Source organism: Caloenas nicobarica, chromosome 6, assembly GCF_036013445.1.
Source record: "Caloenas nicobarica isolate bCalNic1 chromosome 6, bCalNic1.hap1, whole genome shotgun sequence".
Lineage (NCBI taxonomy): Eukaryota > Metazoa > Chordata > Aves > Columbiformes > Columbidae > Caloenas > Caloenas nicobarica.
In genome coordinates, this window is record NC_088250.1 from 16,155,463 (window position 1) to 16,281,599 (window position 126,137).

Consider the following 126,137-nt stretch of genomic DNA (forward strand, 5'->3'; position numbering starts at 1 on the left):
ATCTAAGAAATTTTTACCTGGTTAGCACTTGGCAAAGCCCCCCTTTTTTTCTTGCACAGTTGAAAGGAATCCAGTACAATCCCGTGCTTTGGTCGACTTGACTCCAGTTCTGCGCAGCCTGCCCGGTTTGGTAGCGCACGGCCGTGCCTGGTTTATGTGGCCTCTATGGCCCTTTTCTGCTCCGCTGTCAGAAAGAGGGAGGGAGGCTTCCCCCAGCACCAAAATATCATTCTGCGTGCTCTCGGCACTACAGTAGCTAAGAACAAGTTTCCCGATTACTCCCTGGTCCTTTTGGAGTTATTTGCTGGAAGAAGTCTTTTCCCCCACTTTAAATGGATGATTGTGTTACAATCAAGAAAAAGCATCTCCAGAGACCAATCTTTAGGTAAGTGACGTTATTTTTACTTTAAACTGGAAATGTTATGAACTTTAGTCTCTACATCCTATTTATTAACTCAAAGTCCACATGCAAAGCCACACAAAATTGTTCGACAGAAAGAGTTTAATATTGCATAGCCTAGTAACAGATTATTTTGGTGTTCAGAATATTTTTTTTCACTTGTATTGAGACTTTATAGAAGTTCTTTTTCTTCTCTTCTCCGTCATCGCCGTTCTCTAAAGCTTTGTGTGGGATTGTCTTTATTATGAAAGAGGAGCAGCATAGCTCTTGAAAACTTTTTTGTGTGTGTATGTGTTTTGTTTTCCTTCAGCTCTGCAATCCCTCAGTGTATTCTGGAATTATAGAACTGTTTAAAAGTGGAGCATGATTCTTGCTTGGTTTACCTGATTATGTCTGAATGACAGAATTTTAATACTTGATATACCTTTTGGAGTAAAGTAACTTGTTTGCTGGGACATGCAGACAAGTGCTTTAAGTATAACTAATCTACAAGACTCTTCAGATAGGAAGGCTTCAAGTTTAAAGAGTAACAAGTTGGAGTTTTTGTGAGGTGATTCTTCACTGTTTCCTGCATATGTTAGTTTGATGTATGAAATATCTTTCTGATTATTCTGTACTTTAAAGTGAATTATAGAGTTCTTTTCACAGATCAGAACTAGGTCTGCTTTACTTACACTTTTGACCACAGGAGACCCCTTTCCTTTGGCCACTCTAGCTTCAGACCAAGTGACTTCAAGTAGGAAATAATGTTTCTGTACTGTTAGTAAGGATGCAGCGGCTGTAAAATAAACCTGCCATAGTTCACACTTCTGTTTATGGCTGGTGACATCTTTAACAAAACTCTTAACTCTTACTGGGTGACATCAGCAGGATATTGTAACCACAGTGTTGATATGACAAATAAATATAAGGTTATAGATGGTCCCAGAGCAAATACAGGATTTTTATTTATTGGATGGCTGCTACTGATGTCGTACATTATGGGAGTACAGCAATGGTTGGTATTGCAGCTCCAGAGGAAGTTCAGACAGGTAGTCACGCCAGGATTATGTCCTACTAATGTTGCACGTGGAGAAATCTTTCAGTAGTATTACAGTTATGGTGTAGAAAATGAATCTGGACATGAAAGGTTACTATGGGAGTGAAATGACTTAACCATTAACCTTAAAGTTGAATGTCCTGTGTGGATTTGCTGTGCAATTTATATCATGAATGAAATTAAACATTTTGCACTTTAGTAAAGTGAAGTTAAGAAGTTATTTCACAGAAAGCTTATGACTGACGATTAAAAAACGTATTTTCCTCCAGTGATATATTTTTATTTAAGCTAATAATTTAATTGACTATATTTCTGTTTAAACATCAATTATTATTTTTAAGGATCTATGATAATTATTCCGTAAACCGTAACTTTTAAAAAGGTATATTTTAAGTGCACATTCTCCACAGTCTTTTGGGGCCATTAGAATTGCAGGTGAATAAGTGCATATTTCCTGATATGTTTGCAAATCTGCTGTAGAAATCTGCTGTAGCTAGTGAAGTACTGGATAGTTTGCAAGAGCTTCCTTAAGTGATGTTTCCCTGAATTGTCTTGTGGGAGTGAACTTAATAAAATACAAGCAGTTTCAACATTTCTTACTGAAATCCATTCCTGCAATTCAGTTCTAAATACAGAATGGCAACTAACTACTGTTGGCACGCTTAATCCGGAGCAAGAAAACCCCTAATATGGAAAGCCCCCTAAGAGTCCATGGCTCTGCAGTGACTCTTCTGGCAAAAGATCTCTGTAATACTACAGTAAATGCTTAAGAAACATTTCCAAGGTCAAGACCAGCGTAATATTTTAGGCAGCTCAAACAGAAGGACAATTTCCATGTGACCTAAAGATCGTATCATGCACAGTAAATACAGATGCTATCATAATGCTATCATAGTGCATTAAAGAGCTGGTTTTGGTGTGGTGTTTGTTTGTTTGTTTTTAGTGTGTTCATTTTCCTTGGGACTTTGGAAAATATTTCTCTAGCAAAAAATGTTCTTATGCAAGAATTGTGAAGACTTACTCTCAGTCCTTTTAACCCTGGAGTTTTCTCTCCATGGAGTTGAAATGGTTTTACTGGGCCCAAAACTTACATTGAGGTAACTGAATCAGCAATCTTGTCAATTTTTTCCTCAAAAAAAAAAAGAGAAGAAAATATGAAATTATGTGAATTTTATATGTATTTATATTTACCAATGTTTCACTTACAGCCAGCACATTACAGTTACTCTTAAAACCAGGTCTTTCTCAAGAGCTATGTCAGAACTTAATAAATATAGATTAGTATCTTCCTGCTTAGCAAAGTTACAATTACAGTGGATCTGTGCTTTTACTTGAGTCGCCTTCCCAGTAATGTAAAAAATAGGTTGAATATCTGTTCTAAATAATCCCTTCAATATCAACAATCCTCTACATAAGTGTGGGATAGATACTGTGTTTCAAGATGGGAAACTCAATTAAAAAAAGATATTTCTGACTAATTTTCAAATTTTTTCTATGCTCTAAATTAATAAAGAAATAAAAATAGAAAAATACGGGGAATGAAGTGTAACTTTTGGTATTTGCTACACAGTAGTCCTTGGAAATAACTAAAAAAATCATTCAGAAATATAACTGTGTAAAAAAGCCTAGCTTATGAATCATGTTGAACTGTTTACTAAAGCACATCAATTTGGATAAAATTTTGTAATTTCATCAGAAATCAACTGCCAAATACTTAGAGATTCCTGTATTCCTTAATATCAAAAGAACAGTCTGCCATATGCAGAGATATGGTTCAACAGAGCCTGTAGCTTGAATATTCCCTGACTATTTTAATGGTAACATGAATTACTGAGGACATTCCATATTTTTATTGAGAACAGCATCTTGAGCATGTTTGCTATAACTGGAGATGGTGAAATTAATTCAAACAATAAACAAATCATCTTTCTCAAAGAATGCAGTGGGAGCTTCATAGCTCTGATTAAAATTGGACTCAATGAAGCCATATAAAGTATGCTTTAGGGAATAAATCCTTCCCTGCCAACTGCATAGATTAGATGACATAATAGGTGTTTTAGTTCTCAGATTTCTGTGATTTCTGTTAACATAAGAATCTACACAGTTGTTAGTCAAAGCTTGTACTGAAGCTGACATTTTTCTGCACTCTGCTTCAGTCTTTGGGGGCCGTGGGAGATTGTGTGACTTTGGTCTTCTTGGTCTTGACTGTGGAGGGAAGCAAAAGGATCAGAGTATCACAAATGAAGTTGTTCTTTTGGTGTCTCTGCCTTGGCAAGGTCCAAGAAAGCCTGGCATTATTTCAAGAAACTCATGGTCTTTTGAGATTTCCAGATCAATGGCAGTTGGATCATAACAAAGAATTTGTCCTTGCTGTGTAACGTCTTTGCTCTAAGGCTCTTAATGTGTTGAAAAAACGTTAATGTGTTAGCTTCAAAATACCTCCCTTTTCTGTTCTGCACATTTTCTGTGGTCTCTTGCAATTCTGGATCAAGGGTTTTCCTTTAGAGCAGCAGGGACAGGAAAACAGGGCTCATGGTGCTGGAAGTAAGAGAAAGAACAAGGGTGAAAAACATTTGTTTTCCAGCCCTTCAGGGAGCTCTATTGTTACCTTTTCTATGGTGTCTGCATATGAGAGAAGTTCCTTGTACTGTTGCTGTTGTTCCAGTATCTTTGTTCATTATATATATGGATATGATATTAACTGCAATTAACTAGACTGGATCTCTCTGTAACTTCAAATTCTCCTTTACTAAGAAAATGACCCAGTCCAGTCCTTTGGTCTCTTGCTTCTAGTCCCTTAAAAATATATATATGGCTTATTCATTACTTTATTCTAGACAAAAGTCAGGTCAAAACACTAGATGTTGATGCTTACCATAATGCACTGGCAGAAACGATTCCAACATGATTTTGACACCACTCAGAGCATGTAGGTAATTATATACTGTATATACTGTACAGCATATTATAAATGTTTACAAAGACCTGGTTTGCAGAAAATGTTTATACTGCTGTAATTTGTGGAATAAGAATAATTTACATCAATAACTTTTGAGGTTTTTTTCCACTTACATGCGGTGTAATAAAATATAGAAACAGCATGTTCTGCAACTTCTAGATAGTATAAGTCTTTGGCAGAGATTTTATTCCTCTTGAAAAAATACACTAACAAGTATTTTCTAGCAAAAAATAACCACCAGTATAATGCCCTTACATGGCTTTTTTTTTTTTCTCTTTTTTCCCCCTGTCTCCTGAACTCTCCAAACATTTAGGATTTTTACCAAGTACAAGCAAATAAATCCTCATGCAACACTAATGCATTTTTTTTCCTACTTGTAAATTCTATCTTACTATCTCTGTCCTGTGGCTTCAACATAGTATGTACCGAACAGGTATATTTGTGTTTTGCGTGGGTATAACTGGTGTATGCAGCTTTTCAATTAGTGTCTGTAGAAAAGATGCCAAATCAGAATAATACAGGAAGAGGCAGCAACGTATTCAGTTAATTTAAAAAAAAAAAAGAAAAAGTAGATTTTAGCTGTAAAGAAGCAGCTTGTAAAAAAAAAAAAAAAAAAAAAAAAAAAAAGTTGTTGTCTCCCCTTATTTGTAGTGGCCTTCAAATGGCTCCAAATCATTGTCAGCTTTATACTGTGTGTAGGGAACAAACAGAAGTATGGGAAACTTTGCCAGGTTTATGTTGAATTGTGCACTACAATTAGAATGAATTTACATTATGTATCATTATCACTAGTGATAGCTTAATTGTAAATTAATGTAACATATTAATTTAATGAGTGACAATTTATTACTGTGGTGTAGGAGGAAGGTGGGCAGGGAAGCGAAGATGCAGTCATCTTTTGCTTCTTGCTCTAAGAAAAAGCTGGAATGTAAAAAGGCAGCACCACAAGAAGACCCTGAAGTCACAGTCTGTTTCTTGATTGCCCTTCGCCCTGTTGGCACTTTGCTACAACTTTGGCAAAGCTGCCTATAGTTCATAGCCATGGCCATTGCTGAAGGTATTTTCTGCCTGCGTACTTACTTCTGCCTCTTTCTGTGTGTTGGTTTAAACTGTCAATAGTTTTTAAATGGCAGTGCCTTAGAAGATCTAATTTACAAAGAGGAAAAAAGAAGAGGTTGGTGTCAAACGGTAATAATAAAAAAATTGGGTTTTGGGAGGAGGATCGAGAAGAGTGTCTGCTCCTAGCCTGATAAGAAGTTATGAAAAAAGAATTTTATTGAAGCAATAAGTGAAGACATTTTTGAGGAGTATTCAGAACATTGTGAAAGGTGTAAAAAGTTCTTAGAAATTCAGGCTAATAAATTACACTGGTTTTGAGAACCATGGCACTTCCAGAAGATGGTAGAAAGAAAGATAAAATGCAAAGCAGTACCTCAAATAAACTGGACAGTAGATGGCATTTTGTAAATTAAGGAAGCAAGAGAGATGGAACAGTAGATTAAGTAGGGGGAAAGCATGGAGAATCCAGTTTTCAGACAGATGATACACATTTATTCAGTAATTAGATTGAAAGGAGGCAGAACCGAGTACGTTAGAAATGTGAAAAAAAGGAGCAAATGTCTTACATTTGCTTTTGTAGTCTAAAGCTGTTCAGATACATTTGAACATCTGTCCAAATGTTAGTATTCAACCCCTTAATCATACTAGAACAAAGTGAACAGATACATTTTAGAAATTTCAGCAAGAAAAACCTGATTGCAACGAAATGAATTGGTAATAGGTTATAGCATAGCATGCTCTATCATATAGATGGCTTGGCCATAACCAGATTGAGATAGGAAATCAGAAGCATGTTTATAGCCACCTCAGTAATGGTAGTCTAATCTACACTAGCTATTGAAGTGATGGGGGAAATTTTGACTGGTTTTAAGAATGGACTTGTTAAAAGGACTGTGTGTTCTGGTACTTTCAACAGCTGAAAAAAAAAAAAAGCTTTTGATGGATAAGAATGATTGAATTTGTTTATATTTTAGTCTACTAAACATCCTAATTTAAGACAGTTCATTAATGATGGCATGCTTACATTTAAGTGAAAAGCATTTGTGTGGTTTTTTATCTATCTATTTATCTAGTTTTGTTCTGCTCTGGGTTACACTCTCTAGGGATGATACCGTATGAAAAACAATATTGCCTACTTATCTCAAACCTTTTCTTACAACTTTCCCGTTACTTTGTTCCTACTTAATCAAGAACCGATTTAACACTAATCTTGCTTGTAGACTTCTGAAGAGGAAATGTTAAGTGGGAATTGATGTGCATTCAGTGATTAACGTTTTCATCTATAAAGATTACTTTTAGTTGGAATTCAAATGCCATTTGCATGGTTTGGAAGGACATTCTCAGGAAAGCCAAGTTATGCCTCAACCAGGATCAAAAAGAGGCAGTTTTTCAGATAGTAGCAGGAGAGCGGCAGCAGATCAGGCACTGTTAGTTGCTTTTCAGAGGAGTTAAGAATGGAAGAGTGGAACTTCTATTATCTCTGAAGAAGTAGGAGTGATGAGCGGTGACTGTACAGCTGTCACCTGGCTTTGTGGTAGTACTCCTTCAGGAGGAGAAGGCAGTGAAGTGCAAGAGAAAGTTCAAAAGAAGACAGTGAAGTTTTTGTACATCCTAGGAAACAGAGAGTACAACAGGCAGCAAAAGAATTGAATTCTGTTGAGATCTGAGGCTGAATTAATTTTTTCCTTGGTGGGGAAAATTTTTTTCTCTTATTTTTCTATGAAAAATCAGAACTGAAAATATAATTCACTCTGGGGTGGAACTAACTTATTCTGGAGGCAGATTGAAGAAATAAATTAGATGTGCAAGTATTTGGGTTCTTGTCATTGTGAAACATTGTGTTGGAAATGTATTTTGTCAGACATAATAGCTATAAAAACCTGCTGTTATGCTGCGTTCTTCACTTTTTGGACACAAGGCCAACGAGTGAAGAAGAAAAACTGTAAATGGATATGGTACAAAGAAAAGCACTGGCCCGCCACATAGATGCACTCGAAGCAAAAGAAATCCTGATTCACCCATGTAGAAGAACCATGTACGCTGGGGTTGGTCACAGTGTTGGGATGCTCGTTAGCATTTGTTCATTAATCTGCTTGGAAATTGTCTTCACTACATAGGAGAATGAGAACAGAGTATGTCAGGAAGAGATGACATTTAAAATATTCCTTTCATTTTTTTCCGGTCATAGACTTAATATTACAGTGTGTTCTGTGTTTATAATATTTTGGCTTGTCCTTAAGGGCCTATCGGCTAATGTCATTAAAAATTTATTTCCAAACCAGGAGAGAGCAGTAAAGAACAATCCAAGCAAGTATTTGGTTTATTACTGGATATTGCAGGAATCTTGACTCCTGAAATGTTTAATTTTCCATTAAACAAGCTTACACTTGCAAGCATTCATTTTAATTCTTCAAAATTTCTCCTTTCATGTACATAAAAAGGCAGATGATAGAAAAAATGACAGAAACTGTCTACCCACCTAAGAATGATAACTATATTGATTTACTTTTTAAATGAATCTGAAGGTGAAAACAGGATTTGGCAAGGCATTAGAAAGAGTTTATATTTTAAATATTTCAAACTTTTGACATGACTATGATGCCTATGAGGCAATAATGACAAAGTCATGAAGAAAATCAGCAAAGCCAAAAGAAGGACTGGGGAACAGTTTACATAAAGCTTTGGAACTGATATCCCAAAGTATTTTCTGAATTCTGCTCTCAAGAATGATTTTAAAGTTTATTTTAAAATATGAATTTTTATGACCTTTATAGGCAGCTGCATAAACTGCATTGGCATAAACCTGGAGTTTTCTGAGCCCAGGTGCTAGTGTGCAAAAATGAATTTATCGGTGTGTTCTCTCATAAGAACTTAGTTGACCATTGCAACACCACATTTAAAATAATACCACTTACTTTAATGATCTTTTCTAGAAATCTGGTTTTATTCAGAGACTAGAAATTCAGCAGGGAAGAGGGGAGAATACAAAGGACTTGAAAGTTTCATGCATAATACAGGATCATCTAGAAATACTAACTTGACTAATGCAAGCAGTTTGTTTATGTTAGCCTTAATGAATATCTTAACTTGTACATGTAAACTAGTACACAGCCTTAAATACTCTGTGTCTTCATTTATATATTGTGATCACAGTGTAAAATTAGCGTGGCCAATGTAAAACTAACCAGAATAATGTAGATTTTCTTCTGGTATCAAGCATAACTCGTTTTCAGCTTCCCTATGTGTCTCTGCAAGGCATTATGTTGTGTTGTGGAGACATAACAAAATTTTTATTTTTAACGAGAAGCGTGCATGGAAATGTAGAAAAAGAAATATTTTCCATTACTTCATCTTTGCGTTTTGAAATTATTACTATAATACTAGGAGACATAAGTCAGGAATGTCGCATGATTACAAAAAGAGCAAGCTAAGAAATTGCAAATTGTAGAAAAATGATTTATTGATAAAATATTTGTGAAAATTATATCCATGGTGAACTACTATAATAGGTGCTTTTTGAGCATGGATATTTATAGATCATTGTGCCATGATGAAAAAGCCTGCCCTCAATTTTTTAATCTTGAAGATTATACTTTACCATAATAAGAATAAATCCAACATTGTCTATTACAACTTTTTGTACTATGTTACTATTTAGTAGGATCAGTCCAGATTGAGACCATTTTATGCTAAGTAGTGTACTGGTAGAGATTGGCAATGCACTTTGATAGATTGATTAAAAGTTAAAAATATCAGAAATCTTATCAAAAGGAGAGGGTAGCTCAGAGGGATGGCTGTGGATGGATGTTCAGTGAGTTAAGGGGAAGGAAAGCCAGGTATGTAGTTGATGATGGAGATCAGCTCATAGTAAGAGTGGAGGAGGAGTCAAGCCTTGCCAAGCCTTGTACATGGAGATCACTGCGTACTGGTGATGGGAGAGGAAGAGACCTGGGTTTTGGTAAAGGTTGAAGAGCTGGTGATTGTGAATGAGAAAGGACACAGGAAAGGGGGCAAGGGGGTCAGTTAGGCATGGTGTAAGCAAGTTAGGCTATGGATACACTGTAAATTAAGCCTGAAAAATCTCATTCCCTTACCTCCACGCACCTTGCAATGGAGAAATTGAGACGGGGTTTCTCCAGTGCTATGTGTGCCCATTGCTGCTCCGGGATATGCCAAGGTGCCCCACAAGCTCATGCTGACGTGGGGCTTGCAATGACAGTGTGGTGACTTCTGGCAGTGTCGAACCAGATTTTGAGTGCTGCCATTCCCATTCCAAGGTCTCTTGTTGCTGCTCCAAATTTCTGTGCTTCCTCTATTCTTCTTTTTCAAGCCAACTCCTTCGTTTCAGAAGTCTCTTCATAATTAATGTTTGATGTGGCTGATGGTTATCCTCCTCTTCAACGTAAACAGTTTTGGGAAAGCACCCTTTCAGAGAGTTTTGTATATCCCATCCACACACACTATTTACACTCATGCTTCTGTTTTAACAGCTGATATTGTTTTGCCCTTTTGCTGTAGATGGACCCTGCAGACACTCCCACAAATGCAGATGAAGAGTCAGGATTTTAAATATAGGATGTCAGCACCAGCATTGAACTTGATGATAATTGAAGTGAATATGTAAATATATAAAACAGTGCAAAAGGCGGTGGCTTTAGCGGCACGGGAACACTGAGAAGTTGGATAGGAGTTTGTGGAATTGAGAAAAGGAGGATGATGAGGAACTTTGCAGAGATGATGTGAAGAAAAAAAGAAAAAAGAGATAAAAATGGATAAGAAAGAAGTTAAAGCAAAATTAAAAGAAGAAGAGAAAGAGTAGCAGAATATAATGAGTAATGTGGAAATGTAAAGATAAGCAGGTGGTGAGCTGACAAAAAAAATTAATGAGAATATGGTCCTTTGCAGTTTTACATGCTTACTCATCCCTTAGTACACTAAAACATAAATCGTGTTAATTACTCCATGTTATCTGTAGGTGATTTCACTGATGAAATATTAATATATTAAATATTTAATGTCAGTCTGGTGGTCTGTTTGGGATACTGCTGGTGTGCTGTTTTGTACTATTTCCAGGCAAAATTTTCCAAGGTTAATGATGAATTCAAGAGACGTTACAAGATCCATTGTTGAGTAATTGTCCAACTGGCATGAGTGAACTTTTAATGTTTCTTGTTAGAAATGTCCAACTCCTTAAGATGCATCAAAGGATCTGAAAAATCCACTCAGGAAGCAGATCCTGGTGGTTGGTGGGTTTTTTGTTGTTGTTTTTGGTTTGGTTTTTTGGTGTGTGTGTGGTTTGTTTTTTTTTTTTTAAGTTTGCAAAAATTAAGTAAAGCAATTCCTGATCACCAGAAACATTGACATTCAGCTTTCCTCCAGGCCTGCATCTGGTATTTGAAGCATTGCCCAACAGAGAAATCGTCTGCTTTATTCTTCTGTACTGCCGTTCTGATTGCTGGAGCTCAAAGGTTTTCAGTCCATATTCAGACCTTAAAGAATGCTGCTCTTGCCTCGTCATGGTGGTTGTTAGATACTTTTTGGGTAAATATTTGTACCTTTTGAGGAAATTAGTTTGGTCTCCTGGTGGCATCATCTGAGAAGCATTTTGGGCTGAGCTGATATTTCTGAAATTATTTATCCCCTAACTTTAGAAAACCCAGTTTGCAGCACCAGAATAACACTAACCTGTTAACCTCTCATTTGAAAAGTAATAATATGGTTTTGTGTGGCTTTGGATAGACGTGGACTGGAACTTTTGTTTTATGTAAAATAGGTAAAATGCAGTGGTGTAAAACTAATGTTTTGCAGTAACCTTCTCTGTTTATAATGGACAATTATGAGGAATTGTTTAAACATTTTTGCGAACCAAATTAATAGTTTCCTTAATGCTGGAGAAAGGATTTCAGTGCTATAACATGCTTCATAAAAATGGAAATTAAATGAATATTAAACCTGAATAACTGGGATGTTGTTTCTAAATGATTAACAATGTTTTCTTGTTGTTTTGAACAAAACCCAAATTACTGAGTCCCTGTGAAAATGCATCTAGATTTTAAACAATTTTCAGCAAGACTAATCTAGCCAGAATGATTGCCCCTTCAGGGCCCAAATTAAAATGTACTGTTGTATTACCAGGTCTCCCCTTTTACATTTCATCCTCTTGGAATGTAACAAACAACTTTAATGACTCTATTACCTGATGTAAAACCAGACTACATGAAGGTTTCCTTAGGAATCCTGAAGTCTACGTCTTAGGCCAGGCTGAGCTCTGTTCTGCTCCTGACTGCTTCCACCACCTGACTCAACTTCTTCACATATTCTGTCAGTATCTGTGCACTATGATGAGATATGCTGTAAAAACATGCCCAGTTTGAAAAGTTTGTTTCCTCAGTGTACGGAGGAATAGTTTGTCATCAGCTTCTTAATAAGAACTTTTTCTATTTGTACCTCTCTGGCTTTCAGTCATCCCTTTGCTTGAGAAAACTAAAGCAGTTCTTCAATATTGCCCTTCAGGTGGTATTTCCTAAATTTCTGGGGCTTGTTATTGTTTTGCTTTTCAGCCCGTGGTATGTCTACAGCTTTCTTTAAACTGTAATTCCTGCAAATAGACAGAGTATTCCAGTAACAAAGTATTTAGGGCTTAGTTGCTGGGAAAATATTATGTTGTATACATAACTCTTACATCACCTCACCAAGACTTGCTTTTTTCTGTTATCAACCCCTCTTACTCGTGATATCATTCTCAATATAGTTTCTAGATTATTTTCTGCATTGCTGCTGCCTCATTGTTTCCGTCTCCTTTCTATAACATTTTTCAGTTGTCTCTATTAAATGTTATTTTGTGTAAGGAGAAGCATTTCTCCAAATGAAATATTTACCCAGCCTCCTAGGTACTTGCAACTTCACCCATTCTGTTAACTTTTGCAAGCTCTTGTCACTGAGCTTTGTTTCTTCATCCAAGAGAATATGCAATAGATCTGAGCTGGTATCTTATGATACCCAGCTTGAAATGTGCTCCTTCTTTGGCAGTGAACCATTGCTAATTGTTTATTCAGCCAGACATATCCTCATCTTACACAATTTAATCAAAGTTATATTTCCTTACTTTCTTTTTGAGAATATCTCATTAGGACAGCAGGAAAGACTCTATTAAAATCAATATACGACATAAGCACTTCCTCCTTACACACTAGACCAGGTAGTCTAGCAAAGAAGAAAATGAAAGAGGTTTGGCATTATTTGCTTTGGTAAATTCATTTTGCTGTACTTTTTTTACTTTTTTAACAGGTATGCTCTTACAAATGGGCTTATGAACCATGAGATTTGTTTCTTTCTGTGAATCTCAATTAAATGAATGGATGTATTTCCTAGGTTCTCCTTTACCTCCTCTAAGACAGGTACTTTATGTCTTTCCTTAGCCCTCTAATACCCCCTCCCAATTAGTTTGTGAAGCTATAACTAATGACTAAGAGCAAGATTCAGATGGTTCCTTAAGTATGTAACAATGAATTTCATCAGGCTTTGCCTGTGTGAATCCTTGTTAGTTTAATTCATTTTATGCTTCAGCTTTTCTGATTTCATTCCCGTTCATATGGTATTTCTTCTGTTCCTTCCTTTTTCCTTCCTTTTCCTCTAACTGTGACCTCCAAAGATTTCATCATTTTAAGTGAAATTTGTTTGCACTTTCCTCTCATAGCATATTTCTATCATTGTACATAAAGCTAAAATAATCGCCCATCCCTCTCCTTCTGTAAACATCACTGCTGCTTGAAACAATTAGTTGCCCCCAACTCCTTCCTATGTACTTTGTGCTCTCTGCCATATTACAAAATAACCCCAAAACTCAGAGCTCTTGTCTCATCTTTTTGTGCTTTTGGCAATTTCTGTTCTTCCTCATCTTGGTATTTTTCTGTAAATTCGCTTCATTATTTCATCCCTGTGGTAGTCATTTAATAAAGCTACTTTTTCCTGGAGGCCCTATATCTTTCCAGCCTTTTTACTTGACACCATTTGTCTACATATTTACTTCTGAAATTTATTTATCTCTTTTGGGCCTTTAGTTTCAGCTGGAAGTAAGAGTTAGAACACCTGCTGTGCCACTGGTTGTGTCACTGCTCTGAGGACTGTGTCTGGCAGTGCCACCAGTGACCACGGGCAAGCAGCAGCGAGCAGAGAACTGTTCATGTGCCCCAGGCAGAAAAAAATTTTTTGACCACTACCTTGCACTGCCTCCTCCTAGCAGAAGAGTGAGGTGTGAATTCTCTCACCAGCAGGAATCACTTCTCCTAATAGGAGATTTGGGATCTTGGTGGATAGAGGACTTGCAAAGAAGACAGAACACTGACATGTGAGTGGCTGGTCTTACACAGCTGCTGATGTAACTGCGGTCTTCCCTAGTTAGTGAAGTTCCTCAATATGTGCACTGTGTTCATGCTGATGATGAAGTCCGTTGTTCCAGGGAGTTTCACACTCAAACCAAGCCCGTCTGCTGTTCTCCTGAGCTATGGAGGGACTTCCTTGGCAGACATCTCCCAGACTGAATGGTGCTTCTGCCCAGCTTTCTTTGGCAGAAATAGAGTCTGGTTATTAGCACCAGGGTGGATGTCCCCAGTATCAAGATCATTTTGTGGACCAAGACTTACCAGAAGAGGAGACTTATCTGAAGAGGAGATAGTAGTATTGACATTATTTTGCTTTCCACCCACTCTGATTCTTCTTCGCTGCAGCATCTGAAATAGCAATAGTAAGACCTGCCTCTGTGACTATTATCAATAGGTGAATTTAGCAGGGCAATTCAGTTTGTCTCCCAGCTTCCTTAGAGTACTTCTACACAGCCAGATTAGTATAGCATAAAGACCATACCAACACCTAAACCATACCTTATAGTACACATTAAAAACCAGTAAAGCTCACCTGTAAGGGGGAGAAACTAGGTCAGGGCTGTAGGACTGAGTATAAGCAAAAAGGTAGAACTAGGGCTCTAGTTGAAAGACTGGGAAGACTTACATGGTCATTACAGTGTCTTAGGTGTTAGTAATCAGCTCCCAGAGGAAGCCCAAGAACAGCAACTTCTCCTTCATTCTAGTGCAGCCAAAGAAATGAGTTTAAATAATTGCCAAAGGAGGTTGAAATTAATCTGTTTGACTTGGCACTAAAAGAACTGCTCACATGGGCAATAAAGCCATGAGCTACCACCTCTCATTTTAAGATGGAATGTGAATCCAAATCAACATAGCACAGGCTAACACACCAAATGCAAATTTATCTCTCTTGTGCTGATAAATAAGCTGCAAACAAATTCAGGAGTGAAAGCAAAATGAATTAACCATGCTGAAGACTCTCTAGAGAACTGTTCCATTTTGTTTCTCTTGTGAAGTTAAGTGAAATCCAAAACAGTAGACAAAAAGCATGGATTACATACATTACAAATTCATCATGTTTGAATGTTTAAAAGCACACCTGCTGTTCCACAAGTGTTCATTTAAAACAAGAGGTGTTTGTTTGTTTTGTTTTCACACAATAGACTCTCCTTATTTTCTATAGTGAATATTCACAGAATAAAGATTGACTGGATTAGTTGGATTGCCGTTATCATTGTCCCAAGATGTTGTATAGATCCTCAACAGATCCATCAATGTGGTGGTTTTTAGGCCACAGCACACACATCTGAAACTTGCATGTAAAGGGGCCTTCTGAGATTGCCAAGTATGCATTTATAGAAACTTGCAAACTGATTTCGTAAAAGTGACTGATTTCATTATATCCATATTTTTTCCTGATTATCCTTTGATGGTGTTTCTTTACTAAGTGAAGATGTGATCCTGCAAATAATTGTGCCTGTGGGTAGTAATTATAAGTCTAATATTAATAAAGCCTGTGAAACTGTAGATAAGAAAACACTGTACTTGACAGTTAGGGTTTTAAAAAATGGAAAATGCTTTTAGAGGTTGCTCACGGCTCCAAGTGCAAGAATAAATTATTCCAGATCCCTTTTTATGTAGTCAGTTACAACTGAACAAAACAGGCAAATGACAATTAGGAATGATTTAATCATCGTACATCCATTTCTTTATTTCTAAATAAATACTGGTTTGTTTTAACTTATGCATCAATAGGTTTTACAAACAGGAAGAGATTACAGTATATACCTGTGTAGACTTCATGCTTCACCGGTACATATAGTTACTCAGAATAAATCTCTGCTTCAAAGCCAGTAACATTTATTAGATAAATCATCTCTTTTAGGGAAAAAAATGGTAAAATGATCAGTGATAAAGATTCTACTGTACTTTGTTGTAAATTATAGTATTTTAATGCTTAATTACTTTCATTGTTAAGGCAACTCGTGTTATTTTCTGTAATTTAAGCTTCGTTCAATCCATTTCTCTAACCTTGCTAGACTGAAATACTTCACTTCTTAAGTTTTTATCCCTTACTTAGATATTGTAGACTGTGTGCTAGGAACTCTTTAAACTGGCTCTATTTCTATATAGATAGAGCTCCAGAAGTTTTACTGTAAGGCATTCAGTCCCCTATGTTCATTGGTTTTCTCTCTGGTTTTATAGTCAGTTTCAAAAATCTTCTTTGAATTATGAAAACCTGGTTGTACTGCAGTATTCCAGTGCTGACCTCACCTAGTGCCAAACACAGAGGTATATCACTTCTACATCTACTTAAGATTCCCTTGTTATATGTCCAAAACTGTGATTTACTCCTTTTAGGTACAATATTCAGATAACTCATATTTTGCTGGTTATCCCTTATGATACCTATGAAAGGCTACATGTCTATATGTATCTTTATCTGTTTATTTAAGAGCTCAACAAAAAGGTTAGATTTATGACCTTTACTCACTAAAAATGAAAAAAATATGATTTAGTTCAAATTATCTGACCTGATATAAAAATACCTAATCACCGGATTAGAAGGTATTCTGGGCTTGGCCTCATAGTGTCTTTTTGATTTATATTTTACCACTTTATATAAAATATCTGCTAGGATAGAGACCAATTCCGGTTTTATGGCTCCCATGCTAATATCTCAATTAGTGAGTTAAATAACTATTTTCAAACTTAGATCTGTGACTATTTCAGTACTCAGCAAAGGAGTGACTGAAGATCTACTTCAAGGTTGTCTTCTGGCATGACAATTATAACACTTCCATAAAGTATCAGAGACCCCTTCCACAAATCAGACAAAGGATAGATTTGAACAATTGCAAACCATAATGATTGGGTGTGGATTAAACTGCTTGTCTTCAGTACTTTATGAAATCTTCTATAATTTCAATTATGTGAATATTTTAATGATATTCTAGTAATTAAATTAATAATTAAAATTAATTTATTAATTAAAAGCAAATACACGCTTAACAATAAATAATTCCAATTCAACTTATTGTCCAGCTGTCTGACACTTGGTGACAGTCAACAGAGATTTGTTACACACTGTTACTGGACTGCTCTGTGTTCTTTCTTGGTGCCTACCTTGGTACTCTCCAAAGGATATAGGGTTTATTGAAATACTGTACCATGCTTAAAAGAAGTGTTCTTCTTTGTCATCAGATTTGCAAGGCGACAGAGAGACTTTCCACTCCAAAACATATGGATCATGTCTCTCTGAAGTCCCCTGCACCAGACATTCTTAATTTTCTGCTTACAGGGATCCTTCTGTCTGTGCCTCAGCTCTTCAAGTGTTATCTCTTTTTTGTCACCATGGGGTATCTCAAAACTCCATAAGGTTTCACCGCAAAGACCATGAAAGATATATTTATTCCTCCTATTGCTCAGTCTGTTTCTCATCTGGTTCTCTTGGAAAAGAACTTGCAGAAGGAGGGATAGCAGATGTCAGTATATTTGTCAGCACCAGCTGAGCCAGCCATCCTTTAATTATGCTCTTTTATCCCAGACGATTACAAATCCTTCCAAGATCTTATGAGAAAAGTTGCTTGACATCTATGTGGAAGCAATCCAGCAAAATCCTTACAGTTTTGGATGTATTGCACACAGCTGTGCCTAGATGGATAGCTTGAAACTTCAGTGAAGAACTGTTGGCCATGGCCAAATTCCTTTGGCAAGCACTAGAGTCTTTACCACCAGTCTCTAAGAGAGCAGGTTGTCATTAGTGTGGACCTTCATGTGAGCAGCTCTTTACCTGTCCTTTGCTGGACTTTCTGGTGGTAGAAGCAATGAGCAAAAAGTCTGATCAGCAGTAGTTTTAACCTCTTCCATGTGTAAAACTCCAACACAGGATTCTCAGACCCTCTTTGCAGACTAATTTCATTAGGGCCTGGGGAAATTTTATTATAAATCCTTTATTAATTATGTTCATATTATAAACAGAACATCACTTAAGGGACTTTGGGCTGGTTCAGTAGGTCCTTACATCCACTATAACAAGTGTCAGGCATTCTTCAGCATCTGAGACAGTTCTTTGAGGACTGCAGTTTTTACGGAAAAAAATGTATTAAGCTTTACAGTTTATCTTAAAGATTCCAGTGTAACGGTAAGTGTATCAGAAGTCAGATCTCCACTATCAAGAAGGAATCTGGAATGTATCAGAAATATCTTAGGTAGGGTCTACATCTGTCCTTGTGTGAGAGATGCTTCAGTCCCTTAATCATCTTTGTGGCCCTTCGCCAAGTTCATGGAACACTCTCATGCCAATGGAATAAGACTGTCAAGCACCTACTCAGCTTAGTAACATCAGTACCAGTTCCTGTGGCCTGTGTTCCATTATGTCAGTTACCAGATATTAACTATATCAGTGATAAAGCTGCATGTAAAATGCTTCTGGAAAAGTGATAAACAGCTCTTGTAAGGACTATTAATTACATAACTATTTTATGAAAAGCCAGAATGTTCCAATATTAACAAACCTGGATTTTGATCAGACAGATCCAAGTTGCATCAAGAAATACCATGTGTGCAACACCAAATCCAAACAGGGACATATTGTGTTTGACATACCTTTTTGCAAAGATGCAATGTTTTGTGGTAAGTAAAACTTCTCTTTGGTCCTAAACTTCTGTCTGACAACATAAACCAGGTTATTGCAGCTTCACAAATCTAGATTTAATTTTTTGTAGCTCTACCTAGGTAAAGGAGTCCATCCACTTCCTGTCAAATATAGAATGAGTGATTGGTGGGGGGGTTGTTTGGCTGGTTTTAATTTGTTCAATGTTCAGGATGTAAATTTGGGCTAGGCAAAATTGTGAGAGTCTTTCTTTTCTCCAAAGTGGTCATAAAACATGACTACTGTCTTGCAGTTTCAGCAACAAGAATTTTGCCTCTTTGGGATCTTATAACAGAAGTTACCCAAAAGCAAAGTCCATTTTATGTAATTTAAAATTTGTCAATGAAGTTTTGATATTTAAGGCTTCCAGTTAAAAGTGTTCCTAATTTGAGCAGAAACTGACAAAATTCTAGATATAGGCATATAAAGTTACCTTTTAGGATAAAAAAGGTATAAATCTGGAAAACCAAAAGTTAAAAGCTGTTGTTAGAAATCAGCGAATCAGGCTTAGAAATGTGCATTTCATTTTGTGTAAAATGTACTTGCAGTTCTTCCGATTTTCTCCTTTGAGAATATTTGGCTTATTTCAGACATTTGGTCCCAGTGTTTCTACTGAGCTGTGGGAATGATTAGTATAGGGTTTTTAAAGGTGCAAATGAAAAACATTCCTTATGGATCTTTGAAAAACTTTCCTTAAAATTAATTGTAGAACAATGAATTTCAAGGTGAAAAAAAATTTCAGGATCTAATATTAGCATCAGACGCAAGATATGAGGAAGCAGATACAAGAGAGCCAACAGGCTTTGGGAATGAAAACCTGGGAGGCATCAGAATTCGGAGGTTTTAAAGTTCTTTTTTAGTCTTGACAGATCTACTGGAGCCAGTTTAAAAAATGTTCACAGGGATAACATTTTTTGTAGGTATTTAGTTATAAGCATGTGGATAGCCACATGGTAAAACATGAACAAGGTATGAGAGTGGTACCCTGCTGACCATGAGTGAGGAGAAGGAAACTACAGAAAACTGAAAGTGGAGCACTAAATATGTTCATATAAAGGAGTTATTTGCTCAGCCCTTGTTTCATCACTGAAACCTCTAGGATTACCTGTTAGAGTCATACTCTTAGGACAGCAGAGGAAGCTGACAGGAGATTTCTGCGAGGACCTTCTGACTATTGAATTTATTTCACATTTCCTTCCGAAATAAGCCTCAACTGACTACCTTTCAGCAACTGCTGTAAAACCGTGTGTCCATGGCAGTAAATAATGGTGGTAAAGCAGTGTTATGAGGAAACTGTAGAGACATTTAGAACATCTTCAGAAGTTGCACTCTCTCTATATATATGTATTATTGAGAATAATAGGTTATTTTTATCAAAGTATTTTAATTTAAAATGTATCAAGTCATACTTAAAATAAGGAATTTCACTCTTGAGTTACATATAGAGTTGGCTAGGAAAATGTGTATTCTTTCTTTTTAGAGATTTTTTTTCTTTTGAATACCTCTCAACACAAAGAAATACCCTTCCTTTTTATTGCCCTTTTTGCAAAGGGTGTCCCAAAACATTTTTGTTATTTAAGCTAGAGTCACAATATGGAAATCTTTGACAATATCTGACCTTGGGCAGAGTGTTTCTTGATGGGCTAAGTGAATAAGTAAAGAAATGTATGAAAAATAGTTTCTTACTTTTAAAGTGCTATCTGTTTATCTTTTCTCTTATGCTTTCTTATCGATGAGTTTGAAGTACTCCATAGAAATAATTAAGTTGCTTTTCTTTTCACTATTCATGGAATGTTATGCAAAGTACAGTGATTTCTGGCTGTGATAAACTGTGATTGAAGTGGACAGGAAATCCTTGGCTCATTTAAGGGGTATACAGAATGCTGTCTCTGTTCTGCGTTAGAGATGAGTGCTCTGTCTCCTAGTCAAAATATTTCACAATAATAATTTAACAGGCTGGAGAGCATTTCCAGAAACAAACTGTTAATGTGAACGTAAGCTGGAATAGCACAGGAAAACAAGTTGTGAGGAAATGATATTTAAAGATAAATGAAAACTATTGTAACTTTAAACAAATTTATATCCTGGGGATGCCATTTCTTGAGCAGGAGGTCCCAGTCTGCTAAGACAATGATGCCTCATCTGCAGCCCTGAGAGGAGCCCAGTACTGTGGCTGTGCTCTGCTCAGTGCTAATGCCATATTTTTAGCATGTGCAGGAGGAGATGGCGCAGTGTGAGTGTTTCAGAAGGAGAATAAACTTTTACATGCAGGCAGGCCTCCGGGCAGTAGTGCAATTCAAGTGGGAAATAAAGACCATAAAGATACAAATGTAGTAGGAGTAATGGAAATTGTACGATGCAGTTGGGCTAAAGTTTCCTAACACTTTGATTGCAAAGACCTGTTTCCTTCATTTATAACCTTGTCAAACCTACAGTGAAATTTTCCATGCTAGGTGTATTTTTTTTTTTTTTACTCACCTTAAGGTTTTAGCCAAAACAGTACAACTGTTTCTGAAGCTAGGCAAAAAATGTTATTTTCCACTTGAACGTCCACTTGAAAATCCCCATGATTTTAGTTTAGCGTGGTTCTTGGGTTCCCTGACACTTGAAATGTGTCAGAGAGGTCATTTTGTCACCTACATTGTACCTTTTACTGACTTCAAGAAGTTTTGTCTCGAACTGATAGTAATAACCTTCTGCTAAATTTGAGTTTTAATAGACTGGGTTTTAGCTTGCTAGGGTTGTTAAGCACATCCCCCCAGGGAATTCTGCCCAGCTCAGAGAAGGTCTCTGTCTGTGCAGCTCCTTCTGTGCCGAATGGGTTGGTTTAGAAATCACAAAGCAGCTATTCTAGGTGACTTAGCTTATGCTGAGCATCCAAGATAGTCTCATTGTTCTCTGGTCTGCTTTTGTTAGAAATTTTGCTGAGAAATGCCTGGTTCCTGAAGCTCAGGGCAAAAATTCAAAGTTGTCAAAATGATTAAAGCTATGACTGCTACATAAAGTTGAGTAAGAATCTGCCCAGTAAAACAAATCAAAAGCCCTCACATATCCTGGGTTTTATTTACATTAATGTGAAAAAAATAAAGAGAAAAACGTCTTTATTTTGATGCCAGCACAATTCCAGCATGTATTCAGGTTGTTTTCTTCCTGACAGCTCCAGGTACGATGTAGTGCAGTTAGCCCAGAAAGTTGAAATGTTGGCCTGTTTTTCAGGCCAGGTTTTTCTTTTTTGCATACCCTACAACTGAAGTCCTGCCATGCACAGCTTTCAAAAAACAGTGATTACTTTTGCTGCAGAAGAAAACTTATCTCTTTTTTTATTTATTTATTTTTAAAAGTCCTTTATAGAAATAGAACAAAGTGAAACATAAACCAGTGCTGTTAAATATTTCCACATTTGTTCTGGTTATGCCAAAAAGGGTGTTAGAAAATTTGTTATTAAAGAGAAATGAAAGAAGAACATCAAGTTTATCTAGAGACTTCTGCTAAACAATGAAAATATAAGGCATTCTCAGGAAGTATATAAATCAGACAAATACAGTGAAATGCTCGATTCCGCTTGTAGTATTTGTTTTAGTTATGCTTCTCTCTGCACTAGTTCATAAAGCTCTTTCTTCTCTCTCTTGATAGTTACTGCAAAGAAAACTTCTAGAATCTATTTTACTGTGAGAACACAATACCATCATCAAGGGAACGAGAGGGCAGAAACAGTGTCAGTGCTTGGCAATCCTACCCCCACTTCACTCGATAATTTTTGGTATGATGTGACCATCTGAGTTTTCTCAGATGAGAAGGTTTATAGCTTGTAGGGAGCAAAAAGCTCATGGGAAAATTCCTTTTGTAACCTTTTCTCTGTTATTTTTTTGGACTGTTAGTCTTCTATTCTCATCTGTGTAAAATGTATCTGCTGTAGTACAACTCTTAATTACTTAGTTGCTGTCTTGATATGAAAGTAAAGTAGAATTATTCATAAAATCACTTCAGTACAGTTTCTGACTGATGAAAAAAGGGTACTTAGATTTCCTTTTTTAAAAAAATGTCTAATAATAGAAAAGGGGTATGAACTTAAGACACTTTAGTCCTGGAATCTGGGAATTCATTTCTGTCTGACACAGAACTGGTGATCAACCTACAGTTTAGATCATGTTACTTTTTTGATTAAAAAAAAAAAAAATTGTCCTCCCAATAAGCTTAAATCACATTCTATAAAAAGAGTTTGATAGACTGATGTGTATCATTCTGTGAAACTGGATATTTTAAAGGCAAATGACAAAGCTTTTGAAGCCCAGGCTGCTCCTCACCAGGATATTGTGTTTATTAGTCAGATTTGGGTGTGCCCAGGGTATTTTAGAATTCCTATATATTCTGAAAAAGAAGGCCAAAACTTTCAATTTGTGGATTCAAAATTTTAGTAGAGTTATAATTTCCTTGAAAGCTGCTGATGGCTCAGGATCCCTTCAAGGAATACTCAAAAAAATAGTGAATGAACAGTTGTGGAGTGTGAGCTTTCCAATGTCTTTAAGTCATACCTGTCTGGGTTAAGGTTGGGACCTAAAAATTGAATATCCTGAAAAGGTGCCTGAAACTTTGCTTTTTATTCTGTGTTAAACATGAACATTCATGTTCAATGGTCAGTTTGTTATTGAGGTCTTCCCTGCAAGCATTGATTATGTCCCCAGATATGCTTTTAGAAATAATATAAAGGCTATCATCCACTACTTTATAAACAAAATTATAGTAAACAATGTAAAATGTAGATATTTTCTGATGTAAAATATTCTTGAAGAGTGGCATTCTTCTACCTTTGCTTTTGTATTTAAAGTAATATTTGCTCTTGGAAGGGTGAAAGATTGCAAACAGTTTGTGTAATACTACCAAGCTGCCTGTAGTGCTATGCAACCCTCTTCAAATAAATGTGGGCAAGATCTCTGTTTGATCATTAGTGCATGTACAGGTAAGAAAACAGTTGCGTGGGAAGCAGTACTAAGTAATGATTTTCCATGCTGGGCCTGTCAGCAGTTTTGAAATTTTCCCAGGATAGAGGAGAAGGGTACAAAATGCATTAAAAAAAAAAAGTAAATTTAGTTGTAGATTTACTAACACTTCAAAATACTGTCTACTCAGTGTGACTTGGTTAGGATACTACATATAATAAAATAGACTTATTTGGGGAAAATCAGTACTACAAGCTGCTTCTGCCATTTCTTCCATAATTTATATTAACTTCTTAACTGAAAGTGTCCCTTTGATCTCATTGATTTTTATCAGCTTTCTGTTTATCTTTTAATTCCTTGATGCTCTGCTTAAAGTTTTGTACACCCTGTTAATATTTGTTTTCTTATAGTTTAGCTATTTACCAGCTTCTCTTTTTCCCCAGCTTTGTCTATCTACTATGTTTCTTGGTATTGCCTTTTTTTTTTTTTTTTCCCAAGACAGAAGTGGCTTAATAGCTATTCTAAGCTACAGCATACATAGAGTCAGTCCTGCATGTGAGCACGTCTCAAGGCTGTCATGTTTAGTTAAATGATCTCTCTGCAAATATAGGTGCAGAAAAGAAATATGTCAAGAGCGGCATTGACAACATTCATTGGCAAGGTTTTCCTCTCCTGAGATCACAAAGGTTACTCAGCTAATGCAATGTTTCCTCATTCTGACGTTAAGTATGACCTTGTGCAGTGGGCCTCTTCAAAGACTGTATTTCCTTTCAAGATACGGTTTCTGACTGCACCTAAACTTGTTGGTGTCTTCACTGAGTCTGGGTAAAGAACAACAACTGAACAAAAACCCACATTAATTTGGAGCTTTTGCTGGAAGTAAACAGACTTACAGGAGTATATACAAGGTTGCTGTGATAGAAAAAGGTATCAAACTGGGTGGCCGATAAACCAGAAACATCCCGCATCTTCTTAGTGTGTCAGTTTATACTGTCTTACGAATTTAAAAAGAACATAATTCCCCAAAAGAAAATGGTTATTTGGTCCCAGCAACCATGGGACCTTCATTGTACACACGTGCAATCATTCCTAGGATGCCGATGAGCTTTTTAACTGTGATGTAGGAAGAGGTCAGGCTGTGCTCAGGAAAACATATGAACAATCTGTACAATGTTATAAGAAGAGCTTTGGTAAGGAACAGCCAATTTTGTGTTCCACTGAGACTGGCATAACTCCCTGCAATGTTATCAAGAGTAAAGTTTCACACTACTCCTACAATCCACTGAGGCCCTCTTGGCTGCGTATTTCCTTCCCTCTCTGTCCCTGCAGGATGCAGCTGTAGCCAAGAAGTGAGTCACTTCAGGCAGGTGAGCCGGGTAGCCCCATTCTCTTTTTTATTTGCCTGAGTTGTGGAGAGTGCTTTCTTTTTCTTTGGCTTAGGTTGCTGAACTGACTCACCTTGTGACCACCCTACCAGGTCCCTTCTGGAGAAACTAGAAGGACAATGTGGACAAGAGAATAGAGTATGGTCATTGCACTGGATATCAATCACTGTTAGCCTCATTTGGTGGAATATGAAGTTAGGTCTGGAGTAATGGATACAGAGCTGTTCTGTGTGAAACAATGGTGGAATGTTTGTTCCTGATATACCCGATTCACCATTAAAGTAAATAATTCACATAGATACACTGGATTTTTAATAGTAAACATTATGAAATATTGATGTCAAGGATTGGTCCCTGTAGATGTGTTTTATCACTTCTGCATCAGTAATTTAACTCCCCTTGCATACTTAATTATGCTGACATCTCTGAATACAATACCAATTTGCAGTGAAATTAGGGCCAGTAGTAGACCTATTAGCATTTAAATTCTACTTGCACCCCTAAATGACAGCCCAAGCTTATGTTACCTTCTACAGAGAGGTGTATGTCCCTTGTGCAGTAAAAGAAATCCAGAAGATGGATTGAACATTTCTTAGCTGTTCAGGGAACATGACCTTGTAATGGCTGTATCACAGAATAGTTGTTCACAGTATAGCCTGTTCCCCCCGGTTCCATTACTGCATGTTTTTTTAGCTGAAGAAAGTTTGCACAGTGTATTGGAAATATAAACAGAGCTCTAAAAGCCACAAGGCGTCCTTAACTACAGTACCATCAGACCTTCTGTTTCAGAAATAAGTATCATGTTTTCCTTGGTTTTATTAGCACTTTCTCACTGTTGCTTTTTCCATCAGTAATAGTATCTCAGGATGTCAGAATTCATTATAACAGTTTTAAAAGGTACAAAATTACCGTATTGCAATAATGCTCTGCCTTCTAATTGTCCTCAGAATGAAAAGCTCTTTCTTATTAAATCTTGTTTTTTAAGGAATAAATACTCCTGCTATATGATTTGCTTTCTCTGTAATCCTGTTTCATGATAGTTACTGGACACTGCTTCAAATATATTGCCGGTTCAGATTTGTTTCCCAAACAAACAGGAGGTTTTTGTAATGAACCCTGAATTAACCAACTAATTTTGGAAAGCAAAATGTTTCCATGTTACAAAGGTTAGCCAGTAAAACTGTTGTTTCTCTGTGACATAAATAACGGGCAGAACAACTTGACTCAGGACATTTTTTTTTCCTCATTTGGGGCACATAGTGTGAGTCTGTTTCTTAGCAGTTAATTCAAAGACTTATATCAGCAAAGTACGGTCTGCAAAGGTCAACAAACTATGTAACTAGCTAAAACATTCTGGATTGGGATAATCAAGATGTTTAATGGTATATTAGTACCTAGCATAGTCCTTAATTCACTACGGCTAATGTCTAGTTGCTGCTGTGATGACAGCTACACCTGTGCATTCTCGCTGATGTCAGTCAGATTTATATGGAAGTTAAGCAAGACCAGTAATTGGCACTAAACATAAAATGTTCTGTTTGTAAAGAAAACAACGTGTGCAGAAAGGAATGAGTATCAAGAGGGTTTAAAAAGTTTTGGCATATTATTAAAAGGAAGTATTTAACAGAATGATTTAACTTAAAACTAAAAATATTTTCCCATTAGTTTTATTAAAAATATCTCTTTAGATTTTAAATGAGAAAAGGCACCTATAGACCAACTGCAGTCACCATAACAACAACTTAAACTCACAAAGCACATAACAGTATTACTTGGCAGCATAGTTAACTTAGAAGCTAGTGCATCAAATCAGCAGAAAATAGTCTATTCCACTTCACCTAAAATAATATATTTTTATTCTATCTTAATAAATGAGCAAACCATAGCACACAACAAACATAAACTCAGACTCTGCCCTATGTATTGAAAAATTTCTGTGAATTTTGTTCAAATAACTAAAACCTTTTCTTTTAAAGACAGGTCTTTTTGGGGGGAACTGTGATTGTGTGCGGTTTTGCTAGTGTTGTTGAAAATAGAGACAGAAGACTTTCTTAACTGTGCAGCTGGGGGGTTTATGTATTTCGTTGCAGAATTATGGAAACCAGAGGTGGCAACGACCTACCAGTATCAAATCATGCAGCCATCTCTTTTGCCAATGCAAAAATATTCCCCAAACTACACTGAGTGTTATTGTCTAGTCTAGTTTTAAAAGTCTAAAGCTATGTAGATTCCATTGTATCCCTTGGGAGCCCAGTTTGTTTCACTGCCAGGAAGCTTTCCTGATATTAGGCCTCAATTTTTCCATGTTTAATTTCAGGCTATTAATATAAGACTCTTATACTACTTTTTGTTTATGATCTCGAAATATTTGTAGATGCTGTCAGGCTAGTCACACGTGAACCAATCTATACTTAATTATTCTTTTCAACTTTCCTCTTTAATTAAGACTTTCAAGCTCCCATTTAATGCTCTCTCTGAGCAATTCCTACTTTCTGTGGATTTGCTTGGTTATAGGAAAATTTAATTCAAATTTTCTTATACTAAAGTCATACAAGAAGTAATGCTCTCTTTCTTTTCCAAGGTGTAGTTAAACATTACCAACTTACAGGGTTCTTTTTAGTGACATGCTAGAATGAATATTCGATCCCCTGAAGTCTATCTCAGTAGTGCTCATTTTCAGGTATTCTTGAAAAGCCTATTGAAATATGTCCTCTCACATTTTGCTTGGCCTCCGATGCTATGAGATGATTTTCCTAATGTTGTTTTCTGTGCATTTGCAATGCCTTTTAAATCCTCTTCATTCTAACCTGGCTTGAAATCTGAAAATTTCATTAACGTTTCTCCATTATTAAATAATAAGTGAAAAAAAAAGAGAAAAGTTAATCCTGGATATTAGCAAAGAGACAGCATCTCATCTTGATGTTACTCTGTTTTTGATTTCCATGCCAATTTTCAATTCTCAAAACTACCTTCCTTTGTGAGCCAATTTGAATTACTTTTCCAGGTATTCCAGTGTCCAAATCTTTCTGGAAATACAGTGATACTTGTTGTGCTGCTCCACCAAGAAGGCACTTGAGATTACTTGGCTGAGTCCTTATAAAACCCCAAAAGTTAAATTGTTCATGATTCCATAATTCCCCAGCTAGTCAGTATTCTCTTAATATGTGTTATGAATTACTAGGAGTTATATATTCAGATGACTAGGTATGTATATTGTCAGTATACTGGCAAGGCTTTTTTGTTAGTTTGTTTGGTTTGTAATTCCTTCTAGATAGATATATTTGGAGCACTCGTCAATACATATGAAACTCTTTCTTATGTAAATCTGATTATGATGACTATTGTGTTTAATGAGAAAGAAAATCTGAAGACCTCACTTGTAGGAAGTGCTTATAGGAGAGTGACTTCAAACGTCAGCACAGTTCAAGGGTAGTGGTGAAATTAAGGCGCTATTGGGATACATCTATTCGTATCCTGGCAGTTTGATAGTAAAAGCTAATTTAAGACCATGCCTTTAACAGCTACATTTAGACCATCTCAACACCTAGAAGAAACTTTGTAAATCTTACCTTCAGAGCACACAGAGGATTTAATAATCCAAAACGCGAGTAATTCAAGCAGCTCTGCTAAGGGATTAATTGTCTCCATAGTTCTCAGACCTGCTGAGCTTCTGTAAACCAACTATGGGTTTTATGCAAATCTCTGTCTGAAGTATTTGATCAGTTCTCATTGCACCAGTGTACCTTTATCTCACTCCTCAGCCAATACTTTCTTGGAGGCAGAAGTACCCTCTGAGTAGATTCTTAATCCCAAAGTGATGAAGGTGGGTGGCACTGAGGGATGGTTTCCCTCAGCCAGGCACTGGCTGTAGCAGTCGCCAGAGTGCCTGTGTGGACAACGAAGTAGTTTCTTTAAGAAAGTGGCAGCTGAAAAATAAATATGGAGTAACCATCTCGGGAATAAAGGAAGTAGGTAAATGAAGGGTAGATTTATATCAGCAAACGGGTCTTTATGGAAGAGGTGTTCCTGACACGTGCAAGACAGACAAATTTAAAAGCTTCATTTTTTAAGGGTATCCTAATTCACTTCTTATAATGGAAAGGAACATTCAATTTTCTGGTAGGAGTCCAGTTTGCAGGATAGTACAGTGAGCTTTATACCTTTCCCTGAAAGATAAGTGTTGAAAAAAAAGTTAAATCTCAAATGTGCTGCACACAGTTCTGTAGTCTGTAGATAAAAACGTTTGACAACTTGGATAGGTGACTATGAGTTTAAAAAGGTCAAGTGTTTTCCTACTGCATACAGTGCCAACAGGGTTTCAAATTCTGAATTACAAATACGTTAAGAATGACTAGGAGCAAGAAACAAAATGAGCAAGGAAAAAAAAAGAGATCATCATGACACTTTGTAAACAAATGATAATGGTTCTCTACACAACATAACATTATACTGAGGGACTCCTTGCCAAAGGATGTTGTAGATGCCAGGAGGAGGAGGCTGAACTACTTCATATAGAAGAGCTTAGATTTCTATATACATAGAAACCATCTCTGTGTCAGGGTGTCCTTGATCCCCACAAGGCTGGAGGCTGTGAGGATACCCAGTATCTCTTTATTCTGCCTATGCTCTCTTTCTCTTCCCTGGACGTCTTATTTTGGCCATTTTCAAAACTGCTTACTGAGCTAGATGGACTTTTGTTGTGACCTGGTGTAAATGTTACCAAGAATAACAATAACAGACAATGATGTCAGTTTTTGCTGGAAAGCTCAGAAACTAATAAGATTTCACTAGAAGGGTTGAACAAAGGAAAAAAGAAAGGGAAGAGACCAATATTGCTTGAGTTAGGAAGATATATTTGATTTAACATCTAGAACTAATAAAGACTAATAAAGCATTTAACCAGCAGCACAATCAGGTGGGCAAATTTCATACCTCTTTCTATAAAGTCTGCAGAAGCCAGTAAGAGCTACAGGGTGATTAAAGGAGGTCCACTGTGTTTAATAACTCAAGATTAAGTCATACTCTTAGTTATCACTAGCAAAGAGTACTTTAACTTCATTCAATTAAGTAGATAAGAAGCTGTTTCATATCTTTCTTGTTAGGATTCCAAGCTTATTCTAGTTATTATAGCTTATTGTAATGATTTTTCTTTCAGTACAGGTACCATTACAGTGTGAGAAAGGAAAATCTAGCAACTGATCTGACAGTCATGAAAAAAGAGGTTTTTGTAATGGCCTTTATTGGGTTGCAGATTGTAAAATTGTAGAATCATTCAGGTTGGAAGGGACCTCTGCAGATGTCTACCCCCACCCCATCACCCAAAGCAGGGTCGACTGATTAGATTTTTGCAGGGTATTGTTCAGCTAGTGTTTGGAAGATGGGTTTCCATCCTTGGACTCCAAGGATAGAGATAATAATGTAATTCAGTGTTGTTCTTTTAAAAAAGATCTATCATTAGCTAATGAACTCTGGCTTTATCACCTGTTTTATGATGAATAACACACATACTTTAGCTGCTGTGTTCCTGTGTTCCCATGAAACACGCTTATCAAAAAGAATATGTTATACTCAGTGAATTCTGGGGCATGAACATCTGGGGGAAGCATAGCAGTTCTCTTTCTGAAAAATAATGTAACATTGTGTTGAGAAAGCTTGGCTATTTCTTGTGTAGTAATGAAAAACCACAACAATTAGGCAAATGCCGTTGCACCATAAAGCATATATCAATGAAGTTTAAACACTGGAGTATTTAAGTTTTTGAAATAAATCCTCCAAAACTTTAGGTTGTACAAAAAGACTGGAAGAACTAGAAATATTTCAGAATCCATGTGTATTTCTCCTATCATATTCTGAATCGTCCATTCTAATATTGTATAGTTACAGTGTGATATTTTTGAAGTTCAGAAAGGGATTTAAAATAACAATCACCATTTATTTTTATTAAGTAACTCTCACAATTAGGGCCCTCATGTACCAAGCTACTTGGTTGTGTATATCTTTTTATTTGGGGATATAGTGAGAGGGCACTAAGATACACTCTGGTGTGCAACGGTGTTGGCAAGCAGGAAAGGTTTTCTGTGAAGGTTTCCTGACATGCCACCAGGTACGTCCGTGTGCCAGCGCATGTGTCGCAGCTGGGAGTGCGCAGCTGTCGAGGTTCTGTGCTCTGCCTCCCATTGTCTGCAGAAAGTGACTGAGAAAATCCACGTGATATCTCTGCTTGAACAATATTGTGGGAGGAAGACACAGGCTGGAAAGAGTTCATGATCACTGCTTAGCTTGAGCAAGAGCAGCTGCAAAATTTTATGCAAGTTGTCAGGATAGGTGAGCTCAGCAATCTGACACTCAAATCTCATTTCAGTGGGGAAGTGGGTTGTTGACTTGAATGGGTTTGTCATGACCTCAGAGTTATACACATGCTTAAACAGCCTCCTCATTGAAGGACTAATTTGGTCTTTTGTTTGCTCGTGACTGATCTGATTTACACATCAGAAAAAACAGTTGTAAATTTAAGTTGTACATTTGGTAATCAAACACTTGAACTTCTCTGTCAAGCAATATGCACCTCTGATATAGCAGGAAAAATGTGTTTAACATCTGGGCAGACTGATTCAGAGAAAATAAGGCAAGAGGCATCTGCTCGTAAGGACTTCATCTGTTCCTCCTTAGGCATGTGGGGGACTTCTGATAGTTTCAGGAAACTGCTTCTTCCACTAGTGCCTTCATATGCCTTTACCATTGCCTGTGGGTGGAGTTTCTCCCATCTGCATGGCAGATGAGGCTTTGGGACAAGCAGTCATCACAGGAGTGCTTAACTGAGCTGAAAAATATGGTATTTTAGGTACAAAAACTTCTCAAGATCATAGTGAAGTGATACAGATTTCAATTTGGTTCTGTGGAGTTTTTTTATAGATGGGAACAAGATTTGAGAGCAATAAATTGTGGAGACTTTTCAAAAGAAAAATGTAGCTAAATAATCAGAGTTTCTTCATCAGTACCTTTCAATGGGGTTCCTATCATTGGCATGTAAATACTAAAAGAAAAGTAACTTTTTTAAAAAGTATGTCTCGAGAGTGCTCCTGGGGTCAGTGGCAAATAATTGTAAATACTGTAAATATTGCACAAGGGAAGCACCATCCGTTCATTCTCTGTTGTAGAGCTGTTTGTCCTATTTGACAGCAAACAGTGTCTTTCTTTCTCAGAAGTTTTGTAATATTATATGTAGCCTCTCCCCACTGGCTTTCAGAGCAATTTTATTTCTGCTTAACAAAATTGATTTTTACGTTATGAAAGTAGATCTTGGCATCAATACATCTCTGAACATATAACCCAAAATATGGCAACCTGTTTAAGTACTTCAGAAATAATAGGCAGCAACTGTGCCCTAGTGTTGCTGTTGCTAATAAGCAGTAGCACTGCTGGTGGGAATTCAATCATTGTGTAACAGAGACAAACTTAGAAAGGGAGATTAAACAAAATTAGGATATGTGTGATTTAGTGACACTGAAGTATTTATCTCATCCTGCGCAAGAACTTTGAAAACATCAGACAGTTATTGTCATGTGGTTTGAGAAAAGTGAAATATTAAGGATTATTGTGTTTTCAAGCATACCACTTATAAAATGATTCATAGATGAAAAAATATCCTGTTAGGCTTGCTTATTTTACTAGCAAAAAGCCCCTTTGGTAACAAATAGCAGCACTGAATTACATAGCTAAATGTCCCTTGGAAACAAGGGTGGTCTCCAGTCACTAGTTCTGTATGTGCACATATATTCAAATGACCCCAGCTTTCCTAAGTGTAAGTATTGGAGAGTTGTCATTAGTTCCATGAATATGTTGGGAATGGAAGTACCACATCATGATCATTTTGAACGTGACTCAGCTGAAAATCAATACATTTTTGTCAGACTGATTATGGTTTCTGGCCCTCTAGAATCATCTGTCTTTAAGAATTATGGGTAATAAGGGTAATTTTGTTATAGTGAAAAGATTGACTTCACAGATTTATGACAGATCGATGGTTATATGTGGCTTACCTAATTTATTTGTCAATATTATAAATATATTGAATGAAAATATACCATCGTTTCCAATAGGATTATTGCCATGTACATTTGATATCCTTCAAATTCCTTTGCATTGAGTAATAAATTTCTCTTTCTTGCACTGCTTGAGATACTGCATTTTAAATAAAAGGCAGAACACTAATGAGCAAAGTCAAAGAAAAAATGACTTTTTTTTGGTAAGTTGATACACCTTCTGTGTTCATTGATCTGTGATTTAATTACAATAAATTGGCATTAAATAACTCCCATGGGTGAAATGATTACTACAACCAAGTACCTTACGCAAAATTTTTCTAAATTTTTCTTAATTAACATTAGTATTGTAGTTTGTTCAGTGAATATGTTAGTTACGTGCAGATATTATGGATCTACTGTGTTGTAGCTGTTACAATTTTTTTTTCTGTCATTTGCCTGTGCTATTCGGTAAGGAAAGAAAATATGTGAATTACGTAACTGAATTGTGTCTGAATTTTGCAATGAAAAGTTAACCTCTTCATTCATAGTTAACCATTTGATAGGTTTGGCACAATCAACTCCCCTGAAACCATTATAGGTATATTTTTTTTTGAGCTAGTCAGTCCCTGTGGTGTCTTGAGGCTGTAGTTTTGGGCAAGGAAGCTGACTCCCTGGAGGCTTTTCAGCATATAGGAGAAACACCAGGCACAGAGGGGCAAGAATAAGCCTGTGAGCCAGGAGAGTTTTGTCCTGTTTCCCATGATCTGTGGCACCTATCTGCTCACAGTCCTCAGTATCCTTCTTTGTAGAAGAGATAAAATTTAGTGTGAAAGTCTCAACTTGTTTGTAAAATGTTATAACATCCTTGGATAGAAAGTGGTATGAAAATATAATCTATTCTACCAAATACAACACATCACTACCATTCTCTTCCACTCCCTGCCTTAATGTTTCAGCACAGCCCATATCTATGCAACTAAACTGTCTTGAGAAAAATGAAGTTAACTCACAAGAAATAAATTAAGGGCATTGTCACAATGATAGAAATTCATATATAGAAATTCATAGATTTTTTTTCCCCCAACAATTAGAAGGAAAATAGATTAGGAAATTTAGATAACCTACTGGTTATATCTATAAAGCACAGAAACTCTTAATCATGTATTCATTGTAAAGTGTAAAGAACACTCATTACTACATTTATATGAATTGCTGCTTTTTGCTCAAGACTGAATGTAGAAGCAACATAAATATGCAATATTTATGTTTCTTTAACCAAAAACAAGAAATTGGTAGAATTCTGTAGAATTTTTAGTAAACTTTTAATTGAGAACGTGACTAACTTGAAACAGCTGTTTAGATTTCATTGGCAGTAGAGCAACCCTTTCCAAGGTAGCATAGCTAGGATGATGGTAAAGCAGAATATGCGGGTTATAAAAGAAGATCACGTAGCTCAAAATAGCTCATTATTGATTCTGTAGGGCCTTTTACTTTTAATTCTAAATGATCAAATATGACTAACTGATGGCAGATTTATTCTGAAAGTGTTTCTTTCAAGCCATTGAATGATTGATAGATTTCTATTTTTAGAAAAGACTCCTACAAAATGGGTACTTTCACATAACATATGTTTTCTATATGAGCATGTGCCCTTTTTTTTTTTGGAAGCCATTTTTTGAAAAATTCAAAAACGAGGCTTGACATTCTCCATAAAATTCTGGACTATTTCTAAAAGTGCTAAGCAACCTAAAATCACCATATTTTTAATCAAAAGAAATGTTATTCTCTGTTTTTCACATTCACATAAATACTTTCTAAAGTTAAAACCAAGCACAAAGCAGGTTTATATATTTTTATTTGAAAATCACTGCGTCAGATTCATAGTTTTATGTCATGACCCTTCCTTGTGGAAAAGGATAAAAATTATGAGATGAGGATTTATTTTATATTTTAAAGTCAGATTAAGACATAATTTAAACTATTGGTATCTGGACATAATGTATTTCCTGGCTTAAAAGAAGAGTGAGTTATATAAATACTACATGATGTGAAGACGAGAAGAAAAATTCCACTTGCACTGAATGTCCTTGCTTAATGTGCTGCAAGATATGTACAGTAGGGCTTTTTTTTCCTCTTGTTCCCAACATAATTTTTTGTACTTTACCTTCCTGTGAAGAAATTCCTCTGTCTGGGGAATGTGCAGGGCATGAGTGTCCCTGACCTTGCAGGGAATTCCTCTGTCAGGACTCATGAGACTTGAGCGCTTTCAGGCCTTTGCAGCTGCCCTGGCCCAGCCTGCGCTGAATTGGGATAGTTTTCTAGGCAATGCAACAGGCTCAATCACAGTAAATGAATAAATGCATCTCAGCAGAAAGTATGTAAAAAGTGGCAGGGTGGTTAACTATTAATTAAACAGTCACAGTTACTCCTGTCTCAGGAAACAAAAGGATGAGACTGATCTTTTCAGGTTTTCCATAGAAAATAGTCAGGAAAGGTCAGAGATCTGGGGACTTTCATACAGTTTTACTACTATTATAGTCTGCTGATGCGCCAGTTCTTTTTCTAGCTTTCACTTCTATTTTCTTTTAGTACCTGTTATTATGATGAAATTTCAGTAATGACAGTAGCATCAAGTACATAAGCAAAACTATAATAAAATGAATACACCAGACTAATGGATGGGGCCTGATATAAAAAGGGTGAGACCCTTGGATATTACTTGGGGCTTTTTGACCAACAAGAACTCTGAAGTATTTTGTACAACTGAAGGTGTGGTCTTGTAGCTGACAAATGGCTTTTGAACCTCTAGAAACACATTCAGAGACATATTGCTATGCAGCATCTTCTTCAGAGAGCACTGAATGACTAAGAAGCCTTTGCATAATTAATTATTGAGACTTTGGTGCCAAGGCAAAATCACAAGTGAAGAAAAGCATATCCTCTTAACCTTTAACTCCGCTTTTCAGCTGATATTTGGTAAGATACAGCTCATGTGGTGCACAGAGAAAGCATGTTGTTCCATGTTGTTTCTTATGTTTACCCCAAACATACAGTCTTTTTCAAAAGCAGTTTGACTATAGAAATTAATAGCCAAATTTAGATAAAACCATTTGCTTTGTATAACTTTGGAATGTCTTAAAATTACTATTATAGGGCACTTGGGTTTCTGGGAAGGTTTTATTTTAGTCTCCAGTGACGTGATATGGTATGCTGTGCAATTCTGCAGCAAAATAGCTGGCAGTATTTGAAAACTGCAGTTTAGTAGTATTTTCCATTGTTCTCAAATGTGGCTTTCTGATTTAACAAATAGGACTTACTTCCTTTGGAAAACTGTAAATATTACAGTGACAGATTTGCAACAGAGCCAATTCAAGTGTTCTCAGTATTACAGGCTAAACTTAATTTTGTCTCAGCATTGGGACAGCCATGTTCAGGTGTCTGCTCTGCAGCTCCACCCGATGCTGTGCTGCGTGGCACCAGAGGCTTTTCGGACCTCTGCAAGTGAAGAAGTGTGAGAGAGAGTCACTGGGATTTTGAAAGAGCTGAAGCAGGTGTATGAATTATTGCCAGGCCGCTATTTCGCTCTGTCTTACAGACACTTTATATGTTTTGATGGCTTCCCAAAAAATAAAGCAAGCAGTCTAATTTTAGTGGAATAGACTGTGTAGATATAGAAGAATGCGTTTGTTTCTATTGCTTTTATGATGACTTTTTAGGAGAAAACTTCTAAATAGCAATGGTAGTGCCATGGGCCAGAAGAAAAGTCAAACAACTTACAGTAGCTGGAAGCTCTCTAATGCAGCGTAAGATGAACTGAACTGCCATCTTCTTTGATGGGAATCTTAAAATGAAAATAATGTCTCAATTTGAACACATAAAGCTACTAAATTAATTACTTGCATACATACCACAGATGTTTTCCACAGTCCGAACACATTCATTTTCTAGTTTGTAGTAGATGAATGCCATTGTATTAACAAATGCTGTTTTCATTAAAAAAAAAAGGAAAAGATAATGAAAGTTCATGGTTAAGGTATTGTGTGCAGTGGACATGAATCCATTCATACTTGCACAATTGTATTCATCCATTTCTAATGATTTTCAGAACTTCATGAAATGGAAAGGTCATAAATATTGTTGATCGTCCCTTTAAGGATGGTATTTGTACCATGATCATGGCAAATATCAGAGAGATTGTTGAGGTGACTGTAAATTCTACATACAGAAACTGCCAGGAGAATTACATTGATTGGTTTAATAAATTCTTCTTTTTGGTCTGTGTCATAAATTACTGTTCATAAATTACAGTCTGTAATTTTGTATAAATGAAACAGTGGAGCTAAGGAGAGCTAAGACATGTACCTCCTGTCAGATAAACTTTTTGAACTCCCTGTGGTCCTAGTTACTGTGGGAATGCATTAGATGCAGATTCACTAAATCCAACCAGGATATTCTGGTAATTATTCATTTAGACTATCATTCAGGTTTTTTCTTGTCAGCTGCTGATTCCTCTTCTCCAACTCTAAGTGTTAGCTTTACATGCAAATATATGTTGCTAATGTCCAGTATCCATTCTACTTGTACAATCTGAACTCTAAAAATATTCTTGTTTTGTAAATTAAATGTTTTGGACCTCCCATACAATCCTAGAGCCTAAAAAGTGTGATTGAAAATTATAAACTGTATTTTTAAGTTACTGGGTTGTCTTTGTTTGTTTGTTTTAAAGGGTAAGGTGATAAGCTATTTTGTAAGATACTATCATTTTACGTAGCCTTTTGTTATTAGCTCATTTCTGAAAACTGTCTTTAAGATAACCATCACTTTTAAACAAGTTTGTCCTTTAGTTCCTTTCCTGTCCTCACATAAAAATATTTGGATGTGATTTGGAGGGTTTTTAAGGTCAAACGAGCAGATGCCAGGAGGACAGGTGAGAGACTGGATCCCGGCTTCATTTGTGGTGAGCAGCGGTGTCCATCCTGTTCCTTGGCAGCAAGTACCATCTCATGCAGCTGACTGAGAAAAAAAATCTCAGCCAGTCTCTCCCCAGGGAACCACAGCGTGTGTCCTCAGTTCAGAGGGACGAGGGGGTAGACTGGGAAGGTTTAGTACTGGGAGACAGGAAAGGGGAGGACGGAGATCCTTACACTGGAGCACTTGCATGTTCCCCGGGTAACCTGGTAGTCAGACCTAGTAACTAATAAATTGCATTCAGAGCATACATAGAGTCCAAGCTAGGACTACAGAGCATAGCTGATCTCAAAAGAGAACAACAAAAAAATTACTGTGCATTTTATCTGATGGGTTTGGTTCCCATTTACGTTATGACCAGTACATTATTTGCCGAGCAGCAGAGGCAGATTTAATCAGGGCTCCTTTAATACTATGCTGGTGGCGTAGAAAGATTTTGGTGTTAAGAACATCTGTTGCTTTCCCATGCCTGTTACTCAGGCGTCATGCTTGACTGAGAAGTGAGGTAAAAACTGGGCACAGCAGTAAATGATGAGGCCTCCTTTGTTAAACCAGGTTATAATCAATTGCAAAAGGTAAAAAAATCATACAAAACAAGGGATAATTGTGCTCTCGACATCTCAGAAGGCTGCAGTATATATGCGCTTTCTCTGTCTCCGTCTCTCTGGCTTTCTCTCTACTTTTTTCTGTTCTCCTCACAACACATGTACGAGACCAGGCTTTTTATGTCATACTGCAGCAGTAGCACCATCCCACACACTCGCTGTCTCTGAGGAAATGTAACCCTTCTCCCGTTTCTCTTCAAGTAGATTTCAGTGATTTCTGAACTGAATATCTTCTGTCTGAAGGAACGTTTATCTGCTAACCTGTAAAGAAATGACAGCCTAGCCTTGCATCAGTCGCTCAAATACAGGCATCTAGTGCCATTTGAGACACCTAAGGGTGCCCGAGACATCCACCCAGGGCTGGCAGATATGACACAGGACCTGCAGGACACCTGTGCTCTTCTGGAGCAGCAGCTGGGGACCAGGTGAGATACTCCATGGAATCTCCAATGGCACAGGATGCCTGTCTTAGATAACTGATTTGAGCCTCCTGTGTCTGGGCATAATGTATATTTAATGTATAAGATGACTGATCAGAAATTAAGTTCCTGTTTTTGTTTTGTTCCGAGGCCAAGTTGTACAAATCTTGTAATTATGTTGTCTCCCTCTTGATGCTGATGGAACTGCTTATACATGTAATTGCTTACTGTTGTGGGTAAAATGTACATGACTGAGCTCTCCAGTCTTCAGTTCTGGCTATTGAGCAGCTGTTCTTGATGGGAACTTTGATAAATGGCAGACCATTCAAAATTTATCTTGTTCACAATATTAAAGGACCAAAGCCACACAGCTTTTAGAGCTAATAACTAAAAATGAACATGTATATTTACACAGAAGGCTTTGCACTTCAGGGCTTGTAAAATCTTCTGTCAATTCTGGCAGTATGCAATTTGTGAAAGAAGCAAAAGACTAGATTATATAGCATCTCTCTCTGAGACCAGATTTATGTTTTGTGTGCCAGAACAACATTAAGCAAATCCTCTTCCTGCTAAAGAAGCTAGCCAGTTTGTAACTCTCAAGAATTTTCTTTTTTTTTAGTGATAAACATGACTTTGAAAACTTTTCCATGCACCTGGGTACTGACCAAAGACAACAAATAACGGAACAGGAAACCATAACTCAATTCTTTACTATATAGAAAGCTTTGCAGATGACTTAAGCAGCACATTATTTATATGCACTGGCTTTTTAAAGAGGTTGATAGGGTTTTTTTGGCTGATAGAAATGGAAAATCTGTCTCTCTTGGTGTATTTTGTGTACATTTAATCAGCTTTTCATCCTCTCCATAGTTACGTGCCTATATTGCTTTTCCTTCTGTTTCAGAGAACAAGACATAAAAACAGGCATAAAGCATTGCCAGCGAGATGCCTTTCAAACATACAAAAGTTTCAGACAAAACTGATTGCACAGCTTTAAATGCTGAGGATTTAGAGCAAAATCAGTATAAGACCTTTCTGTTATTACTTAAACATTTCCTTGCTTGAGATGGATGTTAGTAGCAGTTGTGGTATATTATAGTTTTATGAATGCTGCTTTTTTTTTTCCTTTCCATGTCTGAGGTTGATTACCCATTTTATTAATACAATTTGTTAAGTCCAATTTAAAGTTTTCTTAACTGAAATTTTAACATGATCTTAGAGCTGAAACTTATGCCAAAATTCAAACTTGAAGACAGTCTGGATTGTTCTGTGAATTGGCTCCTTTCCTTTGACCTGGCTTGAGAAAGCATGTGGGCAGCAGATCGACTCCCAGCACTGCTTGTTGGGCCATGGGAGGAAGCCAGTTCCTCCAGTACATCAGGTATCTGCAATTCCTAGGAAATGCTTCCTTTACAGTGATACGTAGAAATACATCTCAAAGAAAAGAGAGGAAAAGAAAATTATTCATTTACTGTAGCAGTAGTTTCCCTTCACTTTTTATTGCTTGGACAAACCGCAGACACTTTCAGCTACATGACCCTTCCAGCGGATACTGATGGCCAGCTGTCTGTATTGATAGAGAGGTTAAAGTTCAAGGGATCTTTTAGCATTATGGCAAGTTATGGTTCTTCAAGCAATTTAATGCAGTGTTTCTTCCAAAGGTTTGTTGATATTTTCAGTTGATGTATATCTCTCTAGAGACAAAGAACTGAAGCTGAAGTTGTCTATAATTCTGTCAAAAATGACTGAACAGTATGGGAAGGAAAATCTATATTCTACCTTCAGGAACTTTTAAAATTTCTGTAGACTAGGTACAATATGCTTCACTTCTCCAGAACATCTATCGGTTTCTAATCCATCCAATAATCCAGTCTAGAAAATTTGTCTTCTAAATGTATATTGGTAATATGGGATCAAAACCTGCTAAATATTGTAATCAAGATTTATTGCAGTTTGCAAAAATCAAATCTGTTGGGCTGAGCAGATCTTTAGATCAAGAACTTTTGCACAAGACAAAAGTCTCCTGCACAAGACATCTCTCCAAGAGAGATGACAATTATGTGTCCAGTCTAGCTGGCTCCATAGAGTCAACTGGATCACTAGATTACATTTTGAATCTAAGTGGATAATTATTCCTGTTCTGTTGGAAGTGGAGCTATCTTAGGTATTATAGTTATAATACATATATTTATGTGCAAAGAGCTCTTATTAGGTGGTCTGAGCTTGTCATCCTTTGTTGGAGTTGAAAACATGTCCAAGTGGTTTAAAATGATCTTGATAATAATTTATTGATTAGCTATAAGAAAAAATATAATATTGTTAAAAGCAACATGAATGGGAACTTGATAGGTTCATTTATTTTCTTTATGAATTTTTACATATATCATTTTTGTTCCTTTTTCTCTGTCTATGCTTTACTACATGCTCCTCTCTGAAAAGATGAGTCAGTTGCCTTAAGTATGCACATGAAGAAACTACAGAATCGTGAATTGATATATTTATTTTCATAGCAGGACATCCTGGCTTTTAATCCCTCCTGGTGCCCTAGTCTGAGTGGCCATTTGTGAACTGGATTATAAAAATCATTGAGACTAGGAACAGGGACCAGACTCTTCTTTGTTGTTGGGCTGCTGAGAGTTCCCCTGATAAAACAGACATTCAGGAATTGGCTGGTGTATATACTTATGTCAGCTAGGCCGAGGTCTACTGTACTTACTGATTTAGAGTAGCAGAGCAATCCTTATCAGATGGCCCAGAGGCTGACGCATGTGAGAATCAACTGCCGAAGACATAAAGCTGTTCTGTCATGTAGTACTTGTGAACATTCAGAAAGCAAAGTGACTACAAAATGCTCCCACTGTTCTGTGCTCTGCTCATAAGAGGTTTTTGACAAAATACAAGCTTGCTTTTCATAAGAAAATGCTAGTTATTCAAACCTAAAAGCTTTTCTGATACTGTATAATCTTCAGTGAAATTTTTGTTGATAAAAAGATCCATACTTGTAGCCTGCTTGATAAACTCTACAATATTCAGAAATGGCTTTTCTGTTTTCTTTCTGGGATGTATTGAAAAGTTTGAGGAAGTTCTTGAGCTTTTGTTTGCTGTGTTAAGTGAAATGAATGCCTGTAGTTTTAAATGTTAACATAAATGTCAAATACTGAGCTTATGTCAAATCTGAATGTGGAGTAGAAGATGTGAGAACCACTGTAACATATTGGTTTTCTGTGATTACTACAAAATTGGACATCCTTGTTTTAAGTTTTAGAATGATAGCTAAATCTAGCAGCTAAATCAAAATAGTTCAGTTCTATAGGGGAATGCTGGTAAATGATCTGGCAGCTCACATAATTATACCGTCTAATCCAATAGTAGAGGAACTGCAGGGATATTTTTTTATTAATAGAGAAAATGCACTACCATGAATCCATCTTACAACAGTGTTTATCTTTTTGATAATTACGAGCAGCTAGTTAAATGCAATGACAGGTCTCATAAATAGCGCTTCTCTAGGTGTTGTGAACAGGATTATCATGATATATTTATCTTAGTTTCTTTTTAAAACTCAAAATCTCTAAAAGGTCTGAAAAACCTCTTAACTGACTTATATGGATTCCTATAATACTATTTATAAAATAAAAAGTTTCCATGTTCTTTCACTGATGTAGGTCTGCAAAATACTGTTTAAAGATTTTTCTATTTGAATAAGATTTATGAGACAATATGTTTTGGAAAAGTGCCACAGTTTTATAAACGTGGCATTGGGAAGTGCTGACAATATTCAGAAAGGCAACTCAGAAACTGCCTTATTCATCACAAGAAAACATGGCAGCAAACCTGAAAAATGTAATTATAATTTCCAAAGGAGACCTAGGCCTTACATGTATTGAATTTACAGTGTTATAAGGGATGTTACTGGAAAACACAGTGACGCTTAAGAGATCGTCTATTCCACCACCATCAAAGAAAGGAAAATTTGGATTGCTTTATAAGACACCTAAAATTGATAGTTTAAGACATCATTTTAAGTCTTCTGCTAGTAGAAATCTGGTGGAGTTAAATGGAGTGTGCATAAAGGATTGCAAAGTCAAAGAATCATTTTGTTAAAGATGTGTTTTCCTCTTAGAATATTACATGCCAATTCAAAATCGTTCTGCCATATAGCCAATTTATAATTTGGAGCTTGTAAGAAGCTGCATTGCTGAAAAAAAAAAACTCCAGCATTGCAACAGAGAATAGCCATTGTGATCCAGTTGATTCCTGGTATGTAACAAGAAGAGCAGTGAGGAATGGAAGGGTTGCTCTCAATGGAGTTTAATGCTAAGCCACAAGTTCCAATAATCTGGATATGTAGATGTGGGTATGGTAAAAGGCAGATTGGTACTCGTATTGTTTGAGAAACACTTGTGTAATTAAACCTCCCTCTCTGCGCGTGAGAGAGCTGTTGTGCCTCACCTTGCTGCCACCAGTGGCTTGGCTCTGCGGGACACCAGCATGGCTCTGCTCCTGCTGCGGGCTTTCAGAGGAGTCCACCCTGGATTCTTCTTCAGCCAGGCCTTAGTGAAAAGAAGTTATATGACAGGATTTACGCTCTCAAACCGATATGATTTATGATTTTATGTATTTTCAGGACTGAAGCATTACTAGAGACCATTGCAAATGAATTAAATGCATTTGAAGCACAAATTATGCTTCATTGGTGACAGCAGTAAGATATCTTTCATGAACTGCTAATCCATATATCTTTATTATATACATGAGGTATTCATGTATTTCTAAACAACTTTTCTTATCTGTCTTCATAACTGAAGCTGTTCAATGGCTTTGTGATGAAACTTTAAATATATACTCAACTAAGAAAAAAATCAGTGCAGATAGTCTTCATCTAGAAAATACTTATTTTGTTTCTTCATGCCATTATACCAAAATGCTTTGGAAAACCCATGTGCTCATGTAAACTGATACAACTGCACTGTTTTCTGTGAGATTCATGCCAACTAAAATTCTGATGACTAACACTATTACTGACATCAGCATTATATTGCAGTGATAAAGATCTAGGAAACAGTTGCCTTCAGTCTTAGAGAACATACGATGTTTCATATTTGCTTGCTTTGCATCAATTAAATATTGAAAATAAATAAATGTACCTTTATTAGAACAGAACCGAAGAATAATCTGTAGAAAGCTGCCTTTCCTAGTGACTTAACTGTTATATAATTGTAAGTGTATTACTTCCATATCATAGATAGACATGTTAAAAAAATTGATCAAACACAAGCTGTAGCTGTGTATTAATAAAGTTCCTCACTGCGTGAGCTGTACATTTATTTTGTAGATGAACGGCAAAGTGAGGAAAAATGCCCTCTTAATGCCGGTACTCCTCAGTTCACCTCTTTGACATGTCTGTTTGAGTGCAGGGAGTTGAACGGCAAGAAAAAAACTAAGCCACCAAGAAACAAAACTGAAAAGGACCAGGCCCAGTTTAGAGCAAAAGCACCGAGGGATGTAAGTGAAGGAAGGCCTATAGGCGCAAAATTTGTCTTTCACTTTCCTGCGGTGAGATTAGAGGAAATGCAAAATAGGTTAAGGATCATGACTAGAACATGGAAGTGGACAGTGGGCACCCGTGAGACCTGGCAGGAATCCATGGAAAGAGCCAGGAAATGCCCATGTTTGGTTAGAGGTGGAGGCAACCTGGAATGAATCGAAAGGTGAATGGCAAAGCAGACGAAAACATAGAGGTTTTAGTGCTGTAGGTATTTTTCTTTGGGCTAAACTGAACAATGAGTACTGGTGTTTAAAAAAATCTGTCTCATGTTACTCAGCGGCTTTCACAGGCCTCTGAAAGAAAGGGGTCTGTAGGTGCACAGTGCAGTTGGACTTGTGAGGTTAATGTAGTTGATGAAAAAGAATTGCAGCCAGGACTTTCAACCTTAAAATGTTAGGACAGTCTGGTTGTAACCTGAGGTGATAAACCACAGGGATAAAACTCAGAAATCTGCCTCACAAGGAAATTATTCCTGTGATTAATTTATATATCGTAAGATTTGGGGACTTGCATCAATCTATGATCCAATATGTATCTGCATATCAAGATATTCTGCCTCTGAATTGAATTGATTAATTCATCCTACTGCAAAAACAACTGAAATTCATGTCAGACAACTAGGTAGTATAAATGAGGTCATGAAAATTTAGTAAATTTTTATGTTATTTCTGTAATCATGTTTGTGGTTGAGGTGCCAAGGTTTCTTTTTTCAATATATCAGAATCTAGCAGAATAGCTGTGGTTGAGTAAGCACCTCCAAATCTATTAGCACAAAATAATTAAATCTTCCTTTGATTAATCCTCTTTGAGAGTTATTGTTGTCATTTTGTGAGATCAGTTTTGACAAGGTTTATTTCTCTGTACTGTATGAATATCTTACTCTGCTTTTTTGTGTTTGTTCATTTAATGTGGTCCCATTGGAACTTCAGTAAGAATATTCCAGAAAAGAGTCTGAGATTAACTATTCTGGATTCAAATTTAAGATAAATGCAGCTGGAGTGACCTCAAAATAATAATCATAGTGAATAAGAAGCTTAAACAAGTATTTCCGTGCTACTACATTTTGAAAACAAGAGTAGAAGACAGTTATTTTATGGCAAAGCATACTTTAAATTACTCCCTGGATTAACTTCACTTTAAATCCAATCCACCATAATACAAATGCCTTTCTCTAATACCTGATGTAGGATCTACAGGAGGAAAATTATTACATTGATTTTACTTACATTTCTTCTTCATGTAAAATACATTAAAATGTATCAAAAAGTAGAATATTAGCAGTATTTTAAAGTACATGCTGATCTATGCAAAGTTAGAATCATATTTGTGAGACAGCAAATTTCAAAGAGAATAAAACCTGAAGATTAATAGAAAAATGATTAAAAATACTTATTGTCCTTTATTCTCCAAACAGTTATGCATGGATCATATATTTTTCCTTTGGGTGCACATATACCTGCTTTTTCATAACTGTTAGCTGTCCCCGCATATTTTACTTTAATTCCACCTTATTAAGCCTTGGGCAAGTTTCTTGATAAAAGTACGTAAACATTTTTGCTAGTTTAGTTACTGTATTAAATGTTAGTGTCTCTATTCTGACTTGTTCACATTTCATTTGTATTCCTTGGCTGACTATGGTAGAGGAGGGCTTTAACCTGATTTTCTTGCATACTCTCAGTTAATCAATCAGGAATTTCAACACAGGTTTCCTAAAAAGGAAGCAAATCCATCTCTTAACAACTGTTGCATTTGCCTTAAATGTTAAAAAGCTAGATTTAAATCTCTTCGTTGCTTGGTTTGATCCCCCAGTCTTATGGTGAGTGCACTTTTTCTAACTTCAGTGTGTATTTAATTTATTTATATATGCGAATACCTCTAACAAACTTGGCACTACACAGTAAAGCAAAGTTTCCAGCTATGTATTTACCTCCCAGTTGAGTGTTTTGCAATCCTTTTGCTTTTCCATATTTTATTTTTTGAAGTGTATCCTCCCTATGGTAAGAAATGTGGTTGTTTTTCTTCTTTCTTTCTTTCTCTCACACATCTTTCAGAATTACATCCTTGAGTCCTTGAATAAATTTAAAAATTGCTTAGAGTCCACAAGTTCCTTTAATGTTCCTTACAATTGAATTTCTAGTCATCAATAATCATAAAATATGGCATTAAGAAAACCCTGAGACCCTCAGAAATAATAAGCTGAGATAGATATAAAATGGCTTAGAAGACTCACTTCCTAGTGTGATCCAATACAGCATTAATGACCATTGCACAGCAGCGAGCCAGCCGGGGTTCTGGCCCTGGCATTCCAGCCATGGAAGCACATAGACAGGCTGTAGCAGTTACTGTCATTTGCTGACCTAGGAAAGGGTGGTGGCCTCCCAAAAAGGTGATCTCCAGCTGGTTTACTGTCATTTTCACATTTTCTTTCCAGGGCAAAACTGTACTTTAACGTGATTATTCGCCACCTCTAATGGCAATAAAAATCTCAAAGACTTTTCATCCCAATGACCACAGTCAAACAGGCTGTAAACGCTCTCATTAACCCCAAGCTCTTATCTTTGCGATTTACTTGATCAAGGCACACATGCAAAACCACATTCACCAGAACTGAACTGTTACTTAGCATCACATTTAGTTTTCCTTTCACCATGATCCGTTTGGGAATGTCCTGCGTTGCATACACAAGACATTAGAGATATCTGCACGTGAAAGCAATACATTGATAGGTGAGTACTGAACAAGGTACTTTCTCATTTGCATTAAGTTTATGAAATTTAACTCCTGTATAATTTGCTCTAGAATTTCTTAATGATCTTTGTTCAGGCAAGCACTCGCTCGTGATCAGCACCTGGATTGATCGCTGCTGTATTAAAGCTGACTTGCTTTTCTTGGCCAAACTACTGGCTTACTTCTCTGAGTAATGCCATGTTGATTAAAGTGAATAATCTGATTTCAAAACTGAGGATTCCAAAATGCTGCAATAGACGATTCTGAAAAGCAATGGAAAACAGAATGGTGTATTGTTTGAGAATATGACAGGCAAATCACAGTGTGTAGTTACACTTTATAACAAACTGTTTTACTGCCAATTTCAATTTTTTTATACATACAAGCTTTTCCTAAATCCATAGTGAGTGTGTAAACAAACATTATCTAATAACACTGAACCAAGAGAGTTACTGGTTTTCTATTTTGAAATTAAAATGCGGCCAGATTCTTTCTTGAAAAGAATGTCAAGGCTTTGCAGAGAGATGGAAGGATAGTGATTCATTCAGCAGAGCTATGAAAAATGAAGCACAGTTTAGCAATTATGTTAGTCATGACCATAAGGGAACTGAACTTTTCAGGTTAGATTTCACATCCCTAGAAGAGTACATTTAGGGATGTTGTACTCTCATCACCTTGAATAATTAATATTTAAATTTCTGAGTCCTAGAAAGGCACAGACATTAAGAAAAGAATTTATTGTTATTAAAAGCTGGGTTTGAAATTTTTTTATAAACCAGTGCTTGTGTAGAAGCCCAGTAATTTTCCAGCCGAAAACTATTTCTGCTATAATGTTCGTGTAGATAACAAACAGAATATTTCTAAGCAATTTCACAGGTAATTAAATATAGCTGGGTGAATATAGTTATGTGGTTCATTTTGATAATCACTGCAGGACTTTTTTTAGAAAGTAATGGAGCGGTACATCATTTAACAATTACAAAAGATGATCGTTGTGTTGGACAGAAAGCCTGAGAACTATTTTTAGTGGGTTTTTTTTGCCATAAGAGCACAAGTGTGAGCACACTGTGCTTTATAAGGCACAGTCCACGTACTTTGCCTTGGGAAAGGAAGCTGAATCTGATGCTGTGGTTAGCAGGTCCAGTTGTACAATGGTCTTGCTCCTTAGAACTGAATGATAATTAATTAGAGAACATACTTTCCAAAATAAAGAAGCAAACACATCTCTTCTGTAGTTGTGAAAAATCCTTCTGTAATCCGTTAGGGCTGAGTGATGTCTTTTGTTTTATGGTTTCTTCACCTGGAGATACAGAGGTGTTAAGTAAAATGTTATCTGCTGCAAAATTCTTCATGAATGACTCTAACTTCTATGTTATTCTGATCATGAATATTCTCTGAATAATGTCATGATCTGTTTGGGCGCTAGGTTCTGAATTTTCAATCTAGTCAGTTTATATGTGTAAAATGTATATCAACAGGCAAATTACAGTCAGCTACATATACGATGAGGAACAAAAGATTAAAATAATACCTTGGAGGTGAATTATAGTCTATGCTAAATTTTTCAGTTCAAAGAAAGCAAGACAAAAGTAACAGTTCTGGTGATAGATTCTGGACTACACCTTCTAGGGATGCTCCCCTTCAAACCTGGAACATCAACACATTGGAAGCTATGGAAATGGTGTCACTTCTTAGTGAACAGGCTGATAATCAGGTTGGTTCAACGGCATGATTTCAAATCAGACAGGACAATGTGAACAGCTGTTGGGGTTAGTACAGCTTATCATGATAGATGAGTTAAAGCACTTTGTGGAATGTGTAAGAAGTAAGACCCAAACTCATCGAAGTCCTCAGTGCAGTAGAGAAAAGCCTGGGCAGTTCTGTGATAAGGAGAGTGGCCTGTCCCATCGTGGTGTCCTCTAGATAGGAGCAAGAGTGCAGTTTACTACTTTCTGCATAATGCTTTCACAGTCTGTTAGCCTGCTTTTATTAAATGTGGAAGGAATAAGGGAAACTCTCATGAGTAGTAGCGAACGTCAGCAACTAAGGAATGACCTCTAATCCAGTTTACCTTCCCAGACCTATGAAGCCTGGACCCTGTATACTGACCTGCCAGGCCCTTTGCAAGCTGAGGAAAAAGGCAGCTGTACACCAGGCATTGACTGAAAATGGTTTTTTATTTGGCTTGCTACAATTCCTGTCACAACTGTTTCCAGAACCAAAACTAATATGCACATAGCCCATATATACTAAGTATGCTAGACAGTGGGTTAAATGTGATATTGTTCAAGAATAACTTTTGGTTTTAAATATCCTTCTGATGAGCTCTAGGGACATGTTTCTATTTAGTTCTATTCATCTTGAACTATTCAGAGATGGAGCTATTGAAGGACAGACAGTGAATTTCAGTTGCTTACCTGACTTGAATTCTAATTTAGTTTCTCATGTAGACAAATCCTGGATCAAGCTTACATGTGTAAATAAAAATGGCCATGTTACATTTTATCCTATTTATGATCATTCTTAAAGAATATAGGGGAAAAGTTCTTTCCTCTTTTAAACATTTATGCAGCTTTCAAATGTGTTTAAGCTTTTCCAATGTTCTACTTCTCATTACCAAGACCTACTTTGAAGTACTTTGATTTGGCAATTCTTCAGCAGAACATTTATTTTTAACAGTTCCAAACAACAGAAGTTAGTTTCGTAAATAACATAGAGTGCTGGATTCTAGCATCTCATAATTTTTTCTTTTTTTTTCTTCATTTTAATTGCAGTATTGCAATTTTAAATAAAAGCCCTATTCATATTTTTACATTGTCATATGCATTACATGTATTATATCCTTTCTTCAGAATCACTGAGATGGTAATGATTTTACAGCAAAATTGTACTGTAATTACTACAGCTGTTGTGCTAAAGCATTTATGTCTTGCTCTGTCTTTTGAATGAAAAATTCTTTTAGTGAAAATAGATTTGTTAAAGCTGTTAATTATTCAGTGAAAAAGACATCTGAATTAAGGTGGTGGTATTTTTTATACAAAATTTTAGGCAGACTAAGGTAACTCTTAAAGTATTTTAATGTTTTATTCAACAGTCCATAATAGTTCATAATGCAAATATTTCTGATTTTTGTATTTTACAACTTTATCCCAACAAATAGAGATCTGTACTTCATTCCTCAGAACCCATGATACACTTTAAAAACAGAATTCAAGACAAATTGGCTCCGTCATCCCATCTGGAGAGTGTGATTATATATTAAAAGTGTAACTTTTATATTCTGGTACTTCAAGTGTTTAATTATAAGTAGGAAAGTAGAAGTTCTAAACTAGATGACAAGTTAGAGCTTGGATTGAAGTAGGATTATGTTGGTGTTATGTTGACCTGTTAAGCCATCTGAAGCAACTACCCTGATATATCCGGTAGCATAACTGCACATACACATGACCCCTAATCTTGTTTTGTGGAAAGAGTTCAGTAGAAATCCCCGTATCGTAAAATACGTTGGAGGTAAATCAGATTGTTTTGGCAGTATCAGGTTGAAGATGTATTGTTACACATGCACTTGTGCTGTCAGACATGGAGGGTAATAATTTCTAGAAAAAAAAAAAAGGAATGAATGGGGCACAGAGAGATACCTGGGGCACCATGTCTGACCACATTCTTAGACTGAATACGAGGGACTGCCATTTCAAAAAACTTTTTTTCTGTAATATATTTTTATGTAAGTCCTTCTGTAACCTCTGTTGGCTTAATATAACATCAGTGATAAGTTGTACGTATGTTGAGAGAAGTGGAAGATGGTGTACTAAGCAACTAAACAGTACTATATTTCATGCTCGGCCCGTGGAAGTCAAGAGGTCAGAAATAAATATAAAATCATTTGTAAATAAACACAGAGGACCCAGATTATTCCAGGACCCAGATTCTACAGCTTGATGTCTCAAAAAACCTGTAACTATTAATGAAACAAATTTAAAAGTTGCCAGAAGTGTTACCTGTAGAGGTTTGGCCTCATTTTTGTATGTTGACCCGTGGCATGCAGCAAGGAAGTTCTGCCCTGGTTCTAATTTCTAGCTTGGGGAAATCTTGGTTTTGATTCTATAGAGATATCACAGAACAAAGTGTTGTTATTTTAATGTTAATGAAGGACATTTCCTGGGTTGTTTGCTCACATGTGACTTTATCAAATAGAGGAAAGGATACTCTTGTGTCATAGATGAAGATTCTTTGATCAATGGGCAATTTTTAGTGCTGAACACTTAGCAATTTTCTGTCCTTAATAATTGCCAAAGTTGCACCAAAAAGGCTTTCAAAAGCCTTCACAATGACAGCAATATATTTTCCTTGTATTAGTCTAGAAAATATTTTCAGTACAACATTACCAGTTTGGTTAATGCAGTCTTCAATGAAAGAACATCAGTTTGCTTTTTATATGATAGTTTGTTCTTAATGTTTCTAAAAGGACTTTCTACCTCTTTGCGTGTAATTTTCAAAGGAAGACTATCGACATTCTTCAACTCAGATTTTCTGGTTCCAAGGAATGAAGGAGATATTCAGGATGGCTATACTGGTGACTTCAGCGTGAATGAGAGGAGAGACAGAATAAAAGAAAGACTAATGAGAGATCCATTTTCACACCCTTATCATTCTGTGATAATTGATAAGTTGATAAGATACCACTGCATGGGAAGGTACTGTCTCATCTCTGAGTTTCAAGAGTAGCTAAAGCAAAATATAGTTTCTAGCAGCAGAAGGAACATGAGAGAGGGAAGACAGACATTTTCAGATCATTAAATGTATCTAGTTGCTGACAAGATATACTCCATTTGCTGGGCTGTGTGGTAAGATCAAATATTTAGTCCATCACAATCATATTAAAACAGTCTGAATGATGTGAAGGGGAGAGGGATTGTGGCATAATACTGTCATCTGGAGAACTGCCTTCTAGCAGCAGACACCTCCCATGGCTCTGTGACCATCCATGGGGCAGAAGTAGGTCATGATCTTTCTTATAAGTGTGGTAGATGCAGTTGTGATGACGGGAGCTGTGAAGGAGGGCCAAGGGAGTTCCTCTGAAGCACAGACAGTAAGATGTACCAAGCCTGCGCTCCTCTGATAATTTCCAGTGGGTCAGAGGTTTGGATACATGTTTCTTGCTGGAATGTGGAGCCAACACTTAAATGTGAGTGTAAGGTTATCTATTTAGAACTATCCTTCTTCTGCCATTGGAATTTTTTTTTTTTTTTAAATAACAGAGGTGGCTGCTTTGGAAGATTTAGAGGCTTAACTTATGCCTTTAAGCAGCTTCTTCGATCACTGTGCTCAAAGCTGCTGCCTGCAGGAAAAATAAAGCTTTTTAAATGTCTGTGGGGAATAAGGGCTATATGCCTTTTCTGTGTGTTTATCACATTAGCTCCAGCAAGCAAGATATACTGAAAGTCTTCCATCATCTTCAAGCATCATTTTTGGCAGGTGATGAATTTATGTTTGATTTCCCAGCTTGTTGTTTATAGTGAATTTAGATGGATTATGGTGAAGACTTCGAGACATACAGACTGTTCAAGTCTTTGGCGACTTCAAGATGAAATAGCTTTAGCTAGCACTCTATGTAATGTATATGCAATTCAGGGGAACCTTATAGATCAATGTCAATCTTCAGACAAAAACAAGTATTCAGCAAAAGCTATTAGAAGTATAATTTGCAATTTGCAAATCAATCATTGTTTGTGCATTATTTGTCTTTGATTTCATGGATTGATTGTGAAATAGGAATATCAGATAATGGAAATGGACATTAAGGCAATAGAAACAGTCATAGAGTTTAGGGTAAGGAAAGGCTAGTTGATTACTTGTTGGATCTAAGAGAAGACAGATAAAACACCTGAATGTATGTACGTAGTAAGTCATTTGAAGTTTGAGGATTTTTGCATTAAGCTTCAACCTGGAAAGCAATTGAACAGAGAGAACCAGATTAGCATCAATGATGATTCATTAGCAGAAGTGAGAGAAAAGTTTGAAAGGCACTTAGAGCTTGGCTGAAATAGGCTTCATTCTGTATCTTGGGTGTGCATGAAGGAAGGTGAGAGAAATTCATTTGTGCTGATGACACACATTGATTCTAATGGTGAAAATTACTTTTGGGAAAGGATGAGTAACTGGGGAAGGTGAGAGAGACAGCAGGGAAGAGCAGGGGTGAACCTTCTCTTCTGGGGCATCTCTCCAGAACAGCAAGTGGTGATGATGGAGATGATGGTGAAAGGTTACAGAGCTGCAAATAGAAGAACTTTGTGTTACTGAGGTTAAGACATGAAGGCTTCTCAGGCACTTCCAATTTGTTTGATCAGGTTTTTTGAGAACTACGCAAAAATTTAAAAAATGCTTTAGAAAGCTTGGGTTGGTTTATGTTTTCAGGTAGATGCTGTGTAAGACTCCCTGGCTTTCTGTGATTTCAGCTAGGTGCTGAGGAAAACTTAGGAATTTTGACTAGATTTTGGTTAAGCCTTTAAACACACTTGAGCCTGCTGCTAAATGAGACCCAAAGGATAATATTTATACAACATTAGAATGCTAAATAATAAATTTACAGGATGAATAAGGTAAGATGAATCGAAGCCTAACAGAGAATGCCTGCCTGAAGGAAAACCACTTCATCTTGCATAAACATGATCAATATTTAAACAGCCAAGGCATTTCTATCACCATGAAAATGTAGAGTTTTATCATTAAGAAAGTGTAAATTTCAGTATGTGTTATGTAGCTGCACAACTTCTATTTTAATTTTTCAGTATGGGATTGAAGTTTTGGTATATCAGAATTCTGGCTGAATTACCAGCATATTCAATATTTATTTTCTAATGACTGAATCATAATTGCAGATCAATGTGTACCACTCATATGCTTAAAATAATCATGAAATGAATGTGATTCGTGAAACCCTTAGCAACCACAAGGCTTCCTGTGCATATGCTCAGACACAGCAGTGACTGAGAAATAATTTCATAAAACACATTTGCAGCACTGAAAATGTGTTATATCTTTCTTGCATTTTTCAATATCAGAATTTATTGAGAGACAGCACCTCTAATTGGAAGAAATATTGGGTAACTACATTTGAAACTGCATTTTTTATTATTTCAGGGAAGTGAAATGCACATCAAGTTCTAATCCTTGCTCTCCATTGATACGCTGGCCTTGCCTTGACTGGCAAAATGTCCCTGTATCAGCATGTTTTTCCCTACCATAATGTAAAACACTTTGAAGTAAAGATTACCCATTTTGAAGCTGTATTAATTGGCCACTTTTTAAGTGCGGGTAGGAGCAAGGGAACAGGAGTGATTAACCTGAATCTTTATTACCATATTCTGGATATTTCTGTGGTATCATCCATTTGTATGATTAGGTCTAGTCTTTTACAGCCATGTATTATAAACGTTAGAACTCTATCTAGGATTTTCCTTTTTCATAGACAGTATTTTTCATCAATCTTGCAGAAACCACAAAAGAGGAATTATATACTTTGTCACAATAAAAGATTTCTAGTAATCTGTATATTAGAACTTTTTTTGCTTGAAAAAGTGAGAGCATGGACTTTGTGTGTGGTTGATTTTTATTATTACAATTTTTTTTTCCTGAAGAATGTTATTTTAAAATATTTGTTAGAGGGAATGGTTTATTTAGATAAAAATTGTTTTTTTACATGCATGTTCTTAATAGAAAAGTGTAAAATTCAAATGATACCAGTTCACATTAAAAATAATGGGAATTTGGGCAATTTATGTAGGGAATGATAGAATTCAAGTGAAATAGTGATATGTTTTATTTGTTGTGACTTTTCCAAGATGAAGTTTTGCCATACCCATTTTGGATTTCTCCCAGTTCAAATGTTTTCCTGAATCTTAAATGTGTAGGTGTGCAAAACAACTTGGATTCTGGGATTAGGCTGTTTTAAATAGATGGGCTGAACTTCCTCTTATTAATGATTTGGAATTGCTGGATATTGTCACTTTTTCTGAGTGTTCATGTTTGAGTGAGGATGTAACTTCTGCCTTTGAAAGCTGAGGAACTACTGGGTGCACAATGCTTTCTACAGGCAGTGAAAACTGTTCAACTGATTATTACAAGAATCACTGCAGGTAGCAAAACTGGTTTCCAGTTTTGATTATAAATAGTTTCAGAGGAAAAATTCCCACTTGCCCAAAGTTTTTAAAAAATAGCACTGTTTAAACTGTAACTGTTGATATTGTCAGAATATGGTTATTCTCCTCCTCTTTTAATTTCACATTACATATCAGCCCATTTTTAGTTTGTAATGTTCATTTAGAGGGTCGAAACACTTGTACAATAAAGATTACGATTATCCATTTTATTTTCTTATTCAATATTAAATAGTCCAAACAAAACATGAAACAATTGTTTACAGAAAATAATCATTTTTTCTGTCCTTAAACTTTTTAACATGTTGTCAGCACTGGCTCATAATCTTTTCAAGGAATTAATACATTTGGCACACAGCTAGGCTTTTCTCAACTCGTTCACGGGAACATAATGATTTACAACTTGTGATTGGAGTTGACTTAACCAACAGAGATAATTTTTAAACTGGCATTGTGATTATTGAATATTAATATGAATAACTATTTCTCTGTAATTATCATCAGCATGTGTTTATTGTTTTCAAAATATTGCCCATGTGTTCATTGCCCATCTTCAACAGTGACTTCTATTAAGTTCAAAATATTATAGGAAGCAGGGCTAGTTTACAGTTTACTTCACTTCCCCTTTAATGGGATCTGTGGCAAAAGCCAGCTTTTTTTTGTACAAAGTTTCCAAAACAGTTTTAAGTGAAGTCCAGATGTGTAATTTAGAAAGTTCTTTCTTTGCAGTGCTCGATGATGGGGAGAGTCGGATGGCAGATAAAGGCAGTCTTTGGGAAAGCAGACTCGTGGTCTTTTTCTCAGGTTCAGAAGTTAACTTCAGGCTGAACTTTCCTCTTCTCGTTCTTGAAGACTGTTAAACTGAACCTTTAACTCTGATTTATTCTCAGTGATCACTGGTAATTTCTTTTCCCTTGGAAAAGGAAGAGGTCATCTTTAAAACCTGAAATGGAAATTGTCCAACTCATTTGCCTCTCTACCTTACTCTCTCCTTTCTTAAGTAATCCCACCCCTGGCACCTTTCTTTGTTATCTTTTTAATCTGTGTTTAGGACAATTATTCACTATTTCCGAACTTATTTATCTTGCTGAACTTTACTTGATTCCGTAGAAGAAAACATTTTCTCATGACGACATGGCAAAAGGTCTTTTTGAACCACAAACTCCTTATCTTCCTTTTTTTCTTTTTTTTTTCTGCAGTTACTGAAACTGCCTTCTCAACCTAAAATCTACCCTCAGTTAATTTGACACAACCCCTGAAAGTTACAGTAGACTTATCAAAACATTAAGTCAAACATGGGAGAATTTTAAGGAGGAAGGAGGGAACAACTGAGTCACAATTTTGATATTCTTAGTCAATAACATGCTACTTCAGCTCCTAGTAAAATCCGTGTTTTCTCCTGGTTTGCCTGTGTTGCTGCTGGGCCTCAAAGCTTATTGCCCACAGTTGGACAAAGGCACCAGCTGCATGAGGAGATGGGAACCAGGAACACCGCTCCTGGTCACCTCACAGGTGGTGCTACTAATGACAGGTAGGAGCAGAGCATGTTTGGATTGTCCGTAGAAGTACTGAAGACCACAGCACTGTTAATAGTGTTTACCCAGTATGACAGAAGATGGTTCCCCACCCACTCCCTTTATTAACTCCAGATGTCTCTTTCTCCCTTACAAACTGGTGCTGCTAGTTTTAAAATGCAGTTTTCAGTTGTCCTGAGATAAATAATCCATTTGTTTTTCTCTGTATATCACTTTCTTTCATGTTGTGTCATATTAACTCTGCATACAATTTTCTTTGCTCCTTAAAACAGTTCTAACGGTCCAATTTTTATTTCACAAAATAGCCTTTCCAGTTTTTTCTTGTTGCTCTCTGTTATTTCCTAGTAGCACAGTTCACAGGTGGAGAATACAGTTAGCTCAAACTTTAAGTAGCATTTCAGGTTATCTAATGGTGTTTCTCCAGCTTGTTTTGAATTTATCACACTTAATAAAAATAAAACAAATAAACACAAATCCTGCCCAATACAACTGGAATAATAATTATTTTTTGTTACTTTTCCTTGTCCTTTTGACTATTTTCTTTGTCTTGCAGAATGCTGGGCTATGAGTATTTTAACATTTGTTGGTTTGTCTTATAAACTGACATACTTATTCTTTACTAAAATCCTAGTTTCACTACTGAAATGTCAACTCTTAAACTCTCTCTGTCGCTATTTCACTTTAATGCATAATATGTTGAGTATAATAAGATCATTCATGTACTGTTACAACCCACTTAATTTTGCTGCATTGGAAGTCTGTTTTTCTGACTTCTGGAGTAGACCTCATGATTATCACGTGACAAGTGTCCGATCAGCAATGCTATGGAAGGATTTTATTGCTGTGTCCAGCTTCCTAGTGGGAAGTTATACCCTAGATAGAGCCACATTTTTCTTGGAAGTGCACCACGAAGATTGGGGTCCACTGGGCACAAGTTGCCACAAAAGAAATTCCAGTTAGATATTGTGAAAAAATAGTCCACCATAAGGCTGGTTAAACATTGAAACTTTGCCCAGAGAGTTTGTCAAATCTCTGTGCATTCAACGCTTAAGTGGAAATGCCTCTGAGAAATTTGGTCTAACTTTGGAGTTATACCTGACATTGAGGTTGGCCCTGCTTCGAGCAAGAACTTGGATCTGATGGAGGTCCCTTCCAACCAAAGTTATCCCATGGTTCTATGGTAGATCTGCCCTGGGTCAGCTATAGACACTCTTGAGGACACCTCCACAAATCATGGAACCATGAGATGACAAGGTCACTGCTCATCGTTGAGTGATATGGCTTTTGTCCTTTTGTGAACTGTAACCTGTTCAGAATCACTTTTACTTTGCCTAAGCAGCTTTTCCAAATTGCCTGGTCTGTTATTGTGTTCTGTGTTCCTCCTAGAATATAAACTATAACTACAGAGCAAGTTAGATCAGTTGACTGCCACCTCTGCAGAGACATATTGAGAGGTCATTGTGGCTTAAAGGCTCCCCAGGGACTCCTTTGCTCCTGAAAGTGCAAAAATGATTCCATATATCTGTCATCTGGTCTATGCCCTGAGAAGACATAGAACCACTGGAAATTGTAGGATTTGAAGCCATTTTGAGCTAATATTGTTCTCCTATAGCCTGTCTCCCTGCCGTGAAGTGTGGCGTTTTAAAATTAATTTATGCTTTCACTTCGGAAAGTGCAATTTGGAGATGTGCTCAGTCACACATAGAGGAAATGGTGCAAGTGGGAGAACTGCCCTATAGCTGTTTGCCAGTAGTGGTGATGATGCTGCCAGCCTTCCCTGGGCAGTTTGGCCTTGGTGCTGAGGAGATGATGTAGGTGTGTTTGCGTGCATGTTGCTGAGGAGCAGACATCCCAGGAAAGTCACAGTGCACGTGTCGGGTACTGCAAGGTGTCTCTGAATTTGCCTCTTCAGCCTATAGGTACCTTTGAAGTGGAAGGAGTTATGTGCTGGAACTGCCACCCATGCATAAGGTTATTTCTGCATAGAAGATGCGCTCCCACAGTATTTCATCCACCCACTTCTCTGATAAAATTTTTTAACACAAATTTTTCCACTCCATTGATATGCAATGCACTGTGTAAAATACCACGTAAATATGGTTGCTAAGAGCCTTATTTGTGTTTTGTTCTATGCTAATTTGAATTGAATTAAGACTTTGGAGAACCGAGGAGGCTGGTCTTAAAACTCCATTTGCTGAAATTATCCTTGCACACTTGGAAATAATTGTAATTAGGCCAAATAAATATAAAGAGAAAACATGAAAGTGGTTCTGTGGTGGAACAATGCTTTCCAAGTTTATAAGAGTTTTGTTTTGAATATCACTGTGTTTTTTAAAAAAGTCATACGTTTTAATTAGGTCAAATAAAATATTGTATATGCCCAATAAAAATAATATATAGTATATATAACATTATTATATAATATATTGTACTTTTTGTATTCATGTAATAAACACGATTTTTTTCTGAAATCAAAGTCAGCTTAGTGGCAACTGAATTTGAATCCACTTTTTAACTAGTGCTTGTTTCACACTTTTTTTTTCAGATTTTGTACACATAAAAAAGATTATTTCATGAAAGTTATGTTAAAATAATGATGTATCTTTAATTGCAGAAATCTTTGTCTTGCATGATATAAAACTGTAGATTATTTCAACACAGAGATATAGCACAGAAAGAAGGAAAATATCCATACTTCTTTAAGCATCCGTTTAGTCACAGCTCTATACAGTTACTGCTGAGGTTTTCATTTCACTCCAGTGCTGTGACTACTCTGTGTGGTTCAGCTGAGCAGTGTCAGAAGTGTTCTTCTCATCGGAGAGTCTAGGAAAAATCTGGTATTCAAGAAGTTTATCTGTATAAGTGTATTTCTACAGAGGCATGAGTTGATGCATTGCAAAATCCTCTTTGAGTGTCTCTGTGTTTGTAATGTGAAAGAATGTTCTCAAAACTAAAAGTAAAAGCACACTTGGGAAAATATTTGGATTTTTCTAATGCCATAGGCACCACTTTTTGTCTGGTATAATGATGAATTTTCTGTAAACACAGAAACGATGGAGCTCCACATTAGTTCATGCTAATAAGAATTCTGCAGCAAAAATATACTGGAAGCCTAAATCAAAATTAAAGACGTTTAAATGAAGCAAATTCAGTGTGTAGTGGATATTAAAATGTCATAATCAACCTTCTAAGCACAGAAGAATTGCAGTAAGACAACTTGCAAAGTTTTATTTATTTATTGTTTAAACAAAATTAGAGACTAAGGCATGACAGTAATGTCATAAATTAATATGAAATCACTCTGACAGTAGTTATTGTGTCCTCTCTGACTTAATGGAATGTATATGCCTTTTCTTAATAGATCTTACAAATTTAGCAAGCTGTAAAAACATACAATTGGTCATTGTTATGTGTGTTCTAAAACCAGATTTCTTTTAAAACAAGACAAGAGATGCGGTGATTTTCTTTTGACTCTACATTGGCTATTGTGTTGGTTCCAATATTTAAATAGAAAATATGGTCACTAAAATTTGAAATAAGCAATGGACTGATATTTTTATTTTCTTTTTCACAGATTAAGATGCTTGGTAAAGCAGCTGGAGAAGGGTGACATTAATGTGGTGGATTTAAAGAAGAATATCGAATATGCAGCATCTGTGCTGGAGGCAGTTTATATTGATGAAACCAGGTAAGTCTGAGGGGAAAAAAAAAAAAAAAGGAATGGATGTTGGGAATCACATTTCAGAAATCTAGTCTTTGCATGGAACTGTAAGTGACATGAGCTGAAGGTCTCTGCATGTCAGAATTTTATGTGGCTCTTAGGTCTTTTAGTGACAAGGTTAAAGCAAGTAAGATTCCAAAAGTCAGATGTAACCGTTTCCTGGAGCATTTGCCTTGTTCTTGTCTCCTTCATTTGTCAAATGTCCACAGCATAAAGTCACAAGAATTTCCTGAAGGATGGATTTTCTTTCCCCCACAGGCCAAATACCGATAATCACGCCGAGGACTGTATGACTGAAAAAAATGGGCTGTTTTGGAATGAAATGCTCACAGAGATGAGCCAGAATATTATAATGTGGCCTATAAATACATAAATTCATGAAAAACTGTGATTTATTTTATAATGTTTGATGTCTTGTTTATGATCATTGTTACTGGCAGTATTACTGGCAATCATCTCTAATGTGGGTTGACTCCAATTAAATGAGAAGTTCTAAATATTTGGCGTCTTTAAAGAATTTTAAGATATGTACTATATTGAAGTTAACTAGCTAACTTACGGTTTTTATTTTAGTGTGCTGCCCTCTTTAAGTTTCTTCTAAGCAGAATGGTCTTGTAAAGATGTCTGCCAAAACTTCTCCAGTACTGCTGGAGCATGTAGTGTGTGTCTTGGTTCTGTACTGCATTTAAGAAGTCTGCCATCCTACTGATTATTTCATGGACCTAACTCTCTCTCTGTCCACCCACCACTGCAAATCTACATATTTGATACGGTGCTTAAAGTACTGCTCTAACTTTTTCCTGTTTCTTTGCCTTTGATGTCTGTGATTCACACACCACACCTTGCTAGTCAGGAATTTGGACCATCTACTATTGAGCACTAGAAAGCCTCCCAATTTGAAAACAGAAGAATAAAAATGGTAGCGAATGAAGTGGGTACCAGTGGTCCATTTTTCAAATCCTATATTACAGACCAGGTTGGCAGCGTGACTTATGCTGGTGTCCTGCTCTTCGAGTGCATGCATGTCCAATTCTGTAAAAAGCTGTCAAAACTGTAGTAACGGGGCAGACTTTCCTGAGCAGCCTCCCAGCAGCAATACAGTTCTTAGGGACACTTTCAAAAGTGTTGCTGACAATCTCAAGTTAAATACCCACGTTGAAAAGCATTAGGGACCTCAGTGATTTCAAAGGGGCTCACGTGTTATGAAGATGTTTACAGTTTCAATAAATTAAGTTTAACTGAAAAAATTTGCGCAGACCATCCTGTGTGACATCCGAGAGACCTGGGCTTTGTTAGAAAATGGAATGAATTGAAATAAATATTTTAAAATATTGGTAGTTAATATGCCACTGTGGATATATTTATATTGGTTTTGCTGGCTGAATTAAGTTAATCAAGCTTCTTTTATGTTGAATCAAGGGCTGATTTGTGTATTTACATTATAATATGTAATATAATATAATACTATATTATAAAATATAAAACTATAATATTTTATAGTCGTATTTGTAATTAAATTGATACAGATCCTTAGGGAGACAGATAGAAGAAATTATCAACAAACTTCTCTTTGGGCTCATATTACTACACTAGAGGCCATAAAATTTCATTTTTGAGCAATTGTTCTAAACATAAATCTTGTGACATCTCACATGCTCAGGAAGCTGTGGAAGTGCTCAGTCCTTTCTTGCCAATATTGCGGGATACTGCAGCACCACCAGCGGTCAGAGCTTAAACATGTATTTTGCATTAATAACCACGGGAGCTGTATTAAACTTGCATAGGGGACAAGGATATAAACCACTGATTATTTCTTCCGTACACCTCCCAAACACTGTGATTAAATGGCTATAGTATTCATAGCTCTTTCTGTGTAGTAGCACCGGGACAGTGAAAATAATGTGAGAGTTACTTAGTTTCTAAACTGAGGTGGCTTCTGTGGAAATGAGTAGTATCATTACAATGAGGAATCCAGTCTCTCTGACTGTGTGGGAGCATCAAGACAAATAACAGACATTTCCTACACAGAGAAAACGGGTGCACCTGAAAATATATAGGCTGTGGCAGCAACAGGTGCATTACTTTTGCTGCAAGCAAATCTTTAAATTAGCTAATTGCCCTCATAGGACTTGACAGCAGGATTATTGAACTACCCAAATGAAAATAAACATATATAATTTTCATAGTCCTCAGGCTGTTTTCTTAATCCTAGGGGCATTATGACCTCATAATGGTGACTATTTATTTTCAAAACTCTGCTTCAGTATATGGATAAAACTTGTGTTCTTCCCTAGCTTTATGCATAACAATGTTTAATCTTATTTATTTATTGCATCCAGTATTTTGCAGAATAATCTTGATTTTTCACTGTACTACGTCAGAAAGGAAATACCTGAGACAGGTATCTTATTTTGCTCTAATTTATTGGGTACTTCTGCTCTCCAATGCAACTTCAGAGTTTGTAGACCTACCAAATTTTGGTAGCATTCCTTATATAAATATGCATTAATCATATGGTTTACTTATCTCTTTCCATACCTATAGCTACATTGCTGAAGTATGTATATGTAGACATATAAAATTAATATTCTTGCCTAGACTGTGCTTTTGCCAAGAAAGGTTGGACCAGATGATCCTTGTGGTCCCTTCCAACCTGGTATTCTATGATTCTATGTACTTATGCTATAATTAATAGTTGAAATTACTTTAATGAAACCTACTTTTTCAACTTTAATTATCTTATTTTTGGTGGTTTGCATTATATACCCCATATTCTTCATTTTGGTTTATAGTGTTTGATTTTGCTTGTAATTTCTTTGGACTGATAGAATCTCCATGAAATTCAGACTCAGAGTGATGCATTTTTTTAACATGGTGGTCTTTATATTAAATTTATGCTAAAAAGTATGGGCTGAGCCTCTGCTTCTTAGTTGGACAATATTATGTATAGTGCTATTTTAAATTTTGACACTTCCTCATTCAAAGCAATTCATAAATTAAGGTATTTACAGTGTGGGAGAGAGAGCCTCTAGTCACCAGCGATACTGTCATAGTAAACTCTTTTGCATGGCAATCTGCAAAGATAATCACATTTTAATTAGCATGACCAGTATTCGTAGTCTAAATCTGCACTAAAACATTTAAAGATAAAGAAACAAAGAAGGTCTCTTCAGCTTCTGGGACACTAATCCTTAAGGAACAAAAGCAGTGTATCAGTGATTCAAATGGCAGTGGAGGATGGAATTAGCTTCTGTGGTTACATATGCCCCCATTCCCAACAAAAAATACAGGTTCTTTTTCCTGCACTGAAGCTACCACTGTCGGGAGTCTGGAGCTGAGTTAACTGAACTCATTAGCAGATTAGAAATAATAGTTTAGATCATAAGCAGAATGGCCCATTCCTGCTGAGCCTGAACATGCACTTTTATATGTCGCCAGAGTTCAAATGACTTCAGTAAGGTTCTTACATATGAATTGCTTTATGGATAAAAGTAATTGCTATAGTATAGAGCAATAACAATTAAACACCAAGTAAAGCAGTAGAGAAAACCATCTGAATACAGATCACTTTTATTAACCAAATCCCAGCAGGAAGTTGCACACTTCACAGGGTATAATAGTTCCTGAGATTTGGCTTATAAAATAGGAAATTAAAGATGCCTGGTTCTACAAGTGCAAAGTGTTGCAAGTTTAGGACCAAAGGTTCAGTGCAGAGTTTCTGGAATTCATGAAAATACACATGCTCTCTATTTTAAGCCCACATTAAGCCCTGGATTTTGTCCTGATGAGTTTATTGACCTATTGCTTAGATATCCAAGCAGAGGAAGACCTCAGCTTCAACCAGCCACCTAAGACTGAATCCTATCTGCAGTGTTCTTTTCTTCCCCGCCTCTCTGGGAGGTAGATTCAATATCTTTGGGAGGCAGACTTCAGTATCACCTCTTAAAGATCTCTACAGTCAGATTAGGAAGAGCAGCTAACAGGGTGTTGGTTAGGAGCATCCTCCTAACTCAGCTTTCTGTTATGAAATACATCCTATTAAACAGCATAATAAAATGGTCCTGCCAGTGGTCCCACACCCATTGCAGGAGGACGTCCTGCAATTCTTCACAGGCGCAGAGATGAAAAAAGTAAAAAGAAAAAAACGAAGGTCACTAAAGAGATCCGAGTACGAGGTATCTCACAGAATATGTTCAACCATGTAGCCAAGGATCAAGGAAGAGCCTGGCCTGTTTCACAGCTCTGGGGAACTATTTGTGCTACTTAAAAATTAAATCTCAGGCACTGGTCTAGCAAACCTACTTTTCTCTTTATAAGGCTGAGCTTTTTTAAATGATCAGTTCCAAATTCTTACAGTAGGAGATATCCATTTTTTTACTGTATATTCTTACTTGAGTTGATTGGAAACCCTGTATCATTCTATAAAGTTGTGTGTGCATACGGAAGAAATACATGAAAACGTGTAAGCTGATGGCACCTTGAATCTATTCATGGTGCAACTATCAGCTGGAAATGGCTGTAGAATTCAAACACTTCGGCAGATCGTGAAGTATTTTATGCAGGTCCTCTCTCCTTTTTTCTTCTCCTCTATTCTCTACACTATAGCCTTTTATCTGAGCATAAGATAGTATTTTTCAAAACTATATATACATACTCATTTCCATACATGCTCTTTCTAAAACTATGTGAAGTTGGGTCGGGGAAAAGGCAGAGAAATAACACAACAGGTTTCATTTATGGAGTTCTGAGGGAACGACTCCTTAGAAACAGGGATAGGCAGTAAGGATAACCTTCCAAAATTACAAAAAATGGTTTGGGGCAATGGCTGTCACTATCCCATATAAAAGTTTCTGAACCAATGGAAGGTTGGAAAGCACAGAGAAATCAGACATATGTAAGTGCTGCTTTCCTATGAGCTTAATTGTCTGTGGCCTTGTGTCAGTAACTTTGTTTAACAAGCTCTTTTTAGGACTGCGGCATTTCTCAGTGTTGAATAATTATAAGCTGCACTAAACACTTCTTGAAAGAGATCTAGCGCTTTGGTAGCTGAAGCAGAGGTTCTCTGTCAGCTGAAAATAATCAGTGAAACTCTCTTAGTTCCAGCCCCTCAGCGGATCTCCTCTGTGGAAGAAATTCAAATTTAATAGGTGTTATAAATAATTCTGATAAATCTTGCAGAATTTTCTCCATTAGTAGCTGCCACTTGGCTCAAGGTAGTGGAAGAAGGATATTTAAAGTCAAACAGGAAATAAATACAACCTGATAATTCAGTCATGACAGCTGTTCCGTTCCTTGTAAACACAGCTCTTTATTCATGCTGAGAAGAAAATAAGTCAAATAAAATCTAGATGGAAATTACAAGATTAAGAAAAAATACATATTCCAAAGCCAAACAAAAAATTTAAGCTTCTTGTGGAGAACATTTTTTAGTTGTTTTGGATAAAATCAGAATATTTTATTCCAGTTAGGGTCTTATTACATTTTTAAATGCCTTAATATTTTAGAAAATACACTTGATTTCAGGAGGGTATTTGTGCACTTTCAATTGCATACAGGGTTTTTAGTTTGTTTTAGGCTGTATAATGCTCTTTTAAAAGGCTTTAATCTCTTGAGAACTTTTGACTTAGAAGAGACCATGTTTCAGTAATGTATGAAGCAGATCCATTGTGTATAGCGGGCAATTGGGAGCATCTTTGATTCAAGAAGACAAAATAACAAATACAGGTTTTTACTACATTCATAAAGTGAAAGGAAATCTTATTAAGGGCAAGTGGCATTATAACAATGTATGTTTGCATGAAAGCTCTGGAAATAGTCAAGGTATTTCAATGATATTATAATGGTAAACACAGTCCTTCTTGAGAAACAGCTCTTATTTAAAAAATATATTATAATGGTAAACACAGTCCTTCTTGAGAAACAGCTCTTATTTAAAAAATATAATGGTAAACACAGTCCTTCTTGAGAAACAGCTTGTATTTTTTTTAAAAAAAGTACACATTCTGATGTGTATAATGTTAGCTAAGAAGGAGGTCATTAAATCCAAACTTCGTGACTGCTGTTGTAATAAACACCTTGGACCACACTGAATTTCCAGTGCACTACTGCAGTAATGCACCAAATGTTCTGTGGTTTCTGGATTTAAAGCAGGGACAATCTTCAAATTGTGGACAAAAAGGAAATAGTTTAAATTGTGATCATGTCACTTGCAAGTGTGTTTCATCATTTCATCTCACCAAAAGTCCATGTGAGCCTTAAAGTGCAGCACAGAAGTATTTGAGATAGGAGCACGTGTGTATGCGTCTGTCTTGTGGAGTCTAAGGAAGAAGAAAGGAGCGAAGGCTGGACTAGGTGCTGGTGCTCACAGAGCTGTGTGGCACAGAAGTGTGAGTGGAGCTCAGCAACAGCCCAGCAACTCTCTGAGATTCTCCCGTTTCCAGGAGATGCCGAGGTGAGGAGCAGTCAGCATAGCCTGTTCTTGAGCAGCTTTCAGTATGCAGTTTTGGTTATGTTTGCAAGCTGGAGAAGGCTGTTCCCTGCTGTCTTCAAGTTTTTCAGTACTGCAACAGAACCCAAGTCCATAGCAGCTGTTGCATCTTAGGCTAGTCATTAATCTCTAAAAATAATGAACTGGGATACTTATTTGATACCCCTGTGCTTTCTTGCACTCTCTTCCAGCCATCAATATAGGTTTAGTGGCTTGTCTTTATTTTCAGTGAGAATGAAAGTCAATGAAGGTTCCACCTTTTATGTTTCTTGTATTATTTAATTTTCATTAGCCATATTTTAGTACCAGTGTCGCAAGGCTCTAAGCTAGCGCTACATCAGCTGCTGTTGCACGTCTTACTGCAGGAATCTGTTGCTTGACATTACAGGACAATTTGCATTTAGTTCCCACTCGTAGCGTACAACATCTAGCTAACTTTGTGAATCACAGGGTTCCACTGGCTGTAAGGCTCTGGTTGTGGAAGAAATTGTGCTGATTCAGACACCGTTATCCATTCAGAGTGACCAGCAGAGATGGTCACACCAGCAAATCTCTTTGCAGGTGCAAGGGCTGAGAAAGTTAAATTCTCTTATATCACAGAGATGTAGGTATTTGTTAACATTTTTTAAAGCATATATTCCTAATCTCTCTACCTGAAAAAAACATAGTAATTTTTTCATTTATGCTTGGAGGTAACTGTTTCATTCACAGAACAGGGGGGCATTTGGTCAATGATCTAATTTATTTTGAATGGTCTAGACAATATTTCTCCTCAAAATCAACTTTTTTGAAAAAATCTGGGAATATTAAAGGAAATAATCTGCCTAATGATACAAGGATAAAACAAATGGAAGGGGATGTCCCATTTGGTAATTATTTGCCAGATGAAAAATATGGTCTATATGATTCCTCTCTGATCTGACTTAGCTGAGGAGACATTGGAAGTGGTGATTCTTTAAGCATGAAGTTAAATCATAATCTTGAATATTCAGTCAAGTTTGCTGTGAGGGTGTATTGCTGTCCTCCGTAGTCAACCCATGGTTAAATGTACTTAGCCTGAAGTTGCTTTGTCCGCAACAAATGGACCATTTGGATTAAATAATTCAGTTCATCCATTAAGGGAATCTACAAATGATACTTCTGTAAAAGCTACTATTGAGAAAAAGCTTATTGTGTTGAGATTAATTCAGTACATTCCACTCTTATAAAAGCTTAAAATAAGCCTTTAAAGTCTTTTGTACTGAGCCAAAGTTTTTTTCTGAGGGCAGCTTACAACAGCATCAAATTTATATTAAAAATACACTTTAAATCACTGAAAATCTGTTAAATTCTGACTAAAACTCTTCAGTTCAGTTAGACTATTTAATAAATAGCCTGCATCCCTTTTATGAAGTTATCGAATATTTCTATGTCAAAGTTATCGATGTTTATTTATGAGTCATGCCCTGAGACAGTCCCTGCCCTGTAGACCTTTGAGAATACCACATTAAAGCAATTGAATTTAAAAAAGGAAAATATATTAGGTCACAGCTGTACTCCCAAAAAATGATATTTTTTAACTGTGAATATCCTGGCCTGAATCTAAAAGATTACGCAGAATCACAGAATGTTAGGGGTTGGAAGGGACCTCGCAAGATCATTTAGTGCAATGCCCCAGCTGGAGCAGGAACACCTAGGTGAGGTTACACAGGAAGGTGTCCAGGCAGGTTTTGAATATCTCCAGAGAAGGAGACTCCACAACCTCCCTGGGCAGCCTGTTCCAGTGCTCTGGCACCCTCACTGTGAAGAAGTTTCTTCTCATATTTAAGTGGAACCTCCTGTGTTCCAGTTTGTACCCATTCTCCCTTGTCTTATCATTAGTTGACACTAAGAAGAGCCTGGCTCCATCCTCCTGACACTCACCCTTTATATATTTATAAACATTAATGAGGTCACCCCTCAGCCTCCTCTTCTCCAATCTAAAGAGACCCAGCTCCCTCAGCCTTTCCTCATAAGGGAGATGCTCGACTCCCTTAATCATCTTTGTTGCCCTGCGCTGGACTCTCTCCAGCAGTCCCCTGTCCTTCTTGAACTGAGGGGCCCAGAACTGGACACAATATTCCAGATGCGGTCTCACCAGGGCAGAGTAGAGAGGAAGGAGAACCTCTCTCGACCTACTAACCATCCCCCTTCTAATCCACCCCAGGATGCCATTGGCCTTCTTGGCCACAAGGGCACAGTGCTGGCTCATGGTCATCCTGCTGTCCACCAGGACCCCCAGGTCCCTTTCCCCTACACTGCTCTCTAATAGGTCATTCCCCAACCTATACTGGAACCTGGGGTTGTTCCTGCCCAGATGCAAAACTCTGCACTTGCCCTTGTTATATTTCATTAAATTTCTCCCCGCCCAACTCTCCAGCCTGTCCAGATCTCGCTGGATGGCAGCACAGCCTTCTGGCATGTCAGCTACTCCTCCCAGTTTGGTGTCACCAGCAAACTTGCTGATAGTACACTCTGTTCCCTCATCCAAGTCACTGACGAATATATTGAATAGTACTGGTCCCAATACTGACCCTTGAGGGACTCCACTAGATACAGGTCTCCAACCAGACTCTGCCCCACTGACCACAACTCTCTGGCTTCTCTCCTTCAGCCAGTTCCCAGTCCAGTCCTACTACCAGATCGTCCAATCCACACTTCCTCAGTTTAGCAGCGAGGATGCTGTGGTAGACTGTGTCAAATGCTCTACTGAAATCAAGATAGACCACTGCTTTGCCATCTTCTATCAACCTCATTATGTCCTCATAAAAGTCTATGAGGTTGTTTAAGCGTGACTTCCCTTTGGTGAAGCCATGTTGACTGCCCCTAATGACCCTCTTATCCTTGATATGCCTTGAGATGGCACCAAGGATAAGGTGTTCCATCACCTTTCCAGGGATGGAAGTGAGGCTGACCGGTCTATAGTTACCCAGGTTCTCCTTCTTGCCATTTTTGAAGACTGGAGTGACATTTGCTTTCCTCCAGTCTTCAGGCACCTCTCCTGTTTCCCAAGACTTGGAAAAGATGATGGAGAGTGGTCCAGCAATGACTTCAGCCAGCTCCCTCAGCACCCGTGGGTGCATCCCATCAGGACCCATGGATTTATGAACATCCAGATTGCTTAATTGCTCCCTAAACAGTCCTCATCAACCAAGGCAGACTACTCCATTGTCCTGACTTTCTCTGGGGCCTCAGGGGTACAGCGCTCCTCAGGACAGCCTCTGGCAGTGAGACTGTTGTTGGCCTGTGGTATGTATGTCTGTATTTCTGAATAGGCAGTACATAACCAACAAGTGAATGTTTCCAGTAATGATGGTCCTTACTCCATTACTTATCTACTGTTGTAATAACCGTATTTCATCCAGAGTCTTTACTATATATTGTAATTAATTGGTATTTCTTAATATGAGGACAATTCTTCTGAGAATGTACTAAATTTTAAGTTTTACCAACAACATGTTGGTAAATTCATTATTTCCTTTAGAAAGACCTTTATGTACTAAAAATGCACCTCAATATGTTTTGCAGTTTGTTTATCCTCAGTGGGAGTCAAGAGAATCTTTTAGTAGATGTTAGTAGAAATTGTAGTGGACTACAGAGGATGAAAATATTATTTGATCATAATGATTCATGCTCATTCAGGAATACAGTGAGGCACTAGAATACTAATAATTCATAAAAATGTGAATTGGCTATTTGGACTAAAAATTGTCTTCTGCATTCTAGACCTGGAAGAGGATTTAGATCTTAAGAGATTGATAATTAGCTTGATTAATTCACTAAATGGTAAAGAGCTAATACCTCCTTCTCAATCCCTCCTCTGGAAATCTTCCACCATTTCTCTTTGGCAGCGTGACTGATCAGCACTGACTGATTTTTTTTTTTTTCCCCCATAACCATTATATTTTTTTTTTTCATTTTCTTTTCTTTCTTTCTTCTCCTCCATATTACATCTGATATATTCCTAAGGGAAAAGAAATATCCTTTTGACTAGTCCATTACTATATTTAAAATTCTGATTAAATGAAAAAAGTGCTAGAAATTATCACCACTTGAATTTTGAAAAATTATTCTTGGCAAAAAACACAGTACTGTGATAAGAAGATCAGGTTATTAGTTACTATGACTGCAATATTAATTGATTGCTAAGTTGAAATGCCATGGGCAGTATCTTACTTATTCCCACAGCTGTCAATAGGAGTTCCCCTCATGGAACAAATAGAATTAAATAAGCCAAGCCTCCACTACTCCTGCCCATGTGTATCCCTTCCTTGTATTGCCTTAACTTAATAGGCTAATGATATATGAGTAAAATAAGTGTATGTAATACTGAAATTCTGACTTTGTGTTGAAAGAAAGTACTTTTTGTGGCACATTTTGTTAAGAGCTTTTTTTAATTTGTTTATTAGCATTTTCAGGTGTTGCTTAGCTTTAGGGAAGAAAAAAATTAAAGTATGTGCCTTGGTATATCAGCATTTATTTAATTCAACTAAGATATTCATGCCTCCCAGTTGAATAGGTTTGATCTCAGTAGAGTTTTACTTTAAGTCTTTGCAGAATAATTATGTAGCTTTAAAATAGAAAGTAAATGCCCACTATCTCTGATCTTCAGTGTGGTTGGTTTGGAGGATGAGGCCATGGATCTTGTAGTCACTCCACTCCAAATACTTCCTAAGCCAGAGGTCCTAGCCTTTTGTATGACAGCTATGATCACTTGTTATTTTGCTAACTAGTTTATCCAGTGGCATTTTTGAACCTATGTAAAAGTTTACATATTTAAAAATATTGCAAAATTGTATTAGAATTTACAAATTAAATTTTACAATTTACAATTACAAATTACATTGCAAAATCTTGCAAAAATCCCTGTAATGTTTGATAGGAAGTTCAGTGGTTTAACTGTGTTTGTTTTGACCCTGTCTTCTGATACTATTTCACCTTTTCCCCTCTTTTTTTTTTTTTCCCCATTTAAACGCATCCTGAATAACCATGTACAATAATTTACCTATTCACTTGTGATTCATAAAGTCGCAAGTTAGAGTCAACAGTAGAATTACTGAATGCAGAATTAATAAATATGTTTTCCATTTATCTAGGCAATAATAACTTTAAGCAAAAACCAAACACAGTAACTTCCTATTGATTCACTGATTTTACTGAAACTTCTGAAAATTGTAAGTTCTAAGCAGATATAAATTAATATAGCAGTAATATAAACAGTCAGGAATAAAGATGTTCTGAATATACAATTCAGACTGTTATGGTTTTTACCAGTGATTATAACCAATGTTGTATTGTAGAATTTATTCGAAGAAGTGATGATGTCATAATGCTTGGTGATTGCATCCAAGTGACACTATAATATGTGTGCTCAAAGACTCAACCTTTGTTGCAGTTGAGTTCTGGGCAACCAAAGTAGTAACAGCAAGAAGGACGGGCACGCAGGGGCTCCGTGCTTTACGTGCTGCATTCCCTGCGGTGATGTACATCAACAGACTAGGGGACAGCAAACAAGCTGCAAAATGGTTCGACCCAAAAAGCACAGGATCCATGTAAAAAAATGTGGTGATGGCAAATCAAAAACTGGTTCTCGCTGGGTGAAAGAGAAAATTTCAGTTATTATTGTAATGTAAGTGCTAAAGTACTGTTAGTTCTGGTTAATGTCTACAAGTTTCTGATACAATTGCCGAAGATTCTTTTTGTTACCTTTAGTGAAATTTATATATATATATATCTCTGTGTGTAAATAGCAAGGAAAAATACCAATAAAAACAACTTGATGTTTTTATGTCTAAATGTATAATTTTACTTCATTTGGGTTATTTTAAAGAAGTGTTTTCACAATCAGTGAGTAAAAGGTAAACTATTAGATGTGTTTCACAGAATCCCAATATTGTACTTGTATACATATATATATGCACACCCATGTAAGTATAATGGAAATACTATACTTGATAATCAAGGTATAAATAGATGAATAAAAGTTGGCAAAAGTTGCAAACTATGAAATGAGGGTAATATTGGATTCTAAGAAATTGTGATAATTAAACATAGTTTGTATGGTGCAATATATAACCTAATTTATTTCCCTTCCTAAATAAAATTACCATCAAATTATATGTCTATCTAACCATCCATTTATTCAGATATGTAAACCCATATATGAGCTCTGTCTCTGTAATTACAGAAGAATGGCAGTCATTAGTGAATTTATTCAAAGGCTGTTTCTAGCAATACATATGCCATGAGTAATTTTCCCTGGTATAAATCTCATCCTTCAAAAGATCAAGAAAGTGTGGAAAATAAACAGTTATGAGCTGAATGACTAGCCCTTGTTTCCTCTCCTTAAATGTTGTTTCTGTTAGGCTTCTGAAAGAGAATAATTCTTTTTGAGGAGTTACTAAGTTTATGTGTTGAGGGATCTGTAAGAGCTTGTACTTATAAAGAATTGTGCTTACACTGTAATTCTGTGTTGCAGTTGCTTTCCTCATTGTTTAAGTAGGAACCAGAGAAACTGAAACTCTCTCCTATGACATGTTGTTCAGTCACCTCCCATGGACTCATGAAAATTACCAGTTAAATGCTTTTTCCGAAATACGTTTTTCTCTGTGAATGTAAAGTGACTCCTGTTAATGTCATTTACAGACTGAATAGCCCTCCTATTTAACAGGTGAATGGTTAAAAACGTCAGGGAAACTGCAGTCTGTCTTGCTGGCCTTAATTTGTCCTCCAGCAGCCCATATCTGGCAGACCTCAGGACTTGGTCCCAAATTCAGATCTGTGTCAGACTATAGCAAACTGCTGGAGAGCTCTGCTTCGTGCTGCACGGGTGATGTGAAACAACCCTGCTGAGGCAGCCTAATGCCCTTTAATGCCTTTATTGCACTGGAATAACATGATGAGCATGTATAGAGGGTGGTGTTTGTTGAAATGCATTCACCATGGTATTGCTAATGTTGTGTCATTTACTTTGCATGTGAGTACCGAAACATTTTTGTACCATTTTGGAGGACAGATCAGATGAACCACTGGTGTTCTCAAATATAGGAACAACCCCTCTTTCTATAGACATTCCTGTTTTAGAAGTCTCCTCAGGGTTTTATAATTCATTGATTATGCTTCACTCCGCCATAGCTGTGACATCTTTGTAGAAAAATCTTCTCTTTCTTTTTCTCGAATATCTTCCATTTGAGTATCTTTTACCTTCTGGAACATGAACAGTGGGAGAGAGAGAAGATATCTGCTGTGCCCAGCTTCCCAGCAGCCTCAGTGTGTCTACCAGAGAAGATGTTTAGTGATGTGCTGAGTCAATTTATAGCCAGCCTCTGCTCCTGTTAGACTAAGTTTTGTTAGCCATTCACCTGTCCGTACTCCTTTTGCTTCAGTCTGCTGCCTTCTCGGTTAACTTGTAGGAATCTTTTTGTAGGAAGCTTTTGGACACTGAGGATGAGCTCTCTGACATCCAGTCAGATTCGGTCCCGCTGGAAGTGCGGGACTGGTTAGCTTCTACGTTCACGAGGGAAATGGGAATAGTGAAGAGGAGACCTGAAGAAAAGCCAAAATTCCGAAGCATCGTGCATGCTGTACAGGCTGGGATATTTGTAGAAAGGTGAGAGCTTTGTTTTTGTATTACAGCATGTATCGCATTTAACCACAGCGTCTGTTGTTGGAGATCCCTGAAGTGGTGGGATCAACCTGAAGCAAATCTTTGAGCCAGAATTTAGGTTTCAATTTCTGCAGTCGCTCTGTTTTTCTATACAGAAATCCAGATGAAACCTCTAAATTTATAACAAAATCGCCCAGACTTTGGAAAGTTCTGGGAATGAACTTTATGGCTTTGAAACTTCTACACTAAAATGTGTATGCACTAACATAAAAGAGTAATATACTAGCAGAGGAGTTTTTCTCAGAAGTTCGTAAAAAGATTGATGTCATCTTTGGGATTAGACCCTTACATAGCTTAGTGTTATTTCACAAACTGTGAAAGATGAGTTAAAAAAAGATAAATTGTTCCAGTGCTGTTTAAAGGAGTGCTATTCCTTAATATTTTATTTGTTCTTTTAGGATGTACCGAAGAACTTCTAGCATGGTTGGTTTGGCTTACCCAGCAGAAGTGATAGTAACATTTAAGGTGAAATAAGTTTAATCATTGTGGAATTTGAATGTATTTGTACTTAAGTTTAGTGAATTTTAGGGTGAAATAAATATATTTTGCTACTGAACATACCTTAGCCATAGTTAGTACTACACAACTGAGCACACAGAATAGAGAAATTAGTAGTTGAAAATTCACAAATAGCATGTGATTCTGTTTATTGTTTCACTGCTTAGTTGTGATTTCATTTAGACGTTACTAGAGCAATAGGATGAAATTTGTATAGAAATTTTTATAGAAATGTGAGACATGGTTTTATCCGCTCCCAGTGGTATGGTAATCAGTGTCTCAGACAGCAGCATTTATTTCCTTTTTAGGGAAGAAAAAGGAGAAGTAGTATTGGGATAGAGCTAACAAAAGAAGCTGCAGCTTATGGAACAAGTACAGTATTTGATGTGAATTTAAGGCATTACTGTCGTTCACCCAAAGGGCAATCTTTTATAGTAGTGAAGTTCCTATGGCTGTGTATGCAATTAAAAAATGGTATTTCTTGAGAATGTAGTACCTCACCTTTTCCCCTGAAAGTCAAACAGTCTTATATTATTCTCTAATTGCTACATGGCTGTAAGTGTTAATGACATTGCATAGTAACCTATTTAAAGCATAGGTATTCACATTAGATCCATGAGGTTCTATAGACAATTTCTATGCAGAAAGTTAAATTCGAAAGATTAAGGCCTTTGATTCGAAGCATACAAAGTTCTATAGGTCATGTTACAAGTATTTTATTCATAACTGGCACAACTATTTTCATCCTTAATATTGAAATAGTCATCAATGTGTTATCTACAGTAGGATTTTGAAAGAGTTGGACAATAAAAAACACCAAACTCTTCCCCTTCCCTCCAAAAAAATGCAAAATATCTTTTTTCAGTGATTAACTGGAAACCTACTTAAACAAATGTAAATTTTATGTGGTTTTTTTTCTTTCTTTCTTTTTTCCCCTCATCTACAGGATGTTGATAAATGGTCTTTTGATGTATTTGCCCTAAATGAAGCAAGTGGAGAGCACAGTCTGAAATTTATGATGTATGAGCTGTTTACCCGATATGATCTTTTGAGCCGTTTCAAGGTCAGAAACTAGCACAAATAAAAATATGTATGCAAAAATAAGTATGTCAGATTTAAATATGAGGAAGCCAGGATATGTTTGAAATGCTTTTTTACTGTAAAATGCAGTGCAGAATTTCAAATAATATGGCAAACCAAACATTGTAATATGCCAGTAGTTCTACCAAATGGAACTTCACCCAGAGCATGCAAATTTTTTTGCAACCCAAAAAATGGAAAGCTATGTAGACCCATGTCAAGTCAGTTTGGGAGGGGATGTTGCTAGTGAGCAGCTAAATGCTGTAAGCACTAAATAAACCAGTTTTGTACACAGCCTATTTACTCATCAGTACTGAATCAGCATCCCAGCTTCATGAAACAAAAATTCCAAATAAGGCAGAAAACTGTAGTTAGTCCTAAGTACTTTTTTCGTGGTCTAGATCATAGTATGTTGCCCATCACTGTGCAGGGATTTAAGCTGAATGTTCCTCTCCCAACTGACTTGGGAATATATAACGAGAAGGCTGCATTTCCATGGTGTTTGCAGGGTGTTGCAATACCAAATAGAGTACTTAGAACCAACTTTGAAGGGCTGAGATAAAAAATGGATCAACATGCCAAATTTATCATTAAATAGTATCCAATGAAAGTTTCATTATAGTTTCAGAATCTGCAAAACTCCATGCTCCTTCCAAAGAGGCTGCCTCACCCTGTAGTTGGTTTGAATATTGAAACTGTAACCAATAACCTAGACTTAGCTTTTCCCATCAAGCTTTTCCCTTCAAGCTCTGGGTGCTTCAAGTCAGGACCACACCAGTGCTACCATTAGTAACACGGTCAGAAAGTACACGATGTTATTCAGTGGGCTTAAGCCCATTCTTAGTCCCACTGTTTAGCTTGCAGGCCTTCTAAATAAAAAAAAAAAAATAAAAAAATCTTAGGGAAAATGTCATTTCATTATATGGGAAAATAAAGGGGACTAGATAGTACCTGCGCTTCATACGTTTTCTGGAGGAAAATAAGGAAGTCATGCTGTCAGATTCAAGGAAATCTTGTCTCAAGGTAAAACTGATGAAGAAAAGGAGATAATCCTATTGTTAGACTCCTATCTGTCACATATTTATTACATGAGCAATCTATGTATTCCTGGTACAGACAGACAGACATCTTGAAAACTATTTGGTCAGTAGCTCTGCAGTCTCTTCTGTGCTTACCACATGCTGTGCATTGGTGTGTGTAGGGGGATATAATGTCTACAAGAATTGAGTGAACACTCCCTGATGCATGTAAACTACTAGACTTTTACATTTTAAATTTTTCTTTTGATGTTTGTTAGCTAAATTCTATGGTATATTTATTTGTTTATTTGTTGCATGAATAAATTTGCTGCTGTTATAGGAAAAAAACATTTATTTAAATTTTTGCTTCTCCCTAGATCCCTGTTCCCAATCTTATTGCATTTGCTGAAGCTCTTGAAGTTGGTTACAGCAAATACAAAAATCCGTATCACAATTTGATCCATGCAGCCGACGTTACTCAAACTGTGCATTACATAATGATTCACACTGGTATCATGGTAAGAAATACTGCAAAGTTCCATTTACTTTTCAGACTCTGCTATTTTGGATAAATGTGTGTGTGTCTTAAGGAAAAAGCTCTCTTAAAAATTGTGCAGAGATAGATTCCAAACTATGGTTCATTACTACTCATTATGTCATTTTAACACTTCTTCCAGACTGGTATTCTCCTGATGTTGAGGAAAAAGGAGAAATAAAATCCTTCTTAAATCCTTTTTGCTTTTCATTGTCTGGGCTTGGGTATTATGTATCATACTAAAAGAGAGAAATTTGCAGGAGTGGGCAGATGAGAATTTTTCACTTCCACATCAGAGCTTGGGAGGTGTGATCAGGCAAGGAAACTTTAGTATCAGCTGAGGTCCTGGCCATTGAAAGATATGCTGAATTTGTGCAGGGTTACTCAAATACTCTGCAGCTGCTTTTTCTTTTAGTTTATAGCCTTCTTTAGAACTGCTCTTGTATACTGTATGTGCCTATAGTAGGCAGGAGATTGCATTAGCAATATCCCAATATTTTTTAGAATTTGCTTTGGGTCTGTGCAAGCATTTTTACTCTCAATGCTTAGATTTAATACCAGCAGTGGGAGTCATATTACTGTCAGCTTGCTAGACAAAAGTGAATAGTGACTGAAAGAAAACAAACATCTCTGTCAATGGCCTTTTGATGATTTGTCTTCACTACAAATGCACTTGTTTAAAAAAAAAAAAAAGTGGGAAGTTGATAGTGTCTGATTTCTGTTTGCAGAGCCATGAAACCATTCTGTAAGACTTCTGGAAAGGAAAATTTTAGGGCTGACTCTAGATGTTTGTGCTCCAATATAAACAGAGTAAATGTCAATCATTAGCTTACGTTAAGCCTTTTCTCACTGAAAGTTTGCCTTTGGCTTCAGTGGAGGCAAAACCAAGTTCCTAGGCATTGCAGGTTTTGATTGTACTGTTTGAAGTAGGTGTTTTGCTTCTAAGCGTCAAGTTTTTAAAGCTACATTTTAACATGAGTACTACTTGCAGAGTGAAGCCTGGAGTCTTCACCAGCCAAGATTCCTTTTCACATTGAGATGTTTTCTTGAGAAAGGACTTCCATACCAGACCAAAGCATAGGCTAGACAGCTCTTGCCAAGACGACTTCAAACCAGAGTTGTTGTAAACAATATTCACCTATCAAAATAATACTTTAATAAAAGGAAAAGCTTGAAGAGATTAAATCATGGTTCCTATCCTACCTTTGTCTTCTACTGTAAGATTAACTGCAAGAGTTAAGTGATGTGAGACTTGTCTTTGTTGCAGGTATATACCTGGACTGGCAACTCAACAGGGAGGAAAACTCCTTTGTTGTATTATACATTGTAAACATACCTTTGGCCCATTGTAACTGTGCCCCTCCATCCTTCAAAAAAACACAATAGCATCTAGATTTTCTTTGTGATGCCAGGACAAGTTTCCAACTTCTAGAGCTATCCTGGTCCATTTGGGATCCTTAGCCATTGATTAAACAACTTTGCAACACATTTTGTGCGTCTCTGAACACTCAATGAAGGAACCTGTTTCGTATTTGAGTATCTGGTTCTGCCGGCTGCACACGAGAATGACAAAGGTCTCTCCAGCTCCAGTTTTACCACATTAGCATCTTAACCTTGTAGCTGCACTTTGTGATTTGGACAACTATTTTCAGAAAAGCTTAGACTTTGTTGCTGTTACTTTGCTGTAAAACCTCATTCATGTTGCAATGCTGCTACAAAATATTCCTGTAAAATTAGGCCGCATTTTAAATATTCACGTTTGAATTGCTGAATTATGATATTGGAAAGTTCTTGGAAAGATATCTAAGTAGGACAACACTTAGTCAAGAGTGCCTTCAAACAGCTGTAGCTTGCCAGGCAGAAGGAACGTTTATAGAAATCAGTGTTTGAAAGAGGGCCTGGTGATTCTGCAGCTTGCTAAGTATTTCTGTCCCAAATGTCATTTGCAGTTTGAGAACACATCAGTATAATGCAAATGTTCTATTTAACTTGTTGGGTTTTTTTACTGTTGCCTGGTTAACCCTACAGAACCCTACTCAATAACAATTTGTAGTTTGCTTGTCAAGCTAATCGTTTTTGGAGTATATCCATTGTAATGCCTCTTTTAACTCTGCTTTGTCTTCTGACAAATACCTGGATTGGAGTAGATTTGATGCAATTCTATATCAAATTCCTTGGTGGTTTTTGCAGGTTGGCTCACAATTTGAAGTTTTTGTGCTTTCATTGTATCTTAAGGAACTGACACTGACTCCCAAATCTTGCAAAGAATTGCTGTCTTCCTTGTTCACTTCTGAAAGACAAAGAGAAGCAAATGTTTCAAAAAACCAGGTTTTAGAAAATTGTTTTCACAATTCCTGTTGTTGAAGTCATACGTTTTGTATCTTTTATAGGCACCTGGAAAACAGCCAAAAAATTTGGCTGGTCAGAGTTTATTTTTCTCCACAAGCCTTTGGAGAGATTCCAGTGAAGAATAACACATATTCAGAGTTGCAGTTAAAGAAATAAAATTATAATTGTATTTTCCAAAAGCTACTCTCTATCTTAAGAAACAAGATCCAGCCACCTCAGATCAATGTGTTAGAAAGTTAGATCTCACAGATGGCACACAATCTATTAACCTTCCCAAGAGATTAAATCCCAGATGATACGATTTAAATATATTACTCAAGCTTACATTTATGGAGTCTTCGTCTTTATAAAGATTTTAGAATCCAAGTCCCAGGGAATATATCTTGTAAAGAACTTTTGAGTCATCGATCATCTTCCCACCATGCCTTTTCTCCTCCCACGTACCTGTATTGCTCAAACTAAAGGAAAAAGTGTCTTTACTGTCAATAAGTGCACTGTGAGACTCCCTTTCTTACTCATTTTTAATCCATCATTGCCTAAAAAATAGTTTGAACCAGAGCTCATGTAAAGTTGAAGTGTATCTATTTACTTATAAGCAATCTGTAACACCAGAAAACAGCTTTTCCAATAGCTGTTACACCTGCGCTGCATTGTATCTTCCAGGAGGAAAGCAGGTCCCAGCTCTTCACAGTCTTACAGACCTACAGATATCTGATTTTCCTTCTCCCTTTGAGAAGAACACTTGTTAACTCTCTTTCTCCTCCTTCCTTAGAAATCCTTTAGCTAAAGTAGTTCTCCAATTCTCTAACTTCAATACTGATCTGAATTTTGACTGTACAGATATGGTCTCTAGAACACTTCCTCTCACATAGAACTGTATGAAGTTTCTGTGTAGCCCATAGATATTGTTTACAAGGAATGCTCTTCTACTTATAAATGCATTGTCTAGCAACTCTTTTGGTGACTAAAAAAAGATGATCTTTGAAAAGGCATCTTAAAGAAGAAGTTCATGTTTAGCTTTACTGACTAATAATTTCTGGGTTTCTATTCTATTTGGTATGTTGCAAACATTGTGAAAGCCAGGACTGGTCACGGCCTGGTTTCTTGTGACACACAGTATGATGAAGGTCATAGTTTCCAATTTTAGAACTGCTCACAGTACATTCTCATTCCTCTGTTGTGACCTTTTAAAATCTATACTGCTTCACTAGCAACCAGTACTTGTTGTTCCTCAGCAGTCTTATTTTGTCGCTGAATGACCTATTTCATTATTCTCGCATTGCTTATGAATCTTGACTATTGCCTTTCTTCTTCCTTGAACGAAATATTGCTATTGGCAGCTTATACTGCTTCTGGCACCTTATACATCTTATATGCATTCATGCACATGTATGTGCATGTATGAGTCCATAAGGATGAGATCATTCTTTGATCCTTTAGTACAGAAGCTTACTTCTACACTAAAAATATCTGAAATATGTGTGGAAATTCTTGACTGGCATTTGACTTAATCAGTCCTGTGACTGCGGGGGTTGATTATCATGTAATTTTTCTGCCCCCAGTTTTAGATGGAGTAAATTTTCTCCTTAAGGATGGTTTATCATTCAAGAAATAGGACTTGAAAGATAAAATAATAAACATGATTTTACAAACTGAGCAACACAGAACAGCCCCAGTTAGTGAGAGGTATAAAAGTGCACAGAACTCTAAGATCTGAATTATTTTGTATACATGTCCTCTTTTACCTCTTGTTCTATGTAACTGTATACTAGCTTTATGTACCCTTTTTTTGCATTAGTACAAAGTATGATAAAATTTAGAACAGAAAAATCTCCCATGGGCCCAATTTTAGTGCTGCATACACTGGTAAAATATGGTTATTGCTGATGTTGTACCTAGAAATTATTGTCAACTGTATAATATATCGATCACTAAAAGAAAAATCATAACCTTAACTTCATATCAAGCTTTTAGATGAATATAGCATAATTTGGCAAGTGCCATGTATGGGCTAGCAGTTTAGATACTTCCTACTCAAAACAGCTATGAAGTATACCATATAGTTATCTTAATAACTTCTCGTATTCTTTTGAATGCTGATATTTACTTTGCTAGTGGCTATAAGGATGTTAACTTGGTCTCAGAGAAATAATAAGCACAAGGAGTTACTTCGTTGTATAATACTGAAATCTTAAGGGTATATAGTTACCTGCAATAAGACAAGAATAAATTTTACTTAAGTTGAAGGTAATACGAAACATTTCTAGTACTGTAGTGTTTAATCTGAATTAGGCTGTTATAGAAAATATGACTAAGATTTCTTTTTAATTTACCAGCACTGGCTCACAGAACTGGAAATTTTAGCAATGATCTTTGCAGCTGCCGTCCATGATTATGAACATACTGGGACCACGAACAATTTTCATATTCAGACAAGGTAAGTGAAGTGGTCCTTAAATCATCATATCTGGACTTTGCTATTCATTGGTCTGAGCTGTTTCGTACCTCTCACTGATACTGCCAGGAAGTAGCGAGTTCATTCCTGATTTTACAAATTGTTTCCTTGACCTCTGTAGTGTTAATGGGACTGCTCACACGAACAAAGACAGTGTGGAAAAGTAAGGAGTTAGCTCCATAGTGTTTGAAATCACAGAATCACAGAATGTTAGGGACTGGAAGAGACCTCAAAAGATCATCTAGTCCAGTCCCCCTGCCGGAGCAGGAACACCTAGGTCAGGTTACATATTTTGGAGCTGATATGTCAAGAGGGACTTAGAAAGCCCGTCATCCCTGTGTTTGCTTGCTTAAATTCTGACACTTTTGACTCAAAAGTTTCTCCCACAGTGTCCCCAGAAAAATGCCAATTTCAGCAAGGTGTCTGTACTTATTTCAGGTGCTACATTTTATTTCAACTTGTGTATTAAACTTACAGGGTCCTAGTACAGATGGAGAAACCTTCAAGTACAGCTTTAGAAATACCTACTATGAGTCCTCTCCTAGCATGTTTTGACAGCATCCAGAGCAGTTACAAAAAATAAATCTAGAAAGAAATCTGATTTGAAAGTGAGGCTGACTGTATTCTCATGCAGGTGCAGCGTGTCATCCCAGCCTTTGTTCCAGAACAACAGCATGTACCTCTCTCTCTTAAAATATTTTCAGCTTATCAAAGAAAATCATTGGCCAATGCATTACTGGGTGATGAATGGTAGGCCTGATACTTAGCCTAGTACAAAGCATCTTATTGTTCTCTCACACTAGGCTATACTTTGGTTTTAGTATCTTCAGTTGAGAAGTCCACTTTACCCACTCTTGAAAAAAAAATTTCAGCAAAGTACTGACCTATTCTAATAAAACAGCATACTCACACTTGCCTGTATAGATAATGTGTCCAACTGTTACATTTAAATTAAATCCATAACATACCATTGCCCCGAGATGCGCCCTTCAATAATGAACAAATTCTAGATCTGCAGCTGAAAGACTTAATTATTTTATCCCTCAGCACAGTCTGGCTAAAAATAAGCTTCAGTTGGTAGTTCCAAGTTTATATTACTTTTCTATTTTTGTCCTTAATGTTTTGCTCTGAAGTATTGCAAAAGTGGAAAATGAATCAAGCTGTTAGACTTTGACTTTTACTTGGTCATATTTGCAAGCAGGTATTTGTTTTGTGATTGGAGCTCTTTCTTCCCTCCTACTGGAACTTGGCCCTGATGTGGCATCCCAGGGCCATGAATCCAGGCTTCTTTTGCCTGAGAAAAGCTGACGAAATGGCTGTCATAGTCACAGCAAACCTTAGCACTGTTTAAAACTAGCCATAAGTACCTATGTGGGTTAAAGTGTGCTTTGTAATCGTGTGTGATTGGCAAATTATGTTAGTAGGGTTATGGTTGCAAACATATTCATTATTTAGGTAAGTTGTGGTTTGTTCCTCTAAATAAAATTTCCAATCCTATTTTAATTTTTTAGATTCCTGGTACCATAGTGTACACCTGGGTGGTTACACTGAATATATATTATTGCTCAACAGAAGAAGAGGTTGAATTTATCTTATTAATACCATAGTAAGCTGCGCTGCTAAATCATCACACCTTTCTTCTAGTACAGACTTTTCAGCTGACCAAATTGAAATACTGAGGAATAGTTTTGTCAGAACAGAAGTGTAGCCGAGAGGGGAGACCCAAGGTTGTTTAGCAAGTCAGATTGCATCTTGGGCAAACAAATTATCCAAGAATTAATGAAGTTTAAAGCTAAATATGAGAAAGCCATACTACGGCAAAAGTTGTGAAAATCTTTATGTGATTTTAGTGTTGTAAGTTAGTCATTAATTAAGAGAGAAAGGATACTGTCGAGGGTGCTAACATTATCATAACAGTCTGGCTTTAGGAAGCACTTGAATGCAATCAAATTTCAGCATAGCATCTTTTCCATTCCATTGTTGTGAGGCTCGAGGTTTGGTTGTTTTTCTGAAAAAAAAGATGGCATCCATTTAAAACATATGAAATTGAAGTTTTAAAATACTTTATGATTTACAACTCCTTCTGATTATGAGTGACATAGGCCAAAACGTCTCTCTCAGAACAGAGGTAGCAATTTCTAAAACTCCTGCTATGTGTGGAGCCCCCTCTGTTGGTGAATGCATTGCATTTTAAATGGTTGTATCACCTAAGAGTACTCTTGAGTAGCCTAATTAGAGCATTTCTCCCCCTCTACGATCCTACCTACAGTAAAGAGCCTCAAAGATCTCACAAATTTTTGTCATAGTTATAGCATATAAATAAAACACTACACATGTAAAAATACTACTTTCCCACAAGCAGTATATGCAGTATATACAATGGTATAGCGATAATTTTTTATGCATTCGGGATGGAAACTTTATACAAAACTTTTATACAAAAGGAAAGAATAAACATAGTTTGATATACATAGTCAATAGTTCTCATAGAGAATATACATTCCTACCTCTGCCAGTGCCATCATCAGGATACTACTGAAAATTCTGCCTTTTTTTTTGACATTAGGTCAGATGTTGCAATATTGTATAATGATCGTTCTGTTCTTGAAAATCATCATGTAAGTGCTGCTTATAGACTCATGCAAGAAGAAGAGATGAACATCCTGGCAAATTTAACCAAAGATGACTGGAGGTAAGACCTACTGTGACATTCAAACTTAATTCCAATATTTAAAAATAATAAAAAATACCCGGCCTTCCCTGCGGAGTCTATTTTAAGAGCTGAAGTTACAGGAAGAAACTTTGGCACTGGAAGGAGTGATGGATATTTACAGCTTAGGGAAGGCTGCAGTGGTGTAAAGTACTGTGTGGGAGGTTCCATAGAATTTTCCAAGTGAGGCTGTGCATTTATGAGGCATGGTGTTGGACTGTGTGGACAGTGTCTCAGGTGAGAGAGCTTGTCAGGAAGACCCCAGTTCTGCCCCTGTCCAGCCAGGTTACCTTTGTCTGTCAGTGCGTTAAAACCTCAGTGCAGGGTCACACGCTGCTGCCAGCTTGAGCACCACGGCCTCTGGGATTTCTGCTGTGCAACATAGCACAGCACAGTCACATCTTGGTAAAGCGTTAAAAAATGAATTATCTGGAAAGTCCAAAAATAATAAAGGCCCAGAAGCGCTACAGAAATCTCTTTTCTTATCTCCTTCTGAATTTTTGTGTAATTCCTGAAGAACATTTGACCAGCTGCAAGAATCAGGATCGTAATTCATGTCACAAATACTAAGACCTGTAAGAACAAAATGAACAGCTGTTAGGGATAAGACTTTCTCCGTTATTAAAAAGGACATGTTATTTTTGTGTATCTTTGATCACTACATATAGCACTTAAAATACAAGTCTTCTGTGTGTTTCTGTAAACATAGCTATTATTCAGAGGTCCTTGTAAATAGGTGGACTGTGAAGCAAGAGAGAGAGGTTCTGCTTCCAGGAAGTCTACCACTGTGGATCGTGCCACCATGAATAACAAAGCTTTACTCTGCTTCATTTATATTTTCACAAAACTATACATTTATGAAGGAATATGTGGTGTCAGATGAAATTTTGGTGTGGTGTGTATTTACAGATTAAGAACTGCTTTACATGGTAGTTTTGTGTTATTTGACTTAGCCACGTGATCAGAACACCTCTAAATAAAGCATTTATTGAATGTAAGTCTGCTGACTCTTTTGTTTTTCAATTAATTATTTTTCTGCAGCTACTCTAAAACACTTAATATTAAAGTATTTTTAATTTTTTATTTAATACAAAGTGAGAGAGGAAAAATATGCTTTTGCATTCTCATAAAAGATTTATTGTCTGAGGATGCTTACTTAGATTTAATTATCATAAAATTTGTGTTGTAAATTTAGTTCTGGAGAAAGATCTCTGGAAGTAATTGTAAACTTTGGCAATAATTTCATATACAGCTATATTTTCATTGCCACCATGAGTCAGCCTTGCTCTACTTGGAACTGTTTTGGGGCTGATAGGTCTCTGTGAGCCTTTTTTTGCTTGGCCTAGCTACTGAGTGTGGAGAAGGTGATTATGCCAGTAGACAGCCATCAGAGCCTGGTATTCTGTCTTTTAAAATGATCATTGTAGAGAAGTAATGGTTTCCAAATCTTCAAACTTATTGCCTACAGTGTGATTTTTTTGAAGTGGTGGTGTTTCGTGTTGTGTCCTACTGGAGAATGCTTCCAGGTAAAAAGAGGCAGATATTTGGTTGAATTTCAGCTCAGGACTGGATCAAGGGTGGCTTGAAGACACTTATGTGCTTCCTTAGTCCTGGCTCCTTCATCAGTAGAGACCACCATATAGTTTGGGAATCCCTGCAGCAACATGCAGCTGCTCCAGCTGACAGAAATCTGGCTGCCAGCTAGTACAGTGAATCCCAGTTGTTCGCTTTTGTTATGTCACTGGGGAAAAGAGTGATAGGAATGAAACTCCTGTGAAAGAAAATATTTCCCAATGGAAAGAGGAGCCTATGGTTTCCAGCTGTGTGATGTTTATATATATTGCTCTGGTGGACTGCAACAGAATGAAGGGAGGAGTGTGATAGAGTCTCTTCACATTTCTGAATCACACTCTTCTCTGCACAGATTGCTCGGTCTGATCTTCCCACAGTTCTTTCTTTCTTTTTTTTTTTTTTTTAATATTAGGGACCCTTTGCTCTAACTTCTGTTGCATTTCATTTCTCCATGGTTTCAGAACCCGTGATAAACTACCACGTTCCTTTGGAAGTTGCTCAGTCACAGACTAGGTCTGTTTGCACTTGCTTTTCCATTTCATCTCACTGTGACCCAATTTGGATTTCCTGGAGGATCTTATTTTAGATTTGTGAACTTTGTTTGTGTACAGTGGTTGCACAGATCCAGTCCACTATTATATGCAGCCAGTTCGAAGTTGGTGGAATTTGGAAATCAGAGAAAGTAGAATTCGTGGTTTCTTGTTGAGGCCATTCAGTACAATTTAGAAGAGATATGTGAACTGACTAATAGGCAACTAAATTAGGACACTCAGTTCCATGTTTTGTCACTTAGCTAGGCAATTACAGTCTGTACTTTCAAACAAAGCAGTAACTTCCGAAGTGCCAGTCTGAGAACCTGCACAACCTGTTGAAGTCTGATACTTAACTGAGAGGATCAGTCATGGAAATGATGGTTTCCTGGTATTTGTTACTAATATAAAAAAAAATCCTGTTATTCTGTCATCAGATAGTGGTGTTCATTGGTCCAATGACAGATCTGTTAGACACTTAAAAGAAGCTCTTCAATTTTCTAATTATTACTAGAGTGAACTTCTTGGTTCTGTACTGGAATTCATGCTGTTAGAGTAAGAGTTTTGAAATTTGCACTGAATCAAATTGGCAGCAAATTGAAATGATAATTTGTTCAACTTTTTAATGTACTTCCTGGCACTGATTGTTTTCTTGACTAATGTCAGATCTGTTTTCTTGAGTTGCAGCAATTCAATTTAAAAAAAAAAATTAATACCCCTGCCTATTTAATCTGTGGTTCAGCCAATTATTTCAGCAAGATGAAGCAAAATGACTGAGAATGACTCTATAGTATTACATTTTCTTTTCTACATGTTAACGTTAATAAGATAAATGCACCAATAAACTGTCAGCTTCAATTAAGGTTAAAACATAGGGTTTGGGTCTGAGCAGGGAAACGCTGTCAGCATTCTGATGAGGATGTCCTTTGTGGATAACACACGTGACATTCATAGTCTTTTCTCACCGTTTTCTCAATTCTGAAAATATATTCCAGTCTTCCATATTATCTTGTTTCTCTCACTTAGCTTCCCTAATAAACTAAAGAGGGATCCCTTTTTGTCCCGCTTTCTCCTTTGATTTACCAGGCTTCTCATGTTCTAGCACCCCATGTGTTACATCAACTGTTATAGGTGGTCAGGTGTTATTAATGTCTCAAATGATTCCAGTCATAAGGCAAATGTTGATATGTTACCTGATTATATACAAAAGACTAAAAACCAATATGCATTATATACAATGCATAATGAGCAGATTTTCTTTCACAACTTCCTTTGGGAGTTTTCTGTCTGACAAAAGCAGGATTGCTATAATTTGCAAGATGAACGTTATGTCTTCTTCAGTTCCCAACTTGCTTTTGCTCATCTTAGCCTGTTTCTGCATTTTTTCATTAGTTACCTGCTGACTAAATGTCTTTGTCATGGACAAATACAGGTAAAGCTGGTTTCTGTTGACTACTTTTCTGAGAAATTAACGTGTCACTCCTTATCTCTTGTTTATTACAGCACTATTCATGTAATTTCTTCACATCATCTTGCATCTATTTTTTATAGTATCCTATCCATAGGACATATCGATATAGGAGGGTTGAGAAAGGATGACAGCACATGGTATGACAGTTTACTTAAGAAAAGTGGAAATTACATACTCAAACCCAGTAATCTTCCAATTCTGGGCCCCAAAAATCCGTTTGTACTGTATGTGAATAATGTTACTGCTTCCTGTCATGGAACTAAAGATGGCGGTGCCTGCGAGCCTTTTTGCTGTGGTATCATGAGCAGTGCTGATCGTATTGTCCTGATGCCTGTCGCTGTGGACTGCTTAATGAAGTGGGCAGGTATTCTTGCCCCAAGTTACCTGTGGGACCAGCGGAGGTCCCTTCAGTATGGAAGTTGAGAGGGTCTTTTTTCCCTGGGAAATGTTTTGGGAATGGTTGAAGTCCAAGAATAATCTTCTGTACAATGGTGGTAGACTGAGCATTAATAGATTTCATAAAGCTTTATTTAACGTTTCCCCATCAGTTCTGAATTTTCCATCTCTCTGTTGATGATGGATGGGGATGTAGGCAGGAAACAACCACAGGCCATAGGTGGAGAGCCTCTCCTTTGCTGTTAAGCAGCTTTTTTGTGGCCTGAAATCTTCAGAAGTGTGTGAGGAGGACAGTGTTTCATCCTTGTTCGGGTGAGGAGGTAAGAATTAGGGTTTGTCTCCTGCCATCACAGTGTGAATCTACTGGAAGCAGCATTTTGCTTTTCTGTGTGTCTTGTGTAATAGAGGGAGGCTTATTTCTGATTACTCTTAAAAGTTCAGACATGGAAAGTTCCTAGGAAAATCTCCCATAGAAAGGGGAATTGATAATTATTTCAGTCTTATGAACAACAGGGTTTAACAATGCAAAGCCCTCAGTTTTCATGTAGTGTTAGCTGGGGTTTTTTTTTTTCCTTTTTTTTTTTTTTTTTTTTTTTTTTTTTTAATGTGTTTGGCTATGTTTGAAGGGTACAGTTTCAAAGCAATGTGGAGGGAGAGCAGTTGGGATGCAAATTAATTAGTATCTTATTATAAGGTCAGATAAGGTAAGGCATTTTCTAAACACAGGTTGCTATGGCTGCATATTTTTGAGTAGAGGTAAGAAGACGGAGTCTTTATCCAGTTACATCAAAGCAAATCAGGGATAAATACACAAAAATCAATGAGCAGTATCAGCTTAAATATGCAATTAATTTGGCTCAAAAGCAGTCTTGATAGTTTTTATAACAAACTAACAGTCCTAAAGAAAACTGCAATTTACCTCTTAAAAACATAGTCCTTTTAAAAAAATGCATTGTTAAGTAAATCAAAGATATGAATACAATATGAAAGATCAGTGAGAATGAATAAAGTGGGATTCTACTGTTGTAGTTGATACTTGGACTTCCTTAAGATTTGGAGTGTACTCATGAAGATACATGCTACATAATCAAAAGATTTACTGTGGTGAATTGTCCCCAACATAAATATAAGCAACACTCTTGCACATAAATCCTCTTAGACCATTTAAAAATATGTAAATAAAGATTCAGGAGACTGCTACATTGTCTATATATAGTCCTTCTACATTGAGGAAACAGAATTTTCCAAATCAGTACTTATTGTTGACAAAATTAATGTACTTTCATATACAATGATAATTAATATGCTGTCTTACATGATTCATGTTTTACTGTTTTCATATTCATTTAAGAGAAAGCTGATGGACAAGCCAAGACCTCTGACCATAATACCAAGATATAGATAAACTATAAATCCTGAACTTGTTCTGATTCATGAAATAGGCATTTTTGACATGAAGGGCAGTTTGTGATGATGTAGATGTATTGGCATAATGTTGATAGTGTTTCAGATGTAATACCTCTTGCTCTTCTGAGTGTTTCCACAGCCTTCTTCCCAGGTTTAGTGTTATGCCTGCTCTGCACTAATATGAGAGTGGTAAGCGCAGAGACCGACTGGTTTTTTGAATGCTCTACTGGTGGAAAAATAAGGAAAGGCTCATCATGGGTGAACAGAACTGCATGTAATTTTAGTTTATACACTCGAAAAGAGGAATTACCAAGCAGTGTGACTCTGAAATAATGATTGCAGAGCGCATTTTTTGAAGTTCATTGCTTTCACAGAATCCCTTTAGGATACAATGTTCCAGTTGTTAATAACTTATTTAAATGCTTTTAAAAATGTAATAAAATCCATGATGTTGTTTAAAAAGTTATAAGTTAACAAGCACTACTTAAACAATGTACCATACATAGAATAAATGAATTCTAATCAGTCATTTTGCTTTTAATTATTCTTAGGGAGTTGCGTAGCTTGGTCATTGAGATGGTCTTGTCTACAGATATGTCGGGTCATTTTCAACAGATTAAGACTATGCGACATACTCTACAGCAGACAGAGGGGTAGGTTATTTTCCATTCTATTCATCATCTATAGTTTTTCAATGAGTTCATGTACAAGAAAGAATTTAAATAGTTGCCTTTGTTTTGAGATAATTGGAGCATGTCCTTGAATTGACAGGGTAGACAAAGCCAAAGCCATGTCTTTGATTCTACATGCAGCAGACATAAGCCATCCAGCAAAATCCTGGGAACTGCACTACCGGTGGACCATGGCCCTGATGGAAGAATTTTTTCGACAGGTGCCATTTTTAAAATCTTCTAATAAATCTAGTTCAAGAAGCAATGGTTACACAATTAAATCTTTCATAAGTCTACCAGCAAGGATGCTGTTGACTGTGATTGACAAGCATTGTTAGTAGCATATATTCTTTACTCTTCAACCATATCACTGACATTAATTCAACTTTTATGTGCATGAATAAGATGAAATTGTTATAGCTCTATATCTATTTCAGCTGATACCAGGATTCTGAGTGTTATAGCATTTTTTTTCTTTCAATGATAATATAACTTGTCAAGCTGTTTTCATTCTGTAGAGTGGGATTTATATATGCTTCGAGTTAAAAAGCAGCACTAGCAGAGTAGTATGAGGGACTTCAAAATAGGAAAAATTCATGTTCAGCAAAGACGGCAAACAGTTGTCTCCATTTCACATTTCAGAAAGCCCTCATATTTCTTTTCCTTGCCAGTGCTTGCCATGCATACACCACATAGATCTGAAAGTTTTGCTTTCGTAACAGCTTGACCCAAAGCCAGAGGTTGGACGGAATCATCCACATTTCTCCCAAGGGGGAATACTCTCCCTGCAATGAATATTTGTGACCATGCACATTTTTAACATAACAGTTACTGAAGTACAAATGATAACCAAAATCAAGTTTAGGTATTACACTGTTTCTACAGCTATACACAGGTTTTAAAAATGGTTAACAGAGATAACAGAACAGTGTATGTCTTGTTCATCTTGATTTTCATTATTTTGCTATATGATGACATTTTCAAAAAAGGTCAGAAATTACCAACTGTGAAAACATTTTAGACACAGAGGGACAGACTAGGCAGAGCCCCTGGGACAGTGAGGCAATGTGTCCAGTCAAGTGGATGTAGCATTAGCAATGAACAGTCCCACATTTGTCATTGAGTGCATAGGATCAGCTAATGTTTTAGTTATTCCTTTATCCTTTTGTTAGAAGAAATAACTGGATCCCAAATAAGCTGCTCAAAGACTTGAGAAGGCATTTAACAATAGGATCAAATCACCATGTATGTATTTCTGCAACTCAGCAGTAAATCATCTGAAAGCCTCTCAGGCTGTAGAGGAGTGTGCAAGGAATCCAGTCTCTCTTTATACATACTACCAAGAGCAGTCTGTATGGAATAGTTCCAACACATTTGAAGTGTGATGAAGTAACTGTACATATATAAATGTACTGAGCAGGGCAGATGCAGTAGGTCTCCTGCTTCCTAAATGCACTGTCTTGGTTGTGCATCCTCTGGTCTGTTGATCAGAGTGTGTGTGGTGGAAGTCTCTGGGATTTCCAAGTCTGTGTTAGCCAACATGAAGTAGTTCAAATGTATACAAACCCCACTGATTCCTCCTCTTCTTTAAAAATAGTAATTCAACTATTTCTACTTCCTTAGACGAAAAAGCAGCAGAGCCTGAAACTGCTGATCCAAAACCAATGCTTTAACAGGCATCTTTCAAAGTAAGCAAGTACCAGCAGAACATGAACATTCACCTACACAAAAAACTTCGTTAACTGCAGCTAATGGTTAAAATATGTGCCAGTGTTAACTTCAGGGGAAAAGCCAAACAATGCTTTAAGTTTAAAAGCAACAACTACAGGAACTGTGTTATAATGCCAAGGAAAATCTGAGATACTTATTTAAAATAAAAATACAGTGAATAGTATGTTCATGTACTGCTCCCCACTGATATCTGTGAATAATGTAATATGTAGAGTCATTTTACTTGAAAGACTAACTTTTCCTGTATCTAGAATGTCAGTGCATCTAGGGGCCAAGTTTGTCCAGCAACACAAATTATAGCCTCCTTTGAAAGATGTCTCTTCAGGTTTTTTTGTGCCACTAGACTTACTTTTTGAGCTATTTTTGAGCTATTTCAAGTCAGTTGGTCCACCATGCTGAAAATGGAGATAATGGCCCCCTGTCTGTTAAAACTGTTATGACAAAAAACCCCCTCTTTTAATGTGTTAGGTGTTGAACTATTTTCAGAACTAGGTTGTACAGATCATCTTTGTAATGAAATTGAGCTTCTGCTTTTTTATGGCTACAGTAGCAGAGAGACATGCCTGCTAGTGAGAATCAGTTCAGGTCAGATCATGCCCTTGCGTGTGTAAATCCACTGAAGGACTTTTACATGTTGGATAAACAAATGTGATAGGAGGAAACAATTAGCATTTGGCATGCTATTACAAACATGTCTAAGTATCTCCAATTCCATTACATCTGGGATCAGCCGAACTCAACTGTGAATATTGGAGGATTTCATACGTGTTAAATCTCATTGGCAGATGCCTTGCTCTTGAGGAGAACTTGCTTGCAACAAGTTCCTTTATATAAAAATTGTCAAATATAAGTTAGAATTTTGACTTTCATTTTTCCCTAAAATTTGAAGATAAATAATGAGGTGGGTGTTTTTGTTTGGTTGTTTTTTTGTTTGTTCGTTTTCCTCCTGTGGCTTGTTTTTGTTTAGGAATAGAAGTGAACAAATTAATCAGTTGAATAAATACTAAGAATGTTCAGATTCCTTTGTCTTTCTGTCCCTCTATTAAATATGTGCTTATAATATTGAATGTTGTTGTTTGCAGGGAGACAAGGAGGCTGCTTTAGGTCTTCAGTTTTCCCCACTCTGTGACCGCAAGTCTACTTTGGTAGCTCAGTCCCAAATAGGTAATGTCAAGTTGTGCTTTTCTTTTTCTTGTATGTATAAGAACATGTAAAATCATGTGGACATTTCTTATACCTATTTTGAATTTTAGATGTTCCAAATGCCATCATGTAGAAGGCATTTCTTTGCATCTATCTGTTCATGCAACTCATATGCTCTTACAGCAGAAATGCACTGGTCTCAAAAGAACATGAAGTAATTTCAGCATATGTGGTGCCAAGGAGGGACAGGAGAGGGATTAACCGAAGTGCACGACATGAGCCCAGCTTTTACTGTACATGCTTTAGAATTTGGTAGATCGTGTCCTCAGACAGGTTGACTCTTGGTCAAGAAGTCACAGGTCTGTCTCTACCACAGTCTGAAAGCTTTGTATTGTTTTGTAGATGCATCTCAACTTAAAGCTAATTCATATATCATATCTCTGGACTGCAGAGACTGTCAGTGTGGCAGGGTCAAACACAGGGTCAAGCCTCCTTGTGTTGACAAGGACTACTGCATTCTCTTTCTGTCAATCCTAATTGCATTTTGGTCAACTGTGGCCAAACTTTATCTTCCCGCTTTCAGAAATGTGGGTCTTAGTTCTCTCTATCCCTGTTTCCATCAGCAGAAATAAGGAAGTAAAATTATGTGAGTGAACACAATACTCAGGCAGAGATTCTATAGCTGACTGTGTTATCCTTGAACTGAAGCATGTCTTCCTGTCTGAGCTTGTCACTGAAAATGTCCTTTATTCCATTTCACTGGGACTTGAAAAGGCAGCGTGTTTGAGCATCATACCTACTGCAGGAGGGAAACTGGATCCTCGGCTGAAGCACTGTTGCTCACCTCTGTGCTGTGTTGCATGGTTAGAGTATGAAGACATTTGGAATTCCATTGCTAGTTCATGTTTTAGCATTTTTTTTTCTGTTAAGTGCTTAGCAGGGAATAATGCTTCATTCTCTCACTGTGTCATTCCATACCTTGATGAGCACTTTAAAATGTAAAAGGCATTGTTCAGAGCTGACATCTCAGAACTGTGGGATGAATGCTGTCTCCTAAGGATATTACTTGTTCTCTTCACTGATTTGACAGAACACTCCTACACAACGTGAAATAACACTTTACCTCCACAGAATAATAAACAGCAGTTTGAAATATTAACTCCTTTGCAAGAAGATCTGTGTGGTAAAAGAGACAGCATGACTTCTAGCCCCTTGGCTTCCCTTCTATTCAATAATTAATATTTATTTCAAATGGTAGGTGTGTTCTGCAGTGCATAAAATTTACAAGAAAAAGCAATGAAAAGCTATAATTATTAATATCTAGTTATGTCTATAAAGCTTCAGGTGTTTTTGTTTTCAGTTGTGCTTTTTTCCTCAAGATTATACTAGTGGTATCGGGTATATTGAATCAGGACTACAGTCAGAAAATCAGCCTGATATCGAGTATTTAGATTTGAGAGCTGTGGAAATGGAAAACCTGATTTTCTCTGTTTTTCTTCTTTAGGTTTCATTGATTTCATAGTAGAACCAACATTTTCTCTTCTTACGGACTCAATGGAGAAAATTGTTATGCCTCTTATAGAGGAAGCATCAAAATCTGAAAGTCCTGCATTTGGGACATCCAGGTATGAATACACTGTTTAGTTATTGAACTAACATAAACTAACATAATGATGTCATTCTTTGAATTATCACAATTGTTTTAGCAGTTGGAAAAGTAACAGAAATAGCTGTATGGTATTGCCACCGTGTGGTGCTGTGTTGTATTTGCAATAAGCTATTACTCAATTGACTGTGAACCGTTGTGCACATAAAAAGTCAAAAACACAGTAACAAGCAGAATACACACATGTAAAATATAAAGTTGGTTTTCTACAGCATATCTAATAACATTTTTTTTCCTTCGACTATAGGCTTTCCAATACATTATTGATGTACCTAGTTCTCTTGAGCTATTTTCAGTATAATTTTAATTAACAGTACCAAAAGTCATTCTTTCTTTCTGAGAGACAATTGGAAGTGGAGGTGGTTTCAGGTTTTTTTCTATTTTTTATTATTCTGTCTGTCACTTTCCTTCTTCACCTTTCCATTTTAGTAATATTTGCTGTATGCACTTGAGCCAAAATTGATTCCACTTATATTCCACTTGAGAGATCCAAGTACAGTATGAGATGCAGCAAGGGTTTACCCATCCAGCTCGTTTTTTGCGTCATAGAAGTTGTCTATAAAACAAACATCCTATGACAGCCAGTGTTACCTGAGTGACTCTGTGCTGAAAGCATTGTTCAATAATAAGATGCTGCTTTTACAAATATTACCTCTGTTAGCACTTTTTTTTTCATTTTAAAATTGTAATTTGAGTTTTCACTGAGGCTACTAATATGATAATTCTGCAGGGCAATTTTTCCTTTGCTGTGCATTAGTTACATTTTAATAGCAAAAGGATGACTACAATTCTTTTCTGATCATGAGTTTGCATGTATTTTGGTTACTAGAAGTAAGCAGAAATTACTAGAAGTACATATTTAGGATAGTGTTCTTAGTGGTTTGTGGAACAGTGCTAAACTAAGGTATTATTGATAACAAACTTGTTTACCTGCTCCTTCACAAATGAGTGATTAGCAGCTGCAAATGATTAGTAGCTCTAGGCTTAATTTTCGTCTGATGTTCACAGCTGAGTGTTAGATGAACAGAGGTTTATGATGCAGCAAAGCTTCCTTATGTGAAGTAGAGGATAAAGGCATTTTTTCTTAGTATAGAATCAAGAGCTATACTTAGGAAGAGACTGGAGAGCCCATAATATGATACAGAAATGTCTGAACCAGCAGTGTTGCACAGATACTACTGGATGGACGCCAAGAGTGTATAGAGCACGCAGAGACTGCAGTTAACTCTTCTCGTGCAGTTCTCACTGATAAGTTCACTCCAACTCTATTTTCTGATTAATGGAAATTCATTTGTATGCATATGAACATCTGTCTGCGGTACCAATGAGATAAACTATGCAGCATAATTGCGTAAACAAAACCTGCTATGATGCGATCACTTCTACAAGGCTAGAAATAGGTCTGAATTTTTAATCCTAAGAAAAAAGAGAGTTAATCATTTTTTTCCCCACCTCTACATGTATCTGCATATCCAAATACAAATAATCAATTTGACTTCTACCTTCCCTTAAATGTCAGGTAGCTGCAGTAGCTCTTAAGTGGTTTTTAAAGCCTCTGTATTAAATTCTGCTTTGACTACACTTGAAGGCATGTACCTCAAAGAGAATTTTCAGCAGAAGCTAAACCTACTTACCTGTCATATACTTTCGTGTTTTGCTTTTTTCAAATGGGTCAACAAATAACAGTCAGATATCTTTCCTGTGAGCCCCAAAGATACCATCCACAGTTCAAAAACACAGCTAAGAGACTGCTCCAAAATGGCTTCATAAACATTTTTTCAAGAACTAACTTACAAGTAATGTATTTTCAGCTGTCACGTTTTTTCAATTCCTTGGCAAAAGGTCAGTAAAAATTGGTCCCAGGTCACAGCTTCATGAGTTGAAGAAATGTCTTGTATCTTAGACACCCTTTGGTGAAAAATATTTCGAGTTAGTTGCATGTACATCCTAAGAAATTTGATTCAAATTAACCGTGTATTATTAAAATTGCCCGACTGTGTTCACAATTTAGGGTTTTTTTCCCTTCTGCAGCCAAAATAGTTTGGGAGCAGTGAGCAATGCTGAAGCACAAAGACGACCCAATTTTAAAAGTCCAACTGATGGAGGGACTTATACGGAAAATTCTCTAGCGACTGTAGACCTAAAAAGCTTTAAGGACAACTTGATGAAGATCATTCAAGCAAACAAAGACAGATGGAAAGAATTAGCAGTAGAAGGTAAGATATACTAAGGTGAAATGTTTTTGTTGGTTACTCGCTAACATCTCCCCTACTTTCATTTTTTTAAATTTCTTTCAACCTATAAAAATATGTAGTTGTCTTGTATTCATATATTTTACGTCTTAATGTTGGATTAGATGGTCCTGTTTTGCTCTCTCAGGAGGTATAAAGAGAAGTAGGTGGTCAGGGGATGAGAGCAAATTTTACAGCCTGTACAATAAGGCCCTGTGCTGCTCTGCTTATCTCTAGAAGTCTGGTTTAGAAATGTACATTCTTGCACATTTAATCGTAACTGATACTGACATCTGCTTTAAATGCCAAAATCAACAATTCAAAGTAGTATGCGCTCCCACATTTCTTAAGTAATGTAAAAGTTGTACTTTGCTATTAGAAATGCTATTTTTTCCCAACTGTCTGGTACAAAATTCAGTATTGCAGCCTTCTTGGGACTATTCTGTAGGCAATTATTTAAATGACTCCACGGATCTAAAGTTTTGGGATATCACAGCATTTATTAGACCCAAAGAAGGCAAAAAGTGACTCTTCATTTGCTGATTGATAGTTAATAAAGCCAAACCTGCATCAAGTATCTTAGTTCATAAGCAATACTTGAAAATTGTCTGAGGTTACAGTTACCTGAGTGAAATGACTTGTGAAAATTGTTGAGCACATTTTATAACCTTGATCCAGGTTAAGTGAATGCCATTTGGGAATATTTTGTCCATGGTTTGTGTTGTTTCCAAGTAAACACCCGGAGTATTTCAGTATACTATTTCACTGCTGGAACTGATCTTGCTGCACATGACCTGATACTGACTGCAGGGAATGATAGCCTGGAACCCAGTGCCAGCCTTGTCTTTCATCCCATCATCCAAAGCATCTGTTTTCTTAAAGAGGTGTCAGAAGAGACAGAAAAACACTACTGAACAGTGCTAAAATCTCATTTCGTGCTAAACTGCGAATGAATATTCTCGTTAGGAGAATGTTAAGAGCAAGCTTCTATAATCTGTTGTGACAATAACTTGAGAGTTAGGTAGAAGGGGCGACCGAGGAGATTTAACTAACATGGTCTCTTCTTCATGGGCAGCTTCATAGGATCAATTGCCTCTTTTGGTATTGTCCAACTAATAATGACTGGTCAAAAGGACAAAGCTGCTAATTTGCAAATGTCAGTACTAATAGGAGACCATCAGGGTGCCCAAGACCACTTAGCTACAGCCTGCAGAAATCCAGTAACCCTACATGCAGAGTCCTTCAATATGGAAGAATGGAGAACGTGCTATCTGGAAGTTTGCCATTTCCAGTTACATCTGACTAACCAGTTTGACTTTGGTACATCAGCTTTTTGGTATATTGTTTTGGAGGTGTACAGTGCATTTCCTTTTAATTTCCAGTGCTTTGTAGTGCTCTATAAATTACTGATAGATTTAGCTCAGTTTTACTGGGCCGTTGAGAGCCACTGAAAACACAAAGCTTCTCACAGCAAGAGATTTAAGAATTGTTTCTCTGTACAGTCAATATTAATGTGAGGCCCAGCAAGATCCAGGAAATGCTGGACATGCTTTCTACTGTGAAAAACAGAGCTGTTAATGTTCAAAACTCCATGGACTTTGTTGAGATTGTAGTGGTCCATATTCTTTTCTTCCATGCCCTTCTTTTCTTCCATCAACTTGGCTCGTGAAGTATGTCTGAGTATTTCCAGAACAGAGTTACGGAATTACAGTAGAATGTACATTAAGAAAACTGATTGGTAAGTGGAAACAGCTGGTGTTGAGGCCAGAACTTGGTGGAGATATCTGCATTGTGTGGTTGTGGGTGAATCTATTTTGCAAAACCTCTGTGAGAGCAAGGAAGAGATTTTTAGAAAACTGACAATAAAGAGCCTACTTGCAGCAGCATCTCCAGTTTGCTGGAACATGGCATGGAGACCTTCAGGGTGCCTGGTTGGAATCTAGAGGCACCTTGTAAATACTGCAGATATTTTTGAGTACAGGTTTATATTTTGTTAGTACACAGAGAGTAAGTTCTTTTAATAAAAGCTGTGGGGGCATTATGTACGTTTTGTGAAAGTTATTTTCCATTCACTTTTTGCATGTGGGCAGTAAGGACTGCTGGAAAAGAGGCTTTCACTAGGTGAATGTGGCCCTCTGTAGAGTGCTGTCTGAGGTAGCACGTAAGTTCCTTGTCACATAATGGGAGAAGAAATCTTCCCCAATTGGCCCATATCAGCAGGTTATCTGCTCTGAAGCTGCACCCTGCAAAGGCCGAAAATCCTTAATCATACTGTGCAAAATTAACATCTAATAAAGAATGAAAAATATTGAAATATGTCCCCTTTCCACTTGAAATTCCTTTCAGACTGCACTCAAGTTTGACTAAGCTTGTAAGTGAATAACCTGAGACCTTGAACATCAGATAATTTGTTCCATCCTGTCTGGATCTCATGTTACCTTCTTTGACACTATTGCTTGGTGAAAAGTCTTTAGATTGCTCTTGACATACATATGAAGTTGTGTTTTGTTCATATCTTAGCAGGGGCGCATACCGAGGGAAGAAATACCAGGGGTGAATCACTGCCAGGTGAAAGGAGCTTTGTTATTGCTGTCATTATTCCTAGCTGGATACTTTATGACAAACCACACAGAGCTGAGTGCACTGAGGAGGCCAAGTGTTTGAGGGCAGTGTGCCATGGTAGTAACCAGGCTGGCTGTTAGCGTAGATCTCCAAACACTTCCTGAGCTGACTGTGACAAACAGTACTGGTTGTTAAAAGAACCATCTGTGTTCTTGTCAGTGGGCTCTGCAGACACTAGACATCGTTCCCAGATTAGTTCACAGGCTCGGGAGAAATTGTCTCTATAAAATGTAGTAATACAGATGCACAGGTAATACAGAAAGGAAACTAGTGTCAACACATACAATTTCCTGAGCACGACTTGAGCTTGTTCCTGTTTCTCACCTTTTCAGGATAAGACTGCCCACATAGCCCTGGTTGGCAGGCAGTTCAGCCAGAGGTGAGTGAGGGCTGAGAAAGCTGGAAGATGCTCTGAGTCCTGTGCCCAGACAGGCCAGAGCAGGACACCAAGACACACTGACAGTGCCGTTGACAGTGCAGCTTTCCTGGAGGTGTGGCAGGCCCAGGTTCTGGTGCTGCCCCTTCCTGGAGAGACAGTTGGTGCTGAGACCTGATTCAGAGCAAGCAGCTTGTGCAAGGAGCAATGTGCTTTGTTTTGGAAAGGCCTGTGTTAGTAAGGAAAGCGTTTATCTACCTAGGCAGCAGTTTCAGAGCTTCCTTAACAGAAGGCTCACTAAATGGCTCCATTTTGCTAAAAAGGCCATGTCTTATATAATTGATGCAGAGGAGCTCAGTGCTTAATAGCCTAAGGGTCCTCAACCTTTTACCACTGGAGAATTAGAGAAATGTTTCTCAGGCCTTTCAGGGAATGCAGTTAACAGGGAATTACCATAATGATCAAACATCTGGGATTCTATTTTGAAAGCCTTTATGTTTAATTAATATTCCAAACCCCTAATCACCAGATAATCTGTCTTCATTCAACTCAATACAGTGATAAAGAGACCATTGCATCCTGTGCTATTTTCAACACATAGTGGTGATGGCTGCTGCTTTTTCCAATTGTGGTACTTGTAGCAAACAGGCAGTAAAGATGCTCAGATGAGTCTGAGAGATTGTTTCATTGGAGAAAATGTTTGCTAAATGGATTTTAAGGTCTGGAAGTTATTGTCTACTGAGAAAACTGTAAGAAACACACGACTTGTTGGGAAAGATTTAAATATCATGTAAGATGCTTCATGATGCAGTTCTTAGAACAGAAAAATTGTAACAATGATTTAATATTTTTAAAATACAATGTTTATTCCTTATCTCCACAATGCTTATTCCTTCAAGCTTATTTTGTTCAAATGTTCAAAAGGTTTACTAATCAAGTTGTTCAGTGGTTGGCAAGCTCAGGTACTCAACAGAGTAGAAGGGTAGGGACTAGTAATCATGATTACTATCTGTTCAGTAGATATCATTGTAAATACAGCTACAGGGATAAATAAGTATCATTACCTTCACTTTACAGTTGAGCAAAAAGAGCCACAGACAGCTTAGGACACCTCAGGTTATATGATAACATGAAGGACTGCAGCATACAGTGTCCAGCTGTCAATCCAATGGGCCCACCACTGATGCGTGCTCATCTTCAGGATAATACAACAGCAGTTACTTGTTGCTCCCGTTTTATGCTTATGTAACTCCTCTGAAGAATTAACTGTTACAGGACCTGAATAAAGGTTGCATTATTTGTGTGGAAAGTGACCAGTGACAAACCTTGTCCTGAACACCTTCAGGCAGCGCACTGTGCTGCACGGCTCAAAGGTCTATGGGTCTAAAGGGTGACTGAACGCATTGGAATGGGATAAAAAAGTGAGGCTAAACGGGGCTCTTGCACTGTCCCATGTCTAATTTTGACAGTAACAATATGGAAAAATGTTAACTACTTCATCTTTGGAGTAGAGATCAGCTGGGGTTTTTTTCCTTTTTTTTTTTTTTTTTCTCCTCCCAGTAGGCAGCAACTTCGAATAACAAATGTATTTTCTCAAAGACCTGTGCATGGTACCTGCAGGCCCCCCTCAGGCACTTTCAGTCCAGCATACTTCCAGTCACAAAAACCACAGGGTTCTGTTCCATTTTGTCTGAAAGATTTTCTCTGCAGACTCACTAATAAGAAGGGAGTAACAGCTACTGAAATGCAAAAATCTGTGACAATCTGATAGTTAATGTGATTTACCAGCCACTAAGAAGGATGGGTGGTGGGAGGACGTGTGTGACAGTCATGGAAACCAACTGACAGTTTGACACATGAAATCTACCTTAATGGACTGTTTTAATCTGTTGGAGAAAAATAAATTCTCTGATTTTAATTGCAATACTAAAATGTTTAGGTCATAAGCAATTTTTGAGCTAATCCAGAAAGGTGTTAAGAAGAGTGGGAAAAGGAGAATTTTTCACCATGGTCTGAGGAAGTGCAATGAATGGATTGAGCTAAGAGTAGCAAAAATGTTTTGTATTGGCAGTACCTGGTAAATCACAGACTAAGGAATGACAGCTGGACCTAATAATGGAACCTGTTATATATCCCCCTGGAGTATACACCAGAGAGCTGGCCTTTCCCTGCGTGTGACAAACTACATGGCTTAAAACACCTTTTCCCTCTAGTAGGCTCAGAGCAGCATGTCCCTCCCTTCCCCTGTCCTGAAAGTCCCATCATTCAAGCCCCTGTGCTGACAGCTAAACAGCAAAAGAGAAGTAAAAGGCAGAGGTAGCCACCCTAGGAAACCCTAAACTCACCACAAACTATTTTTAACCAAATCTTTTAGTAAAAAGTTTTGATAGCTAATCATACCTTTGCTATGTTATCTGTATGTCATAGTGCTGTGACATCAAGCGCCACTGGATGGTTTGCAGTGGTTTTATTTCCTCCTGTATCTGTGATGCAATTTGTGTGAGGAATTGACAGTGGAAGGAATCGGTGTCTACCTCTGTGAGTTACTGCATTGTATTCTTTGGTTTGAAAATGGCAGGTTGGTTGGGAAAGATCACAGTTGTTTGGGAACTCTTGGTCATGTCTTTAAACTTACTTGGGAGTCCCAAAGGCACCAGGATCAGTCTGCTTGTTTTCTGTGAAGTTTTGATGCTTATTGCTGGTCTCTTCCTCTTCTCTTTAAAATGACTTATGTGAGAACATGTGTTTTAGAAAGGTGCAGTTCATTCCCATGTTGTCCTGGTTTTGTTCTTTAGTCACTGCTTTGAAGAACTTTGTTTTGCAATAGAAATGAAAGCAGGCAAGCCTAGAAATCAAAATTTGTGGTAATACCCACAGAGTCTGTAATGTCCAGCAGCATTCTTCACTACAGATTCCTCAAATAATTTAATTATTAGTGAAGATGTACAGCTTTCCTCTCTAATTCAGTAGTTTGCTAATTCTTAGTACTTCAATGTCATTATGTCTTTCTGTAACAACAAGTTATTATAGCTTATTTTCAACACACCTGATGAAAATAGCGATGTGATTCAGCAGACATTTGCTTTACTCTGGTTTAGAGCTGTGGCAGTCATTGCCATTAGCTGATTTGAGATGTTCTACTTACACACGGCTTTTTTATTTTATCTCTCCACTCTTCTTAAATCAGTACATGCTCAGGTGGTGCAGTTGTTGGAGACAGAAAGGTATCTTATAAGCCGTGTACTGTGAAGATAATAGTAGTTGAATGCTCTGTTTCTTATTACAGAAATCCCAGGAAAAGCAGGTCCATGGACATATCCAGAAGAGAAAGTACCAAAATGTACAAAAGCTTCCTCACCACTCGGTAGACCATGTCCTGAAAGTGGTGCTGCATACACAGGCAGTAACGTAGCGGAGCTGGTGGAAATCAGCATTGTTGTTGGTAATGCAGACTCACCAGAGCTTCTGCAGCAGCAGAGCAGCGACACTTTGGAGATCACAGAATCCTACAGCGTGGTGATAGACATTGATCCGCCTGACAGTTTCAGAGTTTCATGGACAGTTTAGTCCTTTGTTGGCTGACAGGAATTCAGCCTTCCCGTTCACTCCAGGAAACAATAAAAAAATAGAACTTAAAGAACTTGCTTCAATTTTCAGAGACTTATTAAGACAAAAAAACCAAAAAAACAAAAAAACAAGGTGACTTAAGGAAAGAAGAGTACTGTTTGGTGAAAAGGGGAGTGGAAAGAAGTTACCTTCACGAGTTAACACATTCTGTCTGGTGCAAAATTACAAAGTACCAGAATTTATCTACATTTATCAACTGTTCTGAAATTTGGCTATTGCCTTGCAACTCCTGCTGGTTTTCCAAACAAAACAATGCATTATTTTGCCAACAGCCCACCCTAAACACAGGGGAAGAAAGACACCATTTCTACCATGTTTACAAATCAAATGCCATTGGTGCTTCTTGTGAAGGACAGTGATTTAAGGCTGGAGTTCAGAAAAAGAAGTGCAGAGGAGAGGAATAAGATTGAGTAATCTCTAACAGACCAGTTAGGAGAAGCCATTTGTTTTACAGATGAACTTATACAAATTTTGCTGAGGAACACTTGGGTTCTTGTAAAGAAAACAACACCAAACAGCTGAAAATATGTAAACAGGCCTGGCTTCAGGCACTTTTACCAAGTTGAAACAGAGAGAGCAAACCCAGCAGCAACAATAACACATACCCTGACTTCACTGTACTGCACAATGCACTGCTGCCTGCCTTTATCTGAATGAGTATGACAATCCTGAAGCTCTTTAGTGCCTAACTCACCCCCCCCCCAAAAGAAGGGAGTTTTCTAGAGGGCCAAGAAGGTTGTTTAATCTTATTTATCTATTTACTTTTAAAGGCTGCTAAGTATTTCTGTTTCATTGGAGTGACAGGACAGCAGAAATGATAGATATAAAAGTCCTATATAGTACAGAGTACGATTATTAGCTGTTATGGAAAGCAAAAATCTCTATTTTCCAGCACATATAGCATATTCCACAAGTGGCTGATGCACCATAAGAATCCAGTATTTTTCATCTTTTTGGCAGTGGATTTCATAGGGATTGAAGCTGAGTGGAGCAAAGCGAGTCAGAACATAGATTTAGATATCCAGCAGATGAGAGACACAATATGAAGGAAAAGAGTAGGGGTCTTAATGAAAGTTGTGATATCATCATAGAGGATTTTGTACTTGAGGCTTCTCAGTCTTAGGCACAACTGCCAGCCACTCCTCCTAGTTACCCTGAACGAGCTCTTCCCAAGTGGACATGATACTTTTCTTGAAGTTCATTTAACTGAGAGTGACTTTGAAATTTTATCGCCATGCAATGGTAATCATAGATATGACTATTAGCATAAAAAGGCTAATGTTTAGCAATAGCTTTAACTCCACAGATTTTAAAATTCCACAGCATTTTTCATACTTAGAAAAGATCATATTTTTCTCACATATTCTTTTCTACTGACTTCTGGAATAGATAGTATCACACCAGTTTAAATGCAATAGATATGACATTTAACTAGTATGTGATCAGGTGTAACTCAATGCAGAGATACTCCATTTCAAAACTGCAACCATCAAATGTGTATAAACCTGAGTTAGAGTTTGGCTGTGTTTTAGAAATCCTTAAACAGACACACTTGAGATCATCTCAAGGGCAATCATAGGAATGAGAAACCAGCATGACAGAAGTTAAGAACAGGCCACCAGCATTGTTCTGATTAAACTATTAATCTTCATTTGCCAGTTTAAGTTTGGTAGGGAGTGAAGGCAAGCAATTTCAAGTTTAGATATTTAGTTTTATGAACTAAAAAAGTAATAGTGGGGTTTGCCTATATGAATATTCCGAGACTTCTAATGTGAGAATAAAGTGGTCAGCCACCCAGTCACACCAAGAAACATCTGAATTCTGGTTTGAATTGTCCTAAAATACCATTCTGTGAGAAAAATAGTCTGTTCTTACTAGCTTTCAGGTTAAGAAAGCCACCTTTTGTACTGGAAGCTAAGTTAGTATTACAGTTTTAAGTGCAATTATAGTTCAGATAGGCTTTCCTCGAATTGCTGATGCATCTGAACAGCATCCGAAATATTTTATTTTGGAATTGCCTTGGCTTTTTAATAAAGTAAAGGAAGAATGCTTGTAGTTCTGCAATATGGAGGCAAATATGGCATGTAAATCAGTTTCTTGGGACAAAAGCCTTACAAAGGTAGATTATACCAAATGCTTTAATTAACATGTCTGGATCGAACATCAGATTTGCTTCAAGTTACATAAATGTGTTTCTTAATGTCTTTAGCCCAACCACTTCTTTGTAAGAGCTGCATTGAAGTCCATAGAAAAAGACTACCTGTCCATGTTTCAGGACACTTGGAGTTCAAGACAAGCAAGTCTCTAAAGTTTGTAAAAAAGCTGACTTAACAATTTAGAAATTGCTCAAATTTAAAAGTTCTTGATTTTTTAAAAAGTACGACAGGAAGTATAAGAACTGAGAAAAGAAAGAAATTGTTTAACAATTCAATGCTTCTGCACATCAGCTCAGATTTAGAGTTGTTCCTTTCTGTCCCATTTCACAGAACAAATTGTGCTTCAGGGGAAACTTCATCACCTCACTTTTCTGAATTCAGATAAAGATGCCAAGTGCTGGCTGTGGTAGAAATGTGATTACAGACGGGGTTGTCTTTCAGTTGTCATGTGCAGTCACTTTTGGTCTGGATTTGGACTGGTCACTCACAACCAGCATTTCTGGGAGCTGCCAGTTGAACTCAATAACTATCTCAGTGCTTGGTTTCCTTCCTTAATAAGTGTGCACAGCCAAGTTAGAAATTTTATGAACACAGCTGTTTTGTGGAGATGTTGTTCAAAGTGCAATGATTTCACTTTTAAAATTGATAGTGAATTGATAGTACCTTCTATACTACTTTACAGATTCTAAAATTTGAATTTACACAACAGAGATTCTAATAACAAAAGAAATAGGCCCTCCATGAAGATGGTACAGTTATTTTTTCTCAGACTTTTCACTCTCCATTGCGAGTTTTCCAGTCTCTGCTTTCTTCATCTTGTTGTTCTTCCTGGTACCACCTCTCTGTGCTGCTCTGTTCTGTCTCCTTTTACACTAAGCCATTTTGGTTTTGCTCTTCTCCAAGTCTCTGTGATAGAGCAAGGAATAGAGCCTTACAGAAACACTATTTTCTCCTGTAGCTGCTGCCCCTGAAGCACAATTTCTCCCATATTTCTTCTTTCCCATCCTGTGTGTGCCACTAGCCATAATGGCAGCAGTACTGGATTGCGCGTGTGTAACGTGCTCCTGCTGAAGCTCTGTGTTAGCTGACATTTTGGACTTTTCCAGGTTGATAGGCCAACTTCCCTCAGGGCTTACCTTCAGTTCTGATGCCTCCCTCATCCCCAGCAAGGTCCTCCCCTCCATTCCCTTTCTCTGTTGCAGAACCGATGAGCTCTGCTCCTCCTAGTTGTGTGGTAGTAAACATCACTGCTGCGGGACATGCCTGCGGCGTGGGGTCCTTCTGCTCCCATCCTTCAGCTTACGGTGTGTTTGCTGATGCTCCTTGCTCTGCACTATGGCCAAAAATAACAGATACAAATTGGAGATCAAAACAGAAGGTGGACTACTATGGTTCAGTTGCAAAAGTGTAATCAGGAGCAGAATCTGACCCATATTAAACACATGGTACACATGGCCTCATGCAGAAAGTTGATGTTCACAGTGTTCCCATGTGCAGCTCTATCAGTCACTACTCTGAAATCAGACAATTGTGGCATATCCTTCTGATCTAATTCACATATTTTGTTCCCTCTTTGTAGAAGAACTTGTGAAAAATGTTGGTGAACAGGAAAAAGACCAAAGCAGAAATTCCACAGATGTACAGTTACAGGAAGAGACAACAAGGATACAAAATGAGAGTAGTCAGGGAAGCGATGGTACAACCTGTCCTCCCAGATCCATCGTCCTACAAGTAGTCTCTTTCGACACTCCTCTGAGTGATGAATCCAACTCAGAAAAATGCACTAACTCTGATCCGAACCAGAAAGATCTCACCGATGCTCAGCAAGAAACACAGAATACAGACCCACTGAATGGTAATACTTCATCACAGAGCACCAGTCAATCTATTGAAGCTGTCCAGGGCGAAGCTGCAGCAGTGTCTGGTATCTCCCTGTCAAACATCAACAGTAATGTAAAATATTGAAATAAGGTGTTGTACAAACCACCAGCGTAAGACAGTTTCTTCAGGCGTGTGTAGAAACAGTAGCGTCCTAAAAACATCGTGTTTCATATAAACAAGTATAATCTTCTTGATACTAGCTATTTGGTATCTTGTAGAAAATTCTTTACATAAAATACCAAGACCTTTAGTTGAACTGGAAGAATGATTTTAAAGTAAAGATGCATATTTACAATTATATAGCAGTTTGCTATTGGAGAATGAGGTAAAGTTTCAAAACAGAACTATCTAACATTTTCTCTTCAAAGAGGTAATTATTTTTATGCTATTAAAATGCACCCCCTTTGTTTAGGCATGGAATATTATTATTATTTTGTAAACCACATCCTTTGTACTAAATGTAATGTGAATTTTAGAGTTAACTTTAAGTAGATGGAATTTGCTTACTGTAGTAGGCATGGGACTATGCCATTCTCTTAATGAGAAAGATCAGTCTCCTGACTGTAGTTTGCAGGACAGGTGGAGCAACCACAAAAACCCTGTAATGTTTGAATATTATTTTTTTTAGTATGTGCCTATGATTTAGTATCTGGTCACTGTAGGACAGTATCAAGGGCAAGATGCCCAAGCAATACGAATCAATGTTATCAAAGTACGAGAAAGAAAATGTGCGTTTTCATTTTATTTTCTGAATTTGCTTATTGTTAGGTTAAGCTTTGGGGCGTTAGGTTAATAAGAATAATCAAGGCATATAATGACACTTCTTTTCCTCACTTCTAATCAAAGTGTTAAACTCTTGCATGCTTTTATGAGAGAGAGCCTTGCAATACTGTACCAGAAGTATGGCATTGTCTGAGCAGCAACATTGAAGTGCTTATAAGGCTTAGCTTAAACATAAGTATATGACTTGGCATATTTCTCAAAAATGCTTTTTATGGAGAACACCCACTTATTCGAGAGTTTCGCATTCCAGCACTCCGTGCTTTTATTGTTGACAGGTTTTTTCCATCAGAAATAACAGATGGTTAATTTAGGGTCCTAAATCAAAATATTTACACTAAAATTAACTTCACAGCATTTGAAGTTGTCTAATAACTGATATTTTTGTCTTTTGACATGTACTCTTTGCAACAATTTTTGTATTAAAGCCCAACTTGAAATATAAGTGCCTTAGAAAAGTTTCCCATCTCCTGGATGAGGAACACAGTAGGAAAAGCTGCATCTTTCATCTTTCCAACTATGCAGAAGGCAGTTGTGGAGTCACTGTCCTTGGGGGTCTTTAGATGGCTGACCAACAAAAATTCTGTCTGAGAGGTCAGATATAACTCAGCATGCACTTAGTGCACTCTGCTGCCTTGTCTTTCTTTACATTCCACCTTTCCTATGAGAAAAGAGATATCTTATTTTAGAAAAGGTAATCTCATTTTCTAAGGCAGGGAATTTTCTACAGAATGCCTTGTATTTTAATACTTCAAACTGCAATATTTATTAAAAGGGTATGAAGTGGTTGAGTTTGTAATAGTGTATTTCCAAATGCAAGCATGATTTCGAAACTATTTTTTCTTGAAAATGCCAAAAAAGATTTAATAACATGAATTCCACCAATCCAAGGATGTTCCTTTACAAGCGATGGCAATATTTAAAAAGAGTTCAGATAAACAATGAAATAGAAATGAGATTGATTTAATTATTTTGTGAAAATAAGTGGTATTGGTAAGGTCCTGAACTAAACGCCAGAGCTCATACAAGGACATTGCTCAGCTCTTGCTGAGTGGTACTTAAACCATGGAGAAATAACAAGTCATGGAAAAAGGAGAGACATACCAGGAAGTATAACTACATCAAGTGATTAATCACACAGTAAAAGAAGCAGCAAATAATTTTTAAGGCAACTCGAGAGGCTGATTGATGAGCCAATACACCCTTACTGGGATTCCCCAACTTACATCTGAGCCATATTACGTTTTGCAGCACACTGTTGCTGCTAATTGCCACAGAAAGTTTTGGTATAGAAAGGTAGGATTCTCTATGGAAACTAAATGTCTGTGCCTGAAGATCTTAAACTGCTGTGTAAAGGTCTTTGGAAATGAAATGGAACTGAAAGGATTTTTCTCCAAACCCTCCTTTATGACAAGCTGTGCCTTTCCTGCTGGCAGGCATGTGTAAAAAGTAGAGGCTACAGCTCATACCGTTGATCGAAGACATGCCTACCCTTTGTAAAATTCTGTTCTGAACAGGTCTTCAAATTAATTTGAAAACTGTTCATCTGCTATGGTTTGTGAAAAAAATGTAGTCATAAATTCTTGCTGTTGTCAAAGGAAATTATGTTGTCACAGGAAATTATATTGTCAAAATACTTTTGTCATGGTAAGTTCAGAGAGTTTATGCATTCCCAGTTCTTTGGATCTTGCATTCTAGAATAGTAACTTTTCACTGAGTTAGACCTGTGAATCCTTAAATTTTTTCCAGTGGAAATGTGCATCCCTAGTCAGCCAACTTAAGCTTATGGAAAGTAACTGTGCATTTCTTTTAGTCTCCTGAACCTTTCACGGATCCCATCATAAGTAATTCATAGTCCTTCAAATAATAAAACCACAAGATGAAGTTGAATTTCTGATTTACACTATCACAGATTTTTAGTAGACTGCTACTGCGCATAGAATAAGGATATTGGTTAGGTGCTATTTTTAAAGGCATCTGATATTTGAAGGCATTTCTAGTTGTCATTTTATGTGAAACTTCTGTTCACTGTGATATGTTGAATTTACTCTCATCCATCTCCTTCAGTGATTATTTGTGTTCATTTTCTAGCATAGAGAATACCGAGATAAATGGAGAGCTCAGTGACTGTTTTGTCTAGTTTCTTTAGCACATTAATGTCAGAGTCCAATACTCTCTGACCGGTTTCTTTTTAGATATTCCACATCTGAAGGATGTAATGTTTAATATCAGATTTACCTATTTGAAGATAGTTGATGTTATGTGGGATTTCTGATTTAGCAGAGTGATACAAAATATACTGAAAACACATTTCAAATGTAGTTAACACTTAGCAAAATAGAGCAATCGCAATATGCTGCTTAATCACAGTGCCGATGTGATCGCCATTACTTGTTTCTTGAATACGCTCACCAGTCACCAGTAAGGCATACATGGGTTGAAGCCAGCTCAAGCCTATTTCTCTCTTCAACATTATCTTCCTAGTTGTTTAGTTTATATACTCTATGTTGAGTTGATCCACATATTCACTCCCTCCATGCTGGCCTGCTGAACTCAAGGAGACAGTCACGGGAGAAACATCTCCTCCACTCTTTGATCCCCTCAACTGTGGTATAGTCAGTGGATCCACTCCTCTGGCCAAAGTGCTTATCTGAACCAAAGGCCACGCTCTGCTCACCTTTGTGTTGAGATTGTCAGCTGTCCTTGCAACAACTCTGGTCAGTCACCCCTTGTGCTGTCTCCTGAGCTTGATGGGTACATCTCCCTTGCCCATCTCCATTGAGCCTTCTTCCATTGCAGACTTTACTGGCCAGTCACAATATCATTTACATTCTGATTTATCCTTTAAATTTAATAACATTCCTGCATTTTCCCAATATCTAAATGTCACAGAAAAATATTTTGAATATTTTATGATCTTTTGAAATTATTTACAGAGGGACTTGGTCATCATATTCTTAGAACTTTCCTAAGGACAGACCAGCCATGTAACTATATAGTGAGAAATCTATCTATATATTATTTAAATACTATAATTTTTAAGTCAGCACAAACCCTTTCACAGAACTTAATGCTTTTAATAAACCCCAGAGGAGACCTAGTATTAATTTCTCAACTATGTCATAGATTATATAAATAAATTATATATGGTGGGTTTTTTTCTGTGCCCGCCAATTAAGGGAGTATACTGCAGGTATTTACATCACTGCAATGTGCAGAGGCTGGGGCAGGACACTTTCTACAAACACATGGCGATACTCAGGTCCTGGCTCTTTGAGATGAAATGAATTAATATGGAGTTCAGCAGCAGCTTTAAGTCCCTCTGCAGAGATTGTGCCACCATGTTAAAGATAACTGAAAAGTGATGAAGGCATTGAGTATTGGCATAGTCTGCAATATTCAATAGCAAAGGGAAAACTCAGGCTGAAATGTTTCATATTTGTTTCTCACAGTGGTGAGATTTAATATTCTAAATGGAGACAATCCTTTAAACTGCCAGTCGTATTTTAAATCCAGATACTTAATGTTAGTGTTTTTGCAAGAATTTCCATTGCTGCAGTGTATGTAGAAGCCCTGTAACTACAAATAGCACAGCAGTCTCTGTTTTCTTTCCTCACCCCCTTCTCCTTTTGCTGTGTATAAGCGGTTTGAGATGGACAAGAACGAGTGTGTTGTGTACGATGCAGTAGCGCTCAGCACAGGAGAGAGATACAGCATAGATGGCATCCCCACTTTTCACTTTTGCACTTCTGTTGGTGGCCAGTGGATCCAGACAGGACTTTGTTAACAAAGGTCAGATATTTTCAATGGAATGGCTCTTCAAGTAAGCAGAAGGCAGCATAAACATGACCTTACATTTTTTCCTGCTTCCCAAATTGGAGTTGAGTATTCTAAGAAGCACTATGCATCTACCAGGACATTATTAGTACTCTCCATGCTAGATTTTCCTACTTCTATACTTTCCGTACTGAGGATGGGGGACAGAAGGCTAAAGCAATGTCCAGAGTGCTTGCTGACTCCTGGGGCAGGGCAGTGAGCACCTCAGCCACTGGGGCTGGGAGAATGAGATAGAAAGTAAGAAGAAAAGCAACAGTTATTCAGATTAAAATTTCATAGGTTATCTGTCATTGTTCTGGCCTTTATAAAAAGCAGAAAACTCAGTTTTCTGTGAGTAAGTGATTGAATTGTAACAGAGATGGAGATCATGGGAAGATGATCTGTCTGCATTATTGGGAACTGTCATTGAGTGTTTGGATGTTCTGTGGTGAAGGGTTTCCCCATTAAAAGAAGCAAAAAGGGACTGTTTTCTTCTCCTTGCATCACATCTGTTTCTAAGTGTAGTTCTTGTAGACCATCACATTTTGTTAACAAGAGTAGCTCTGCCCCATGTCCTGGTCAGTGCGGAAGGAGAACCTGAAGGTCACTATTACAAGAACCCCAGTTGTGAGTGGATGTCATTTTTATCCACAATGCTTTTGTCCTTTCCATCATCTCGCTTTCATTTAATTAAATGTTACAAGATTAAGTGGAACTATTATAAGGTGATTTTCTCTTAAGTGATGATTATCCAATTCTCCTGAGTGATCTATTAATTAGAACATTAATTTTAAAAACTGCTTATGTTTAATTAAACAACTCCATGTTTCAATGATTTATAAATGCTAATTGGCACACTTTTAACTTTTCACTCATGATGATAGCCACATTAATCCTTAATATCAAAATGTAAAGGAGATTATAAATCTGTGATAAAACAAATTATCAGTAACTTCACTTTATAGGACAGTAGAGGACTACGTACGTACACTGAGTTTACAAAGCATTCAATGTCATCAGGAGTCAGCAGCTGAAAGCCTCTGGAGGATAACCAGGTTAAATAGCAGTGGACAGATCCACACCAACAATGTGCCAGTTGATTTATGGCAATGCAAGTGGCATCAAGTAACCACCCATGCCACACAAATGCCAGCGACCATTCAGTGCTGTGGCAGCTCTGTGGTGCTCGGCTGAGCGTGGAACCCTTTGCACCTGTTCAAAGCGGGCGCAGATCGCTTTGGAGCCAGGTTCCTTAGCATTCCTTGAGTTTGTTAGCATCCCTTGTGCATGCTGTGTGGCTAAACAGAGCAACAGTAAATCAGGAGCCTGGTACTACAGGAAGGCACCTGTCTTTCTGCTTAGGATGTGGATGGAGGGAAGGTTAGAGTAAAAGAACAAACTATGTGTTTATAAAAAAGACAGGAATTACAAGATAGCAGCCATTAGCAACCGTTGAGAAGGTGGAGTTTAACACATACAAGAACTGATGTATTGACACAAAGAAACCTAGGTATGATTTAAAACTCAATGTTTAGTTTTTATGAAAATTAAACATACAAATTTTTTGTTTTAAGGCCTCTGCAAACTTCTCCTGTCCAACTGCTAACACTCTGCTAACCATTCTACATCAAGTATAGAACGTAGATCAATAGATTTTACTTTCATGCCCCTCCCCACCCCATTTTTCGCTTTTATGGGTAATAATAAAAGGTTTGCTAAATCCCTCCAAAACCAACTGCAGGCTGAAAGATCTGGAGACATTCTTGTGTTAGTCTAATTTTGAGACTTTAAAATCTGTTAGTGAACTGGTTGTCTATATTCCATCCACACTAAATTTATGTAAAATATGGGGGATGGTGAAGAATGCTGCTTGGGGGAATATGGCCTGTCTTCTGGTGGCTGCATTACAGAGGGAGCAGCACCCACGCTGCCGCCCTTCCTGGCAGTGAAATAAGGGTAAAATCAGTAGTAATTCTCACTTGTTTACAGGAATGCCGCGGTGAATTTGTAGCTATTGATTTTCTTCTTTCCTCGTTCTCATGAACTCCCTTTCCTCTCTTCCCTTTCTCTTTTCTGAACTGTGAGCCTCTTCTTCAACTCACTGTCTTTCAGTTTTCCTTTCATATCGCACATCATACATGTTCCCTTTCTTGATTGTACCTTTGTTTGCTCTCTTTTAAAAATCTTCTCCAGCCTGTATTTTTATTTTTATAACTTTTATGCTTCTCCCAGCTCATCTGCTCTGCTTTTGAGACTTCTGTGCTTTTTCTTTTCCACACTTTCAGTTCAGCATTATTAATCACTGGTGGGACCACTCAATCAACTGGTTAAACTGCGAAGTTACTATATAGTTAGTAAATAACACTGTAAGTTTGCTACATTCTCCCTGTGTCTAGTATCTCAGTTTGTAATTTCCTCAGCTGTACTAATTCAAAATTACTGAAGGAATAGTTTAAGCAACAGCTTAATGTTATGATTGTTGGTTTGAAATTCATGTTGTATGACTTAGTTTGAAAGCTGCTTGTGTCATGCAGTGTCATTTCTCCTATCTGATTGAATTAATTGAATTCTTAGAACTTGGCACTGTCACCTTTCATTGTCTGAGAGAAGCTTTCAGTTTGAAAGCCTAAATTAAAGAGGATTTAAACAGCACTTCTCTGCAGAGGGTGAATCTTGACTTTCAGTAAGTTGGAAGATAAAACAAACCCAAACCAAACCTGCTTTATTAACACTTAGTCATGTAAATGTCTTCCTATTTTTGTTTCGTGCTGTGACCTATTGTTTTCACTCTATCTTTTGCCTTATGGATACACCATAATGATTAGTTAATACGATCCTTTGCTTACTCTGGTGAGCAAGCAATTAAAGAAAGCAGTGATCGAAACCTCATTTTAACCTTAAAAAAGTCAAGGGGAAAAAGTTCCTATCTGTCTAGGACTGCACTTAACTTGGCTAACTTCCTCACTCAAGTTCCTAATCACATTTGTTTGTCTTCCAGGTGAGCCTAAACACTGTAAGAAGTCAGAAGATAAAGTAAAACCAACGGAGCAGAAAGAAGCACTGATACAGAACTAGATTTGCTATTTCTTAAAAGCTTCTGACATTTCAGGCAGGACAGGTACATTTGTCTTTTCCTTCTTATAATGGGGAGAGTTTTATACCATAAAAACTCAGTGCTATTATTATCCTCTTTGTTCTATTCCAGTTGTGATTTTATTACAAAATTTTGAAGTGAGGACATGATGCACAGCTCTTCCTATGTCCCTTAGAAGCCATCCAATACAAAGCAGGGAAAAACAATACTTTTACATCTCTGAATCCTTAATGTCAGACTAAATGGTCATGCAATAAAACATCCTCAATTCAGGTATATTAAACACTGGAAGGAATAGTATTAAGAATCTATTGCTTATGAATTTTCATTTGACCTCTGTTTCAGGAGAAAAGAAGAACTCTAGCTGTTCCTAGCCCATGCTCTCAGAGGCTGTTATCTGTCAACTTACTCTTGGATCATCCTGTTTCTTTGGAGAGTGATTGGATAAAATGATCGAAAGTGTAAAATGTATAACCCTGAGCTGGTAACTCAAGGCACTTAACAACTTGCAAGATTTCAGCTGTATTTGTTGTTGCTGTTTCCTCTTGTATTCTGCTTTCTTAAACTAGCCAAAATACTTTTTTCAGCCAAAGTTGGACCTTGCATTATTGTATCACTGACACCAGATATTTCCAGTTAACCACGAGACATGTGAAAACATGACATTTCTCATCTGCCTGGGATTGCTGTTGTGCGTCATTGCTACTGGCATACAAAGGAAATGGAAAGTCAAAATGAAACGTTGTTATAGATACTTGTTCGTGCAACCATGCTGCATGCAACATTGAAGTCCTACTTTTTAGCTTCCTTAAAATATCTGGAAATAAAAATATGCAGATTGTACAGGGAAGTTGTAGAGTTACACTGACCAGCCTGCATGGATCATGATTCTTCCCCACTGTGGTGGCTGCCACATGGAGAGAACTGGTGTTTAACAAATCAGTATTCAAAATATCTCTTTAAAATTAATTAAATAGCATCCAGTATTAAAGATTAAAACATTCTCAGTCCTGTAGTATTTTGGAAGGCATCAGCAATGGTGTCAGCCCTACCACAAAGCTGGGGCTTATTGTTTTGTAGGGTGGAAGAGACAGCTGCAGGAATATATGAAAATTGCTTTGAATCAGCAAAATATCCTGTTGCCTCTCAGAACTAGAACGTGACACTGAGGCCTTATAGCATGGTTTGTCTCAAATGCAAAGGTGACAGGGTGGATCCTACAAAATCCTCGCTAACATATATTTGTTTAAAAGAAAACACCAGACCATCTTTCTCTGAGGGGCAGCAAAAACGGGGCATGCAGGCAGTTACCTCTGCAAGAAGCCTCTGAATGAGCCCTCCAGCCTCAACGGTGCCCAGAAAGAGACTCCATTTTCATCTCCACTTTCCTCAAGCTGCATGTGACCTCTCCTGGCTTGCCCAGGCATCCCACGCAGCTGCAGCCAACCTCATTGCCCTCTGCTGGAACCTGCCAGGATGCTTCCGTGCTCCTCTTTGCATTGTAGGCACTTGGGTGGCTCCGGTCACTGCACACCCAGTTCTCCTTTTTGGACCCTGTGGTTATTACCTCACTGACCAAAAAGTCTTCACGGTCAGCCATGGTTCTGGCTGAAGAGGACTCGTGGGGGTGGTGGCTCTCCCCTCTATGCAGAGGCCAACGGATGGTTGAGACCTGTGTCCTGTTCATCTGCTGCTTCAGGGATCTAACCAGAGCTCAACAGGCATCAGGCTCAACCTCAACAAGGGCATACTTTGTCCCAAGTGAAGAAGAAATCGTAAAACGGTCACCCTGGACTGAGGGACCCTAACATGGCCATACCTGTTGGCTGTCTCTTTTCTGACAGCAGAGCAGTCAAAATGGAGCTGGGAACAGTGGGAGCTCCGAGCCCTGGGATAAGGGTGTGCCAAAAGGTGGAATTCCTGTCGTTGAATATGTAAGCCATATACACACTATGCACAAGTAGCGTGCATAGTTTTAACTTAATAAATGTTTGTGCATATAGGATGTAAAAAGTGCATTTAAATTGTTTTGTGCATCTGGTCCAGGGCTTGTATTTAGCATGGACAAATTTCTGTACAGTGCAGTTAATGAATGAAATGTTAATGAATGAAATTGTATCATATATGTTATAACGCAATTGATATTTTTTGCTAAGAGTTAAGAATTTATATATTCTCTGCTAGTGTTTGAGCAAACCTTTAGTAGCCTGGACCACTCCGTGCACATTTGCATCCTTTTTGGGAATGTTGGACTCTTTTTCTTTTTCCTTTATAATAAAATGTAAACCATCTTCTGGCTTCTTATTGTCATTAAGGCAAGAGAAGAAACATAATGGTCATATCAGACTTTTTTTAGTTGTAAATTGCCATATGCTGCGACAGTGGAAAATCTTCTTGTTTAAGATCTGAGAACTTGGGACCTTACTGCAGATATGTTGAGTATCTGTAGTTCCCATCAAATTTGAAAAGAACAAAAGATGATTGATATATTTAAAAACTAGGCCAGTTAGGTATTTGTTTGTTACAGAGTGTTTTTAACATTGTAATTTATGATTCACTGAGACGGAGTCTGGATCAACCGGAATTTAATGTTTTTATCGTATTTTCAATTTCAGACTTGCACCATAGTTGAACTTGACTTTTTTTTTTCTTTTTTTCACTCTGTATCTCTATTCCATCATGATTTATATACTCTGCAAGAACTTTCTCCTGGAAATACAAACAGAAATTATAAGAGATTTTGCAGAGTACTTGGAGCATCCTGTTGGGCTCTCGGTGTCCTGTTATTATAGCCATCACCAAGATCTCCCGCTGCAGAAACCAGAAGGAGCTCCTTATCTCACAGGCGGCACTCATTGTCTGCAGAACTCATTCATGTGATTTGTGTAGAAATAATCCTATTTTTTTCATTTGTATTCAGTTTTAATCACTGTGGTAGATGCTACTAAAATACAAGCAGGAGTCCTTAGTTTTCCTTTAATGCCAGCTGATTCTCTTTCTTTTTTTATCCTTAGCAAGATTTCTACCTGGACATGACCCAAATCTTAGTGTGTTTTTTGATTGAGGAGAAATTTTCTTTGCTGGAGAAGACCGATATAGCCAACATGTGTCAGTTAAGCTTTGACCTTGGGTGAAATTCATGTTCGGATGGCAGAAAGGCTTCTTGAGGAGGCCTCTCCCTGAACAATAGTTTGTCACCTGTAAGGCCGCGCTACCAAAGCACTGCATGGGACCATAAGAAATGGTGTTTGTAGATGCATATCTCCCACAACATTATGGGCATGTACCCCTGCATTGAGCACACTGAGGAGCTGTGGCTATAGATTAGGCCTCAAGAGTTTTATTTTGTATTTTTATCTTGAGATGTTTGACAGATACATAATGTAATATTGTTATGGGTTACAATCTAGCCAGTATTTTTTTATTTAATTTTCAACAAGGCAATCTACGACTGTGTGTTTTTATTCTGCTGTATTTGTCCGTGTTTCCTATGATGATATTCCCAAATAAATTTGATTTGAGGGCAAGGATTGTGAAGCTCCTGAGTATGAGTTACAAATTTGCTTTCCTGAAGCATGTGCATATGGTTGTCCTTGAAAAGTGACAGGGCATAAATGGTTGTTTCCAATCCTTTCACCCGCCTGTGGCTCCACACTTTTTTCCGTAACTGTGCCAGTTTGCCATACAAGCTCGCTCGCATCCTCATAGCACTCCTGAAAACAATTTCTATAATTGAGTCTTGCCTTCAATAGCCCTCACAGAACACCATAACCAATAGAACATTCTTTTACCGCAAAAAAAATCTTACCATGAGTTGGTATCGATTGAGTCACTGGCACTGTTCATGTTAGTAAGAATTCTTCAGGAAGGGTATAACTTTCAGAGGCACCTCCATGGCGTGGTGTAAATTTACTCATCCAGGTTCAGTGGAGCAGGGAGTAAACAGGAACCCTTCCTACTCAGATTGGAAATGCATGGAAAGAACTCTGTTGACCTAGGCATATGTTTAATCTTAACAAGGTATGTGATGGAAATAAATCAAGACAGCTACTTTATATCTCATTCTTTGCAGTTCCTTTTTCCCAGATGCTATCCCGCTACATGCGCAAAGGACCTTCTTCTGTTGTACAGATGCCAGAAGTCAAGCAAGCCACTACTGTGACCAACGTAACTTCAAACTGACAAATCAGGATCCCCAGCGGTAAGTGCTTAAAATGTATATTTTTAGCAGGCTTTACAGTTATTACATGAGAAAGAGGAAGATATAAGTACAACTAACATTCTTCAACAGCAACTTAAAGAGATTTAAATTTACAGTAGTTTAGCAGAGAAAGGTTTGTCTGAGAGTGGCATGCATCCACTTTTAGATCATTCTTTGAAAAATCCCATCCTTGAAAACTGGTATGGAAAAATGAGTGGAAATGGCATTTAATACTATGAGGAAAAGAGTGTCCTCTGTCAAACACACTATGCCAATATTTAGGCTACTTGCCTGGGATAGTTTTGCTTTCCTGGTCATTTAGTTATTTAATGGCTCTCCAGAGACTCCTTTTCCATGTCCTAGGGCAAACTTTCAGAAGTTTTATCAAACTGTGAATGTCTAAGTAGTCCTCTGGGAACAAAGCAGCAAGTCATAACCACAAAGTTATAGATGTGAAAAATCTCATAGAAAAGCTGGGTTTTTAACTGTTCTGGGCTGAATTTTGCAGCAAAACATTTCCCTTGTGCTTAGGCAAGTACTTTGCTTATAGCCCTTTTGTGGAGAACTGTTGGAGAACTTTCCATTAGCTGAGCTTGGATAGATAATATCTTTAACCAAATATGCTTTTTTGACAAATTACATTATATATGAACTTTAAAGCTGATGAGTTTTATGCATATGTAATATCCTGTGTAGATTATTATCACAAACCTGAAGTAACATCAAATTATACATATATAAGGTGGTCAAAATAAAAATGGTAGGTACAATCTGGGCCTTGAGGAGGAACACAGTTAAGCAGAATAGCTGTTTTTTCACTTTTGTTTGGACTGTAGTTATAAAACTGTCTCATCATCACATAGGCCTAATGCTGATGCACTTACAAGCAATGCTTCTGAACCTGCAAGAAGGACTGCCATTAGAGTTAGACTTTGGGACTGGTATCATAATACAATGAACAAACATCAGATAACATGTATTTGCTATTTACTTGTATAAACCCTGATATTATTGTCTAAATTCAATGAGTCAAAGGGTCAAATTCACCTATGATGCAGTTCCATGAAAGCTAAGAGAGCGGTGTTATTATACCAGGAATTAATTTGATAATTGGATAATAATTGGTTGTCTCTTGCTTTCTCTGTATTCAGATGGTTTACTGATTGTATTCTGCAGTGGAGGGTACTCTGAGGGTCTAATATCTCTGCACAAAGCACTACTCAACTTCAGGGCATCTTAAATTCTTTTATTGAAATTGTGCTTCCTTTTCTTTGAGACCTCGCGCCTTTGAGAGAGAACTGTGTTTTTCTTACCAGTTGGGCATGGAACATTCACCTTCGTCATTTGGGGTACTACAGTAGTTCACAACTGGAATGAATGGCAGCATATTTGTGGTAAGCATTGTAACATGATGCATGATGCATCTTTTATTTTAGCATTCCTGTCCAAGAAAGACCCCTGTTCTGTTAGTCGCAAGGTGTTTTGGGGTTGGGCAGAACTGTGACTGCAGCCAGCATAGTGCTGGGGGATGTGTGTGTTCTCAAGTAAATAGCAGGTACAGGAGCAGGGCTACAGAGTTGATATTTCCAGTAAATTAGAGAATGAAAATGGCATGAGCAATTGAAATATTACTTAAAATTGACCTTCATGTCTGTTTTTAATATTCAACCTGCTAAGTGTTTAAAAAAGCAATTAAAAGTCCCATATAACATTTAAACCCTTGATAAATGTAATAAACAAATGACATATTCAAAAGAGAGAATCTATGTCCCGTTAGGAGAGAAAAAGAAAGATGAGAGCAACATATGGCAGTATAATTAGCATGATTAGGGAAGCACATCAACAGAATTTATGCTGCAGGGAAAATGTAATAAGAAACCAACACACTTTCCTCATTGCCTTGAAAACTGCAAATATCGCTCCCTGAAAAGGAGAAGATACAGAAAGGCTTTCTGGCATTTAAAGCTGTAACTTGTGTTCTTCTGTCATTATTAAAGACGCACACAGCCATCTGCAAACCATTTATTTTTTCCAGAGTTCACATTGTCCCATTGCTTTGTTTAATAAGGAGCAATATTACACCTCAGCTGCTTTTCAGAAAGATGCTATTTTGGAAACCTAATTAATACTCATTCCACAATTAGCTTGAGGTGTTCGTTAGTGCCAGATACTGAGTTCTTATTTGTTTCTCATTATGTGGAGAGTATTGCTTCTCAATGCCAACGTTTTTGTTTTGCATTTTGGAATAACCTTTTGACATTCCCTCTTCCCACAGCCCTCCCTTCAAAAGATCTAATAACACCTGTCGTCATTATTTTAGCATGCCTGTTATGTCTGTTGAAGATGATGTGAGCTATTTATGTAGACAGACTATCCTGATGCACAGCAAATATTCCTGCCATTTTCTGAACAGTTGAGCTAAAGAGAAAAGCAAAATTTAGAAACTTGAATGAAATTCAGATCTCAGTTTACCACTAAGGGTCAGTATATACTAAGCAAATGAACCATAACAAAAATGAAATGGGGTGTGTTTGGCCTAGCACTGGTACAAAACACCCTTTCTGCCCCCGAAAGCCCAGATTATTTAATAAGCAAAACAAAACAAAAAAACCTATAGCAGAAATATAGACGTTGAACCTGTAGAAAATCCATCAGCCAACCTTGCTGTAACTGGAGATTAGTAGCATCATACCAAGTGGCCTGAGGTCTAGTAGAAAGTGCACAAATATCTTGCTTGAGATTTGCCCAAAGTGCTGCAGTCCTCACTGGACGATAAAGGAGAGAATACGACAAAGCATAGGAGGCATTTAGCGTCCACTTTGTTGCCAAGTATAACACTGCATAAAAAGGTCAAATATAATTGCACATGTTGGGAACCAACAGAACAACTGAAACTCTTACCACACTATTGCACTGAGCTGCTAAACGGAAAAAAAAAAAAAAAAGAACATCCATGGGCCTGAGCACCAGTGTGATGCCATAGGAGAGGGAGAAAAGGGAGCTTTAGGGACAGCATGTTTTAAATATGCCCTTACATTGTACCCCCAGGGCTAGGGCATAGATGATATATTACATACTGCAGGAGTAAGGCCCATCATAAAACCCCTCTGTGTCTCAATCTCTATGAGAAAGACAATGAGAGGGGCACCCTGCATGGAGCTATTTTGTTGTACGGTGCCAGCTGCCAGGCTTGTCCAGCAGCAGCCCTGCAGCCTTGCAGGAGCCCCGCTTAGGGTCTGGCCCCAGCATCTGCAGCACAGCAGCCTGCACAGCCCAGCCTTGTGGAATACAACACAGTGTGCCTTGTGGAATACAATAAAACATTTTTTAAAGAGCAAAAGCCACCACCGACCTGGCCCTCAGTATTGTAATATGTTAGCAGACGTGCAGGCAGACTGGAAGTCCCTTACTGACTGGCCTGGACCCCCAAGCATGGGCAGCAGAACCTTTGCCTGCAGCCCCACCACAGAGGTGACACAAGAGTGTTGGATGCAATAGTTTTGATTCAACAGCACTAGTGGTGCAAGAAGTAATGGTGATTTTTCAATTGACATTTACTGGGGAGAAACAATAACATTATGAGAAGACAGTGGGGTAGTCTTTGAAGACTTCAGCAGCATTTATGGCAATCTTAATCAAAACGCAAGAAATGTAGTAATTAAATCGATAGCAGGATAAGAAAAGCTTTCCTGTGCACTGCACATCACATTTCCTGGAAGGAAAATATGCTGTTGACCAAAACCTGTGGCCATTCCTGAGCAAAATTCCTCTGACTTCAGTGGAAGTTATGGTTTAGAAAGGACTTTTAAATCTTGGCTCTTTATTTAACTATTATCTGGTTTTGCACCTGGAGAATTAACAACATATACCATCCTGTAAGTCAAACCATGGAATTTTTCCAAATAACTTATTAGCACAATGTCTCAATAAATCTCTCTGAAGGAAAGAACCTGTCATGGAATAACAAGTACAGCATGAGAAAAAGAAACAAGGCTGTAAAGTGCAATAACAAAAAGCCTTTAAGCCTCTGTACATTAATGAGTTAAGGGATACTGGGAAAAGACCGAGATCAGTCCGAGGAGACAGCTTCCTTTCAACTCTGCAAATAACATTTCCTGCAATACCTTGAAAGCAAGAGCAACAGCAAATGTGCCACAGCATGGAAAGGCAGGAGATTTAAAGCATGGAGGAGGAAGGGGAAAAAGACACAAATCAGAGTTGCTCATTAAGAAAGAACTATGTTCGTTGCTTGCCTGGGTAGTTTGTTTCCATTTTCTTTTTCCATCAGCCTGTTTGTGGAAAATGGACTAAAACAACCCATCTCTAAAAAGCCTGCTCCCACCAAACCTGTAAGATTCCGCAGCAGGAGCAGGTATTGCAAGAGGAGACAGCTCAAACAGGGAACAAGTCTTTGCAGTTTTCCTTTAAGGTGGTTTTAGATTGGCGTTTTGTTTGAGACACTTGGTGTTCAGTAACTTTTTGCCTACTTTCTCAATCCTTTATCGGTTTGTTTACACTAAACCAAAAGGCAACATTTATGGATATTTTTGTTTGTTTTAATCTATGCTTTTGGTGACATAATCACGTTGGGCAACAATGATTGACCACTGACTCCCACAAGGAAATCTACATCGTTCCAATGTCCCTCTGTGGGGCTCGCCGTGCCGTGAGACAACCAGAGCTTTCACTTACATGCCAAAGCATATGAGAGGCTCTCTATCTAAGGCTGCTGTTTTTAAATGTTGGAAGCCAGAAAAGACCTAGTTTAGTAAGCAGACTGCTTCTTCTAAACTTCTTTTCTGAGCTTCCCATACTCTGACATTTGACATTTTTATCATGGGGTTCACTGACAAGCCACTGCAGTGTTTCAGCTCTGCTTCATGACAAGCACCTTTTTTGGGGAGGGGGCTCTGTTGTTATACTGATTTTTTCCTTATAGCTCCAGACTGTATGCTCCACAAGTGGAAGATCAGAGATAGAGTCTTTGCTTATTTTTTTAAGCTTAAAATGGCTGACGGATAAAAAAATGTGCATCATGACTTTGTACTTCAGATGAGGTCCCACCAGCAAATGGTGTCAGGGTGGATCCGTAGCAAAATCTCTTGCAGCAAGTCCTGTCCCTTTGCCAGAAAAGAGGAGTCTATTGCTGTGCTCAGACATGCTGCTTGCATAACCTTGGGTCAAGGAAGAGAGAAAGAAATAGGCTTTTAAAATAATAAAATACATCTGGAATATTTAGAGATGGGAAGATGATAAGACCTGGATTTAGAGACGCATGTAAATACTGGAGTGACTATCTGAGGCTCGTATGAGACCTCGATGTTTCATCCAGATCGTGGCTGTAAAACAGAATTGTTTTCCTCTCATTGCTGCAGTAACAATCCTGGAAACACTCAGATCCATTTCAATTTTTTTTTCTTGTTTTGTTTTGTTTTGATGTATAAAGTGTAATC

At 37.3% G+C, this 126,137-nt stretch overlaps 1 protein-coding gene and 1 long non-coding RNA gene across 2 annotated transcripts; one reads left to right on the forward strand and one right to left on the reverse strand.

Annotated features, from left to right (window-relative positions):
- The first annotated feature begins 245 nt into the window (after positions 1-245).
- Positions 246-118,008, forward strand: PDE1A (phosphodiesterase 1A). The gene is made up of 16 exons (XM_065637400.1): positions 246-385; positions 60,350-60,463; positions 74,428-74,610; positions 75,066-75,132; positions 76,112-76,228; positions 77,642-77,782; positions 82,485-82,585; positions 85,170-85,295; positions 91,241-91,342; positions 91,461-91,581; positions 94,174-94,255; positions 95,739-95,859; positions 97,932-98,116; positions 108,492-108,767; positions 116,388-116,507; positions 116,829-118,008. Exons 1-15 carry the CDS (start codon positions 333-335, stop codon positions 116,462-116,464), a joined length of 1,866 nt encoding a protein of 621 aa, XP_065493472.1. The 5' UTR covers positions 246-332; the 3' UTR covers positions 116,465-116,507; positions 116,829-118,008.
- On the reverse strand, positions 79,939-85,279 carry LOC135990067 (uncharacterized). Its single transcript, XR_010606377.1, has 4 exons — positions 85,111-85,279; positions 84,492-84,611; positions 80,474-80,592; positions 79,939-80,089 (listed from the first exon to the last, which is right to left on the reverse strand). It is a non-coding gene; the product is annotated as an uncharacterized LOC135990067 (long non-coding RNA).
- Positions 118,009-126,137: the final 8,129 nt, after the last annotated feature.

Coding starts and splice junctions, on each gene's coding strand:
- PDE1A (XM_065637400.1), top strand. CDS start 333: ATGGATGATTGTGTTACAATCAAGAAAAAGCATCTCCAGAGACCAATC. Junction 85,296..91,240: donor TTAACCAAAGATGACTGGAG/GTAAGACCTACT, acceptor AATTATTCTTAG/GGAGTTGCGTAGCTTGGTCA. Junction 95,860..97,931: donor CCTGCATTTGGGACATCCAG/GTATGAATACAC, acceptor TCCCTTCTGCAG/CCAAAATAGTTTGGGAGCAG.